Raw genomic sequence first — 144,179 nt, 5'->3', positions numbered from 1 at the left:
CAAGCTACCTCTAATCATCAATAGATTATACATTAACCGTCCATATTTTACTCCCCCATCACATATCACTCAATAGCAAATGCTATTTAAATGTAAATTAACAGTTCTCTAAGGATTTTAAGACTGGAGCTGCCTCCTACTTGTTAAATGTGCAGGTTTAGAGGCAGTGCCATGGGTTCGGTTGCTTTGGCTTGGTGTAGGTAATATAAAGATCCACATAGAATTATATAGTCAAACTATAACTACAGTTAGGGATATGTGTGTGCTCATATGTGTGCATATACATGTAACTTGGAGGGGAAGTTGGGAAGGAATAATCAGTGATGAAGTTAAGAAATTGATCAAAGATCTTATCATGGAGGGTCTGTATTCCATGTTAAATTTTGCCTTCAAGGAATTTAGATTTTGCCTTGAAGATCTGAATGAGCCTCACGATGATTTTAAGCAAGAGAGTAATAGAATTACATTTATATTGTTCATATTACATTTTATGGCTTCACCCTTCTGTGTACCACATATATACTCCCAGCAGACTTAACAGACGTGGACAAAAAGAGGTCAGAGTCCTGTGGAGCTTCTCAAACCATAAGCAAAGCCAAAGGATCATCTTTCATCAAGCAAATTAATTCCAGCATCTATGTTTATATCTTCTTGATAATTTGTAAATTTCATACAAGACAAAGATTAAATTATATGCAGAAAAGATATTTTAAATCAGATATCAGCTCCAGGATTATTGAACCATTTTCCAACTCATTTTAGAATATAATTCAAGAAAACATATTCTGTGTTGTACACCACTTAGTTTCCATTAATAATAGTACCCTTTTGGAGATGTCCTTGGCTGACCTAGTATTGTCTCCCAAAAGCAGAAGATAAATAACAAGTTGATTGTTCATCAGGTGGCATTGCTTTTGTCTAGAAACATATCCCATTGCTGTCAGAGGCTTAAATAAAATTTTTAAAGTCCTGAGTTTCAGTTTTCTCACATGAATATATAATAAATCATCCTCAAAGCCTGACTGTATAAACAAATAATTTCTGTTCTAAAAAGGGCTTGCTCTGAGGCCCAGAGAATCAAAGCAACTTTCAGAGAAAATAAAATAATATTGTCAGCCTTTGTAAATTATCCCTTGGATTGTAATAATAAAATAGCAGTGCTTAGACCCAGATAGTGGCATTCGCTGTGGTCTATACTTCTACCTACAAGTACCAGGGGTGTTCCATAAGGCAAATAATCAGCATCCCAGGCAACCAATCCCTGAGAAGTACAAGATGAGTAATTCCTAGTAGCTATCCAGGCTTACAAACATAGACAATTGGCCCTAGCACAGAGGGGCTGCAAAAGACCTCATTAATAATGAATAAAGCAGGAAGCCGCCGTTGGATACATTTCAAGAGCTGTAACTTCATAAGGAACTTAAAACAGAGTTTGATCATTGTGCTAGAAACTGAACCAAAGATCTAAGTCAGAACAACTAATGCCAGGAGATGGAGGATTTAGAGGACTTAACACTGAAAACACTTGTCTCTCATTTACTGCAGCTCCCATGTAACTGTGCAGTTTGAATAGTATCATGATGAAGATCTGCTCACATCTTGTGCGTGTCCCAGACAAGCTGTTAATGGGGTAACCCTTAAAACTGATATATATTTTTAAAATATCATGGTTCACACAAGATTGTAAAGCAACTATACTCCAATAAAAATTAATTTAAAAAAATCATGGTTCAACATTCATTTGTAGGAATGACTCAGGTGTATAAAGGAAAAGAGGGCTCCATTGGCAGCCCCAATTCCATACTCCACTTGGCAAGACAGAAGGCTAGAATTAACTTGCTTGATCCTCCTTAGAACGCAGTTTAGGTACCATCTGTTGATACCTATCCCTTGAGGGTTTACTCCTTCACCCTAAGTGGCTTATCAACATGTTCATTCCAAACACATACAGATCCGCTCAGCATCTCTTTCCACCCAGTAGTTCTGGTAAATACACTTTTCTCCCTCCTTTTACATTCTATGTAACATTTTAACACTCCAATCAACTGCCTAGTTGACCTGGCTTTGGTCACATTTGGATGCCATCCGTCTGAAGAGTAACCACGCACAGTCAATGCAGTTTATTGCTTTGTAGCATATGTATAAGTCTATCAAGCTTATTCAAATACATTTCTTCATGTACACACCCTTCTGAGCAAAAGAGAGAAAGTAAATGGCACGCCCAAATTCATACAGATCATAAATGGCAGTGCAAGAAACTCAAATTCATGTCCTCTGACTCTAAATTTCATACTCTCTCCATTAAATCATGCTTCTAAATTGGGCCATAGAGCACTTCTCTGTGCCTAGTAGTCATTGCAAAAGAAAAAATATAATAGCCCTTGACTTAGGTAGTTATGGTATAAGTGAAGAAGGACTTACAATCTAGGTCAATATGTATGGCATCTTTGATGATATTACAGAATGTGTATGATGGTATAAAACAGACTTTTTGATATTGTCATCATGTCTCTGAGAAGCAAAGATACTGAGAGATAAAGTAAATAATCCCTGAAGTAAACTGCATAGTTTAGGGTCTCCGTTAACCCCTGTGTGTCTATTGACAATAGTGAAAATTTTATAATTAACTATTTACTGATATGAACAAGCTGAATGTTTTACCATATATGTTGTAAACAATTTGGTAGAATGAACTAAAGGAAACTTTTTTTTTAACACCTTTATTGCAGTACAATTGCTTTACAATGCTGTGTTAGTTTCTGCTTTATAACAAAGTGAATCAGTTATACATATGTTCCCATATCTCTTACCACTTGCATCTCCCTCCCTCCCACCCTCACTATCCCACCCCTCTAGGTAGTCACAAACCACCTAGCTGATCTCCCTGTGCTATGCAGCTGCTTCCCACTAGCTCTCTATTTTACATTTGGTAGTGTATATATGTCCATGCCACTCTCTCATTTTGTCACAGCTTACACTTCCCCTCCCCATATCCTCAAGTCCATTCTCTAGTAGGTCTGTGTCTTTATTCCCGACTTACCCCTAGGTTCTTCATGACCTTATTTTTCCCTTAGATTCCATATGTATGTGTTAGCATACGGTATTTGTTTTTCTCTTTCTGACTTACGTGACTCTGTGTGACAGACTTTAGGTCCATCCACCTCACTACAAATATCTCAATTTCATTTCTTTTTATGGCTGAGTAATATTCCATTGTATATATGTGCCACATCTTTATCCATTCATCCGATGATGGACACTTAGGTTGCTTCCATGTCCTGGCTATTGTAAATAGAGCTGCAATTAATATTTTGGTACATGACTCTTTTTGAATTATGGTTTTCTCAGGGTATATACCCAGTAGTGGGATTGCTAGGTCGTATGGTAGTTCTATTTTTAGTTTTCTAAGGAACCTCCATACTGTTCTCCATAGTGGCTATATCAATTTACATTCCCACCAACAGTGCCAGAGTGTTCCCTTTTCTCCACACCCTCTCCAGCATTTATTGTTTCTAGATTTTTTGGTGATGGCCATTATGACCAGTGTGAGATGATATTTCATTGTAGTTTTGATTTGCATTTCTCTAATGATTAATGATGTTGAGCATTCTTTCATGTGTGTGTTGACAATCTGTATATCTTCCTTGGAGAAATGTCTATTTACATCTTCTGCCCATTTTTGGATTGGGTTGTTTGTTTTTTTGATATTGAGCTACATGAGCTGCTTGTAAATTTTGGAGATTAATCCTTTGTCAGTTGCTTCATTAGCAAATATTTTCTCCCATTCTGAGGGTTGTCTTTTGGTCTTGTTTATGGTTTCCTTTGCTGTGCAAAAGCTTTGAAGTTTCATTAGGTCCCATTTGTTTATTTTTGTTTTTATTTCCATTACTCTAGGAGGTGGGTCAAAAAGGATCTTGCTGTGATTTATGTCATAGAGTGTTCTGCCTATGTTCTCCTCTAAGAGTTTGATAGTGTCTGCCTTACATTTAGGTCTTTAATCCATTTTGAGCTTATTTCTGTGTATGGTGTTAGGGAGTGTTCTAATTTCATACTCTTACATGTAGCTGTACAGTTTTCCCAGCACCACTTATTGAAGAGGCTGTCTTTTCTCCACTGTATATTTTTGCCTCCTTTATCAAAGATAAGGTGACCATATGTCCGTGGGTTTATCTCTGGGCTTTCTATCCTGTTCCATTGATCTATATTTCTGTTTTTGTGCCAGTACCATACTGTCTTGATTACTGTAGCTTTGTACTATAGTCGGAAGTCAGGGAGCCTGGTTCCTCCAGCTCCATTTTTCATTCCCAAGATTGCTTTGGCTATTTGGGGTCTTTTGAGTTTCCATAAAAATTGTGAAATTTTTTGTTCTAATTCTGTGAAAATGCCAGTGGTAGTTTGATAGGGATTGCATTGAATCTGTAGATTGCTTTGAGTAGTAGGGTCATTTTCACAATGTTGATTCTTCCAATCCAAGAACAAGATATGTCTCTCCATCTATTTGTATCATCTTTAATTTCTTTCACCAGTGTCTTATAATTTTCTGCATACAGGTCTTTTGTCTCCTTAGGTAGGTTTATTCCTAGATATTTTATTCTTTTTGTTGCAGTGGTAAATGGGAGTGTTTTCTTAATTTCACTTTCAGATTTTTCATAAGTGTATAGGAATGCCAGAGATTTCTGTGCATTAATTTTGTATCCTGCTACTTTACCAAATTCATTGATTAGCTCTAGTAGTTTTCTGGTAGCATCTTTAGGATTCTCTATGTAGAGCATCATGTCATCTGCACACAGTGACAGCTTTACTTCTTCTTTTCCAATTTGTATTCCTTTTATTTCTTTTTCTTCTCTGATTGCTGTGGCTAAAACTTCCAAAACTATGTTGAAAAATAGTGGTGAGAGTGGGCAACCTTGTCTTATTCCTGATCTTAGTGGAAATGGTTTCAGTTTTTCACCATTAAGGATGATGTTGGCTGTGGATTTGTCATATATGGCCTTTATTATGTTGAGGAAAGCTCCCTCTGCACCTACCTTCTGCAGGGTTTTAATCATAAATGGGTGTTGAATTTTGTCAAAAGTTTTCTCTGCATCTATTGAGATGATCGTATGTTTTTTCTCCTTCAATTTGTTAATATATGGTGTATTATGTTGATTGATTTGCATATATTGAAGAATCCTTGCATCCCTGGAATAAACCCCACTTGATCATGGTGTATGATCCTTTTAATGTGCTGTTGGATTCTGTTTGCTAGTATTTTGTTGAGGATTTTTACATGTATGTTCATCAGTGATATTGGCCTGTAGTTTTCTTTCTTTGTGACATCCTTGTCTGGTTTCGTATCAGGGTGATGGTGGCCTCGTAGAATGAGTTTGGGAGTGTTCCTCCCTCTCCTATATTTTGGAAGAGTTTGAGAAGGATAAGTGTTAGCTCTTCTCTAAATGTTTGATAAAATTCACCTGTGAAGCCGTCTGGTCCTGGGCTTTTGTTTGTTGGAAGATTTTTAATCACAGTTTCAATTTCAGTGCTTGTGATTGGTCTGTTCATATTTTCTATTTCTTCTGATTCAGTCTTGGCAGGTTGTGCATTTCTAAGAATTTGTCCATTTCTTCCAGGTTGTCCATCTTATTGGCATAGAGTTGGTTTTAGTAATCTCTCATGATCCTTTGTATTTCTGCAATGTCAATTGTTACTTCTCCTTTTTCATTTCTAATTCTGTTGATTTGAGTCTTCTCCCTTTTTTTCTTGATGAGTCTGGCTAATGATTTATCAATTTTGTTTATCTTCTCAAAGAACCAGCTTTTAGTTTTATTGATCTTTGCTATCATTTCCTTCATTTCTTTTTCATTTATTTCTGATATGATTTCTTTCCTTCTGCTAACTTTGGGGTTTTTTTGTTCTTCTTTCTCTAATTGCTTTAGGTGCAAGTTTAGGTTGTTTATTTGAGATGTTTCCTGTTTTGCAAGGTAGGATTGTATTGCTATAAACTTCCCTCTTAGAACTGCTTTTGCTGCATCCCATGGGTTTTGGGTCGTCTTGTCTCCATTGTCATTTGTTTCTAGATATTTTTTTGATTTCCTCTTTGATTTCTTCAGTGATCATTTTGTTATTAAGTAGTGTATTGTTTAGCCTCCATGTGTTTGTATTTTTTACAGATCTTTTCCTGTAATTGATATCTAGTCTCATAGCATTGTGGTCGGAAAAGATACTTGATACGATTTCAATTTTCTTAAATTTACCAAGGCTAGATTTGTGACGCAAGATATGATCTATCCTGGAGAATGTTCCATGAGCACTTGAGAAAAATGTGTATTCTGTTGTTTTTGGATGGAATGTCCTATAAATATATATTAAGTCTATCTTGTTTAATGTATCATTTAAAGCCTGTGTTTCCTTATTTATTTTCATTTTGGATGATCTGTCCATTGGTGAAAGTGGGGTGTTAAAGTCCCCTACTATGATTGTGTTACTGTCAGTTTCTCCTTTTATGGCTGTTAGTATTCGCCTTATGTATTGAGGTGCTCCTATGTTGGGTGCATAAATATTTACAATTGTTATATCTTCTTCTTGGATCAGTCCTTTGATCATTATGTAGTGTCTTTCTTTGTCTCTTGTAATAGTCTATATTTTAAAGTCCATTTTGTCTGATATGAGAATTGCTACTCCAGCTTTCTTTTGCTATCCATTTGCATGGAATATCTTTTTGCATCCCCTCACTTTCAGACTGTGTGTGTCTCTAGGTCTGAAGTGGGTCTCTTGTAGACAGCATATATATGGGTCTTGTTTTTGTATCCATTCATCCAGTCTGTATCTTTTGGTGGGAGCATTTAATCCATTTACATTTAAGGTAATTATTGATATGTATGTTCCTATTCCCATTTTGTTAATTTTTTTGGGTTTGTTATTGTAGGTCTTTTCCTTCTCTTGTGTTTCTTGCCTAGAGAAGTTCCTGTAGCATTTGTTGTAAAGCTGGTTTGGTGGTGCTGAACTCTCTCAGCTTTTGCTTGTCTGTAAAAGTTTTAATTTCTCTATCAAATCTGAATGAGATCCATGCTGGGTAGAGTAATCTTGGTTGTAGGTTTTTCTCCTTCATCACTTTAAATATGTCCTGCCACTCCCTTTTGGCTTGCAGAGTTTCTTCTGAAAGTTCAGCTGTTAACCTTATGGGGATTCCCTTGTGTGTTATTTGTTGTTTTTCCCTTGCTGCTTTAATATGTTTTCTTTGTATTTAATTTTTGGTAATTTGATTAATATGTGTCTTGGCGTGTTTCTCCTAGGATTTATCCTGTATGGGACTCTCTGTGCTTCCTGGACTTGATTAAGTATTTCCTTTCCCATATTAGGGAAGTTTTCAACCATAATCTCTTCAAATATTTTCTCAGTCCCTTTCTTTTTCTCTTCTTTTCTGGGACTGCTATAATTCGAATGTTGGTGCGTTTAATGTTGTCCCAGAGGTCTCAGAGACTGTCCTCAGTTCTTTTCATTCTTTTTTATTTATTCTGCTCTGCAGTAGTTATTTCCACTATTTTATCTTCAAGGTCACTTATCCATTCTTCTGCCTCAGTTATTCTGCTATTGATACCTTCTAGAGTATTTTTAGTTTCATTTATTGTGTTTTCATCGTTGCTTGTTTCCTCTTTAGTTCTTGTAGTTCCTTGTTAAATGTTTCTTGCATTTTCTCTATTCTATTTCCAAGATTTTGGATCATCTTTACTATCATTATTCTGAATTCTTTTTCGGGTAGACTGCCTATTTCCTCTTCATTTGTTAGGTCTGGTGGGTTTTTACCTTGCCTCTTCATCTTCTGTGTGTTTTTCGCTCTTCTCATTTTGCTTATGTTACTGTGTTTGGGGTCTCCTTTTTCAGGCTGCAGGTTCGTAGTTCCTGTTGTTTTTGGTGTGTCTCCCCAGTGGCTAAGGTTGGTTCAGTGGGTTTTGTTGGCTTCCTGGTGGAGGGGACTAGTGCCTGTGTTCAAGTGGATGAGGCTGGATCTTGTCTTTCTGGTGGGCAGGTTCACGTCTGGTGGTATGTTTTGGGGTGTCTGTGGCCTTATTATGATTTTAGGCCGCCTCTCTGCTAATGGATGGGGCTGTGTTCCTGTCTTGCTAGTTGTTTGGCATAGCATGTCCAGCACTTTAGCTTGCTGGTCGTTGAGTGAAGCTGGGCCTTGGTGTTGAGATGGAGATCTCTGGGAGATTTTCGCCGTTTGATATTATGTGGAGCTGGGAGGTCTCTTGTGGACCAGTGTCCTGAAGTTGGCTCTCCCAACTCAGAGACACAGCACCGACTCCTGGCTGGAGCACCAAGAGACTTTCATCCACATGGCTCAGAATAAAAGGGAGAAAAAATAGAAAGAAAGGAAAGAAAGAAAGAAAGAAAGAAAGAAAGAAAGAAAGAAAGAAAGAAAGAAAGAAAAGAAAGAAAGGAGGGAAGGAGGGAGGGCGGGAGGGAGGGATGGAGGGAAGGAAGGAAGGAAGGAAGGAAGAAGATAAAATAAAATGAAAGAAAGCAAGATAAAATAAAATATAGTTATTAAAATAAAAAATAGTTATTAAGAAAAAAAAATTTTTTTTAAGTAAAAGACCAAAAATGTATGGACAGGGCTTCCTTGGTGGCGCAGTGGTTGACAGTCCGCCTGCCGATGCAGGGGACACGGGTTCGTGCCCCGGTCCAGGAAGATCCCACATGCCACGGAGCGGCTGGGCTTGTGAGCCATGGCTGCTGAGCCTGCGCGTCCGGATCCTGTGCTCCACAACGGGAGAGGCCACAACAGTGAGAGGCTCACATACAGCAAAAAAAAAAGGACGGACAGAACCCTAGGACAAATGGTGAAAGCAAAGCTATACAGAGAAAATCTGACCCAGAAGCATACACATGCACACTCACAAAAAGAGGAAAAAGGGGAAAAAATAATATATCTTGCTTCCAAAGTCCACCTCCTCAATTTGGGACGATTCGTTGTGTATTCAGGTATTCCACAGATGTAGGGTACATCAAGTTGATTGTGGAGATTTAATCCACTGCTCCTGATGCTGCTGGGAGAAATTTCCCTTTCTCTTCTTTGTTTGCACAGCTCCCGGGTTTCAGCTTTGGATTTGGACCCGCCTCTGCGTGTAGGTCGCCTGAGGGCATCTGTTCTTCGCTCAGACAGGACTGGGTTAAAGGAGCCGCTGATTCGGGGGCTCTGGCTCAGTCATGCCGGGGAGGAGAGAGGGGTGCGGATGCGGGGCGAGCTGTGGCAGCAGAGGCCAGCGTGACGTTGCACCAGACTGAGGCGCGCTGTGCGTTCTCCCGGGGAAGTTGTCCCTGGATCACAGGACCCTGGCAGTGGCAGGTTGCACAGGCTCCCGGGAGGGGAGGTGTGGATAGTGACCTGTGCTTGCACACAGGCTTCTTGGTGGTGGCAGCGGCAGCAGCCTTAGCGTCTCCTGCCCGTCTCTGGGTTCCGCTCTGTTAGCCGCGGCTCACACCCATCTCTGGAGCTCCTTTGAGCAGCGCTCTTAATCCCTTCTCCTCGAGCACCAGGCAACACAGAGGGAAGAAAAAGTCTCTTGCCTCTTCGGCAGGTCTAGACTTTTTCCCGGACTCCCTTCCAACTAGCCGTGGTGCACTAACCCCTTCAGGCTGTGTTAACGCCACCAACCCAGTCCTCTCCCTGCGCTCTGACTGAAGCCCGAGCCCCAGCTCCCAGCCCCCACCCACCCCGGCCGCTGAGCCGACAAGCCTCTCAGACTGGTGAGTGCTGTTCGGCACTGATCCTCTGTGCAGGAATCTCTCTGCTTTGCCCTCTGCACCCCTGTTGCTGTGCTCTCCTCCGCAGCTCCGAAGCTTCCCCCATCTGCCACCCACAGTCTCCGACCACGAAGGGGCTTCCTAGTATGTGGAAACCTTTCCTCCTTCACAGCTCCCTCCCACTGGTGCAGGTCCCGTCCGTCTTCTTTTGTCTCTGTTTTTTCTTTTTCTTTTGCCCTACCCAGGTACGTGGGGAGTTTCTTGCCTTTTGGGAGGTCTGAGGTCTTCTGCCAGCGTTCAGTGGGTGTTCTATAGGAGCAGTTCCACGTGTAGATGTATTTCTGATGTATCTGTGGAAGTCCCATGTATAAGAGTAACAAATTGAATATGGCCAGGAAACTTTATTTGTAGTTAACAAGAGCACAGTTTCCACGTCTTTTAAAATTCCCTTTTATTTACAAGTCACATTTTCAACTAGAGTAAGATTTGTACAAGTTAACAAGAATTTGAAGTATAGATATGTTTTTTACATGTGAGTTTTATCACTTTTATGTAATCATTGTATCCAGAACTAGGATAATGTAAAGTTCATAATTAGCATATTAAAGTAAAAACCAAGGACAGCTTCACTTTGATTTTACTCAGTTGTAAATCAAAACATGTTTATTGGGCACTTATTCAATAAAGAGCCCTGAATATGATATATGAGTCCCTGCTCTCAAGGCACTTAAGGTGTGGCTTCATTGTGCAAATATGGAAGTTGTATATTATAGTAACAGGCTTGAAATGTTTATGACAGCTCTCCCAACTTCTCATTAAAATATCCATGAAAATAGAAAAAAAAGTTTAAAAAAAAGCTGGCAACATCACTGTAAACCTAAGATAAGAGAAGACCATATGCCAAATCCAGGTGGAATTTCAACTAATTGCATCAGCCATGGGGATAAATTCAAGAAGTACATTCTTGAACTGCACAACACATGCTCTAATCTTTGAACCAGAATAGACCAGATGGTTAGTAAGGTTAGAAAAGGCTGATTCACCTTCTCTGTAAGTGCTTCATTCTGAAACAGTGAAGATGAACTGACTAGAAAAATAAGTGGCCATTCTCCAATTCTAGAGAAATTAATTCTGTAGCCAGATAGAGTGAAGGTCCTACCCCCTTCCCATTTATTATTTATTATTTCAAAATGGTAATTCCCAGAACAAAACAGAGAAGAAAATACATAGGGATAAGAGACTTGATAACCATAGGATGTTTTAAACATCTGGAAAGAGAATGTTAGAAGTGCAGGCTGAAGGCTATGGTCTTTTATGGAATTCTACTGTTTGATATTAAAAATTACATTACACCTTCTTGTTTACTGAAAGAATATAACAGAGCAAAAAAAATCCAGAAAACTTGCACTAAGTCCATACTTTCTAAAATGATAAATTGAGTAAGAACAAACCTTGAGATTCGACTTAAGAGAAACAAGTTCCCAGACCTTCAGAAGATGGTGATGGAGTCCTAGAACTTACCACCTATCCTTTCTGATAGCAATCCTAAAACTTAATTTATATATTCCTTGACAGCAAAGCATTAAAAATGACCATCATTAGGTCTGTTAAAATGCAGCAATAAAGGGCATTGTTGCAAAGGTTCACAAGGAAAAAAAATCTTAATATGATTTTCTGCAATACCCTTGTGAAAATTTTAGAAGCCTCTACTTTGAATCCTGAAAATATGGTGAAAGGAGAGTACTTCCAGTTTTCAAACGACAATAAAAGATAGGTTTTTCCTTTCCACCCTTAGATATCACACAAAACTCAAAGAAAATGGGTAACAGAGCACTATCTCCATTATCAACAGCTATAACTTACTAAACAGGAGACTGTTAAAACTTACTAAAATTTCTGAGAAACAATGACTAATTATAGTAAAGGTCTAATGGCTTTATGGAAGGAATCTAGAACATATGCTCATATCTGTAAATGTCCAACAGAGTTTTCAGAGCATAGATCTTCAAAGTAATTGACACCCCTAACCAATGAGCTCTGGTTTGGGATGATGAGAATGGGAATATTGTCTGGTAGCAAACACTTTTCTTGACTTTTTTTGTCACAGTATCTCAAGCAACAAGAAAATCAAGGTTAAGTAAGAAATCACACAGAGAAGCCATATTTGTTGGCAGATATCTGTTGGTAAGGCAGGGGATGAGAGCCTTTGCATATGGTAAGCCATCCTGATAGGTTGATCCCAGTGCGTTCAACCTATCAGGAAAGTAGAGGCAAAAAGAAGCCCCCCCCACCCATGCATGCATGTGTGCACACACACGCACACACTTCTGTGTCATAAGGTGAATTTCTACAAGCTGGAAACATGGTCTTTAAACTATAAGAAGCTTCAAAGTGAGTAGCAGGTCCAGGAATTCCTAATATGAATTACATGAATAGTAGTCAAAAGAACTAACACAGCATCATTATAAAGATATTACAAATAAACAGAGGAAAGGAACACAGAAGAACTTATAGGTAAAATTTACTCATTTTAAAAATTTTTGATGAAGCAAACAACAATTGTGGGCAAATGTACCCCCATAAAATAAAAATTAAAAGTCAGAAACTTCATTGTCTCTTAATTATCTTTAAAGAATTTCTCTAAATTAAGTAGAAAGACGTCACAAGGCAACAGAAGGAGATAAAATTTGAGCTTTCACCAGGCAAAAAGTAAACAGAAAATATTTAAAACCTTAACAGAAGTAAAGGACACATTTGGAGCAGAATATTAGAAATTGCTGAAAACACAGTAAAAGGGGTAAATGATAGGCTTCAGGAAAAGAAACAAAATGAAATAAAAACAAGTAAAATGAAAATTACTAGGTTATCTTTATGGAAAACAGACAAGGGAAATCCAACATAAGTACAATTTGTATCTCCTTCTGTGCCTTATTTCAGAGATCTGAAATAATAAGACAGAAAGTATTTAAAGATATTTAGAATATTGCCCCTTCCAAACCCAACCTTTTATCTATAGACTGTAAGGGCACATCATGCCATGGGAAAAATGTCTACACAACCATCCAAACTAAGAAATATGGGTACAAGTATATGGGAACTCTCCATACCATCATCTCAGTTTTTCTGTAGATCTAAAACTGTTCTAAAAAATGAAGTTCATTAAAAAATTTAAAAGGCAAAAAAAAAAAAAAAAACCTAATATGTTCTGGTAAAATTATCAACTTTAAAGATAAGAAAGTAAGACTTTGACCATTGAAAGCTAGTCATCTGTTATGGGAAAATATGATTTGTTTTAGATGTTTCCACAGCAACTTTAAAATCTAAATGCTATAAAATCCTCAAGGGAAGAAACTGCGATCCAAGGATTTTATACTTAGCTAATTTGTCATTAAGCTGTAAGGGTAACAGACAAATAGTTTTAAACATGCCAAGTTTAAGATCCTTTGAGCCTGTCTTGAAGACACTTGAAGCCACAAGGAAAATTTAAGCCAATCAAGGTATAAATGCATAATCTTACAGAAGAAAATCTACCTGTGAGCATTTGATTCATTTAGCTATAAACCTGAAACTAATGCAAATATGGAGATAATGATTACAGAACAGAATATAGAGCTTTAAGCCCAGACAGTGCAGAAATGAAGAATCTAATCAATAAATTGGAAAAAGAATTGCAGAAAATAATAATAATAACCCTAAGTAAATGAGTAGGAATTAATGTGTTAGAAATCAGTAATTGGCTGAATAAATCTAAGAGCTGATTCTTTGATAATAGTGAAAACAACAATAATAAAGTAGATAAATTGATAGACAGTTTTTTAAATGGAGATAGCACAAATTTACAAAATAATTATAATAACTATAAGGAAGATTTTATCAACTTTAAGGGACTATATTTTAAGACCTGGGTGAAATGGGTAATTTTCTAGGAAATCATAAATACCAACATTGACCTAAAAAAGAAAAAACTTGGACAGATCAATTACCAACAGGAAAACAGAGAAAAATGTCGAAGAGCTAACCTTAAAAAAATGCACCAGTCCCTAGATGGTTTCACAAAGGAGTACTACTAAAGCTCTAAGAAAAGGATAACTTCAATGCTGTTGAATATGTTCACTAAGATAGAATTCTAAGGAAATCTACTAAATTCTTTTTACAAAGTGAGTATGATACTGATACCTAAACCCCAGGCAGCAAAATGAAAACAAAAACGTTATTTACAAAGGAAAAGAACCAGATGAACCTTAAACTGCTTTGACACTGAACACCAGATGACCACAGAACAGTAGAAAACTTGTGACCCAAGAATTTGAGTCAGAAAATGTGGTCATTTAGGTGTGAAGGCAAGAGAAAAACAATCTTTTAGATATGCAGTGGCTCAGAAAATATACTACTTATCTACTGTGCCTGTGAAATCTATTTCAAGATATTTTAACTAACACAGGTAAATGAAATAAAGAATTAAGGAATGGAGGAAATAATGGTATAAGAAGATTATCTTTAACACTGAAACCGGTTATAAGATTTAACTTCTTTATATGAGATATATGTGTTCACTTAAATGTATATCTGTATATGTATATAGATGATAGATGTTGTGTTTAGAAAGTCCGATGCCAAATAGAAGTGTGTGTTTGTATACATAAAGTTTGATGCCAAATGTTCATCTGTGGATCTATTTAATAAGTATGGTAATAAATAAAAATTTAAATAAAGAAATGCTTTCTACCCACTGAAAATGAAAAAAAAAATCTGTAAAACCTCTGGATTGAACTAAACCAAGGATATATTTATAAGCTTTTGGGTTTCTGCAGGTCATTTGCAATTTTCTAATCCAAATCTCTCCACACAATGTCAAAAAAAATACAGATCCACATGGACAGTAAATAAAATCACCCACCACTCATTCTTACAGCAAAACTAGAAGGTAGCGTGTAGTGCATCAAATTACATGTATATATGGGGAGTTAATAACCCCAAATATTCTAAAGCCAGCTCTAGAGTCATGCCATATTAGAGAGGACATAGAAAAACAAAATATAAATGAGAAACCAGCATAGGCAGTACACAAATAAAATCACCCTCATGAAAGAAGTCCGCATCCTGAGTTGTGAAAACAGAACTGTTTCACTGCCATCTAGGTCTAAGGCTAGATGGATCAGAGCATAAGCTACTGGAAGATCAAAAGGAAATGATTTTGGAAGTCTTGCTAAGATACAATTTCTAAGGGAGAGGAAGCAACTCGCAAAGGAGAGGCCTTCGTTGGAGGCTTGGAGATAAATGGAAAGAAGGAAGCTGCAATACAAATTAAGATTAGAAACAAGAGAATCCCCAAATTTTCTAATGTGTTTTCTAACACATCAGCCCATCCTCAAACCCAAAAATGTGCTATTAATTTAAAATATTTTGAATCACTATACCAAAAGAAGAAAGTGCTCTTGAAGCAAGAAACTTAGTAAACACCCCCAACCACTTTACCCCTTCAATTATGACTGATTAGAAAAAATTAGACATTTCAATGAACAAAAATGTCTGGTAGTATCCATACAAAACTGCTACATGGAAAAATAATGAGAAGAAAAACTGATGAAAAATTTACCCAAAGAACTAACTACAAAGTGGAGGAGACTGTGAAACAGTTCCTCACCCTGAATTAAATATCTTTAAGCATTTTACAAACAGGACTTTTTTTTTTCTGCTGCACTGTGCGGCTTGTGGGATCTTAGTTCCCTGACCAGGGATTGAACCCCAGGCCCCAGCAGTGAGAGCATGGAGTCCTAACCACTGGATGGCCAGGGAATTCCTTTTATTTGGTCAGAAAAAAATTTTAATCAGAAAAGCAGAATTAAATGAACAAATGAAGTAAGATATGATGAACAATAAATAAAACCTAAGAGAGAAATTGAAGAAAAAGGCAATATCATCTTATATAGGAAGAATAATTTCATAGTCCTCAATAAAAAAAAAAGGATTTCCCTGAAAACATAAGGAGAATTGAGAAAATAAGTAGAAAATTTGAAGAAAACAAAGAAGATAAAAAATATCATAGAGAAAATAATATAGAAGGTATGTAAGAAGATTAGACATATATACATTCAGATTTCTGAAAAAGAAAAACAGAACAATGGACAACAGAACTAACATTTAAATTATAATCCAAGAAAGTTTTCTATAAATGAAAGGAAATTTGGATCTATGATTAAGAAGGGCCCTTGTGTACAGGGGGAAAATGACCCAGAATGGTCAACTCTAAGGCGTAGTCTTATAAACCTATTAGACATTAAATATATAGAAGCAACCTTCTGAGTATCTATGCAAAAAGGCCAAGTCACTTTTTACAAAGGGAATAATATCATAAAGCAAGAAAACAGTGGAAGAACAATTTTGAGAAACTCCATAAAAAGAAAATGTGAGCCAACGATTCTTATATATAGACAAGCTGTCTTTTATGTATCAATCCTATGGAAAACAGTTTGATATAGACAAAAACTCAGTAAATACTCTATTTATAAACTCTTCCTTAGAAAGTTTTGAGATATAATTAAAGGAGTGATTAGAGGAAGATGCATACCTCTACACACTTGCGATGCTTAGGTAAATAAAAATTAAAAACTGAAAATAAATGAATGAAATCCCCAACTTAGAAAGGCAGGGGGAAAAAAACTGAAGAAAAAGAAAATAAAGATATAGAAGTAGAAATCAATAAAATAGGAAGCTGAAAACTGGTAAAATTAATTAAAAAATCAAAATGCTAGTTCTTCGGGAAAAATTAACAACAACAACAAAAAACATACAAACCAACTAGCTAATCTAACCCAGTAAAAAGAAGAGAAAGCACAGTTACATAAAATAAAAAATGATATGGGGGAAATAAACAGTAAATTTTAAGTCATGACAGACTGTACATCTCTATGCAAACATATTTGAAAAATTAAATGAAATAGCTTCCTACAAAAATACAGTTTGCCAAAACTGACCTCAATAGAGATAAAAGGATTAATAAGATAATTTTTCAACAGCAAAACCAGTGACCTATGAAAAAACTACCCCACAAGAAGCACCAGGTCCACATATTTTCTCAAGGATGTTTTAGCATCCTTGCTCCTGAGCATGGAAAAAATCAAGGAAAATTCCAATTTTCTTAAATGGAGCAAGTATGACATTGATGTCTAAATCACATAAAATATAAAAAGGAAACTTTAAAAACAGTCTCATTTTTTAATATTGATGCCAAAATTCTATGTAAAACATCAGTAAACAGATTCCAATGATATATTAATAAAATATACTATTTTAATAGCCAAAGAGAAATAACAAATGATTATTTCTGTAGACACTAAAAAGGCCTTGACAAAATTCAACCCCCATCCTGATTTTAAAATATACACTCAATAAAAAAAGAATTGATTTTTCTTTAACACTAATATATATAACTCACCTCTAAAGCCATATTTTTACTTAATAGGGAAACTTTAGATGTAGTCCCAATAGGGTCAGGAATAAGCTAAAGATGCCCACTGTCTCTTCCATTGCTTAACAACATACTATATGATTTAGCCAATAAAATTAGGCAAAAGAAAATGACTTAACACATGAAAACTGGAAAAAGAAGTAAAACTATATCTTTCTTGAGAGACTATGATAAAATACTTATAAAACTCAAAGGAATCAATGATAAAACTAACACAAATAATAAGAACATAGGAAGATACAAAATTAATATCTGCAAAATAGTCTTCAGTTGTATAAGTAATAACAAATTAAAAGATATAATCATATAATGCAAGAGAAAACCCATTTTATATTGACAAAAAATAAAATGCTTAAGAATAAGCTTTAAAAGAAGTAAGCATATTGGTTCCAGTCCTGGCATGATAGTGTAAGTCTGTTATGGTCTCCCTTTCTAGCTGATTACAACTGAAAATCCTGGGAAAAAATACAAAAATTAATTACCTATGTCCTCTAAAATTAAACAAAAGCAAGCAGATTGTGGAGGAAAATCAAAACTTAAAGAAGGTACCACACAAGTGAGTTTGCCAACTTGCTTTTTGATGGGCTTTGCACTGAGTACAGAGCCCCCATTCAAAGTGCAAGGTGATAAAGCACTGAAATACCAGTAGTAACCCTATCTTTCTGGCTAAAGGAATCAGGAAAAGGAGATCCAGGGGCAGGAGCACAAGAAGGGAAAAGTCCCATATCAGAAAGGGATCTCTAATTATTCATATAAATCTGCAGACCTTAAGCTCACCCCTGAGTTATGCATGTGTGGGACAGACCCAAAGCAGCATAACAAAGTCTTAGAGAACTCAACTGAGATGTGTGCCACAACCAGGGAAAAGTGATAGTACTTGGGGTCTGAACTTACATGGGTTGCTGCATTCTTAAACAAATAATTAACATTCACCAGAGGATTACAGCAGGTCTCACGGTCCAAACAACATAACATTGCACAATTTACCAAATATAATCAGAAATTGTGCAGAAAATGTGAACAATTCTCAAGAGAAAAGACAATCAACAAATGCCAACCACAAAATAACTTGGAGTTTAAAATATGAGAAAAAGATTTTAAAGCAGCTCTTATAACTGTATTCCATGAAGTAATGGAAAACACACTTGAAAGCATAGAAAGAAGCTCATTGAACCCCAAATGGGGTATAACAACAACAAAAGGAAAATTATCATTCCTAGACATAGCATAATCAAACTGCTGAAAAAAAACAAAGAATATAGACGAAGACATGTAGGAAATTATGAAAGCAGCTACAAAATGATGCATTACATTGACTTTTACTTCTTGCATATGCAAAAATAACTAAAAATGAATTATAGGCCTAAACATTAAAATTATAAAACTTTAAAGAAAACAAAGGAGAAATTCTTTGCAATATTGGTGTAGGAAAGACACTTCTTAAGTAAAACACAAAACCATAAAAAGTAATTTGGAAAAAAATGTCATGAAGAACCTAGGGGTAAAGCAGGAATAAAGACGCAGACCTCTTAGAGAACGGACTTGAGGTTATGGGGAGGGGGAAGGGTGAGCTGTGACAGGGCGAGAGAGAGTCATGGGCATATACACACTAACAAACGCAGTAAGGTAGATAGCTAGTGGGAAGCAGCCGCATGGCACAGGGATATTGGCTCGGTGCTTTGTGACAGCCTGGAGGGGTGGGATGGGGAGGGTGGGAGGGAGGGAGACGCAACAGGGAAGACATATGGGAACATATGTTTATGTATGACTGATTCACTTTGTTATAAAGCAGAAACTAACACACCATTGTAAAGCAATTATACCCCAATAAAGATGTTAAAAAAAAAAAAAAAAAAAAGTAATTTGGGGCTTCCCTGGTGGCACAGTGGTTGAGTCCGCCTGCCGATGCAGGGGACATGGGTTCATGCCCCGGTTCGGGAAGATCCCACATGCCGCGGAGCGGCTGGGCCCATGAGCCATGGCCGCTGAGCCTGTGCATCCGGAGCCTGTGCTCTGCAATGGGAGAGGCCACAACAGTGAGAGGCCCGCGTACCGCCAAAAAAAAAAAAAAAAAAAGTATTTTGGACATCTTCAAAATTAAAATCCTCTGCTCTTTGAAAATCATAATTAAGGGGGAAATAAAGGCAAGCCATAATATGGGAGGATATATTAAGAATTCGTATGTCAGACAAAGGACTTGTATCCAAAATACATAAAAAAAAAAACTTCTTACAACTTAATAACAGAAAGACAAACAACCCCTATCTTCCTAGCTCTCAAAAAAAACTGGGCAAAATATATGAATGAACACCACAAAAGCAGATAAGCACATGAAAAGATAATCACTAGTCATTATGAAAATACAAATTAAAACTACAAGATTTCACCACACATTCATTAGAATGACTAAAATTAACAAAACTAACCACACCAAGAATTGACGAGAATGTGAAAAAAGTAGAACTCTCATACACTGCTGGTGACACTTTAAAACAGTAAAACCACTTTGGGAAACTTTGGCAATTTAGGAAAAAGTTAAATACACACCTACCAAAACACCTAGCCATTCCACTCCTAAGTATTGACTTAAGAAAAAAAAGTGTATTCACACAAAATCTTCTACCCTTATGTTTATAGCAACTTTATTTGTAATAGTCAATAACTGAAAACAAGCCAAATGTTGATCAACAGATGAGTGGATAAACAAATCGTGGTTTATCTAAACAATGGAATGCTACCCAGTAATAAAAATGAACAAACTATAGATACACGCAACATCATGGATGAATATCGAAATTATGTGAAAGAAAGGCAATATTGCTAAAATGTACATACTCCCCAAAGCCACCTATGGATTAATTGCAATCCCTGTGAAAATTCCAATGCCATTTTTACAGAAATAGAAAAAAATCCCAAAATTCATTCAGAACCATGAATAGCCAAATCAGCCTTGAGAAAAAAACAACAAACTTGGAGACATCACACTTCCTGATTTCAAAATATATTTCAAAGCTACAGTAAACAAAACGGTATGGTACTGGCATGAAGATAGATATATAAACCAACAGAATAGAATAGAGAGCCGAGAAATCAACCCACGCATACATGGCAAATTGATCTTCAGCAAGCGTGTCAAAAATACACAATGGGCCTAGATAGCCTCATCCACCAGGGGGCAGAGAGCAGAAGCAAGAAGAACTACAATCCTGCAGCCTGTGGAACAAAAACCACATTCATGAAGAGATAGACAAGATGAAAAGGCAGAGGGGTATGTACCAGATGAAGGAACAAGATAAAACCCCAGAAAAACAACTAAATGAAGTGGACATAGGCAACATTCCAGAAAAAGAATTCAGAATAATCATAGTGAAGATGATCCAGGACCTCGGAAAAAGAATGGAGGCAAATATCGAGAAGATGCAAGAAATGTTTAACAAAGACTTAGAAGAATTAATGAACAAACAGAGATGAACAATACAATAACTAAAATGAAAACTACACTAGAAGGAATCAATAGCAGAATAACTGAGGCAGAAGAATGGATAAGTGACCTGGAAGACAGAATGGTGGAATTCAATGCTGCAGAACAGAATAAAGAAAAAACAATGAAAAGAAATGAAGGCAGCCTAAGAGACCTCTGGGACAACATTAAATGCAACAACATTCGCATTATAGGGGTCCCAGAAGGAGAAGAGAGAGAGAAAGGACCAGAGAAAATATTTGAAGAGATTATAATCGAAAACTTCCCTAACATGGGAAAGAAAATAGCCACCCAAGTCCAGGAAGCGCAGAGAGTCCCATACAGGATAAACACAAGGAGAAACATGCTGAGACACATAGTAATCAAATTGGCAAAAGTTAAAGACAAAGAAAAATTATTGAAAGCAGCAAGGGAAAAACGACAAATAACATACAACGGAACTCCCATAAGGTTAACAGCTGATTTCTCAGCAGAAACACTACAAGCCAGAAGGGAGTGGCATGATATATTTAAAGTGATGAAAGGGAAGAAGCTACAAACAAGATTACTCTACCCAGCAAGGATCTCATTCAGATTTGATGGAGAAATCAAAAGCTTTACAGAAAAGCAAAAGCTGAGGGAATTCAGCATCATAAAACCAGCTCTACAACAAATGCTAAAGGAACTTCTCTGAGTGGGAAACACAAGAGAAGAAAGGGACCTACAAAAATAAACCCAAAATAATTAAGAAAATGGTCATAGGAACATACATATCGATAATTACCTTAAACATGACTGGATTAAATGCTCCAACCAAAAGACACAGGCTCGCTGAATGGACACAAAAACAAGAACCATATATATGCTGTCTACAAGAAACCCACTTCAGACCTAGGGACACATACAGACTGAAAGTGAGGGGATGGAAAAAGATATTCCATGCAAATGGAAAACAAAAGAAAGCTGGAGTAGCAATAATCATATCAGATAAAATAGACTTTAAAATAAAGAATGTTACAAGAGTCAAGGAAGGACACTGCATAATGATCAATGGATCAATCCAAGAAGAAGATATAACAATTATAAATATATATGTACCCAACATAGGAGCACCTCAATACATAAGGCAACTGCTAACAGCTATAAAATAGGAAAACGACAGTAACACAGTAATAGTGGGGGACTTTAACATCTCACTACACCAATGGACAGATCATCCAAAATGAAAATAAATAAGGGAAGAGAAGCTTTAAATGACACAATAGACCAGATAGATTTAATTGATATTTGTAGGACATTCCATCCAAAAACAGCAGATTACACTTTCTTCTCAAGTGCGCATGGAACATTCTCCAGGATAGATCACATCTTGGGTCACAAATCAAGTCTCAATAAATTTAAGAAAATTGAAATCATATCAAGCATCTTTTCTGACCACAATGCTATGAGATTAGAATGAATTACAGGGACAAAAACGTAAAAAACACAAACACATGGAGGCTAAACAATATGTTACTAAATAACCAAGATCACTGAAGAAATCAAAGAGGAAATCAAAAAATACATAGAGGGGCTTCCCTGGTGGCACAGTGGTTGAGAGTCCGCCTGCCGATGCAGGGGACATGCGTTCGTGCCCCGGTCCGGGAGAATCCCACATGCTGTGGAGTGGCTGAGCCCATGAGCCATGGCCACTGAGCCTGTGCATCCTGAGCCTGTGCTCCGCAACGGGAGAGGCCACAACAGTGAGAGGCCCGCATACCGAAAAAAAAAAAATACATAGAGACAAATGGCAATGAAAACACGACGAACCAAAACCTATGCAGCCTGTGCAAAAGCAGTTCTGAGAGAGAAGTTTATAGCTATACAAGCCTACCTCAAGAAACAAGAAAAATCTCAAATAAACAATCTAACCTTACACCTAAAGGAACTAGAGAAAGAAGAACAAACAAAACCCAAAGTTAGCAGAAGGAAAGAAATCATAAAGATCAGAGCAGAAATAAATGAAATAGAAACAAAGAAAACAATAGCAAAGATCAATTAAACTAAACACTGGTTCTTTGAGAAGATAAACAAAATTGATAAACCATTAGCCAGACTCCTCAAGAAAAAGAGGGAGAGGACTCAAATCAATAAAATTAGAAATGAAAAAGGAGAAGTTACAACAGACACCACAGAAATACAAAGCATCCTAAGAGACTACTACAAGCAACTGTATGCCAATAAAATGGACAACCTGGAAGAAATGGACAAATTGTTAGAAAGGTATAACTTTCCAAGACTGAACCAGGAAGAAATAGAAAATATGAACAGACCAATCACAAGTAACGAAATTGAAACTGTGATTAAAAATTTTCCAACAAACAAAAGTCCAGGACCAGATGGCTTCACAGGTGAATTCTATCAAACATTTAGAGAAGAGCTAACACCCATCCTTCTCAAACTCTTCCAAAAAATTGTGGAGGAAGGAACACTCCCAAACTCAATTCTGTGAGGCCACCATCACCCTGATAGCAAAACCAGACAAAGATACTACAAAAAAAGAAAATTACAGACCAATATCACTGATGAATATAGATGCAAAAATCCTCAACAAAATACTAGCAAACAGAATCCAATAACACATTAAAAGGATCATACACCATGATCAAGTGGGATTTATCCCAGGGATGCAAGGATTTTTCATTATATGCAAATCAATCAATGTGATACACCATATTAACAAATTGAAGAATAAAAACCATATGATAATCTCAATAGATGCAGAAAAAGCTTTTGCAAAATTCAACACCAATTTACAATAAAAACTCTCCAGAAAGTGGGCATAGAGGGAACCTACCTCAACAGAATAAAAGCCATATATGACAAGCCGACAGCAAACATCATCTCAATGGTGAAAAACAGAGAGCATTTCCTCTAAGATCAGGAACAAGACAAGGATGTCCACTCTCACCACTGTTATTCAACATAGTTTTGGAAGTCCTAGCCACTGCAATCAGAGAAGAAAAAGAAATAAAGGAATATAAATTAGAAAAGAAGAAGTAAAATTGTCAGTGTTTGCAGATGACATGATACTATACATAGAGAATCCTAAAGATGCCACCAGAAAACTAGTAGAGCTAATCAATGAATTTGGTAAAGTTGCAGGATACAAAATTAATTCACAGAAATCTCTTGCATTCCTATACACTAATGATGAAAAATCTGAAAGACAAGTTAAGGATACACTCCCATTTACCACTGCAACAAAAAGAATAGAATACCTAGGAATAAACCTACCTAGGGAGACAAAAGATCTCTATGCAGAAAACTATAAGTCACTAATGAAAGGAATTAAAGATGATACAAACAGGTGGAGAGATATACCATGTTCTTGGATTGGAAGAATCAATATTGTGAAAATGACTATACTACCAAAGCAATCTACAGATTCAATGCAATCCCTATCAAATTACCAATGACATTTTTTATGGAACTAGAACAAAAAATCTTAAAATTTGTATGGAGACACGAAAGTCCCCGAATAGCCAAAGCAGTCTTGAGGGAAAAAAAAACAGAGCTGGAGGAATCAGACTTCCTGACTTCAGACTGTACTTCAAAGCTACAGTAATCACAACAATATGGTACTGGCACAAAAACAGAAACATAGATCAATGGAACAAGATAGAAAGCACAGAGATAAACCCACACACCTACAGTCAACTAATCTATGACAAAGGAGGCAAGGATATACAATGGAGAAAAGACATTCTCTTCAGTAAGTGTTGCTGGGAAAACTGGACAGCTACATGTAAAAGAATGAAATTACAACAGTCCCTAACACCATACACAAAAATAAACTCAAAATGGATTAAAGACCTAAATGTAAGACCAGACACTATAAAACTCTTAGAGGAAAACATAGGAAGAACACTCTTTGACATAAATCACGGCAAGATCTTTTTTGATCTACCTCCTAGAGTAATGGAAATAAAAACAAACAAATGGGACCTAATGAAACTTCAAAGCTTTTGCACTGCAAAGGAAACCATAAACAAGACAAAAAGACAACCCTCAGAATGGGAGAAAATATTTGCAAATGAATCAACGGGCAAAGGAGTAATCTCCAAAATATATAAATAGCTCATGCAGCTCAATATTAAAGAAACAAACAGCCCAATCCAAAAATGGGCAGAAGACCTAAATTGACATTTCTCCATAGAAGACATACAGATGACCAAGAAGCACATGAAAAGCTGCTCAACATCACTAATTATTAGAGAAATGCAAATCAAAACTACAGTGAGGTATCACCTCACCCCAGTTAGAATGGGCATCATCAGAAAATCTACAAACAACAAATGCTGGAGAGGGTGTGGAGAAAAGGAAACCCTCTTGCACTGTTGGTGGGAATGTAAATTGATACAGCCATTATGGAGAACAGTATGGAGGTTCCTTAAGAAACTAAAAATAGAATTACCATATGATCCAGCAATCCCACTACTGGGCATATACCCAGAGAAAACCATAATTCAAAAAGACACATGCACCCCAATGTTCATTGCAGCACTGTTTACAATAGCCAGGCCATGGAAGCAACCTAAATGCCCATCGACAGCCAAATGGATAAAGAAGATGTGGTACATATATGCAATGGAATATTACTTCACCATAGAAAGGAATGGTATTGGATCATTTGTTGAGACATGGATGGATCTAGACACTGTCATACAGAGTGAAGTAAGTCAGAAAGAGAAAAATATCGTATATTAATGCATATATGTTGAACCTAGAAAAATGGTACAGATGAACCGGTTTGCAGGGCAGAAATTGAGACACAGATGTAGAGAACAAACGTATGGACAGCAAGGGGGGAAAGCGGTGGGGGGTGGGGGTGGTGGTGTGATGAATTGGAAGATTGGGATTGACATGTATACACTGATGTGTATAAAACTGATGACTAATAAGAATCTGCTGTATAAAAAAGAAGAATACACAATGGGGAAAGGATCAGCTCTTCAACAAATGATGGTGGCAAAACTGGATATCCACATGTAAAAGAAAGAAATTGAGCTCTTGTCTTTTATCACACACAAAAATCAACTCAATGTGGATTCAAAACCTAAAGGATAGACCTGAATCTGCAACTAGAAGAAAACATAGGGGAAAATCTTCTTGATGGTGGTCTTGGCAATGATTTCATGGATATGACACCAAAAGCATAGGCAACAAAAGCAAAAAGAAATAAGTGGGAATGCATCAAATTTAAAAACCTTCTGCACAGCCAAAAAAAAACAATCAAGAGAGTGAAAAGGCAATGAACATAATGGGAAAAAATATTTGCAAACCATGTGTAATAAGGAGTTAATCTCCAAAATATATAAGGAACTCCTACGTCTTGAGAGCAAAAAACCTCATAACCTGATTTAAAAATGGGCTAAAGACTTGAATAGACATTTTCCCAAGGAGACATACAAATGGCCAATTGGCATATGAAAAAAAATAAAATTCAGTGTCACTAATCATCAGGAAAATGCAAATCAAAACCAGAATGAGATGTTACCTCATACTTATTAGAATAGCTATCATCAAGAAGACAAGAGGTACTGAGCGTTGTCAAGGATGTGAAGAGAATCCTTGTGCACCATTTGTGGATATATAAAATGGTGCAGCTGTTACGCAAAATAGCATGGAGCGTCCTCAAAAAATTAAAATTAGAAGTAACATATGATCCAGAATCCCACTTTGCATATTTATCCACAAGCATTAAAATCAGGATCTCAAAGAGATATTAGTAGTCCCATGTTCATTGCAGCACTATTCATAATAGCCAGTCTGTGGAAATAACCTAAATGCCCATGGACAGATGAATGGATAAAATGAAGATTTATATATACAATGGTATATTATTCAGCCTTTAAAAAGAAGGAAAATGTGACAACATGCAATAATCTTGAGGACATTATGCTACGTGAAATAAGCCAGTCACAGAAAAGACAACTACTGTGTGTTTCTACTTATTTAAAGTATCTAAAATGGTGAAATTCACAGAATCAAAGAATAGAATAGTAGTTGCCAAGGGCTGGGGGGAGAGGGTAAGAGGGAAGCTACTAATCTACAAGCATAACACTTCAAATAAGCAAGATGAACACGTTCTAGAGATCTGCCATAAATCATTGTACCTATAGTTAACTATCTGTTCAGTTAATAATCTCTTAAGGATGTCCCTGGTGGCACAGTGGTTAAGAATCCACCTGCCAATGCAGGGGACATGGGTTCGATCCCTGGTCTGGGAAGATCCCACATGCCACAGAGCAACTAAGCCCGTGCACCACAACTACTGAGCCTGCACTCTAGAGCCCGCGAGCCACAACTACTGAGCCCACGTGCCACAACTACTGAAGCCCGTGCTCCTAGAGCCCATGCTCCGCAACAAGAGAAGCCACCACAGTAAGCCCACGCACCGCAACGAAGAGTAACCCCTGCTCACTGCAACTAGAGAAAGCCCACACGCAGCAATGAAGATCCAATGCAGCCAAAAATAAAATAAATGCATAAATAAATTTATTTTAAAAAAATCTCTTAAGAGGAAAGATCTCATGTTAAAATTTTCTTTCCAAAATAAAATAAAATAAAGTTCAAAGCACTATTCAATATAAAAAGGAATTTTTTTCCAGGGTTAAAAAATACTTTTAAAAATTACCTAATTGTTTGACTATCAATATTAGTAATGCCCATCTCTCCCAGTGACATTGGCAGAATTAAATTAGATAGATGTAAAAATGATTCCCACTACATCAACTTATGTAAACGTGGGATAGAGAAAAGATTTGCAAGAGACTTCAAAGTATTCTTTGTTTTTCAGAATTTTTTTTTTCCTTTTAGATTCAGATCTTACACATCTTTAGGTTAAAAGAGGAAGGACCAGTGAGCTGCTTCTACTAAAATTGCTGCTCATGTCTGTCATTAGGGTCAGAAAGGAGGCTATGGCCTGGTATGATAGCATAGGACCTCCAACTTAGATCAGAAAGGAGAGAATGAGAGAATATAATGATATGTAACCAAGCTATAATAGAAAACTAAAATTAGCTCATCTTTCTCTCCCTGTGTTCCTACTAGTAGTCTCAGTTTATTTGGGGTTTACTTTGAGCTTCCTGTTAAGGACATTGCATTCTGTTTAGAGACTTCTCTATCTTTACCCAGGCTATGATTTCAATGCAGAAAAATCAAACTTTGAGTTTCTTGAAGGGAATCATGTTTCATTCATTTTTTCTCTCCAGCACTTAAGAGTAATTAGCATATAGGAGACCCCATAAATTCTTAATATTTGGATAAATAAACAAGAAAAAATATTGTGAAAAATTATGCAGAGAAATCTTTGATTTTTATTTTTCACTAAGGAAAAATTTACACCTAAAATCTAAGTCTTTATTTAAACAAACTTGAAGATGAGATGGAATAAATTAAGGATAGATGAGGAATAAAGGATGGTAACTTTCATTTGCAGGAAATGACATCACTCTGGAGAAGTTTTGTTTTTCCTGTTCTTTATTCTTTACTTTCAATGACTGTTTCAACAAGTTATGCTGCAGAGTCCCTGATGATATAGTCAGTTACAGCCGTGAGCTGTGCTAAATAAAGGAACAATTATAAATTTCATAGTGAAGGTCTCTCTGACATACCATTCTTTTTGTGGGGAGATAGATGAGAGAGGAAGGTGGGGGAAATATCATGGTTATTTTTTTCCTCATTGGCTCCTTTTTCCTCTTGCCCAGTGTGTTTTACTACCATCCATCAGAGTTATGTCAACAACAGGCTTTACCTAAAATAGCTGGAAAGTACCATAGTCTATCACTTACCCGCATCAGCAAGTCAATGTGAAACTTACTGTCTTCTACTAGGTCAAAAGGAATTGCTAATATTTTTAGAGAACATGATGGATTACAGTTAGGATTCTTACAAAATACAAAAATAAAATATCAATATTATTTTCATTTCCGAATTCAATGGAAGAAGAAAGGGAAAAGCATAGATGAAATTTCTCTCTCAACCTTATTTGCCATTTATTTTGAAAGGGAGGGAAGAGAGCAATGGGGATAAATTCCAAGCCATCATTTAAAAATGTGGCCACAGGCTCTTGTTATTGATGTGTCATTACATCATGCTACTTGATAAAATTTAAATGCATTTTCCTTTTCCTGCGTCTGATTTAAGGTTGTCTGCCCAAAACTCCTCCAGGGATGCTTTCCTCTTTGTGTCTTCATTTTTCAGGGAGTGTGAAGTTGACACAAAACTCTCATGAAATTTGGCCTTGAAATCATAGAGGAAAGAAAATTAGTGCTTTGTGGACTCAGTGTCCTCTCATAAAGGGCACCACTGTGAAACTGATGTTCTTCCTAGCTGACTCCTTAACTAACCAGAACCACTGGTACCCCAATCTTGTGCTACATTCAAGATTTGGCTTTTAGTTCATCACGTCAAGTGCACCTAGTTAGTTTCTAGGGCTTTAGTGCCCACTTCCCTAGTACAAAAGTTCGTAAATTGGTGTCTATGGAACACTAAAAGGACCAGCAGGAGGACAGAGGAGAGTACCAAGAAATTGTAAAATCTGCCTTCCACCCAAAATTCATCCATAAAACTTCTGCCTTTATTTGTTTTATATGTTAAGATTAATCCATATACTATATGGATTAAGGAAACCACTTGTTTAAAAAGTTGGAAAACCATTGCTCAACCCAATTTAGAATATCAGAAGAAAAGCAGAATCATAGAAATTTAGAGCTAAAAGGGATTTAAGTGACAGTATAATCCAATTCTGTGGTTACATGAATGAGAAAACTAAGTTGGGGAGAAGTGAAGAGACATATCTGAGGGCTGTTATTTGCAGACATAGATCTATTGATTTGTCGTCCAGTATTCTTTTTGTTCTATCATGTCAGTGATACTTGAAGAATGAAAAGTGAGGAAACATCCTTCCAATGGCTAACTAAACTCCATGATGTTGTTAGCTACTTTGAAGATACTATGGAGTATTAAAACTAATTAGTCCCCATTCATTTATCCTTCCATCCTTCCTCCCATCCATCCATCTATTAATCTTTAGCCAAGCAAATGTAGGTTAACGCTAGAAGCCTATTCCTGATTATATTTTAATAGCACAAGTACTATAGTAAATCCATCTAATTCCCAAGCACTCAAAGGCTAAAGACTATAAGCATGTCTTTAAGGATCTCTATGAGGGCATACATTCCACATCCTACATTTAAGAGATCACTGAATCAGGTAATGGACATACATGTACTATGGGGCTTCTGATCACAGATTCCTGGGGACTTCCAAAAATAATTCGTATTAAAAAGAGGAACTTTCTGCCTAGATTTTGCCATGAAAACCTGGATATCAGTATGTCAGGTTGATTTACATACTGATGCCACTTTTTTTTTTTTTTTTTTTTTTTGCGGTACGCGGGCCTCTCACTGCTGTGGCCTCTCCCGTTGCAGAGCACAGGCTCCGGACGCGCAGGCCCAGCGGCCATGGCTCACGGGCCCAGCCGCTCCGCGGCATGTGGGATCTTCCTGGACCAGGGCACGAACCCGTGTCCCCTGCATCGGCAGGCGGACTCTCAACCACTGCGCCACCAGGGAAGCCCTGACGCCACTTTTTGTCATGAGTAATCTGTGTGTCTTCAAGCCACTCGTTCTCTCTCTTGGATGTGTGTTACTGTCTAGAAGACCATAAGACAAGGGAATTACAGTGATGTTAAAAACCTGCTTTTCACTGGCTCTTACCGCTATCTGCTATTGTTGTATCACCAACTCTCACACCAATCCCTCAGCTCTTAAGTGGTATCTCACATGTGCTTCAAATAATTCTTTTAGTGACAAAAAGGCACGTGCCCTTTTCTTGGTCTTCTGTTCCAGACTCATTCAGGGACAAGTGAGTGAGTCTGCCAAGGCATCCAGTGCGTGGGGACCCATGTGAAGGTGCCCTGTATCAGCTGACAGAGCCCACAGTGATTCTCTCTCTCACAGGGCACTCTCTATCATGGGTATTACCATCACCTCCACAGGGCCTGATGCTGCCACTGGGCATGACTTCTGCCTCTCCCAGGTACTGCTTCTTTCAAAGAGTGCTGTCAGCTGCTACTGCCACAATGTGCTACTATCCTCTCAACATACCCCAGCCACTTTGGCTCCCATCAACTGCTATAAATTCTGTCCAAAGTATATGGGGCTCTGTGGAAAACCATAAAGATTTCTTCTTTCCACCTTTTGTTCCTCCTGTTAGTGTGAGATCAAAAAGGGGTTGTTTGGCTTCCAAACTCTATGAGTTTTTCTGAAATGGCTGTGATGAAGTGAAATTAACATATAGACATTCACAGCTTTTTTCCTTCCTTTTTTTCCCCCTACTTAGCTTTTTTGCCTCCCTCCTTTCTGAAGAGGTAAAGGACAAAATCTAAGTGGATTGTTTGAGAAAAGCAAAGAACCACATCCCCAGGTTGAGGAGGGGGAACATATGGTAGAGGGATATGCCATTTCTGATGCATATTAGGATGCTCTGTGCAGAGGAGAGAGGAGGCTGATGGACCAGGATGGACAAGACTATGTGGATGGGAGAATTCTGTTAGGATGCAAGAATGAGAGACTTCCAGGTATCTGAGGATGCTCAAGAATGTGGAAAAGACAGGAGGTTTTCACTAGAATAGCTATGAACTAAGTTTCTTTGTTCACCTAATGCTTGAAAGACAAAGAAGTAAAGCCTTAACTTTCAGCCTAGACTAGGTGCAGTTTTATATACACTGCGTAGTTACACCCGTATTTATATACCGCACACCACTGTATCCCCACTCTATTTGTCTCCCCTCTATAGATTGGGACATGAGTTCATAAGGACTAGGTCAGGAGACAAATGTGAAGGAAAGACACCAAGACGTGTACAGAATTCCGGCTGCCGCTTGAGGTTGAATCTTCACTGCAAAGCCAAGCTTGACTATCTCTCTTTTCCCCTGAGATGAATTCTCACCAAGACTACTCTTAGTCTCATAAACTTCTGGTAGATCCACTGCTGAGTTGGCCAGAGTTGTCGTTCTAGCCTTGCCTGAGCCACAGCCAAAAAGGAATAGAGTTTAGGCTCAGTTGGGACCCCCATTATCCTTATTTTCAGTAAAAAGCAGAATTGGGTCTCGGACCCTGGCAAGTAACTCTTGCTCATGCACTTGAGTTCTTTGGGTGCCAGCGTAAGCTGACACTTTCATTGTTTCCTCATTCCTACATTCCAGTTTTATAAATCCCAAAATTAATTTGGAGCAGCTGAAGACGAATCTGCTTCAGAAGACTACATACTTCCCAAAGTATACCAGTTGATTTAAGGGCTGATTTATTGGAGACTTGTGGGTTCACCAGCTTTTGACTTCATTTTGCTTCCCAGATCAGCATCTGTGTTTGTTTAACAGCCACTGGTTGACTCACTATGAGAATCATGGGTGCCATGTGGAAAGCCCAGGGGCCACATAGCTCATCTCCTGAAGTGACACTGCGGGTGTTTCTGTCACTTGTCAAGTTAGGATTTGTCACGTGGAAATTGTGCTCAAGCATTGAGTCTACGAGTTCTCTGGAAAAATAAATCTCAGAATTCACAATTCCATGAAGTTTTCTCCAAGCATGTCAACATCCTTTTTTCCTAAAGCCAAAGAAGAGGTGATTTCATTTCCTGATAGCAAGGAGGTTATATTTAATTCATGTTCTCACTGCATTCCTATCCTGTACCAGGCCCAGCACTAAGTACAGAGATCATGGAAGGATACACACAGTCTCCGTTCTCAACTCAAGGATGACACTGCCTACTAAGGGAGCAGATGGGTACCCCCCACGGGCAGAGTGTAATGCTAAGTAGAGGTTCACTCAAGGTGAGTGGGCTATTAAGTTTGACTGTGGAGGGAGGAGTAGCTTACGGTAGAGCAGGGCAAGGTGAGGACAGTTAGCTGTCATCTTTCATGTCACCTCATCTGTGCCAGGAGGAGAGGCACTTGGCTTAGAAGCCCTTACACCTGTCCTTTGTGCAATCCCTCCCATCTCCTGCCAATGCCCCTCCCCTGAGTTAGTGTGGTGGTTGCATATCAAAGTATTTGAGACACTTTTGAAAGACAGAGATGCCCAAACCCCACCACAGACTGTCTGAAAGAAGATCTCCAAGGGAGGAGCCTGGGGATCTCTATTTCTTAAAGCTTTCTGTCCAGAGGATTCCCTAGTGGTACAGCCAGCCAACCTGGCACAAGTCTTCAGACTGCTCTCTGAATACCATTGCTCTGAAAGTTTTCTCCAAAATCCCATCAGTGGTGCTGGGTGGGTATTCTCTGAAGTGTATCACATGACAAAATCTGCCTTTAAAGATTTGACTGTGGGCCCAAGTTGAAGATGAGATGCCCAGGGGAAAGAAGGTATATGCTAAACTTGGAAGTCTCCCAAGTCTATTTTGTTCCCATCCATCATGCCTAGACTCTCATATGCTACTGTGGGGTAGAGCTATTTAGGACATAGCTAATCAGACCACTATGGGCCATGGAGATAAGTGTATGAGGCCAGCTCTAGGTTAGCTTCAAGGTTAGCTCTCATCTTTCCATAAATCCCTGAAGTATTTATTTGTTGGCCAGATCAAGTGCTCCTTTTTCTGTTGTGATTTAAGTACATGGCAGGTTAGGCCACTTGCTCAGAACAAAGACTGAAAACTTGCAAGCATCCCTGTACCATCAGGTTCCATGGGCACCCTGACCAAATGCACTTCTTATGTCCATCGGATGCGGTAGTATCAGCATGGTAACAGGGAAGTCTCTGGACTCGGGTCAAAAGACCTGGCTTCAAGTCTCGACTGTGCTACCATGTACCTGTGTGTCTCACTTAACCCTTCTATGTCAATTTCCTTGTCTACAAAATGAGGGAATTGAAGATCATCTCAATAGATGCGGAAAAAGCTTTCAACAAAATTCAACATGCATTTATGATAAAAACCCTCCAGAAAGTAGGCATAGAGGGGACTTACTTCAACATAATAAAGGCCATATATGACAAATCCACAGCCAACGTCATTCTCAATGGTAAAAAACTGAAACCATTTCCACTAAGATCAGGAAAAAGACAAGGTTGTCCACTCTCAACACTATTATTCAACACAGTTTTGGAAGTTTTAGCCACAGCAATCAGAGAAGAAAAAGAAATAAAAGGAATTCAAATCAGAAAAGAAGTAAAGCTGTCACTGTTCACAGATGACATGATACTATATATAGAGAATCCTAAAGATGCTACCAGAAAACTACTAGAGCTAATCAACAAATTTGGTAAAGTAGCAGGATACAAAATTCATGCACAGACATCTCTTGCATTCCTATAGACTAATGATGAAAAATCTGAAAGAGAAATTAAGGGAACACTCCCATTTACCACTGCAACAAAAAGAATAAAATACCTAGGAATAAACCTACCTAAGGAGACAAAAGACCTGTATGTAGAAAACTATAAGACACTGATGAAAGAAATTAAAGATGATACAAAGAGATGGAGAGATATACCATGTTCTTGGATTGGAAGAATCAACATTGTGAAAATGACCATAATACCCAAAGCAAACTACAGATCCAGTGCAAACCCTATCAAACTACCACTGGCATTTTTCACTGAGCTAGAACAAAAGATTTCACAATTTGTGTGGAAACACGAAAGACCCCGAATGGCCAAAGCAACCTTGAGAAAGAAAAACGGAGCTGGGGGAATCAGGCTCCCAGACTTCAGACCATACTACAAAGCTACAGTAATCAAGACAGTATGGTACTGGCACAAAAACAGAAATATAGATTAATGGAATAGGATACAAAGCCCAGAGATAAGCCCACGCACATATGGTCACCTTATCTTTGATAAAGGAAGCAAGAATATACAATGGAGAAAAGACAGCCTCTTCAGTAAGTGGTGCTGGGAAAACTGGACAGCTACATGTAAAAGAATGAAATTAGAACACTCCCTAACACCATACACAAAAATAAACTCAAAATGGATTAAAGACGTAAATGTAAGGCCAGACACCATCAAACTCGTAGAGGAAAATGTAGGAAGAACACTGTATGACATAAATCACAGCAAGATCCTTTTTGACCCACCTCCTAGAGAAATGGAAATAAAAACAAAAATAAACAGATGGGATCTAATGAAACTTCAAAGCTTTTGCACAGCAAAGGAAACCATAAACAAGATGAAAAGACAACCCTCAGAATGGGAGAAAATATTTGCAAATGAAGCAACTGACAAAGGATTAACCTCCAAAATTTACAAGCAGCTCATGCAACTCAGTGTCAAAAACACAAACAATCCAATCCAAAAATAGGCAGAAGACCTAAACAGACATTTCTCCAAAGAAGACATACAGATTGCCAACAAACACATGAAAGAATGCTCAACATCACTAATCATTAGAGAAATGCAAATCAAAACTACAATGAGGTATCACCTCATACCAGTGAGAATGGCCATCATCAAAAAATCTAGAAACAATAAATGCTGGAGAGGGTGTGGAGAAAAGGGAACCCTCTTGCACTGTTGGTGGGAATGTACATTGATACAGCCACTATGGAGAACAGTATGGAGGTTCCTTAAAAAACTAAAAATAGAAGTACCATACGACCCAGCAATCCCTCTACTGGGCATATACCCTGAGCAAACCATAATTCAAAACGAGTCATGTACCACAATGTTCATTGAAGCACTATGCACAATAGCCAGGACATGGAAGCGACCTAAGTGTCCATCAACAGATGAATGGATAAAGAAGATGTGGCACATATATACAATGGAATATTGCTCAGCCATAAAAAGAAACGAAACTGAGTTATATGCTATGAGGTGGATGGACCTAGAGTCTGTCATACAAGCAAGTCGGAAAGAGAAAAACAAATACCGTATGCTAACACATATATATGGAATCTAAAAAAAAAAAATGGTTCTGAAGAACCTAGGGGCAGGACAGGAATAAAGATGCAGATGTAGAGAATGGACTTGAGGACACGGGGAAGGGGAAGGGGAAGCTGGGACAATGTGAGCGAGTGGCATGGACATATATACACTACCAAATGTAAAATAGATAGCTAGTGGGAAGCAGCTGCATAGCACAGGGAGATCAGCTCGGTGCTTTGTAACCACCCAGAGGGGTGGGATAGGGAGGGTGGGAGGGAGACGCAAGAGCGAGGGGATATGGGGATGTATGTATCTGTATAGCTGCTTCACTTTGTTATTAAGCAGAAACTAACACACCATTGTAAAGCAATTATACTCCAATAAAGATGTTAAAATAAAGGAGGGGGGGATTGGATTAGAAAATTGCCAAGATCAGACCCCTTTTCACTGGGATAGTGTATGATTGATAGGGCATTGAAAATTGTTATGAATTAATTTACATAGATTTTTGTCTCTGCCAGTGCTTTTAGTAATTAGAAGTGTGACTTACAGAAACAATTTTTCCAAAGCTATATTTTATTAATTAAAATGGGAAGGAAGAAAATAGCCTAATACTTACTCAAAGTCTGTCATGCATCAAGTATTGTACTCAAAGTCTGTCATGCATCAGGTATTGTCTGGAATGTTTCTTCTTTTGTGATTTCAATCTAATCCCTGTAAAAGCCCAGGAAAATTCGTATTCCAGTCAGAAGACCCTGGAACATTCTCATTCCAGATAAGAAAGCAGACTTAGAGGTGAAATAGCTTGCCTGAGTTTAAAGTGCTAGTAAATGACAGAAGTAGGGTTCAAGTTCAGGTTTTGTGATTCTAAATGCAGTGCTGTTGATAGCTGAAATTCTGTTATAATCCTGCAAATGCAAGAGCCCCTCTCCTGTAAATTAACCGGCCAGTCTACTTTAGTGGACAGTGATTGAGAATAACAGCACGTGTGAGCAGGGCTGCTGTGTGCCCTTCATTTCATCCTTTCCTTCAGGGTCCTCCATAAGGCTTAAGTTAGCCACTCAGTCTGACTGAATTACCAAATGAATGTCTCTCTCCTTTCTGCTCTCAGTAACTCTTTTTTCTTTGAGAGGAAAAATAAAAATAAAGCACAGTTAAGTATTAAAGCAAAATCAATGCTGTGTTTTTAATCAAGTAAATGCCAGCAAAAAATCCCAAGTTTAAAACCCCAAGGCAGGGCTTCCCTGGTGGCGCAGTGGTTGAGAGTCCGCCTGCCGATGCAGGGGACACAGGTTCGTGCCCCGGTCCAGGAAGACCCCACGTGCCGCGGAGCGGCTGGGCCCGTGAGCCATGGCCGCTGAGCCTGCGCGTCCGGAGCCTGTGCTCCGCAACGGGAGAGGCCACAACAGTGAGAAGCCCGCGTAGTGGCAGAGGAAGAAATTAATACTATAAAAGCTAATGAAAATTTTTAAGTATTTGCCAGGACATTGGATTGTAGGAGCACAGCGAGTCACCACTTTACATTTTCTGCCTTTCTTTGTGATTAGTATACCGATTTTGAGGCTGTATGAATTTTAACCACGATTCTCTTCCAGTTTATGAAATGTTCTTTTAAATATTCAACATCATTATAAAGCATCATTATCAATTAACATTCATAAAAGATGAGCAGGCAGCTTGAAATGACTCTGAGGTCACACAGTAGGACCTGTAGGTGGTCAAATCCCCATTCACACTTGGTACCTGGAAAACATTAAACCCTTAAGCAACGAGGCCTGTGAACCACTTGGCCGTTCTTTTGAGTCACAGAAATGCCTCATAGGGAATCTCCTCAGGCAGAGCAGGCAGCTGGGCAGATGTGCCAGATGTGCTATTAGCCGCATCGAGGCCGAGTGTTCTGTGGTGTGGAAGACGCACCAGAAGTGCTTTCCAGGCTTAGCTGTCTCCTTCGCCCCCAACCTTCTGTCCTTTACTTAGTGTTCAATTTCCCCTCATCTCCTACCACTACCACCATCATCACTTCTATTTCTTCTAGCTCAGAAAGGGTTGTTTTAATATTAATATCTAGATTGGTCTATTCCAGAAGCTAATAGTCCTTGCCAATTTTGATCTCAGATAAACATATCTATCTATCCGTCTGTCTGTCTATCCATCCATCTAGATTGTAAGCAGAGTTCTTTCAGTCTGGGGCTGTGAGATTTTCCAGGTATTTTACTTCCTATTTTGTTCTCTAGATTTCTCTGGCTTGGTTTCAACATAGGCTCAGGTATGGCCACTAGATAAAGTAGATACAGTTATCACGGGCTTGTGAGAGTAATTGCTTTAATGAGGGGTCTGATGAGCTTCTGTTGGTCCCCCAGGAAGCATGTCAGAAGGGACTGTGTTTATAATTGACTCTAATCCGCTCTAATCTTCCACCTTAACCTCCCCAAGAATTAAGTGATTGATTTTTGGTCTCTTGAAAAGAAAACAAAGACCTCCTGGGATGAAACTTGGCAGCTGGCCAAAGACAAAGAGACAGTCCAGGGCTGGCACGATTTGTATTTGGATGTGAAGAGCTAACTGGACCCAATCAGGCAGTTTCCTCCCACGTCCCCGTAGAATCCCAGTTTTTGGTTCCTAATTGAGCACTAGCATGATCCTGGGTCAGAGTTTAGACAGAATTTCATAAGCATTTCTTTACCTCAATGCCAGATATCCATAAGGCAAACATGGCAGAAATGGTGTAGGCAAAGGTTATTCTTTAGCACTCTGCTTCCTCTAAGAATCACCCCTCCCTCCCTGGCCCCCAAGTGCAAGGCCTGTGGTTCCCAGATTGCTGCTCTTAGGCTGCAGGCACTACCCTTTTTCTCCTCACCCCCTCAGGAAGGCCACCACATGTGTAGTTTCCCTCTAACAAAGTCCTTTTCCCCATATATACTGGCGTCAGCTGCTACAACAATGAGCTGTTGGGATAAGCAGAAGCTAAATTTTAGATTGGATATTATTTACACAAGTTCTTGTTTTTTAAAAAAAATCTACTAGTGAAAATGGGGCCACAGTTATAAACCAATGTGAGTGGAGAACGATATAGAAGCTTTGAGGGGAAGTGGACCTTCTTCTCTCTTACCTCTCTTCCTCCGTCCAGCCCTTTTCTCCCCACTCTGCAACCACTTTTTGAGTTTCCATTTCTCCCTGTATAGCCCACAGTCTGTCAGAGTCTCCTCCCTTTGTACCTCCACTCTCAACCTCCTGACATCACCACGTTGCTGAACTGCAACTTGCTGTCATGCTGACACCAAGGATTGTTGATTCTAGTCCAAAGTCAACCTGTCATCTTCTGCCGTGTCCTCACGTCTGCTCAGGCATCATTTTCCAAAGGCATTTCTTTGCCTTCCTGTCACCATCCTCCCGGTCCACAGTCCAAAACCCCATGTTCCCCTATCCTCAGGGCCCCTCCATCACTAATTTTCAGCAAATAACGCAACTTCTCTTCTGTTTATATGTAAAATCGAGGGCTCAGATCTGAATTTCTTCAACTTCCTTACTCTCCACATCCCAATTTTACTATAATATTTCTCATCCTCCCTATCAGAGCAGAAGCATTTCCCCCCGCCCCTTTATTCTTTGCTGTCTGATCACTCCATCTGTGCTCTGGATCTCAGCTCTCTTAATCTTCTTCCAGACATTTTCCTGTAAATTTTCTACTCTTTCTTGAATTATTAGTCTCTTCTTCTTCATCTGCTTCCTCTCAGCCTAAAACAAATGCTATATTACCAAAAATCCTGTCGTAAACATACTTAATTGCTTCCCCTCCTGCTACGAAACTTTTTTTTTTTCCCTCAAAAAACTCCTCTATTCAGTCAGCTTCCCAAATTCAAATTTGGCCCTGTGCACACTATTCTTCTGCCACTGCCTATTTGAGCTTTCTAGTGAGAAACAGAGCAGGGAGGAAGGATAGACAGAGAAGGAAAGAAGAAAGAAAACAGAATTTCAGGAAGACTAATATTATGGAGTGGAAGGTTGAGTGGCCTTCAAAGAAGGAGAAAGGCCTGCCACACAAGTGTGTGGGAGCGGGGGATGGGAGCAGAAGAGCACTGCCTTGGACTTGCCCACAGAAGCCAGAACACATTTCACAGGGGCCCCACCCTCTGAGCAAGGGAAGTCAAGAGAGGAGAGAACCAGTGTTCCATTCCAGCCAGGTGAACCCTCAACGCAGTCAGTTCGTGGGTGAGTTGCTGGGACAGAGCAGTGGAGTTCCCCGTGCCGCAGGTCTGGGGCTGACCTTGGCCTCTTGCCGCACACTGCGGAGTGGAGGGGTCAGTCAGCTGCTGATGCTCAGTCCTAGATGGAGCTGCTAGAGGACGAGGGCATCTCCTGCTTAGGTGACCTGGTGCCCCCTCACCTCCCACCCACTAATCCACCCATGCCGCTAGCCCCAGGTACCTCAGTTTAAACAAAGCATTTACTGTTCTCTAGATTGTATTCTGTCTTAAGCGTGTTCACTCTTTTCTCCATGCCTGTGTCAGATGATGTCTTTTTTACTTAAATTAATGAAAAATGTTCTTGGTCTTTAACCTAATCAGCAAACTTCAGGACCTGTCATCAAACTTACATGTACAAGAAGGAAAGCCAGACCAGGGCTTGAGTATAATTCAAAGAGAAGAGAGTGTTTTATTGTTTTGTCCCACTGAGACCTTGAGCCAGACAGATCCAGTTTATGTCAGAAAATATTAAAGGACCAACTCTACAGCATGTGGATTTGGGGGCGTATGCCATATTTGACACGGGAAAGAGAGGAATATCCCATGACTGGGTAGAAGGGAAATGTCAAAGGCAAGTGTACTCAACAGCAACCTAAAAGGAAATGAGAGAGAAAACCAGTGCGGAAAGAACCGTGAGTCTTTCTCAGCCAAAAGAAAAAAAAAAAAAATCTCCTCGCTTAGTTAGGCAATACTGAACCTGAGTAAAAACTTTTGTCTTTGTGTTCCTGCTTTCTTTTATGGTGTCATTATTCTAGGCAAGGATTATTCCTGTCTGGTTTCCACTGAACCCCCAGAGTCACTGACACATAAACACTAACTTGCTTAGGGAACTCCACCGGCAGCAGAGCCCAGGGAAATTGTGTCATCCATTTGAGATGTCTCACATTCCAGACACACTGTTATCCCAGGCCATTGCTGGCTCCCTTGAAAGCAATAAGCAGACAATATAGGAAGCTGTCAGGAAATCCAATATCTAAACCCAATATGAGATTGTGGCCCCAATCTAATAAGAATAGATTCATTTTGCTTTATTCCTGTTTTGTCACCTGCTTTGTGGGGAAAGTGAAACATGATAAATCAGAACATTATGGTCAACTCGGAGTACACATTGACTCATCATTCCCTAAAATGTTATGCCAAACATTTTTTTTTTTTTTTTTGCAGTACGCGGGCCTCTCACTGTTGTGGCCTCTCCCGTTGCGGAGCACAGGCTCCGGATGCGCAGGCTCAGTGGCCATGGCTCACGGGCCCAGCCGCTCCGCGGCATGTGGGATCTTCCTGGACCGGGGCACGAACCCGTGTCCCCTGCATCGGCAGGTGGACTCTCAACCACTGCACCACCAGGGAAGCCCCTGCCAAACATTTTGAACCATGTAAATTCACGGAGACTGAGTTTCTTAGCGATCCCCTCCTTTCTATCACAGTGTTATAACCTTCCTCTGCTAAGGAAGCTAAAAGACTTCCTGACGGTTAGCTTAAAAGACTGGATTGCTGGGTGATCTGGGACTAATTTAAATTCACAGATAAATTTAATAGAAATGTGAACATTCATCTGATATAGACTAAGTTGCCTCTGACCAACGCCACTCCAGAAAGCAGCTGGGGCAGGTGCATTGGCTAACTTGCCTATGATTTCCATGGAATACACAGTTTTATTAAAACTTAAATTTGGTTTGAGAAAAATCACTAAGGAGGCAAAAGGAAAGAGAAACTGAGATCTCAGACTCTTCCAATTTAGTAGTTTATTTTAAAGTAGATTGATTTATTAATTCAATTTTAAGTATCTTTTATAGTGGCTCTATCCCCTAATCAGTACAATCTGTGTATTGGGTGGCTGTTTACTTTGGGCCTTGATGTAAGCCCTAGCAAAATCTTCCCGTTAATCCAATCACTACAGCAGACTATGATTAGTTTACTGTAGCATTGATTTTTAAGGATCACAGAAAAAGCCTCCTTAGTCAGGGCATGGGGTGGGGGAGGGCAGGGGAGGAGTATTAAGGGATTATAGGCTGCATCTGCCAGAACACAGATATTCATCCATATAATTTATTGTAATTATTTGTGATTTACGTGGTCTATCATTTCTGTATATTTCATGAAAATCTTATATTCTATAACTTAATGGCAGGCCATGCAGACTACTGTGTTGGATCTCTAAAAGTCATTTAGTGATGACCATTAAACTTGTCTTGACTCAATAAACTAGAAGGCAGCTTTCATTTTTAGTGGTTTACTAATGAGGAAACGCCAGCCTGGAAAAGTTAAATGACCCGTCTGTCCAACCTCACTGAGTTGGAGAAGACCTATGTCTAGAAACCATCTTCCTTCTCTTGACTCCCCTCCTTTGTGTCTTATTTTTATTAGTATTACCGTGTAGCTACCCTATGGGCCAGGCTCTGTACCAAGTGCTTTCACGTATGCGATCTCACTGAATTCTCACAGCGACCCTGGAGGATGGGTATTGTCATTAGCCTCATTTTATGTATAAGAAACCCAAGGCTCAAAGAACTTAAGTGACTTGACCAAGGGCATTTAACTAATAGCTAGTGAATCCCAGACGTCAAACTAAAGTTTGTTTCAATCCAAACCCTCAGTTCCTAACCATACCCCATACGTAACATTGCTTAGAAGGATGGCATTTCAGGGCTCTCGCATGCTTTTCTCATTTCCCCAAGGTCTGTCTCCTGATTTGCTAAACTGCCCATGCTTGGAGCTCAAACCCTTGTCTGAAAATCATTCCCTTTGACCACCTTTTGCTCCATACATCACTGTCTGTTAGGGATTCAAAACATAGCTGGGAGCTTTAGTTAATGATGGATGACACTAAACTAAGCACCAATCAGTTTTCTCCAGGTCTTTTGAATCTGCAGTTGATACAAGTAGAGAAAAAGAAGTTAAAAATTGTTTTCATCAAGGAAAGAATAAGTGCAAACTAATACTTTGACAAAAGGTTATTGTTATCATTAGAAAAACAAAATTTAAAAAGTACTGTGCATTTTGTGTTAATAATAACTAATTTTGCAGTGGGTTTACTTTGGTGCTAGGCGCTTTACATGTCGTCGCTCTTCACACCCACCCTATTTTACAGACACAGCAGCTCAGAGAGGTTAAACATCTTGTTTAAGGTCACAACTGGGAAATGGCAGAGCCAAGAACTGAAGCAGATCTAACTGTAGAGCCCACATTCTATACTCAATTACTCCAAATTGATAAAGGTATTTCTCCTTATAGCTATATACAGGTTTAGGTGTGATAATCCTTGTGATTAGAAACATGAAGTAAGATGCTGGATACACAAAGATGAAAAGCCTGAAAAAAATTTTTAAAATAGAAGTAATATTTTTCAGAAATCAAACTGAAGGCTAAGTGGATGATTAGCAGTATTGAGTATGTGCAAGAGAAATTATCTTTAAACATTAGAGAATATAGAGAAGATTTTGATTTATGATGTATTTAGTGGTATGAATGATGCCCCCCCAACCCTGAAAAAATATGCAAGTCTTAATCCCCAGTACCTGTAAATGTGACCTAATTTGAAAAAGGGTCTTTGCAGATGTAATTAAGTTAAAGATCTTGAGATGAGATCATCCTGGATTAACAGAGGGGGCCCTAAATTCAATGACTAATGTCCTTATTAGAAACAGACGAGGAGAGGACACGTTGGAGTGACGCTGACAGACCCCAGGAGCTCAGAAGCCAAGGAACAGATTGTTCCCTAGAGCCTTCGGAGGGAGAGAGGCCCTGCTGACACCTTGATTTTGGACTTCTTGTTTCCGGAATTGTTACATTGGGCTGGCCAAAAGGTCCGTTCGGGTCTCTCCGTGAGATGATACAGAAAAACCCAAACATACTTTTTGGCCAACCCAATAGAATGAATTTCTATTATTTTAAGCTACCAGGTTTCTGGTAATTTGTTACAGCAACCCCAGAAAACCAATACAACATGTTATAGCATTTAATCTCTACATAAAAAGCTATATTTTTTAAAACCCATAGTCTCAAGTATCTCTATCCAATGGATTTAGTGCAAACCATGACAACACGTCAGGATCCAGGACTACATGCACACTCACCATTTACCTTCAGATGATGGTATAGAATGTCTCGATAGATATTCATGGAAAAGGAGTCTTAGTTCACAGTTTGTGGCTGGGTCCTGCTACCCACTTTAAAACCAATCAGTTTCTGGTTTGCCTGTTTCTCAGGTATTCATTTCTACTCCTAACGGGTCATGGGAGTATTTTCCTGGCCCCTGAGATTTCATGCCCCATATTATAAAGGTAAAGAATTCGTTGGAAAAATCCAAGGATTTTCCTAAATAAGGGCTTTAGGTTGATGTCTGTGCTCATTCTTAACTTGTCAGGGGAACTTGGTCCTACCTAGAATGTTGAGACCTAATGAAAAAAAGAAGTCTTTTAAATGGTAATACTTGTTCTCCCCAGGGAATGCTCTAGACATACAAGGAGGTGACAGAAATGGTGGAACTGAAGGGTACTGATCCTTCACCAGTCTTTAAAAGCAAGAACTAAATGCTATTCTACCATGGTTAGAGTCTCAAAAGAATGCCTTAGTCACGCTATACACAGAACATAACGACACACTCTCCTGATTTCAACTGTTTTCTTCCATGAAGTCTGGGATCCTCTTGCAGGCATTGCCAACAGGGGGAGCTCCTTCCTATGACAGAACATACCTCATTGCACAAGACTAAAGTAAGTGGCATCTTCTTAAACCCTTCTCAAAGGAGGAAAAGCTCCTCACCTGGCTTTCATCCATCATGCTGCTGAACATTCTCTAACTGGTAGTTTCTGAGGTGCCTCCTCGCCAGTAGGCTGGGCACTCAATAGCAAGTCCTGTCCTGGTCCAGGTGGACCAGCAAAGGAAGCCTGCAGCCTTTCCTGTTACAATAACTGAGGACCATACAGCTGCTGTGCTGGATGTTGTCAGTTTGTCCCTCTGTATCCATCATGTTCATCGTCCTGGCAAGCTAAGCTGTGTGGACGGTATAAATGAGCTCCCTTGACCTCTGGTTCAGCCAATGGGCACACATAAATACCCTGATCTCATGCTCCTTCTCTCTGTTTGACAAAATAAAAATTATATATTTGTCAAAACTATTTGAAAAAATAGAGGGAGGAAAAAAGAGTGACGTCAAGTTATTTCCATCCCCAGGCCCCTACCTGAGGGGTTGCCATGGCTTGGCTGCACTGAAAGACACAATTCGGGTCAGGAGGGCCTCCCCCTACAGCCATTCTCTCTGGTGATCCTGTTCCGTTTCCCCTCAGTCCTAAGAAAGGAAATGGCTTCTTGGTGTTGCCAGTTCTGAGAACTGTGCCATCCCTTGTTGTTTCCCCTATACCCTACCACACCTTTATAAATAAACTGTATATTAAGCTCTACTCAGTTATCACTTTTGAGGGTGCTTTCTGTTTTCTGCTGGGAAAATGTTGGCTAACCAACTCTGGAGTAATTCAGCTCCCAGGGAGCAATTACTTCAGTAAATGCTAAGCCACCAGTGACAGCAAAAGTCACATGGTGGCTTTTCTGATATCTTAAAAATATTATGTGCCTGTATGTAAGAGACCTAGATTTTACCATGTTCATTTCCCCATAGTCACAGCATTATACCACTTAACTCTGACTATCAGAGAAAATCATTTTGTCATTGGTAGATGTAAGTTTCTCGCGCTTATTTCTATCTTAAGTACTGCTATTGAATTCCATGGCTCATGCAACGAGGATTTATGTATTTTCTACAGTTGATTTGAGCATTTGGCAAGTCAGCCATGAAATGTCTTTAAATTTATATTCACTTTGTCAAGGTATATATTGTCTGCTCTTTTACGAACTGCTAATTTCCTTAGTCTAATATACTTCATAGGGGACCTAAAGGTCGTAATTTGTGGTAGATCCAGTGGGGGTCCTTGAACTGCTGATTCTTACAGTGGTCACTCCTCTCCGTGATAATCTGAAAGGGCATCAGGGGAGAGAAAGGGTTCTCTATCTTTGCTCTGTAGATCAACCCTAGTGCCTGACGTAGAGTTAGAGCCCAATATTTGTTGAGAAGCCCATCAGGGTGAAGGATATCTTACTTTTAGGATGACTTGACTAGTTTTTTTCAATTTTGTGTTTCAATGTTGTGAGATGAAGATGGGAAGTGGTATTTCTTAGTCAAGAGAGTTTCACCCAAAAACATTCATATAGTATCCATGGGGGCTGGAGATAGAACAGTGAGTAAGGAGACAGCCTTTGTACGCATTCCTCCAAAAACACAGCTGAGACCAGGGCCTTCTTACAGTTACTTGAGGATATTATCCTCTGGAACAGGAATCGGGGACTGAAAAGAATAAAGTAAAGAAGGAGGGAAGGCCAATCCAAGGGTGCATCGTCAAGCAGCTAACACTGTGGACGAATGTGGCAGGGGCCCTCTGGGTGCCCTCTGAGGAGTTGGGTAGAACACCTGAGAATCAACCACCTGAACGTCAGAAGAAGACGGATTTATGCACCAGCCCCTGCTCCCCGTTGGTCAAGTGTCACCCCGTGGGGCATTAACTCCCTTGTACTTCCAACGTTGTGCATGTGTCAGAGTGGATGACATACTGTGTCCCGGCCCCGGAGATGCCCAACTCAGAAAGTAAGAGGTGTTCAGGGCAGCTGGGGAGAGGTGCCTTCAGGCTGTAGATGTGAGCTGCCGGTTGCCGCCACAGCAGCTGGAGGGCAAAGGCGGATAGAGAGGACGTTTGCACAGGGTACAGAGACCCTGTCCTCACAGAGCTTGCATTCTAACGGAAAGTGACAGTATACCTACGAGAAAATAAGAAACTTAACTTACAGTGATAAGCATGACGAAGGAAATACAGCTATTGATGTGACAGAGACCCATGGTGGGAGGAGGGCACTTGGCGGGGGAAGATTTAGTCACAGGGGTCGGGAAAGGCCTCACAGAGGAAAGGGCATTTGAACAACCCCAGAATGAAAGAATCCAGTCATGTAACAAGTCTGTGGAAGAGCGTTCCAAGCAGAGAAAACGGTAAGTGGAAACAACCTGGAGTTTAATGAACGTGAAGAGCCTGAGAGACAGAAAGGGAAGAGGGGGCAGGACTGTGGTGAGAGATGGAGTGTTGAGCGGGCGGTAGGCGAGCTGCGGTGAGGTGCTGGGTTCCTCTCAAGCATGTGTATGACCTAGACGCATATGAATAAAGGAGCTTGGACATTTACAGAACTGGCATTTGAGGTTTGCACCTCTCACAAGGAACTCTCAGGGGTCTCTGAGCAGTTTTCTGTCATAGAGGCACGTGTCTGAGTTACGTGTGCTGTGAGGTTGGCATGGGTGGGGATGAATTCCTTTGCTGGGGAGTGAATCTGGTTGACAACCCAGCATCCACATTTCAGCCTGGTTTTGTTGTCTTTTACTCATGGCCACGTACATAGCAACATCTGTGATATGATTAATCTTTGTTTCTGTGGGGGAGAAAAGGGTAGCCCAAGGTAAAGCCAAACCCTGGAGTTCAATATTTATGGTATAAATAACTCTGTGACTTCAAGTCCATCATTCCCCTTTCCTGGCCACCAGATTCCTCATACGTAAAATAAGGCGGTTGGTTCTTCTGAGGTTTCTTTGTTCTGTGACTGTGGTTAGACTGTGAAATTGATACAAATACTCCTAATTTCAAGTAGATTCTAACTTTCTCAAAAGCAATGAAGCATGATTCTGTTTTAGGGGAAAGAAAGCTTTTCTAACATTCTCAAAAGTGACAAAACATGATTTTGTTTTAGGGGAAAAAAAGGTTTGAGGATCTTCAGCTTCCTTCAGAGGACTCTCCACACACAGTGTTTTCCACATACATTTGTTTGCATCAGCGTTCTCCTAGAGATATGCCTTCCTAGCCAGGTGCTGGGTCATTAGAGCAGCTCCCCCATTCAGCACTGGTTGAGTGTATTGGGGATAAAGGAGAAACTGAAAAGAGAAAGAGAATTGCTTGGAGATGTAAATAGGAGATCTGTAGTCGTTCCCTGAGCAAAACCAGAGGGGAAAATAAATAATAAATGGCTAAAGAACAGTGAAAATAGGATAAAACTGATGCTGAATTATATAACACCAGAGTGAGGTTAATTCAATAACTTCCATTAAAAAATAGCATGCCTGGTCTCACCCAAAGAAGTAGTCAGAATTCCTCCAGGAAATTAACTTGAAAAGCAAGCAAGCAAACAAATACACAAACAGAAACTTTTAGAACAAATATATATGTATGTGTTTATATATATGTGTGTGACTATATCTATATCTATATATATATATACACACACACACACACACATACATATACAAATATATACATATAAATCACTATTGTTTCCCCTGTGACATACAGGTGCAGGTTAGTAGAGAAAAAGATCATGGGAATTAAAAAAAAAAACCTATGTTTTCTAGATTGTTGCTTCCTTGTCAAGATGTTGAAGTTTAATCATGTTGAAATAAGACTCAGTATAACAAGTAGTACAGGATTCTTTATAACAAAACGTTTGACCTTGGTCAAGGCAATTTTACCTCTCGGGCCTCAGTTTTTTTCATCTGTAAGAGGAAGGGTTCTGTCTATACTAGATGATCCTACAGTTACTTCTAGCTCCAACATTTTATAGATCTTGGCAGAAAATATACAAGCTTCGCGGGCGTTCATGCCTCTGTCTTTGACTCTTCCACAAAAGAGGCAAATCTTTCGAAAGTTATACTTCTTCTCTAGAAGAGGGAGTAGATTTTTATTTACAACTATCCTCTATATTCTTATGTTCCACGCTGGGGTCTGAGGTTCAGAACAATGTCCCTGGTCTCTGTAAGAATGTCAATCACCAAATAAAATGAAATAATGTCCATTACAAAGTTTTTATTAAGCCAGAAATGAGAAGTAATACCTTTGAAAAAAGATGTTCAGGGGCTTCCCTGGTGGCGCAGTGGTTGAGAGTCCGCCTGCCGACGCAGGGGACGCGGGTTCGTGCCCCCGTCCGGGAGGATCCCACATGCCGCGGAGCGGCTGGGCCCGTGAGCCATGGCCGCTGAGCCTGCGCGTCCGGAGCCTGTGCTCCGCAACGAGAGAGGCCACAACAGTGAGAGGCCCGCGTACCGCAAAAAAAAAAAAAAAAAAAGATGTTCAGCAATGAGGACTATCTTTCCATCCCACCATTTCCTCTCCCCATTACAATTGTTCCTCCTCCAAGAAAATAATTTGGTTTAGCTCTCGGTTACCCTGGAAATGCTGTTAATCATAATCTCCTATTTCCCGTTAGCGCTACTTAATTAAGGTTGCATTAAGCAACATCACTACAAGAAAGAGAGAAAGGAAGGGAGGGAAGAAGGGAGGGAAGGAGGGAGGGAGGAAAAACACCAGCATGGTCTCTCTCCCTCTTTCCCTTTCTCACTTACTCTCAAACTTAGAACTCCATTTAAAGACAAATTATTGGGGAAAAGGAAGAGGGGGATTACTGACAAAGGTCAGATCCAGTCCTTGGCTGACTTTCCCTAGCCTATTGTTTTCACCAAGTGTAGCAACACAGTATCTCTACATGAATCGGTAGTTGTAAAAATGTAATGTGGTTAAGAATATGTTTGTAGCAGTCTACAGAAAAACCAGGGTGTGTGATTTTTGCTCCACACTATCTTTTTATTAAGCTCTAAAATCAGTTGAACACTTCTCAGTTTTTCAAGGTGTTTTTTAAATTTCTCCATTGAATGTGAAGACACATTTGAAATAAATTTCATTGCTTTGAAACCAGGTAGAATGTAGAATTTAAAATATTTCTTCTAATGCTCACTATGCTAACTTAACCCTAGAGATGTTAATGGTTTTTCAAGTGTTTTTCTGCAAAAGTCACCATTATTGAGTTATTATTGAGTCATTAGCTTCCCAGAGCTTTGGCAAAATCAGGATTGATCTCTCTTTCTCTCTTTCTCTTTCTCCCTCTCTCTCTCTCCCTCTCCTTATTTCAACTTGCCACTGAAAAGAAAAATTCAAAGATTACTTACTATAATTATTCAATTGAATTTTGTAATTCTATTTCTCAAAGTAAAAAATATTCTAAAATTTCTCTTACTTAAAAAATACTTTTCTGGACATCTGTAGAATAATATATTATGCAACTATTTTAAAGGAAGAAGTTTATCTTTGTTTTATAACATGTATATATGTCTACAATATATTATGAAGTGAAAAAAAGCACAGATTAGAGTACATGCAGTAAAAATAGTAAAAATCCAGTTTCTTCATATAACATATTTATGTAAATGTCTAGAAAGATATAAGACAAAATATAAGTACTTTGGTTGTCTTTGGGTGGTTAGGATTCCAACTGATTTTTATTTTCTTTGTTATCCTTTTAAAGTGTTTTCTTGTAATGAGCAGATATTGATGCTGTCATTACAAAAATGTATTACATTAAAATCAGTCTTTACTGGATGGATTGAGCATGGTGGAAATGATGGTGATAAAACAAATTGCTGTGTGGAAAGTCTCATGAAGTTCTCTCTCTTCCATTAGATGATAATTCTTAAAATTCATAAAATTTGAGTGAAAACCAAAAGGAGGACCTTCATTCTCATGGAGGCAAGGCCTCTACCTGTACCTAATAGGTCATCCCTCACTTCTAGTTCAAAGTCCAGTGATCCCTGACGATTGCTCCTAGGGTAGGGAAGGGAGCAGGAATCCATTCTTCCATCAGGAATCCAGCTCTATGATGGTTTTTCTTTCCTCCTAATTCTGATGTATGAAAATTCAAAGGAGGTTTTGACTCCATGTCCAACTGGACACCAAGGCTTACCTCCGTTCTTTGCAATGTCCATGCCCCTATCATACTTGACAATTGCCAATAGGAAAGCTCTCATCCTCAGGTGCCTAAAGAAATACAGAATTCCTAACAGGTCTCCTGCCTGTTTTTTCCTCCCTTTTATTCAGTCTTCACATGTCCACCTACTAATTCACCTAATTCATCCTACTAAAATGTTACTTTTAAATATATTACTCTTTTGTTGAAAATCCTATAACTCTCTCTGACATGAAGAAAAAAAATCTATAGCCTAGAATTCGAAGCCCTCCAGAATCTAAGCTCATCCCTAGCATGACTTTGCCTCAAGCCCCCCAATAAAGCCTCTGCTTCATGATAACAGCTGACTCACTGAATTGGCCTTGAACTTCAGTACTCCCAAGGGTTGGCTCTGCCTGGAATGACTTACCTCATGGTTTCCACCAGACTCACTTCTACAGTATAAAGCCAAGTTAAGATTCCACGCTTGAGATGTTCCTAGCCCACCTGATCCCTAGGAGATCATCCCCTTTTCTAAAGACCTGTGCTACCTACTCATTTAATTCTGTGCTTTATGTTACCTGACTCTCTGGTGCACATGGATATTTTTTCCCCAGCAAAATGATAAGTGCCTTAAGGGCTTATTTCCTCATTTGTATTTAAAATCACCTAGAACTATGCCTCTTCAGTAATCCCTTAAGAGTTGGCACTAAATACATATTTTTTGATTAACTGAAACATCAAACAGCATGTTTCCTAAACATTTTGGGAAAGAAACATGTACAACAGTATAACACTCCACGTTCTTATTTTTTTATATAAGTAGTTGAAGAATAAAATCCGGGTAAGACAGGAATAAAGACACAGACCTACTGGAGAACGGACTTGAGGATATGGGGAGGGGGAAGGGTAAGCTGTGACAGGGCGAGAGAGAGGCATGGACATATATACACTACCAAACATAGGGTAGATAGCTAGTGGGAAGCAGCCGCATAGCACAGGGAGATCAGCTCGGTGCTTTGTGACCGCCTGGAGGGGTGGGATAGGGAGGGTGGGAGGGAGGGAGACGCAAGAGGGAAGAGATATGGGAACATATGTATATGTATAACTGATTCACTTTGTTATAAAGCAGAAACTAACACACCACTGTAAAGCAATTATACTCCAATAAAGATGTAAAAAAAAAAAGAATAAAATCCAAGACAAATCAATAATATTTGAGTTAACCTCTCTGAAAACCACAAAAAAATAAGATTACCTTTTGCTCAGCTTCCTATTTCTGAAAATGTCCTTAATCTCATTGAGGGTAAGTGTTTAGATGGAGCATTTAAAAAGTTTGTCCAAAACACACAATTGTGTCTTGCCTGTAGCAGAAATAATGTGTGCCCCTGCTTCACTTTGTCAATAATTGAATTTGCTTCTGAAGTTCAAGATTTCTTTTTGTGTGTGAAACTGACTGCTTCTGTTTTCTCTTTATATGCAGTAGACTCTAATCTAAGGCAGAAGAAACACCATGCAGTTGGGATTTAGTGAGCAGGGAGGATAATAGAAGAGATTGACATGACTTCCATAGAAGAGTTATTTTTAAGTATAGAGAATGCCTACTCTCATGCTGAAAGGGCCTTTAGAAAATATTCCCAGGATTGAAAAGCAGTGAGGGCAATTCCCATCACTGGGCTAGCAGTGCTGGTCTGTGGGGTGTTGCTGCCACCTGCTGCATGCAAACAGCCATGGAGGGGCTGGCGCCGGGCTCTTAGCTGCAGGACGCCAGGTGAGCACAATTAATATTCTGTGGGCATGTGAAATTTTTCTTCTATTAGAGCCTGGGTGAATCTCAAAGGAAAATCTGTCCAATCTGATGACTCTAGGCCACGGAAGTATAAAAACCACACCCAGGATGGGCAGATTTGCCCAGTAGCCAGTAAATGGGGCCCTGGGCATCCCAACCCCAGGCATGGATTCCATTAAAAGTTACTCTAGCTCTGGAAAACAAGTGAGGATTTCCCTTTTTCTGAATCTGAGGGATTTATTTGAAGAGTTGCTTCACCTTCAGGCAATAAGAGATAAGAGACCTCTAGATGATTCAAGGGGGAGGATATTTTCTTAGAGAATTCAATAAATTTAGATTCTTATTGGTTTCTACTTAGGTAGATTCCTCTTAATATGACAAGTGGAATAAAGTAACTGAAATCCCTCCCCAGGCTTCTAATGTCTCCCAGTTTAATAGGGACACTAACCAATAGATCAGGGTCTTCTTACTATATCTTCTGGCCTGTTTTTGCCTCTATACTCCATCACCGTGATTTACTAGAATTTCTAGGAGGAAAGGGGCAGATATGAAGGCATCAAGAGCAGTGATGTTTCTTCCTGCCTTTCAGTCAAAGACTTTGAACTCCCCAGCCCTCCCTGAAAATATCCCTGTCAGCCCCAACTGACCCAACACCTCCAGGGACCTGAGACCTACTGGGGAGGTGGTGGTGGGGGATAGGAATAAAAGGTTGGGAGCCCTGAAGTAGGAAATCAGTAACTCCATTTTCTGGCCTCTGCAGGAAACCTCATTAGCTGAGTAGTAATGAGTATGGCAGTTGTCACGGCAAATATTTGTAGGGGTGGTATAGAGGGTAGCCTGGACGTCCAGGAAGACAGTAGCCCTATTTCACCATATGCAAATGTCTTCTCCCAGGTAATTCTAATCTCCTGAATGGCAAGAGTGATGCTTTATATCTTAGCATCATCCGTATCCCCCCCCCCGCAAGTCCTTGCATGGGACAGATCAGTACACCCATGATGTCATGATACATGATGATGACCTGGTCAGAATTATCTCTCCCTGACCTCAAAAGAGTAACCATCTCAGAAATACAACTCAGTCTTCTCATTTGTCTTTAGCCTTGCTGGTAGTAATGAGATTAGGGTCACAGAATATTTCACCAATTGTTCATAAGATGGTACATATTAATTCATTTTTATTCTTTGTTCATTAAACTTATGCTGTAGTTCCAGCCTAATGTTTCTTTTCTTAATGTTGGCAGGTAAAGACGGCCTATTTTCCCCCAAGGTAGAAAACCAATACAGTTGTATCTGACAGGGAACAGTCATCATGTCCTTCTGCGAATAACCAGGGATTTTTACCAAGGAGTCACTTCCCTGAAATCCGGTCCTCGGTAAATGGAAGTAAGTGGGTGGATGTAACAGGGCCTGGTAACCAGCTGAGGTAGGAGATTCTCTCTGCCTTTGGATTCTGATTGTTTCTGTCTTATTCTACATGATCTTTGCTGAGGCAAAGACACGCTTTTCTGTCATCATCAAAACAGACCTCCCGCCAGCAGGGTGGGAGAATTCCCTACTTGACCACCAGCCTATCCCAGACACAGGGTGGAAAAGGAGCCCTCGTCTCCTCACCTCCAGGGAACGTGGGTTTCCCTGAAAGAAGGGAGACGTTAAAATTCCATTTCTTAGCTGGAGCTACCCTGTGTTACTTCTCAGATTTTATTAAAATTAAACCTGTTAATTCTTTGTTCTTTCACCCTGAAGCAATTCTGGAAAGAAAACATATTTTAAAATTGAACAGAAAAACTATTATGAAAGACACTGAGCTCACATTTGTTAAGTGACTTTGTGCTCTTGAAAAGAAATGTATAAAAAGCAGATTATGAACTGCTCTGCGTGATCTCCTTTCTGTGGATTTCAGAAGCAGCTTGACTGACACAGAGATCCTGAAGGAGACAATCTTTGGATACTAAAAATGCTTTTAACGAAGGTGATACACACAATTTCAGAGAACAATTTCAACATTGTTCTGTTGAAGGTTATACTTAGCTCTGAACCACATTACTTTCCTGTCTATGTTTCATTTCCTGGGGTCTTGCCAAGTGATAAACAGACGCAGGCGTTTGGTAGATGTGGCGTTTTTTCAGCACGAACAGGGTGGCTGGAGTTTGCTTAGTTAAAGGCATCTATTGACTTCTGTGATCATTATGGAAATGCTGGTGTGAGGCCTTCAGGAGACTATGGGGGGAAAATGGACATACTGTGCTGTCTATTCCATCATCCAGATACATTTTGTCAGGGGTAAGGCTTCTGGTTGTCCTTTCTTGTCAGATCGGCTGCTTTGAGGGGAATGGGGCCTCTGTTTATTTAAAATGCCTTGTGGCTACTGCCAAAATTGATCACCAAAGGCAGACTGTTACTAAGGTTTTCAGTTATGTATTTAAGTGGCAGCTCTCAGAGAGATGTTAAGAGTCTAGAAAGGATTACAAATGAGTGCTAAAAACAAGAAGGGAATGGGTGGTTTGTGCCACTGCTCTGAGACATTTTCACCCATTTTCTTTCTAGGAGGGTCTCTTGGAGTAACTGGGAAATTGTGCTTCTTGCAAATGAAATGCTGTCCAAGTGATAGTCAGAATAACTCCGGAATACTAGAAAAATCACAAGCCATCGAGACTCAGAGCTCCTGGCTCAACCTTTTCTCTTTCTCAAATACTTTCTCTTTTGGATAGAGCAAGAATTTCTCCTCCAAATACTAAGATCTTTGGGAGCTGAACATATGTTGAATTTTAATGAGGCATGTGTAGGTATGGACCTGGGAGACAAAGTAGGGTCGTTATGACAGCGGGGACCAGTGCCTAAAGGGCCCATTTAAAAACAGCAGGAGGAGAGATTTGTTCTGCATTCCGTAGCACGAGGGTATTAGAGTGAGCCCTAGTGTCTTAAGAATTAGCTCTGCTTTTCAGATATAGTTATGAAGATTTTAAAGGAGAATTTCTAAATCAAAGGAGACTTCGGAATATAATGCTGTAGATAGGATCAGAGATGTATTACCAGGCAAAGGTGAGCTCACAGGGAGCACATTGAGCTGCACTAACCTCTGCCTACCCAAACTTTTGCATTCATAAAAGTGTAGTAACTCCCATTTGTCCAGCACCTTTGGAGCCTGTTTTTTTCTCAGTTGCTTGTCATCTTTTTATCTTTTTCCTTTGTGAGCTTCAGTGGTACTTGTCACAATAATATATCATTCCTGTAACAGTATTCCATGTTAATTCTAAAACTGAGACCTACGCTATTGAAGGCATGTCAAAGGCTCAGTGCTTAACATATTGTAAGTGTCCTGTACCATTTGGTCAGAGAGCTGATGGGAGGGAATCTTCTTTCATGTCTAGTGTTTCAGTGTTGATTATAGATGATGCTGACCAGCGGGTTATCTTTAGTGGAAACCTCTACTGCTGTTTTTTCCCCATCCTTTCCTCAGGCACCCTAACTACATGGAAATGATGGCCCTTTTGATCCTCTGATACTGAATGTCAAATTTCTTACTCTTCTCAACCAATTTGGAAGGCAGTTTGGAGGTCATGAAGGTTACAGAAGGAGCATAGACTCTAGACAACCAAATTAATGTTCTTTTACTGAGGTGTGACTTTAAGCAAATCACTTAATCTCTCTGTGCCTCAGTTTCCTCTTTGATAAACAGTGTTAACAAACATCACCCTTTGGACTTCCCTGGTGGCACAGTGGTTAAGAATCCGCCTGCCAATGCAGGGGACACGGGTTCGATCACTCTTCTGGGAAGATCCCACATATTGCAGAGCAGCTAAGCCATGCGTCACAACTACTGAACCTGCACTCTAGAGCCCGTGAGCCACAACTACTGAGCCCGTGTGCCACAACTACTGAGCCCGTGTGCCACAACTACTGAAGCCCATGCACCTATAGAGCCCATACTCCACAACAAGAGAAGCCACCACAATGAGAAGCCGCGCACTTCAACGAAGAGTAGCCCATGCTCACTGCAACTAGAGAAAGCCCTCACGCAGCAACAAAGACCCAACACAGCCAAAAATAAATAAAAAAATAAAATTTAAAAACAAACAGAAAAATCACCCTTTGGTGTGTGCAGAGGATTAAACAAAATAACCTATGTAAAATCCTCTTGTAAACATATGTTTTTAAAAACATACGCATATTAGTTATTTTTCAGTTTCAGAAAATAATATTTGTGTGTTATTATATGTTATGTGCTTTTGATTCATAAACAAAAAAAGCCAATTATATTCATTGTAAGAGTAGTTGTCATAATAAACTTGCTAGTGGGCTCCAATCTTTAAATAGGCTTAATTTTTTTCACAGGTAGTCAGAGAACTTACATTATTTTTTGGACAGACCAATAGACAAAGTGATAGACATTCAAAAGTCAATAATTTCCTCTAGTGTCTTTAAGCAAATGCCTCCTCATTTGTGTTGAGTCTTATGCTTCTCTGTCTAGATCAGGAACAAGCTCTCTCTAGCCCCTAAGTCAGCCAGGGAGGAAAGTTCCAGCTGCTCCCTCACTTCACCAAAGTAACCAAGGTTTCTCATTGAGTCACTCAAACTGATGGCTCACGTCCTTCCTTTTCAGGAGTATTGGAAGAAACGTTCAATGCAGAACAAGACATTTATGCATTACCTGGTTCTGATGTCAACCTGACCTGCCAAACACAGAAGAAAGGCTTCTTGGTGCAGATGCAGTGGTCCAAGGTCACTGATAAGTTGGACCTGATTGCCCTTTATCATCCCCAACATGGCTTTTACTGTGCCAGTGGGAGCCCCTGTGAGTCGCTGGTGGCTTTCAGAGAAGCTCCCAGGAATGTGTCAAAGTGGACTCTGCACTTAAGGAACATGTCCTCCTTGCTCACTGGGAAGTATGAGTGTAGTTTCACTCTGTACCCAGAGGGCATTCAGACGAAAATCTACAACCTACAGATTCAGACAAATGGTAAGCATGTCTGGGAGGGGGAAGGAAGCACATGCATTCATTCACCTCTCATTTGTTCAACAAGTATGTGTTCTGAGCCAGCCATGTGCCAGAATACATGTAAAATTGCACCAGTGATAAGTGGTAAAGACTACAGCGGTTTTGTGAGAGAATATAATAGAAGTCAGGAAAATTGACTCTGAGAAAGCAACACCTGAGCTGAGGTCTGAAGATTAGTAGATATTAACACCATTTGGGAGGTGGAAGGTTTGTGAGTGATCCAGAGACAAGGAACAGCTGATATGAAGGGCTGTGTAGTGTTTGAGGACATAGGAAGATGCCAGTGGGACTTCGGTACAGAATTAAGGGATGAGCTGGGAGATACGGTAAGGACCAGATCATGCTGAACTTTGTCAGCCATGTTTGAGGTTTGGATTTTTATCTAAGTGCCTTGGGAAGACATCAAAGTATTTTCAACCAAAGGATGGCATGACATTTATAGCCTGATTGAATTTGTGTTATAAAAAGCTGGTGCTGGCTTCAGTATGAGAATGAAGTGAAGGGGCATGAGGAGAAGGTGGAGACAAGTTAGGAGACCAGTAGCCCAGAGGAGACAGAGTGATAGTTTGGGTAGATGTAGAAAGAAGATGACGAATTTGAGCTTTGAGCGTTAAACAGGTAGGACTTGGTAATAGAGTGGATCTAGAGCAATGGCAGTATGAGTGAGGGAGAGAAAAATCATGCATGTGTCTGGCAAGCACACCTGAATGGTGGTGCCATTCACTGAGATGGGAGGCAAAGGAATCAGAGCAGTTTGGGGGGGGACTTATCAAAGTGGCTTTGGATATATTTAGTATAAGGCAAGGTTTTGCGGGGGGGGGCTTATTAAAGTGGCTTTGGATATATTTAGTATAAGGCAAGGTTTTGCCGGGGGGGGGGCTTATCAAAGTGGCTTTGGATATATTTAGTATAAGGCAAGGAAAGGTACCAAGGAGGCTGCTGAATGTGTAGCATTCACTCATTCTTGCTTTAGAAGGCTGCCTTTGGAGGCAGGAATCCAAGGTTAAAGTTCTAGTACCTTTCTGGCTAGAAAAGAATTTCACCTGGGGCCTGGCATGTACATTCTCTGAGCCCATCTGGAAAATGATGACAGTAATGCCTACCCTAAATTAGTTGGTCCTAAAATAAATGATCTCCGTTTATACTAACGGAAAAGATGAAAACGAAAGCCAGATGGAAAATGCACTGGAAATGGAATGATTTTAACTCAGGGGCACAGTGACCTGGTGTTATATGAAAAAAGGACAGCAAAAACTAACTCATGAACGCTATGCTAAAGAAGGCATGGGGCTGCCCAGGACAAACAACAGGTATGGATTTATTACTTCCTCTCCACTTCTCAAGAGATAAGACCATGCATGGTGTTGGTCAGTCCAGCTATAGAGCAGGATCTCTTCTACCTCTACCTTAACAATGCCCCATTCCCATTGCTGTTTTCCAGGAAAAAATACTTCATTTGGGGATAGGTTGGGATGGTGGGGGTTGAGTGAAGAGAAATGAAAAGACCTGTATAGAACAGTGTTTACCTACATATATTTTGGCATCAGGTGGCCTGGATTTGAATGTTGGCTCTGTCATTCACTATATATTTCATCTTCGCCGGGTTCTTCTAAGTCCCTAAGTTTTTGTTTCCTGATATAACAAATACGGATAATTATAGGAACTCCTTCACAGGTACCATTATTTTGACGATTAGATGAGATAATCTGTGTAAAGCACTTAGCATAGTTCCAGCCCAAGAGTAAGAGTTTGGAAAATGGTACTTTTCATTATGAATAGTAGAAATAATAATGAGTGAAATCTATATCTCAGGTCTCATTAAAAATGAGTCTTCCACCCTCTCTTTTTGTGTCTGCCTGATATGGGGCCCAGCAAAACATGTGCCACACATAAGCACAAGTACACACTGACCTTGGCTTTAGACAAAGATTTTGGGTCTTCTTCCTAAAACTGTAAACTATGCTACTGCATATGTGAGGACCTAGTGTTTATTCCATGGAGAATTGACAACATGGATTAATGTGCCATATAGGAAATAGGCGGGAATGGCTCAACATAAAGACAGCAGTGGAGAAGAGGTACAGTGTCATTCAGAAAGGAGAGTGGTGTTGCCTTTGAGGGAAAGTGTATTTCTTAAAATAAAGGGCCAAGCTTGTAACTACTAAAAACTGCAAATCACTGGGGAGGCAGAAGCCAAGTATACATGCTTTGTGGTTGTCAATTTCCCAGTCTTCTGACTGTAACTTTGCTCTTGATCTGCCGGACCAGACGGAAAAAACAATGGCCTCGATGTTAGAGAAATGGTTCTGGTATTGTGTATTTGGGTACAAAGGGAGCAAAATAGAAAAGAGAAAAACAGAAAAGGAAAGAACTCTTTCACCGCAGAGTGATCAAAAATGTAAGCCTGGTGTAAAGCTAAGGGGCAGATACTTAGACGGGCAGTTGTCACTCAAAAGCCCTGTCAAATCCCCCCTCATGACATCTTTTTCCCCTTTATTCTTTTGATCTTCACTCCTTCTCCTCTCTCTCTTGCCATTTCCCTCTCACAACCCTGGGAGATCTTCAGGTTTACAGGCTGGTTGGGTAAGCAAAGCACACACGAGTGCAAGTATGTGCAATACACGAACAAATGCAAATTGAAGTGGTGTATGAGAATCTAAATACGAAAATGCTGAGGGACCAGAGGTGGTTGGGACCTCTTTCTTTTTCCTTTCTGTTGTCTGCAGAGTCACTCTCCTCCCTGCCTGCTCACAAAACAGTGTGTCTAAATCCTGTCCCCATGTTCCTGGAGTGCCTAGCCGAGAAGGGACTCTTCTCTTCACTATACCTTGTTCCTTTGTGTGAGCTAGTGCTCTGAGGCTGTGGATGAGGGTAGAAATGTAACACACTGTTCGGCATTTGCTTCTTTTTTCATTTTCACTTGACAGGGTTTCCTTTTAGGTTAGTTTTAGGGTTATTCCAAGAAACGCAGTTCTCTGAGTCAAGCCTTGGGTTATTGTCATCCAGGTTTCCATCATTTGATGCTACTGGATCCCACAGTGCTTCAGACTGTGAGACTTTAATGTGTCTGAAATGTGTAGTTGTTAGGATGAGTTCTAAAAAGTACAATATGGCTTTAATTTCCCAGATTACAACAAAAGCCTTGGGGGCGGTTAATGTTGTTGTTAGAAGCAGTAGGAGGAGAAGAAGGAGGAAAGGTAGTAGAAGGAGGAGGAGGTGTGGTAATAGAAGTAGTATAGACTATAATAACAGAGTAATAGTACCGGTAATAGAATGGAATAATCTGGATAATATAATCTTGATAATCTCAGTCTAACTACATGCTACTACCCTGTCTAAAGGCATAGTGTGTTCTTTGACCTTTTTTTCCCAGTTTTATTGAGATATAATTGACATATTGTATTCATTTTAGGTATACAACATGATGATTTGATATATGTATATATTGTAAAATGATCACCACAGTAAGTTGCGTTAACATCCATCACTTCACACAGTTAAAATTTTTTTCTTATGATGAGAACCCTTAAGATGTGCTCTTTTAGCAACTTTTAAACACTTTTATTTTTTTTTTTGCGGTACGCGGGCCTCTCACTGTTGTGGCCTCTCCCGTTGCGGAGCACAGGGAGACGCGCAGGCTCAGCAGCCATGGCTCACGGGCCCAGCCGCTCCGCAGCACGTGGGATCTTCCCGGACCCGGGCACGAACCCGTATCCCCTGCATCGGCTGGCGGACTCTCAACCACTGTGCCACCAGGGAAGCCCTTTTAAACACATTTTTAACTTTAGTTACCATGCTGTACATTACATCCCCAGAATTTATTTATTTTATAACTGGAAGCTTGTACCTTTTGGCCACTTTCACTCATTTTGCCTACTCCCCACCACCTGCCTCTGACCAGTCTGTTCCCTTTTAATCTGAAGGCTGTCTTACATTTCTTATTTTTCTTTTCCAATGCATTTGTTGAGCAAATTTGATTATTTGTCCTGTAGAATTACCCACAGCCTGGGTTTTTCTTTTCACATCTCATGGTATCTCCATGTTCCTCTTTCACCTTTTAGTTAGGTATACAGATTTGATCACATTTATTTTTATTTTCTGGCAAGAGTATTTCATAGATGATGTTGTGTAGTTACATCAGAGCTACATAAGGTCTGATTGTGTGATGTTAACAGCCACTGATGGGTATTGCCTAGATCCATTCGTTCATTATGGGCTGCCAAAGAGTGATGTTCTAATTCTATCATTCCTTCATTGATCAGCTGAAGTATTCTTATAAAGAGAAATTCCTCCCATGAACCAATTATTTACTACATGTACAATTTGTATAAGAAAAGCAGAATAGACACTTGGTTCTTCCCTTTATTTACCAGATTTAAAAATGAGTTGGTTCACTAGCATTCTTAGGTCACAAATAAGTATTTGTGTTAAGTATCAAGAATTTATATGAATTTAAACATACTAATGAGTTTTAATTCATTATAATTATTATCCTTATTAGGCTGAAAATGTCCCACATATAAAATCTATTAACCATTTATAATATAAATTGCAAATATTTTCTCAGTTTGTCCTCTGTCCATACTTTCTTATCCTACTGTTTCCAATGCAGCCTAATTCTTTATGACATTTATGACATAAAATATATCACTTTTTTTTCCTTATTGGTTCTAATTTTGAGTCATAGTTAAGAAAAGTTTTCCCCATTCCCAGATTATACAGAAATTCACTCATGTTATTTCTCACACTTGCATGTTTTTTTAAATTAGCATTTAAATTTGTGATGTTAGGTTTCTAGTGTTAAAAATTGTAACTAAATATATTTTTTGATGATTTCTAATACTTTTCTTTCTGTATTTCCTACTTTTTTTCCTTCCTGTGGTTCAGTTTAGAAATTTTCTATTGACCTATTTTCCAATTCACGAATCTTATTTTTCTTGGTATCCAGTAAGTTTTCAATCTCATCAAATTCATTCTTAATTTCTGATGTTATATTTTTAAGTTATTCGTTTTTTTAGATTTTTAATTCTTTGATGAAATTGTTCATCTTTTCATGTAGTTCCTTCATCTTTTTCTCTATTCTTGAATATGTTAAAAAGAGTTAATGTCCTTGTTGGCTAACTCCAATGTTTCTATTTTTTCTATATATGCAGTTTATTATATGTATTACATATATAAAGAATATGTATTGTGTTATTATTGACAGTAATAGCAAAAGGAAAGGATGTGCTGGAGTAAGTTGTGAAAAAGAAAAAGTAGACAAAAAACAGACACATGAATGATCTCCTATAACATACCCAACAGAACAGTGCCGCAATTAATGGTTTAAAGAATTTCATGTTCTTAAAGAAATTGAGAAGAAAAAAAAAATGTATATATTTTATATTGACCCATATATTTACCATTTCCTATGCTCTTCTTTCCATCCCATGGAGTGAAGTTACTATTTGGTGTCATTTTCTTTCAGCCTGAAGGACTTACTTTAGAATTTCATATAAAGCGAATCTACTTGCCATGAATTCTGGTTTTTCTTTTTTTCATTTTTATTTTTGAATGATACTTTCAATGACTGTAGAATTCTTAGTGGACTGTTTTTTCTTTCAGTATTTTGAATATGTCTTCTGATCTCCATTTTTTCTAGTGAGACGAGAGCCATTAATTCTGTTATTGGTCCCTGCATGTGATAAGTTTGGGGCTTTTTCCTTACTGATTTCAATCACTGCTTTCCTACTTTTCTCTTTGTTTTGGCTTTCAGCAGTTTGATTATGACATGCCTAGTTGGGTGTTTCTTTGTATTTATCGTATTAAGGTTTTAAAGTTCTTGAATGTGTAGATTAATTTGGGGAAATTTTTTAAAAATCAAATATGAAGTTTTTGGTCTTTGTTTCTTCAAATATTTGTTCTGTCCCCCTCTGTTTCATCTCTCCTTCTACGACTCTAATTACATATATGTTAGGACACTTGATATTGTCCTATATGGCTCTGAAACTCTTTGTTTTCCTTCAATCCTCTTTCTCTCTGCTATTCAGATTAGATAATTTATATTAATCATTATTCAGACATAGTGATTTTTTTCTTCTGCCATCTCAAATTGGCTGTTGAGAATTCCCAGTGAATTTTTTATTTTTATTATTGACTTTTCAACTCTAGAATAACCATCTGGTTCATTTTATCCTCACTAAAATTCCCTGTGTATTGAGTCATTGCCATCATATTTTGCTTAATCCTTTGAACATACTTTTAATAGCTGCTTTGAAGTCTGTTAAATCCAGTGTAGGATCTGCTCAGAGTCAGTTTCAATGAACTGCTTTTTTCTTGAGTATGGATCACACTTTCCTGTTTCCTTCATATGTCCTCATTTTTTGTTGAAAGCTAAACGTAAGAACAAAAACAAAAAACCCATAATGCGACAACTCTAGATTCTGTGGGTTTTTCAAAATTTTAGTAACTTACCCATATTTAAATTGCAAAATCTGTCTCCTTTGCAGTGTGTGGCCATTGAAATCTCTGCTTAGCTTTTTACTATAATTCTTATGTCTTTAGTTTGGCTTCCAAGGAGTTGCCCCTACATTGGCAAAGCCCCTTTGTTGGTCCACAAATGAATTTGGCAAAAATTGTGCTCAAATACCTCAAGCCCAATAGGCTTCCACCCTCTACACATAGATGTCTGTGGAGGTGGGGTTAGGGAGTGCCTTCAAAATTGCGACAGTAGTCCCTCCCTTGGCTTTCACTTTTCACTGGGCTCTCTCAGGTCCCCCCGACTCATGTGTATATTTTCCCAGTCAGCCTGAGATATGTAGAGAATTTATGTCAGCTATTATATGACTCTCTGATTTCTGGAATCTCCATGTTAACTGTCTATCTGGTCTGCCCCTCATCCCAAATGAGACTGCAAACCCAGGCTAACCAAGCGTCAGTTTTTCTCTGTTTCCTACCAAGTTTGTCCCTGTTAGCTGACAAAGTGAAGGATTTTCATGCTTAGACCTAATTTAAGTCTTCCCCTTTTGGAAGAAAAGCTGCTGGGTTTTGTAGCCAGCTCTAAGACGGTGAAACTACCTTTCTCACCGACCTAGTCAGGAAAGGGGATAGAAGGATCCCTAAGCAAGAAGGCTAAAGACTCCTACTGTTCTTATTGAAACTCTAGTGGTTTTTCAGGAGGAAATGCTTCCCAATTAAATGTTTGTCTTTGGTCAGTTTCCAGGGCCCTGAAAATTGTGATTTTTTTTTAACACATTTGCTCAGTTTTATACATATCTTTTTTTCACTGACATCTTCATGCCCGCAAAACCAGGAGTCAGCCCCTCAATCCCCGCCTCATCTGCGTTTTTGATACTTATATTGTATCTTTATTTAAAAATACATATTCATTACTACTCTCATAACAATTATTTATTCTTAGTGCTAAAGGTAAATATATATTCAACACTTACCCCTAGCCTTTATGTGAATGTCTCTTCAGTTTGAAGTATATTCTATTGGAGAATCCTCAGGAAATGTTCATGGGGCAATATTCCCTGAGTTCTTGCATGACTCTAACATGATTTTTATAGTCTTCATATTAAAGACTAAATGTAATATCCTTAACTCATATTTTCTTTCCTTGAGTATATTCGATATGTTACTATATTATTTTCTGACATAAAGATTTGCTGTCCAAAAGTTAATAACAATTTGATTTTCTTTCCCCAGAACTGACTTTGTTTAATACTTTATAAGAAAATGCTTAATGTCTATTCTGAGACTATTTTCCTACTTTTGCAGTATAATCTTTTAATATGTATTTTCTAGTCATTTTATTTTAAGAAATTGTACTTGAGTTATAATTTTCAGTCTTTTTTCTGTCTATTGTTTATTTCCTTGAGTATCTTCTATTAAACATACTTTTTATCTTCTTTGCCTGTCTCTTTCTTTGAATCCCTTTTACCTCTTTTTTCTTTTAAAATTCATTATTTATTAACTCATTTCATTTAAAAATTTCCCTCATTCTATTTTTTAAATTTCTTTTAATGCATTAGCTTTTGTGTTAATATATTCTTGGTTTTGTTCTATTTGCTCTTAATTTCTGAAATGATTTTCAAAACTTATTATTTCCAACACTTTCCTGAATTCTCTCACTTATCTTTTATAAACTTTCTTCTCTCCAATTGACTCATTTACTAGTCTTTCTAAATTTTTTCATAGCTTATATCATTTTCTTTATTTCTTTTAGCTTATTTTGAATAAGTAGGCTATAGTTTTTATTTATTTTGAAGTCATGTCTTTCTAATATGCTGTTATTGTTGTTGGAATGTTACTTTGTTCTCTCTTTTTTTTTCTTATGGTATCTTTACCTGTGATTCTACCCCATTTCTTTTCTATTGCTCGATCTAAGTATGTTTAAGTTAAATGGATTTTGATTTTTATCATGGAAGAGTGGGCCAGGCTATCTTTTCTAGAGTCTTCAGTTTCTCTAGCGCCCTCTCTTCTGTTATGTTCAAAGTAAATTATATGCCACTGTACTTTGTGAGATGTACTTCCTTTCCTCCTATCCCTCACTTTTATCTAAATTGCCTCTTTGCTTTCTCCTGTTGGGCCTGTCCTGTTTAATTTGGATTCTACTCCCAAGGGTTTCTTCTCAGTATGGGATACGTCTGAAGAGTCCCCTCTGCTCTAGCACTGACAAGCCTTTTCTTCTTTCCCTAGAAGGCTCTGGTAATTTGGTGCCTACATACTTCTTTCTGCATTTCTGCTGCTATTCTCAGATTAGTCTGCCTTTTCTCCCGGTGATTGCCTGTTGGTTTTTTCTGGGGCAGGGGGAGAGTTCTCTAGTTCGAAGGGCCATCAGGAGCCCAGCTGATTTTCCTGTTTCTCTTTGCACAGTTGCTGATATCACAGTGGTCTAGTGGTTTGTCTCCACATATTAATGGTGATATACTGTTATTTAGTGTTCCTGTAGATATTGCTGTAGATATTGTGTTTAGTTTTGCTACTCTAGTTAGTCTGTTTTTATTAGGACTTTCAGGAATATTCGAAAAGTTATGCCACTTGTATTTCCAACTTCCCAGAATCTGGACAAACTTTACAAAAAATGTAATACTTATATATTTGGGTAATGCACATTAAGATAGAGTTAATGTACCAAGTGGATTTCATAAACTACACAAATGTGTGCCTAGGTCAGTCTCTGTTTAAAATAAACTGATAGGTTCTTCCCTGGTGGTGCGGTGGTTAAGGATCCGCCTGCCAATGGAGGGGACACGGGTTCGAGCCCTGGTCCAGGAAGATCCCACATGCCGCGGAGCAGCTAAGCCTGTGCACCACAACTACTGAGCTTGCGCTCTAGAGCCCGTGAGCCACAACTACTAAGCCCACGTGCCACAGCTGTGCACCTCAACGAAGGGTAGCCCCCTCTTGCCGCAACTAGAGAAAAGCCCGCGTGCAGCAATGAAGACCCTACGCAGCCAAAAAAATAAATAAAATAAAATAATAAAACAAAATTTCTCTCATTAAAAAATTTTTTTAAAATAAAATAAACTGATATAAGTCAAAAAATTACAATAATCTCAAAAATAAAATCAATAATATTAATGGTGGTATGCAAACATGGCAAAAAAAGTTTCGTAGTGATATACAAGTAACTCCATTTGGAAGTACTGTTAAATGCCTTTAACCATAAAAGACAAGGGTTTTATTGTTTTGTTTTGTTTTTTAAATTACGGGGTTGGAGTAATATTTTGAAGCAGCAGTAGAAAGCAAAGAAGGCACTGATCCCATCTCCTGATCTTGAGGAAATAAGGGTATAAGAAAACAAACAACCACTGTCTGAGAATGATGCGGGGAAGATGGGCCCCAATGGGAAGGCCTGGCTTCAATTAAGGAAGGTGGGGAGGAGAGAGTTATCTGTGAAGAGGACAGCTGATACTGATGAGAGCTTGAAACACAATGAAGTTCTAAAGACTAGGTGTAACTTTCAAAATATCCAATTTTTTTTAAAAAAATGTGCTGTTGATAATAATGAGGATGTTCATACCCCATGATCCATTCGTTATACTTCAGGGAATTTATCTTAAGTAGCTGAATGGTCAGAAGAAAGCTGTTAGTTTAAGGACGATCCTTGCTATAAAGATTGTAATAGTTTAAATAAGGTAAAAACCCAAACTGAAAAAGCATATGCTTCAATAATTGAAAATTACTAAACAAATGATGATGTGTACATATGACATAAAGCATCTAAGAATTTCAACCACAAGTAGCTTAAGAATCATGCAAAACATTTTAAGTAAAAATATAGGTAACACTTTTTGGTTAATAAAATTGCAAAGTATGAAAAAAAAATACATGCATACAAATAAGATTTGTATAGATATAGAAAAAAAGAAATAAGATTTTCAGGATATTAGGATGATAGAATTGTTTTCATTTATAAATTTTTTTAATTTATTTTTTAAAATTTATTTTTGGCTGCATTGGGTCTTTTGGTACGCGGGCCTCTCACTGTTGTGGCCTCTCCTGTTGCAGAGCACAGGCTCCGGACGCGCAGGCTCAGCGGCCATGGCTCACGGGCCCAGCCGCTCCGCGGCATGCGGGATCTTCCCGGACCAGGGCACGAACCCGTGTCCCCTGCATCGGCAGGTGGACTCTCAACCACTGCGCCACCAGGGAAGCCCTGCGTTGGGTCTTTATTGCAGCGTGTGGGCTTTCTCTAGTTGGGGCGAGCGGGGGCTAGTCTTCGCTGTGGTGCACAGGCTTCTCATTGCGGTGGCTTCCCTTGTTCCTGAGCATGGGCTCTAGAGCACAGGCTCAGTAGTTGTGGCTCACAGGCTCTAGAGCTCAGGCTGAGTAGTTGTGGTGCACGGGCTTAGTTGCTCCGCAGCATGTGGGATCTTCCCGGCTCAGGGCTGGAACCCGTGTTCCCTGCATTGGCAGGCGGATTCTTAACCACTGCACCACGAGGGAAGTCCTATAAGTTATTTTTGACATTATTATAGTTTGCTTACATATGTATATATGTGTGTGTGTGTGTGTGTGTATATATATATATATATATATATATATATATATATATATCACCGTCCTGAAAAGAGAGACTACAAAACTTCATCTAATATCACTTTTAAAATGAAAATAATTTATTAATGGTGCTTCCTTGGAGTTCCTTATGTGTTTTTCTGTGTCATTTCTTCTTTGGAGAAATATTTATAAGCTCTAAAATGACAATTAGGTATGAAAACAGTAAAAAGATCAGCATATGTCAGGAGTTTGGTAGGAGGAAGGTATGAATAGGCAGAGCACAGAGGATTTTTAGGTCAGTGAAACTATTCTATATGATACTACAATAGTGGATACATGTCAGACATTTGTCAAAATTCATGGAATGTACAACACCAAGAATGAACCCTAACGTAAATAAACTATGGCCTTTGGGTGATGATGTGTTTGATGTCGGTTCATTGATTGTAACGAAGGCAACACTGTGGTTAGGAGTGTTAGTAATGGGGGAGGCTGTGCATGGGTGGGGCAGGGGATATATGGAAACTCTGTACTTTCCACTCAATTTTGCTATGAACTTAAAAGTTCTCTAAAAGTAACTGTCTATTAAAATTTTTAAAAAGACAGTTAGAGGCTACGTTATAACGTTTTATGCTCTACCTGATCCAGGAAATGTGATCTGAAGACTAAAGCACCAATTTGGGGTTAAAGCAGAGGAACATAACAAGCTGTGAGCTGGATTCTGTTAGGGTAGTTTCCCTATAGTTTTTCAGTGAGAAACAACTCTGTGCTTCTCAGTGACTCTTTTGCCATTTATACAAGGACTGTGGGTGGGGTCCCCTTCATAGGTGTACCCTGAGGATAGATGAATCTCTATACTAAAACTGTTCTCATTTCTTGGATTAAAAGCACTTTACAAACCAATCACAGATCCATGTCTTTTCTACCTTACGTTTTGTTACAGTTACACAGGATGAATGGAGAAGCAACCATACAATAGAAATAGAGATAAATCAGACTCTGGAAATACCGTGCTTTCAAAATGTCTCCTTAGAAATTTCATCTGAGCTCACCTTCGCATGGTTGGTGGTTAGTGTTGCCCTTTTCAGTGAATAACTGCAATGATCTTTAAATATTAATGAAGTAAAAATGAATAACAAGTAATAATAAGGAAGGAAACATGCTGGATGAGAGGCAGGCATTATGTGGAAGCTTGGGGAGTAGCCAGGGGAGGGAAGGAAGGACGCTAGGATTCCTTGCAACTCAGCAAGCCTCTGGGTCTGTGAATGCAGGAGCTTAGAAATTAGTTCCTCAAGGTTAGTTTATATTTCAAGCTATATACTAAACTGTGATTACAGAGAGAAAAAAGTGGGATGGTGCCCCCGAGAGGAGCCACATCCCGCAGAAGCTCCTACTCACACACACTTGTTTACACACATGTGCAGAGGTGTAGACTACCTTTTCCCAGAACCCTTACTACTCCATTCTGGAAAATATAACATTGCTTAGATTGGGAAGCACAAACTCTAATGCTTATCAAATATAGGGAGGAAATGTGCATGAGAGAAGCAGGAGCTGAATAAGAAACAGTCACTGACCAGCTCTATTATTGCCACAGGCCCCGTAGTTGCCATATTTTCTGACTTAAAAGAATAAAACAAAACAAAACAGAAATCTGGATTTTTATGAGAAATTTTCCAAGGCAAGCCAGCCAAATGACAGCCAGCTATTAACCAGTATATACAGTAGACCTCTAGTACTACTGTTAGATCAGTTGATAACGCAAGTCTTACACAATTATAAAGATAACCATAAACACACTTTCGAGAATCATGTAATAGGGTGTTTATTTAGGTGATCCAGAATATGACTATATTAATTTTTCATATCGTCATGCAAATGAAAACACAAGAGTTAAAAATTCTTACAGAACTAATAGTTGTCCGTGAACATAGCCGCCGATACCACCTGCGAAATACTGTACTCGCATGGTTGATCATTCATGTTACAAGTGAATAGGTTTTTGTGGGCTGTCTTGGAAACTAGAACCTTCATATAAAAAGATTTCTCTGAGGATGTGCCAAATCCAAAATAATTGACTTGCAAGTAGGCCTTAAAATACAACCTACTGATAATTTTTTACTGTCTAGATATTTTTGGATAGTCAGTAGGATCAAAAGATATTGTAAAAGAACTTTCTCAAATTGTCCTAAAATCTACAATGTCTCCTTGTCATCTGTCAAAAACCACATTTTTTCCCCCTTTTAGGGTTTGGTTTCCAAAATGTAAGACTTCCTGCCTGACATTATACCCATCATTAGTATAAGTCAATTGTTCTTAACAAATGTGATACAGTGTGGTTCTTAGAAAAAGAATTTAAAAGTGGAGATTATGTCAGGAAGTCAGAAACCTGCTGCACTAAGCATTACTGTAATGAAAATGCAGTATCTATACCTTGTTTACATTATTAATATATACCACCAACGGGCGAAACGTTTCTACCCTAATTATCACAAATTCACTATCAATGGGAATAGTAAAGTCTAATAGTAATAAATAAGACTAAAGTTTACAGAATATTGAGCAGAGTTCCCTGTGCTCAATATTCTGTAATAACCTAAGTGGGAAAAGAATTTGAAAAAGAACAGATACATGTATATATATATAATTGAATCACTTTGCTGTACACCTGAAACCAACAAAACATTGCTAATCAACAATACTCCAACATAAAATAAAAATTTTAAAAAGAATAATAATAAAAATAGACAAAAAAAGTTTAAAAAGACTAAAGTTTAATAAGCTTTACTGTACAGATTTTTGCTGGCTAGTCAGTTGATCTGTAGTGAACTTATCTTATCTGAAGGGTGTCTAATCTGTTTTTCCAAGCAAATGTTAAAGCTTTCAGTCAGCTTATGTCTTTTCTGTGACACTGAGCTTCTCCAGGGCAAAAAGCTGCATCACTCATTTCAAAAATCCCTAGCATCTAGTATAGTGCCTAGAACGTAGGCACTCAGTAAATATCTAATACATAATTGAATGGTTTCATTTCTCTTTGTCCCCTTCCCTCACAGTCCTATTCGTTGGCCTCATATTAAATGGATGATCACTAAACCTCATGCTGTCTGATTGGTTAATGAGCAGCTCATTAAGTATCAATGACTAGATAACTGATAAGACATGCTCTATGTAACAGTTTTCTTCAAAGAAACTAACATTATCTGTGAATCCTGCCAACATATTTAGGATAAATAAGGGATGGAGAGATTGCACCTAAGGTCACACAGTGAGAGAGTGAGTCCTTAACTTCTACCGGAACTTCAAGCCATGCTCTCAGTTTAAAGAATGCATCATAATTGAGACAACTTGAGGAACTTTTTGAAAGAAACTCCTTTTTACAGGGAACATTGTATTGGCAAATGTGCTGATCAAATTCCAACTGTGCATTCCCTTTTAAAATGTCAAAATCTATTTACTCCTCTAATTTACATCCATACTCCATACTGCTGGCACTGTGGGATTCAGCAAGCCTGAGATGAAATCATCTAATCTCCCATTATTAAGGAATAAACTACAGTTCTTTATGTCATGACTGTTGTAGGTCAGAAGAGAACATAAATATCCCCTCAATCCATTTTTTAGTGCTTTAGTTTCTTGTTAAACTGGCAGCAGTAATCATAATGATAACCAGTTGTTCTTAACAGACATGATATAATGTGGCTTTTAGAAAAAAGTTAAAAAAGTAGAGATGGTGAAGATGAGCCCAGGAGGGTAGAAACCTGCTTTATTGAACTCAGTAACTCTGGGGAGCTGCAAAGTGCTTCCACTTCAAGTCCTGCATTAAACCCTGGAAACAATTTGACAAACTAAAATTAGTTTAATCTAAGTCACTGGAAAGCAAAAGCCATGTCTTGTATGTGGAATTTTATAAAATCTAATTAATTCAGTTATGACCCTCATGAGAAAGGTGATTATTGGGATTCTCAGTTATCATAAAAATATTATTTGCTGGGTGTCTCTGATCCCATGCTAACGCTGCGTTAAATGTGTTCATGGAGCAGATCCTTTGCATTTTGGAATGTTACATTCCAGGATCATGACTACACTGAAGTACAAAGGCATCTGGTGCAAATTGTATATCCAACATTTATCTAGAAAGAGAGATAACTAAGTAAACGCAAAGGGCTAACCCTCGGTGTCAGCTGAGGCTCCATGTGCATGGTTGGATGATGTAGAAAAAGTCATAGAATGTGTGTATTTAGATGGAGTGCAGTTGGTAGAGAAAGGACAAATGCTATTTTTCCTAGTTTATGTCCTGGGGCACAAGCATGCAGTCAACAGGGAAATTCTGCGGGCTTACTCTGGGAGCTTCTAAATACAGTCTAATATTCTGCGTTCATTCCAAACGATCATCCTGATTTCCCACAGTATAAATTTCAGTTCAATCTAACAAGCATATGTGAATCTGTTTTAAGTGCGAGGTCCTGCAGGGATACAAAACTATATTGAACATGTTTCCCGCCATGAAATACAACTTTAATAAAAATGTAAAAACTAGCAACATAGAGGGAAAATAATTTGATTCTGACTAAATGTACCTGGAAAAGCCTCTTAGGTTATGTCTGAGCTGGATAATTAAAGCCAGCAAACAACAGACATGTACTACACCAAGACCCTGGGACCTGTGAGCACATAGTGGGAGTGGGAGTCGGGGAGGTGATGAGGGAATGTTTGTTCCCAAACTTGGTGGATAAAGAGAAATCCATGACTTTTCTCTTTAAAATCACGAAAAGAAAATGAGAAGCATACCAGATTCACACAGTTCAATGTTAGTGATAAAGGTGTATAACTAAAACCTAGATGCTTATGCATCTGTACATTTTTATCTATAAATGTCTCTTTTAATTCTCTTCTTTATTATTTGTAATGTTCTATATGTAAACAAAAATTGAAATGGTACCATCAACAATATTGGTTTTCCATGCCAATGGGAAGCCTAGCTATTCAGAAAAGAAAGCTGTCACCTTCTACCTGATGGCAACTGACCCTAACTGTCTTCACCATAATCAAAAATGATGTGTTAACAAATACCGTATGCTAACACATATATATAGAATCTAAAAAAAAAAATGGTTATGAAGAACCTAGGGGCAGGATGGGAATAAAGATGCAGACCTACTAGAGAATGGACTTGAGGACATGGGGAGGGGGAAGGGTAAGCTGGGACAAAGTGAGAGAGTGGCATGGACATACATACACTACCAGATGTAAAATAGATAGCTAGTGGGAAGCAGCCGCATAGCACAGGGAGATCAGCTTGGTGCTTTGTGACCACCTAGAGGGGTGGGATAGGGAGGGTGGGAGGGAGATGCAAGAGGGAGGGGATATGGGGATATATGTATATGTATAGCTGATTCACTTTGTTATACAGCAGAAACTAGCACACCATTGTAAAGCAATTATACTCCAATAAAGAGGTTAAAAAAAAAATGAAGTGTTAGCCAACCTACAAAGTGTTGACAACCAATTGTGATGATTGGAAAAATATTGTTGTGGACTTCTATAAAATGGACATGGGGAGCTTTGCAAGGACCCTACTTGGATGGAGAATAAATGGAGCAAAGTGAAGATAGGAAGCAGTTAGGAGATAAAGAAGTAACAATCAATGCAGTTAACAGAGTTTATTGAATGGGCTCTATACACTCAGCACCTACTTGTCCTGTGGCCACCACTGCCAGCCCTGACATGGAGATGAGGTCACCTCACTAAATCAAATAGTTCCATGGTCTCTTTTCTACATTGAAAATTCTGATTCTAGTACTAAAATAGGAACCCCTCTGCAAATTATTTTAGGGTTTGTGAGGTCATTAAGAGACATTCAGGAGGAGTTTTCCGTGATTCAGTATGAACCCTCCCAGCCCTCATCATGCTAATTATTTTGTCCAACTCCTGTATGTTATTATGCATTTATTTTTCTTCTATGGGTCCTGATTTTCTATTTGTTTTTCTTGTGAATTTTTCCTCTCCTCAAACAGACTCTCAGCAGAAAAGTCAAGGACTGTCCATTCTACTACTTTTGTGAAGCAGTATGTAGCAAAGGCATTAATAGCATGGCTTTTCAAGGGAAATTGTTGTTTTCAAATCCTGGCTCTACATTTAATAGCTGTGTGACCTAGGAGCTAGGATTAGGGTGAAGTGAGTAGGGTCCTCACCTTGGGTGCAAAATTTAAGGAAGTGCCCCAAGAAATCAGTAATCAAGATATATATCTTAATAAAATATTTTTAAAAATCAAAATTTAGGGAAAATCCATGATGAACAAAATGTCGAATTTTAAAATAAAGGCACAATGTTTTTTGTTTGTTTTGAGATCCTGCCGTGCTGTTCAAAGAATAGGATTTTCCAATCAGCCTGTGGTTCCTTGGTCTTCATGGCATCATGCCCCCCACGGGTGCGGGTTTGAAGGTTGACAAGGGCAGGAGAAAAGATTGAGCAATGCATGGCTTCATGTAGTCATTTTTCAAAATGTTAAGTTGTAGAGAGTTTATTAATTTTTTCCACTGAGGTAAAATATGGGAGAATATTTTGATAAGTGCATATAGGGATACATATTTTTCCTTTTGTCTCAGAATTCTATACAGCCTTGGATACGTTGCCCAGCCTGAGTTTTAGTTCTATCATCCACGAAAGGGGATAATTGTAGTTATATAATATAATTATATTATAATTATATAATTATAGTTTTATAATTATATTATAATTATAGCTTTATAATTATATTATAATTATATTGTTACAGTACCGGCTCCATGGTGTTATTGTGAGGTGCTAAATAACTTAGCACAGTACCTAGGCTCAATACATATTAAAAACTAATCTTCAAAGAGTTCGTTTTAGGACTCTCCATAATTCTTCAGTTTAGTTGAGCAGAGAGTAAATACTCATGAATTCACAGCAAGCTGACTCAGTTGAGGCTGGAAGACAGTGATTTAGTATTAATTGAACATCTATTGAGTGTTAGGACTCGTGTAGGTGTATCAGATACATTAGCTAGTTCAGTCTACATTCCTCATTCAGTTTTGTAAGGGTCTACCAAGTTGGAAATCCCATGAAGTTTTAGAAATATTTATTAATATTTTTAAAATTATCAAAAGAAGAAAAGAAAAGAAAAACAGGCAAGAATAAAGGTTCTGTGGAAGATCCCCTACCAGACTGTTTCCGGAAGAACAGGTGCCCTAAGATCATTCTTAACAGGTAGGAGTTGAGGTGTATTCTCTGACCCCTATCACCAAAGGTAGATCAATATATCATAAAACGCTCCTTTCAATCAGCAAATTGTCCACATCTCTAAAATCTCCAATTTATACAAAGACCTCTGGCTTCCTGGACTTTCTTATACATTTTTCATTCGAGAGAGTCCACAAAAAAAATTTGTTTTGTGATGGCTTGGTTTTATTAAGATGTGCTGTCTCAGAGGCTTCTTTGTCCCTTTTTCGGTGCTGTGACTTAAGTACCTTCTTTGTGTGACCTGTGAGCAAGTTAGCTAACCTTGGTTTATTCCAGATCGTTGTAAGGAGTAAATAAGGTAAGACTTGAAAGAACTTGGCAGAGTGCCTCAAACACAGTAGGTGCTAAATAAATTTAAGCTATGACTAATAAGAATATAAAAATGTAGTAGTGGTCATCGTATAATGTTAGTATTGTCTCTCCCTCTCCCAGCCCTAGACATTTCATCGTTCCCCTGCATTTTGTCACCTCTCTTCCCATTTGCTCCACGAAGGCAGGTGCTCACATGCAGATTCTTGCCTCGCCCCTTTATATCTGGAGACTCTGGAATCTCTCAGGCTGTCCTGATGTTGTAGATTACAGGGCACACTTTGCAACCGAATCCGTCTTTCCCAACGAAGGAACAAATCCCTCCTCTACAACAGTCAAGCACCCAGAAAATAAACAAACAAAAAACACTCTGCATAATTTTTTAAATATCTTTTCTCCATCAGTTAAACTACCCTGGCCAGTCACCCCCAGCTATGCAGTAAAGGAAAAAGCAGTTCTCTCACCAATCTCCACCTTCAGCCTCTGACTGCCCTTCTTCCACGACAGAGTGACAGATGGAAGTGTTCCAAATGGTGAGTCATTTACTAAAAGATCAAGCACTCTGAACCCCTAGATTCTCACAAAAGCAGCCCCTGTGCGTAAAACAATAGCTGTAAAGCGTAGCTTATGCTGAAGAACCTGCAGGGGGAGCCAGCCTCCTTAATTACTGGCCTCCAGATCAGCAGTCGCTGAGTGAAATGCCTTCCTCTCTCTTCTGCCGTCAGGGCTCCTTTTGGGGCCCCTGTCTCCAGAACATAAGTTCTCTCCCTTTAATTTTCTGTATCCTTCCTCGTTAGGAAGGCAGTGGCACAGACTCTTAAGTCCTACTTTATGTGGGTATAAAGTTACATTCTTTGCTTCAGGAGTAAGTCTGTGATTCTCTGCAGGCATTACTACCTGTATATCTGTAGGTAAAGCTGATACCAATCCTCACCATGTTCACCTAAAAAATTGTCTTGCGTAAGAGTTTCTACTAAGTATATTCTGGAAATACCTATCTAAACTATCTAAGTAGTCTGCCTTCCTGTTTTCCACTTCTTGCTCTGCTCCCAGCTCATACTTGAATTTTCTCCCTCACCTGGCTTCCCTTTCTTCTACCCTGAACTGTCTCAATTTTTAAACCAGAGAGTCCAAGTCACAGACCTTTGTTTTCATTATTTCATGGCTTCTTCCCCATCCGATGCATTCCTGTTCACCCTTCTTCTTTTCAGTTCCTTCCGTTTCCCCGACGCCTACTCATAATGATTCATCTGTTGTTTGGAGTTAGACCAGTGGTTTTCAGCCCCCGGTCCTCTGAGGACCTTTTAAAAAATGTGCCCTGGGATGAGACTGATCCCAGAACAACTCCAGTAGAACCTCCAGAGAAGAAGCTTGTGCATCAGAATGTGTTCAAAGCAACTCAGTTGAAAATATAGAGCTATACTGAAGGAGGATAAGGACATAGCCTTTCCTCTCTGCTTATGCCCCTGAAGAGTCCCCTTCTTACTAGGCCCTTAGTCAGCACATTTACTGACCCTGCCCAACACTGTGACATCTCCGGGACCTGGTCCATGAGATTCAGGCTAAGGCAAGAATAATGAAGGCTTTTTTTCATAGACCCACAAAAAGGTAATAGACTAGAGGAATCAAGTATTCCAGTTAAATTCTGATCTCCAAATTCAGATTAACATTTACAGCCTATTCCTTATGTGTCCTTTTTTGTGTGTGTGTGGTACGCGGGCCTCTCACTGGTGTGGCCTCTCCCGCTGCAGAGCACGGGCTCCTGACGCGCAGGTCCAGCGGCCACGGCCCACAGGCCCAGCCGCTCCACGGCACGTGGGATCCTCCCGGACTGGGGCACGAACCCACGTCCCCTGCATCGGCAGGCGGACCCCCAACCACTGCACCACCAGGGAAGCCCCTTATGTGTCCTTTTTGAAGGTCACAATCACAGAAATAAGAGCAGAAGGACAGCAACTAGGCTGAGGTAAGGAGGTAAGGAGATACCAAAGACACAAAATTTAAGGAGGCACTCACTCTCAGGTGCCCACCCTGCACTTACAAGATCCTGGGAGTGACTGCTTCCTTAAATTTTGCATCCTAGGAGACTCTCTTTCCCTCATTCTAGTCCTAGCTCCAAAGGGAGCTAAAATGAGACCTTTTCTAAAGGAATGCTGGAATGCTGGGAAGCGAGGATGACTGTGATCACCCGGTTTAGTGAAGATTTAATGAGTAAAACTGATACAGCCTCCTGAGCACATCTTAGCAGTAAGATTTCAGAACTTGAAATGAGAATTATGATCTGACATTAGCTCCCAGGGCCGTACCCCACCCCCCAAATCCCACCCCCAATATGCAACTTATGGAAGGTTATGAAAGGCAAGTTTTAGTCAGAAGAGCAGCAAGTTTCTATTCGTGTTAAGAGAGAGTGACACAAATTTATAACTGAAAGTCAAGTGTCACGATACTTTCTCTAGTAACATACTCAGTATCTCTTAATTTCAATCCTTCATTCATGATCTCTATTGTTACTAGATACAAATGAATTACTGCGTGTGGGGCACCTAGTCCAGAGCTGGCACAACTGAGTGCTCAAAGCTGGTAACCATTTTGTCTCATCAGGAGGATAATGGAACTCAGGAAACACTTCTCACCCAATATCACCCCATCAGCAATTCCACATTATCTAAAGACAGAGTCAAGCCAGGTACAGACTACAGCCTCTACCTCTCTCCAGTCCAAATCCAGGGTGATGGCCGGAAGTTCCCTCGCTAGGCTGTAGTCAGGTCTGGCAAAATCTTCAGGCGCTCCACCACGGTCAGGGTTTTTGCTAAGAGTTTCTGTTCTCTGGACTCCCTGCCATCCTCCTGTCACTGTCTCCTGCTTTCTCGCCACTAAAGAGGAAGCACCCTGTTAGCGGGAGAGCAGCCACACAAGGGTCACTATTCTGGAGTTCTGTTTGCCTTGATAGTTGTCATTCGTGTTACAGCTGGGGACGAGGGTAGGAAGCTAAAGAATGATGGTTCAGTTGCCAAAGATCGGTCAGTTTCCTGGTGACCACTACCTTATGTGCAATTTTAATGTTTCCTGAGAATACTGGAAGTCTCTTTAATTATAACTAGGTCTAATTGCTTAGTTGTCTAATTGCCTTGGTTGCTTTCTGGTGCAGAGAGGAATAAGGCCAGTGTGAGAAAAGGAAAATGATAAACACAGCTCCAAAGAAACTCTGCAGGAGTCCTCTCACCCCTACCAAGGCCAGCTGGGGTGAGAGACTGTCCAGCTTCTCCAGCCAAAGAACCTGCTGGGATGGCCCTCTGACCCTGCAATCACAGGAGAGTGGAGCTTAGGTGAAATATCCACTGTGGCCTCAAACAAATTGCAGAGACTCTGCAGGGTGTGAATTTAAGGGAAATGTGAAAATTCTATTTTGCTCAGTGATGCAAGGAAACATCAATAAACAGAAACCCTTGGCTTTGGATATTTTTCATTTTTGTGACTAAGAGCTGTGTTTTTTAAAACATCATTTTTAAATGAAGGCAAAGAGAAAAACAGTGATGTGGATGAGCAATTAATTGTTTTTGAAAATGAGGTAAACAAAGAGAAAATAATTCACACCACCTAAGAGCATGGGCTGGTAGATTTTTTCTCAGTTGTCTGAATGATAGGACAAGTGAAAAATCTTTGTTTTTACTTAGAATCTTATTGATTATTATTAGAGGTCACACAATTCAGTATTTTGAAGGAAATGCAAACCCTTTAGTTCATAAAGGTGGGAGGAGCTACAGCCAAAATGTATTTAGTTTGAAGTCGCTTGCTTATAGCTTCTCCTGTATCTCTTTCTCCAGCTCTCACTCTCTTCCTCCTGCCCTGCCTCCCTTTCTCCTTCCTTCCCTCCCTCTTTTTCCATCTCTCCTCAGGGATGGGCTAGGAAATAATCAGTTGCCCTTGATGGTCAGGTTCCTTATGGAGCCTAGACAATGCCCTGTGATGAGTTGGAAAGGCTGTTCATCTCTTTTATTGACATCACCATTCACTCACTTATGGGGTATGACTGTCTTAGCACAAACATGAAGCTGACTCATCTGGCCTGACTATTGGCAAATCGATGGAGGCAGCCATCCGGGGTGTGAAAAAAAATAATTCTGTGTTAGGCAAACTGTGTCCCATTTGGCCAAGAGTTTTTGTACCATAACTCCATCTAATTGCCTTGCCAACATTTAAACCATGTCCTGTATCTCTTTGCTGCATTAAAATACCTTCATCTTGGTCTGGAATGCTTTTTACTCTCTTACGTCTCATCTTTATCACCCTGTCTCTACATCTCTCTGTCTCTATATTTCTGTTTTCTTCTTCTTTGAACTCCTTTCAGTGGATGCTCAAAAATATGAAACTCTGCCTGTTTGTTCATAGAATTAGATTTCTCCTGCTTCTTGGTCTTCTCCTTTAGCACATGGGCCAGCTGTGTTGTGTTTGGACAGTCTTTAAGCTATTTGGGGGTGTCACCTGAGTGTATATCATAGTGATCCTGGCAGAGGTATACACATACCGTATTCAGGACCCACTCTGCGTGCCTGGGTGATTCCCCGAATAGAATAAACCAAAAACAAAAACATGAAAACCTTGAAATAAATATTCAAATGTATCACTGAGCCATTCTATAAGCCCTAAGTCCAGTTTATTTCTTCTTCCAGAACACCTTCATTCTCTGGCAGACCAGGGATTAGAAGCTTCCCCTCTGCTACTTCCTGCATCCCTCTCACTAGCCTCCTTTGACTTTCCTTTCTTTAGTGGGGAGTCACCTGCCATCACAAGTTTGCTCTCCTGCACTCCTAAGCTCTAAACGTGATTGTCCTGAGCCCCCCAAAGAATCTGTCTCGCTCAATCACCTCTGCAACTTTTAGTAATTATTCTTGCTTTCAGGTCCTTCACTCTACTGGCATTTGTTGCTAATAGGAAATCAGAAATAGGCCTCCTCCTATAACCATTTTAGGTTGTATCTTGGTTTGGGTTCCCCTGAAAGAAAACTTTGAGACAAGGATTTGAATTAAATTAATTTATTTGAGAGGTAGTCCTAGGAAACATAGGAGTGGGAAAATATGTCAAGGAAGGGAAGGAAGATAATAAAATGTACGTGATCAAGCCAGTTAGCACTATGGGTTTAGAGCTCATTCCCACTGGGAAACCCTGGGAGAATGCCCATCAGAGTTATACCAAACAAAGATGAGGAAGCTGGGGTGTTATCCACCAACTCCCCACCTGTTGTCACCATTAACCCTCTGGGACTTCCAGTCTGCTCTACTTGTGGACTGAGTGTGTTTCCATAACCTCAGTAAATCTTCAGGAGAGGATCATATATATGGATCATATATATGCCCAGCAAGAGGCCTTCAGTAAGCATGAGTGCATGTAGCAGACACTGATGGCATCTGTGACAAGGGTCTTAATATTTTTTCCACTGGTTCATAGAGGGCATTGTCTGCTATACTCAAGAACTTACTTGAGGGATTTCCCTGATGGCTCAGTGTTTAAGAATCTGCCTGCCAGTGCAGGGGACATGGGTTCGATCCCTGGTCTGGGAAGATCCCACATGCCGCGAAACAACTAAGCCCATGTGCCACAACTACTGAGCCTGTGCCCTAGAGCCCGCGAGCCACAGCTACTGAGCCCATGTGCCACAACTACTGAGCCCACTTGCCACAACCACTGAAGCCCACATGCCACAACTACTGAAGCCCGTGTGCCTAGAGCCTGTGCTCCGCAACAAGAGAAGCCACTGCAATGAGAAGCCCGTGCACTGCAACGAAGAGTAGCTCCCTCTCGCGGCAACTGGAGAAAGCCAGCACGCAGCAATGAAGACCCAACGCAACCAAAAAAATAAATAAATAAAATAAATAAAAATTTTTTTAAAAAAAGAACTTACTTGAAGTCACTTCAGTTCAACATGATGTCCTCAATGTCTGTTTTATGCTGGGCACTTGAGTGCTAGAGATGGAGAGGTGAATAAAGCATTCTGGCTCCAAGGCACTTACAACTTAGCGGGACAACAAAATCGCTGAAATAGCCCCTGATCTTTTCCAGTACCAAACAACTAAATAAGAACCAGGTGTTCTTCCTGCCCCTTCAGGGACCTCTAACTTGTGCTTTATTTCTAGGCCTTTGCACACATAGAACATTCCTCTCTTCCGTCTGCCCACTGCCTGTCCCTCCTCTCCCCCACATTCCTCCTTTCACCTGACTCACCCAGAAGCATCTTTCAGATATCAGATGTGGCCTCTTCCAAAAGCCTCTTCTTATTCCCTAAGGTTGAGTTAGAAGCTTTTCTCAAAAGCTTTCTTCAAATCCCACATGTCCTTAATAGCAATACTTATATCAGTTCTATCAATTCTAATTTCTAGTTTATGTATCTGTATTTTCCATGAAAATGTAAATTTCTTGAAGATGATGAATATGATTTCTTCACCTTTGTTTCCTAGGCATCTAGTATACTGCTGGCACACAGTGGGAGTTTAATAATTATCTGATGAGTTATGAATTTTTTACACACACACACACACACACACACACACACACACTAGTGACCAGGTAGGGTATCATTCAGGGCCACTAACTAACTGTGTTTTATTTGCCTTTAAGCTAAGCCAGAAATCTCCACGACTGTGGAAAATAATTCCATGGGTGTCTTTGGAGAGGTGAGTCACGTTAAAGTTTTTGAAAATCTACAGCATAATTATGCCAGTGTGTGTCAGTTTGCATCATTGCTCAGAATGTTTCTCAGAGGACCTTATTCCAATTAATTTCTGGTGGGAATGAAGGAAAGCTGAGTTGACTCTAGAACCCAAATGGGAATCCTTATTTTCTGACTTAGGGCTCTCAGAACATGTTATTTTGTGATCCTTAGTCCTTAAGTTTCCTGAAAAAATTGTCTCAATTGTTTAAATTTCTGTTTAATAAATGTTGAAGTAGATAGTGAAGGAAAAGTAGGGCAGAAAGCAGTGTGAATCCTGTTGTAAGAATGAGGTTTTTGCTCATCCTTTGACATTTAATTTGTTCTAATTCATTTCTTATACCAGCTTTCCTAGTGTTTTATTTTTAAGTGACAAGAGGAAATGTACCCTTCTGAACTCATTCAGAGCCCTGGCTATTTCTTGGGCAGGAGAAAAAGGAAATTAGAATAGGCCCCTCTGACTTCAAATTCTTGTAGGTAGTTCCCAGCCTCTAGTCTCTGGGATCTGGGCTTATTTCCCAGCTCTTCCTCTTGCTGGCTGTGACCTTGAACTAATTACTTCACACCTTTGTGTAGTCAGTTTTCCCATCTATATGAAGGGGGTAAGGAGAGTATCAGCACGTTGTTGTTGTTTTTAGGAATTAAATGAAATAATCCATGAAAAATTCTTGGTATATTGTTTGGTATATATTAAGTGCTCAGTAAGCATTTTGTTGTTATTACTACTAATGTGTGTTGATCAGCTGTCTTATGGCATTATGGCTTCATTGAAACTTTTCAAAATCCCAAGTAAAATAAATATTCTTCTTAATTCTCAAACATTTCCTGTTACATGGGATGAGAGAAAATTATATTCCAGTTTCTTCTAGCCCCAAGAACATTAAATAACTTATGATTTCTTGTCATGTTTTCACTGAATATCAGTCATGTAATTTGACAGCTGCATACAAATCATAGCTCAGGCTCTGTGGTGTGGTTTTAGATGAGTATATTATCCAAGTCTTTTGATTTTATGAATTAGTCTCTTAGATTAATTGTTATTATAGTCCCAAGTACATAGGAAAGGTTTCCATTTTTTTGTTCTGCCACAATTAATTTTCAAGTTTATTAGTGGACTGCATTTCAATAGTTTAAGTAAAATAAATAATCTAATGATATAATGTTTGGTAGGTGTTTTGTTTCTTATCAGGATTTTTTTGTAGGTTCTTGGGCTAATGTTTATAGGTAACAAGGACTCAATCCAGATATAGAACCACAAGGTTGGATCCAAGAATTCCAGTTTAAAAAGAAAAGGACTTTGTCTTATGTGTCATCAGATTTTCTCTTCTGTACCCATGCTTCCCTGGGCACTGACTAGAAAAACCAGAGAACTTTCCTTCCTGGGGAATTAGTGGGAATTAGTTGGTGTGGAATCACCAACTCCACATAACCAGCTACAGGACACAGCTCGTCTGTGGATCCTTTAAGACCTTGACAAACGTTGGTAATTCCTCACTCTGACATTCTTATAATCCCAATTATATTTTTAATAACTTATTAACTCTTCAAAGCCCTTTCACATGCTTTTATCACGTGATGCTCCCAATAAGCCTCTGAAATAGGTAGAACATCTTGTTATTTCACAGATGAGAAATCGGGGCCTGGAGAGTCTAAGCCACTGGCTGAGCCACTAATGAAGGGCAGAGGTGGGATGAGAATTTAGCATGCCTGTACCCAGGCAGGATGGCCTAACGGAAGGAGATCATGCTCTAGGGGCAGATAGAACTAAGGTCAAATCCTAATTCAACCGCCTACTAGCAACATAGCCTCATCTAGTAGTTAAGCTCTATGAGTCCCAACTAACTCATCTCCAAAGCTGGGATCATAATCAGTATTACACAGGGTTCTTAGGTGCCTTGGATTTATGTGCAGTAATGGAGTACGCAGCACGGAGTGGATGTCTCAGAAATGTTTCTTCCCTTCCCACTACTTATCACTCACTCTCTTTCACTTATTCCTTCCTCTGCATGAATATTCATAAATCTGCTATGTGATTGATTCTCAGAGACAGTGGGAGGTAATGAAAAAACACAACAAGATAGGTTGTGGAATCTGATGAACCTGGGTCTGAATTCTCCTCCTTCACTATTAACTCTGGGCCTTGGACCAGATTAGATTAGATTAGATTAGATTCCTCATCAATGAACAGGGACAATGATACCAACCTCACAATGGTGACATAAGGACCAAATGAGAGACCTGGATGCAAACTATCTACTATCTGGCAACCATTAGTGCTCAGTAATGGTAATTTCCTACCCTCTTCCCTTCATCTCTTAAAAATTAACCAAGTCAACATGCATGTATTGATGCTTACTAGGCGCTACATGTTCACTGCACCAGCAGCCCTAAGTGTTAGAACAATAGGGGTTTGGTCAGCTGTGAACTGTGTCTTCCAGTGTTACTAGTTAAAATTACAAAGCTTATGGTTAATTTACCTTTCCTGTAGAATAGAAGAGCCCCCAGATTATTCTATCAATGATGTCTTTCAGGCTTAGACATGCAAGGGATGTCCATGGAGAGTGTTACCCCTATGGATGTCGTGTTCTTGTGTGTTTCCAAGGGCTCGGCTTTGCCAGGGCTCCAGCATGGCACACAGCCTCACCTCCACAGCTCCATGGAAAGAAAGAGTCTTTAACGTAAACTTCAGGGCCCCCCATGTAGCAGCTTTTTGCTCTAGAGCAAGAGATGCTGGGCCGAAGAGTCCCTCGGCCACAGCCCCTGGCCCTCTATACCCCTTACTCTGATGATGCAGCAAAAGAAAGCACAGGAGAGATACACGAAAACTCTAGTTTACTCAACAGGGCGGTCTTTCCACGAGCCACATGTGTGTCTTTTTCCTGCCTGTGCTTTTACTAGATCATCTCCGTGGGTCCTGTCCTTGTCACTCTCTATTATGTTTTACAAAATTTAGGAAAAAAACTAAAAAAACAAAACAAACAAACAAAAAACAAAACTACCTCACGTGTGAAACGTAGGAAACAAAAGCAGGTGGGATTGAAATGCCTAAAAAGGAAGAGAGGTTAAAATAATAAGACCCATGGAAAAAAGTCACTGTAATCTAAAAGCAAAACATCAGAGTTTAGCAGGACATCTCCAGTAGCTATTTACAGAATTTAATTGTTTCTGTTTATTTAATTTTGGTTTTGCAAAGCCTGAGTTTTGTGCATTCCTTGACCTTCTTAAGCTCCATTTCCTGTGTGTGTGTGCATGTGTGTGTGTGCGCGTGTGTGTGTGTGTGTGTTTAAGATTAGATATTGCAACCTTTTTTTCCCCTCATAGCATCTTTTGTAGCACATTGAGATTCTGGGTCCAAATCTCCAGCAGTGTGACTCCCAGCCGCCATCATCATTTGCAGCAGTGAGCCCCTGAGCCCCTGAGCTTTCACCACAGATGGAAAGGGTCCTAAAAGGGGCATCACACCCCCGGGGGGAAACCATAAGGAAAGTGAAAGCTTTAATATCAGGCAGGTTTCTAGAAAAAAGGGGATTACAGGACTGCAATGCAGCCTGGGTTTTTCACAAGCCTGGTGTTTGGACTTGTGTCTTTTCACAAACAGCTCACAGGGAAGACAGATCTGACTGTTAGAGCTGCTGACATGTCTAAGAACAGCAGTAAAAAGGAGCCACATAGGTGGGGACCGAATAAGGCAAGACACCATTATTATACCAGGATCTTGTCTGCTTTAGGGACATGGCTGTCTACGAGATGACATGCTGGCTTTGTCTCCTCTTGTCTTCCCCTGCTCTCACCATGCCCTCTTCCCCACTCCCAATGCAGATTTTGTTTGTTTGTTTGTTTTTGGTTTTGCGGTACGCGGGCCACTCACTGTTGTGGCCTCTCCCGTTGCGGAGCACAGGCTCCGGACGCGCAGGCTCAGCGGCCATGGCTCACGGTCCTAGCCACTCCGTGGCATGTGGGATCTTTCCGGACCGGGGCACGAACCCGTGTCCCCTGCATCGGCAGGCAGACTCTCAACCACTGCGCCAACAGGGAAGCCCCCAATGCAGCTTTAAAAATAAATAAATGATAGGTTCTACAGGAATCATCCGAAACAAGTCAGCTCCAGCACAAAGGCCAGAGTAGTTTCTAGTTTGATTTTATTCTACTCCTGAGTTAATAGTTTAAGCATATCCTCAGCAGCCCAGGGCATTTTCCTCTCCATATGGACTGCTGGATCCCTTTTCTCAAAGCATCTCTAAATATTTAAAGATGAATCAGCTCTTAAAAAAGCGGAGAACAAGGCATTGGCATGCAGTTAGTATCTTAAAGAGGAATATAATCTGAAACCTACTGCTCAAATGAATGAGTGGTCTGTGTGGTATGCGGGGACAAAACAAAAGCTACTTAACTCATTAAAATTGACCTCAGAAGCTAAGAACATGTTCTCTGTCCTTCACTCTCTCAGACAGTCAAGGTCTCCTACCTTTCCATGGTGAATTTTCTCTAGGGAACTGTCTCTCTTATTTTCACATTTCTTCTCTATCCCTGTTTCTTTTTTGGTTTTCTGCCTCTGTTCTTTATTTCTCCTAATATATCCCAATCTCTCCTCCTTTTTCTTTTTCTTTTTCTTTCTGAGGTTCTTTCGTCTCTTCCTTACATACTCCTCCTTTAACAGAGCTTAAAATGAAATCAAATTATGCTTTAATATATATCCTCTATTCTTAATGTTTAATTCAAGTGAGTTGAAAAGTCTTTACTTTTCTCTGTGCTAATTATGCATTAATTACTTATGTGTTGGATTGTGAGAGAGACTTACAGGATTCAGACAGGCTATATTGATGAAGCAGCTTTAATATAAGCACGGCAATAATGGGAGAGAGATATGCATCAAAAGGGTCTGGAGATCTCAGGCTCAGGTTTCTTTGTCCTTCCACTGCTGGGTCCCACAGAACAAGCTTTGTATCCAGTTCTCAAATCAACACCAGCATGTGTGCAAACACCTCTCTCCCAGGAAGCCTAATCTGTGTTCATGGTGGGCTCTCAAGAGTGAGCTGGTCGCATAGGCATATTCCAGCCACCCAACCAGCCTCAACCATCAAAACCTTCAATTCCACCAAAACCAAGTGCTAGGCATAAATTCCATTATTTTCACTCATCAGTGCTGACAGCCTGGTACATTCTGCCCCCAAATAACCCACAGATCCATGGTGGCGAACCGACATTTCTCTTTAGTTAGTATGTTTTAAAGTTTTGGTGAATACAGCTCTAAGGAACTTTATAGACAAGCATTTGGCCAGTTCAGACCTGCTGAGATTAACCACACTATGCTCTCTTTCTCTTAAAAACAAAATCCCACTAAGCCACTTTGCTATATACTAGAGCTGGAACTAAAATGGCCTTCTTTGCTACGGGTCTAAAGTCAGTGTTTTCAGAATAGAATCCCCCAAGCCCTGTTTAAACAAAATGGAAGGGATGAGCTGCTGCGGGCTGGTCTTTGTCCCTCTGGCAGGCCTTCTTCTCAGCCCTCACCATCCGCCTCATCTCCAGGATGGCCCTTTCCACCTTGTCCAGGGCTCGCTCTCTCCTTTCCACTGCCCTCTCCCTCCTAAGTACTTCCTTTTCTCTTTGGCTGGCCTGCTCCAGATCCTGGCCCAGTCGCCCTCAATGCCTGTGGGGAGCTGCGGCCCTTGAAGCCTGGTGTCCTGGCGCTGCCCAGCCTGACCATGGCCACCCTTCTCCAGCTCCTCTTTGTGCATGCTTTTCAGATGCTTCCACAGGGCTGTGGTGCCCACGTTAACCCCAGGGCCACGGCCCACCTGCCAGCCACACAGGCGGCAGGTGGTGTATGGGTTGGGGTGGTGTCCAGCACAGGCAGGGGCCAGGGGGAAATACTCCCAGGCCTCGGAAAACCAAGTCCCCTTGTTGTGGGGCATCAGGGTGGGCGTGGTACCCGCAAAAGGGCCGACCGGTTCTCCCGTCTCACTGATCTCCTCCCCCTTCACTTCTAAGTCCCCTTTTGCCTTTATCCTGGTTCCCTCTCCTTCCTCCTCTTCCCGCCTCATCCTGTCTCTTCTTTACAGCTTTCCTTTCCAAAAGTCTCTAAGGCTAAAAGTGTACTTGGCAAGGGACTGTGGTGACTCTTGGGGATTTGCAATAATGGTCAAAGGCCGGCCACACGTGGGTGGTGTGATGTTTCCTTTCTGCTTCACTGGAGAGTAAGGGTGCATCAGAGCCAAGCAAAATGGCCCGGAGGCCCTCCTGTACATTCCCTCCATGACCTGGATACATACTGATCCCTCCTTGGCTGGCCCAGAAGACAAAACAAATTAGTGCAACAAATACAAAGCCCTTGAGTGAGCTCAGTGTTCTCTACATCAACCAGCAACACGGGTGTTTTCGAATATTGAACATTTTAGGTTTTTCTCTTGATTCTCCTCCTGGCTGCTTCCGCTGTTTCTGTGCTCCTGGCGATCGATCCAATGCGTTCTGGAAGCAGGAGGAGAAGCCTCAGGGTTCAGGCTGTTCAGGAGCCCCAGGGCTGGGGCCTCACTGGGTCTCCATCAGCGTGGGTAGAAGCGAAGCATAGACAGATGCTGATGTTGGAGACTCGCGTTTCCTCAGAACAGAGGCTGTTCTGGAGGCTACAAAGTCTGCCAGGGTCTGGGAAATAAAGTTCTCAATGTGAGGTTAGCTTGTCCCTAGGGAGGTCCCTTTGGGGCTGGGATTCTAGGAAGCCCACACAGCAGGCTTAGCTGTTTTCAGCGGGAGGAGCTGGCACGCCCGAAGGAGAGAGAGGTGGAGCGAATCTCCACAGACCTGGTTGTGCCTGGGTGTCCTCGGCAAGCAGCTCACCATCCTCCACCTTCCCAGGCACCATCGCCTGCAAAGCCAACAGCTGATGAGAACTTCCTGACAGCAACTTAGTCCAGATGTTTGGCTTATTTTAAGAGGTACCTCATTTTAACAATAAACAAACAAAGGGAAAATTATAGTACATGTTAAAAACAGCCTGACTTCTCTCTCCTTTCTTGGGTCATTTCTTAAGTGATTGAGAGCTTATTCGTTAAGCTTTGCAACCTTGAACAGTTAGGAAGCACCTCCCAGCCACAAGTGGGTACTTAACAGGCAAGCAAGGCTCTGGACTGGTCTCTGATGGCTCCGGTGCAGGGTGAGCACTCCTGCTGCCTTAGAAGGCTGTTAGCTGACTCCTATCCCTGGGAGGAGGGCACCTCCAGTTCCTGTTCCCTCCCACTTCCAGGGAAGCCTGGTTTCCAAGTGGGTGTGTCCGTGCCTGTAGGGTTTTTCTGCAACAAATGCAAAACTTTTCTCCGCCCCCCTCCACCACTGAAGAAAGTTGTCCCTGGCAAATATCATGTAGTAAAACAGTAAGTCGAGCACCTACAAGTCTTAGTTCTGTTTCCAGAAGACTAGATCACCTGTCAAGCAAAGAAGGAGATTTAAGAGGGGAATGGGTGACACACGGGCAGAGAAACCACATGCCTCAAGAATATCTGTGGTTTCAAATATTTTGTCCAATTGTCAGACCATGAGTCTCCATTTTTGGTTGGAAACTATTGATGTTGTAAATACAGTCAGTAGAAAAGCCAGAGAACTTGCAGAAAGGGGAAGATTAAGTGAAAGGACTTCCCCCCCCCAATTTAGAGAAATATAGCAAATTTGGGGTTGCTTTTTATTATATTATGTAACTAGAATAAATTTGGGGTTGCTTTTTATTATATTATGTAACTAGAATTGGAAAAGCTGAAATATGTTGGCTTCTACTCTCAATTGGAATGAAATAAAGGTATAATCAACTTAAGCAAAAAATATGTATTTCAGATAGGTAGATAGATAGATAGATTTAGGAAGGAAGACCTACCAAGAGGAGACAGGCACATTTTAAAGAAGGTGTCCATGGGAGAAAAAACTTTTGAGTTATAGAAGAAAATATAGAAATGGTAGAGTAGAAAACATGTAGAGACTGAAAGTCAAATTTCAAGTGAAAAGCAAATGTGTGGGGCATGGAGAGACCCCAAATAGAAATGAAGAGCTGGTAAACAAATAGGGAAACTCTTTTCTTTTTTTTCTTTTTTTAGGTTTTCTCTTTCTAGACTAAACAGCTATTTTCAAACTGATTCTGTGAAAAGTCCTTTGGAAAAGGTTCTGCCCAAACTTAAGCAAACTGAATATGGGATAATTTACAAATGGTCACCATTTCAGTATTTCATCTGTGGAAATAAGGGAATGATCAGTCTTACAGCCAGATTTGGATTCATTTTTCCTGACTCATCAGTTTTATCCTGCTCCAACCTCTCCTTCCAGGACAACATCCCCACCTCACTCCCAAGCCCATGAACCGTTCCATCTGCCCATCTTTGTGAATCCCCCACTACTTTTCACCTGTAGGATCCAGGCCCAACTCTTGCCTGTCCACAAAATATAACTGTGCCCTCTAAGTTATTTCCAGATTTCATCCTTCTCTGTACTCCCACAGAACTCTCCAAATACTTTTTGACACTTACTGCAGAATTCTTTGTGCTACTGCTTACTTATTCCATATGTACTTAGAATAATGTGCTGGAGAAACCAATAATTTACTTGTTTCATGAATGCAACAGACACACTGAGTGAGTGAATGATTTTGACTTCTCAGCAGAGTAAGGTGTGTGTGTGTGTGTGTGTGTGTGCTTATATGTATGTGTACGTAAACTCTTGTTCATATTTACTTCATTTTTTTTCCAAATTTAGCATGTTTTTCTTCTTAATTGTTTGGAAATACAGCTCTGCTTTCTCAGCAAAACCATATGTGCTTGACATTTCATAATATGTTTGACTTCAATTTGAACTAGTTTAGTCTGAAGCTTTTCAATTTTGGAGACTAAAGGAGTTTTGGGACAAGAACCATATCCCTAAACAAAATCTTGGAACACTGTCTGGGGCTCGTATAGAATATATGAAATCTGAATCAGTCCATGAAATCTGAATTCAGAGAATCTACAAGAGTTAAATCTTTTTGATATTTTTATTAAATTGACAAGAAATTTCTTCAGTGAGCCAGTTGCCTTTATGAAATAATGGAACCCCTACTTGTTCCTGATATGACCATATCCTCATGTTTTGGTGGGTTGAATGAGCATGGAGAAAATGAATCATGAGAGGAGTTAAAGGTATGGGCATTAATGCAAACTTTTACAACTTTTAAAAGACATTTTTTTCCTATAACTCTTACATGGACGACCTGGAGATAAATATCAATCTTTGGCACTTTATTGGATTAAATAAACTGAATTCTCTTTACTTATTAAGAATACAATTCAGGGGACCTGGTTTTACTTTTAGGACAGAAAGAGACATAATTTCATGGAGCTGCATGCCCGTCATGTGCCTGCATCCCATTGGCAAGTGCTGAATGGGTAGGAAAGCTGGGGCTGCAGTGTTTGCTACTACCATTTTGGATACAACAGATGACCTCCTCTGAAAGTCTCATGATTTCCTTAGGGTTTTTGCCATGATGTGATGTTCTGGGGGATGTTCAACTGCTCCTCAGTGGGATCTCACCAGAAAGATGGGATTTAGTATCCTTAGGTTTGGTTTCTCAGTTCTGCTCAAGACCAGACTCTTTGGGCATCACTATCCTGTGGGGAAATTGGCACACCAAGCATTAAATATAGTTAATTGTTCTTTACTAGTTAACTAGCATATTCATCAATATTCATGTTCATCAATGAAAAATATTTGAGAACTAAGAACTAGGGCTGGTCATATGTAAAACACACATATCTCTGGATGAGAAAACAAGTAGCTAAAAGTGGGATTATAATTTTGCAGCGTCTCAGATAAAATAATGAAGATCTAATAAGTCTTATCGGATATGTTCACCAGGCTCTTGAAAAAACCACCATCTTACAAAGAACAAACAGTGTTGAAAATAAAACATAACGAACACTCCTCTAAGCTCCCGGGTTTTGTAACATAAGCTACCTCTTCTTCTACTTCTTTCTTATTTCAATACAACGTGTTTTACCAGGAAATGTCTTGGACTGGGATTAAGGTAACTCTTCCAATTGTGCCATCAACTACATTCTTCTCCTTTTAACCATTCTGTGATTCTGTGCCTTGATTTCCCCATCTGTCAAATGGCAATAATAGGGTGGGTCCTATCTAGCCCATAGGATTGTTTAGATGATAAAATAAAAAATTAATTAGGAAAACTCTTTACAAGTTAAAAGTGAGATGTTTATATTAAATGGTTCCTGTAATTGTTGCTACAAATAGTACTTTACATTATTTGGGGAATGAAAGCAACAAAAGTCTGGCTCTCTTTTAGCTTTCAGTCTAACAGAATATTCTTCTCTGGCCGCTGCCTGTTATAGCTTCTTCTTTCTATTCTTTGGTTTCCATTTATACAGTTTTGTTCTGCCTATGTAGGGATGTAATTTTCCTTTTCAGAACCCAGAATCCAGACTTGCAACATTAGTATAGTCCTAGATTCTTCTTAAATTGACCTTAAATTCTAACCATTAATTTATAACATCTGTATAGGAGATTGCCTGTTTATAGTTCACTCTTTAAACCTCTTACAGGTAAACACTGCCTTGTTAAAAGTGGAGAAAATAATTTTGTGCCAATTTGCCTTGTTTGAGGCTTGGTGGAGATATAAGGGGTATCAATTCAGTTTCTTCTGAATTGGCAAGTAATTCTTTCTGTATTCTGCCTTTCACCACCTCCAGAGAATATTTACCTGCTCACTGAGGAATGTATTTCCCACAGCAAATCTTACATGGTTTATAGAGAAAAGCTTCCCTCAAGGTGAAAGAGAAGGTAAGGAAATCAGTCAATGGAAGTGGGTTTGGCAAAGAAAGAAAACAAAGCACAATAGAAGTTGCCACTGCCCAAGTTGATCTTGGCATTTAAGAGCAATTCTCATTCCAAGAAAAACATCATCTTGCCTACCAAATGCCATTTTCTGATACCTCATCTAGCTCCTCCAAGGGGTTGGGAGGTAACATTTCCCAGAGTATAAGAAATATATTTGACTTGGTCAATTCGTATATAAACACTAACGTTGTATTTAACTGTCAGTAAATGCAAATCTTTTATATGAGTGCCAACAAGTTTAATTCAACCTACATGAATTAATCATTTCAGTTAGTTCAGTGAACTTAGCATCACTGCTTTAAACCAATAAACAAATAGTTTCTACTTTTTCTTGCAAGGATCTGGGTGGGTTGGGGGTGAGGAGGTTTGGAGGAAGTGTACATAAAGGACTTGGCTCCATGGCAAGGAACATGTTTACCAAGAGGATTAGAAGTTCCTGGAGCAGGACACACGTCAAGACAAGCTCAGGTGAGAACATACAAAGCGATACTCTCATAGGTGGCAAACATGGCAGCCTCTGCCAGAACAATCCCAGCTGTCTCCTGCCTGGGATAGCAGCCCTTCTCCTTTCTCCTGAGTCATTTTGCCTCAGAGCTCAGTATATTTTCAACAGTCACTGAGTCATGTAGCTCTTGCTGCACTGTGATCTTTAATTGATAAAATTTTAAGTTTACGTTGATGAATGATTGTATTGATCCACTTGATTCATTTTGAGACTATTACTGGTTTTGTTATTAGATCACTTTAAAAACAATTCACCCACGATAATGACAGGATGCAATCCTGCAAATATCTTATAAGGGTCATTATAGATATGTTCTGTCAAATAAGCTGTGATTTGATGTGCCCATTACCCTTCCAACCTTGAGGCCAGGAGGTATGGCCAGAATTTTACCAGCACACAACTGCATTTAGTTATTATTTTGGCAAGTGATAACTTCAGAACTGGCATTTAGAACCCTCAGTGTCAAGAAGCTGTGAGACAAAGTTCTGGCCTACAGGGATGGAGAGTTTTACATTCATTTTCTGCTACCATGTATGCTATTTGGAGGTGGTACTAACAGTGGCAGTTAATATTTCTAAAGAAGACTTGCAGGACCCAGAGTGACAGTGTTATAAGTCTACAGCTTAATTCAGGAAAAGGATATAATCTAGCAACAATATTCTTAAAGTAAGGATATGCTTCCCATGTACACATTTACAGCACTCAAAGTGGGGAGCCCAAAATGGAGTCTCAGCTGAGGTTGTTTTATATTTTCCTGGTCACTCAGGCATATTCCTGCTACTACTCACACTCGACAGGAGAGTCCTCCCAGGTTCTCGCCTAGGCCAGGGGCGAATCATCAATCTCACTGTTATCAATAAGCAATGCTGATGAGCTGGGAAAACTTGTCCCTAGACCCACTAGACCCATGGTTACAAATAAAGCAGCACTTTTAATCAATGTATTTCATACCTTGACCATGGATTGATGCCATGCAGGAGCTTGAACAAAAGAGTTCAGGTTAATTCCAGGCCTTCCGCACAAACGCTCGCTGCAAAGAAGCTGTGGTTTGACCACTTTAGATTCTATATCACCATAAACCACACTGCCTCTAGCCATACCTCGGCATCATTGTATGGCTCATATGGAAAACGTTGGGGACTAACCTTATGCTTATCTGCCTTGTAAAAATACACATACTAATGAAAAGAGAAAAGACAAAGGAGGATTTGGGGAACTGAAGTCTGTTTTGACAAGTGTGTATGATAATAAACCAGCCCAATCAAACAACCTGACCATCTGGTGTATGGCTGTGTCTCCAGTCCCTGGAAACAAAGTGTGGGATAGCTCATCCGAAAAGATCACGTTTTCCTTGGGTGAGTTGTCTATTTAATGAGATCAACAAGGGGTGGCCAAGACTGCCATAAGTTCAGAACATTTCTAACTGAGAGGAATAGAATACTGATTATTTCCATGATATTTTAATCTCTGAAAACTCTCTCTACACAACTCAAAATTATTAGATTTCAAAGTAATGGACATTTTTTTGACTAAAGGAACTCTACTGAAAAGAATTTCTTCAAATAAAAAATAGTTGATTCCTGTTTCTAAGAATTTCTGGTGAATACAGCAATTTTTTAATTCAAATTCCATTAATAATAACTCTAAACTAGCATTTTTGTTAATCTACAATATAATGAAAATTAACACTAACATACTGATGATCAAGAGAGTTTTTAAAACCCTAAAATTACTTCAGAGTCTATAAAGACATTCATTTATGTATAGGATATATAATTCTAATACTTAGGAATGGATAAACCAGGTATGAGATATAATGATTTTATTTTCTTTTTATTGAAGTATAGTTGATTTACAGTGTTATGCCAACCTCTGCTGTTATAACAATTTTAGTATCCCTAGACTTGAAGCACAAAATCTGACACGGAGGATTTTTATGGCTTGAAAATTTATATGTGGGATCATTCTACTATTACAACATTAGATTAACCAGAATATTCATTACTCTGAACCAGATCAAACAATAAAGATTTACTACATAAAAGATGTGAACAAATATCTCAACAAATACAGTGACGACAGATTGTCTATAGAAAATAGAAGTGCATAATGACAACTGTCAAATATGCCTATGTAACAGTAAAGTAATACCTATAAAACTTGAACAGATTTGCAAGTCATTATTATGACTCTGCAGAACCATTAACATCTTTTACCACCTTCCTACTTTCAGAGATATTGTAGTCTATAACATACTTATAAAAACCAGAATAATTTATGAGGGAAAGAGTTTCCCTTTGTTTCAAGGCTACAGTCTGCATATTGGGTCCTTCCCAGCCCTGTTACCAATGCTGTTAGTTGGTTCCTGTGAGCTTTGGATGGGGTATGTTGCTGTGTAAACCCATCCCTGTTATGCAGAAACAGGTGCCATTCAAACATGAGGACACTAGCATGATCCCTGCAAGCCTGCAACCACGCCCGTTCACATCATTCTGTGAATTTTGAGTTCATCATTCAGAAATGGTCATGAATATCCATACTCAACTTAGCCTAATTCCCTCAGAAATAAGTGCACCTCCTTTCCAGAAGACTGTACAAGGTTAGGGCTGCAGTCTTGGAACAGTGTAAAGGTAACTGGTTCTCACATAGATTTACCAGTAGCTTTGGCCGAATCTAAGGACATGAGCTAAAAAACAGTTAACCTCAAATTCCTAAGGAGAATCCTATTCCCATCATAGACAGAGCCACGTTTGAAAAAACAATATTTTATGATATTAAGACTGGTTCTTGTTTTTTTTGTTATTGTTTAAAGACTTTATTTTTTAGAGCAGTTTTAGATTCACAGCAAAATTAAGAGGAAGGTACAGAGATTTCTCATATACCCTCTCCCCACACATGCATCCTCTCCCTCATTATCAACATCACTCACCAGAATGGTGCATTTGTCACCACTGATGAAGCTACACTGACACATAGCAATCACCCAAAGTCCTTAGTTTACTTTAGGGTTTCCTCTTGGTGTTGTACATCCTACAGATTTAGGCAAACGATGTACTCATCATTATGGTTAGGTTAGGTCCTACAGCCCTAAAATTTCACTGTCCTAAAATTGACTTCTTTCACTTAGTAATATGCATTTAAGGTTCCTCCATGTCTTTTCATGGCTTGATAGATTTATTTTTCAGCACTGAATAATATTCCACTGGATGCGTATACCACAGTTTATGTATCCATTCATCTACAGAAGGACATCTTGTTTGCTTCCAAGTTTTGACAATTAAAAATAAAGCTTCTATAAACATTCATATGCAGGTTTTTGTGGGGCATGCATTTTCAACTCCTTTGAGTAAATACGAAGGAGCACAATTGCTAGATTGTATGGTAAGAGTATGTTTAGATTTATAAGAAACCAAGAAACTGTCTTCCAAAGTGGCTGTACCATTTTGAATTCCCACCAGCAATGAATGAAAGTTCCTATTCCTCCACATCCTTGCCAGCATTTTGTACTGTCAATATTCTGGATTTCAGCCATTCTAATAGGTGTAGCAGTATTTCATTTTTGTTTCAATTTGTGTTCTCTGATGACATATGATGTGGAGCATGTTTTTATATGCTTATTTGCCAACTGTATACTTTCTTTGGTGAGATATCTATCTCTGGCCCATTTTTATTTTTTTTTAACTTTTTAAAAAATTTATTTATTTTTGGCTGTGTTGGATCTTCGTTGCTGTGTGTAGGCTTTCTCTAAGTTGCGGCGTGCGGGGGCTACTCTTCGTTGCGGCGTGTGGGGGCTACTCTTTATTGCAGCATGCGGGCTTCTCATTGTGGTGGCATCTCTCGTTGCGGAACACAGTCTCTAGGCGTGCGGGCTTCAGTAATTGTGGTACACAGGCTCAGTAACTGTGGCTCCTGGGGGCTCTAGAGCGCAGGCTCAGTAGTTGTGGTGCACGGGCTTAGTTGCTCTGCGGCGTGTGGGATCTTCCCGGACCAGGGCTCAAACCCGTGTCCCCTGCATTGGCAGGTGGATTCTTAACCACTACGCCATGAGGGAAGTCCATCTGGCCCATTTTTAAATCAGGTTGTTTGTTTCCTTATTGTTAAGTTTTAAGAATTCTGTGTATATTTTGGTAACAGTTCTTTATCAGATATATCTTTTGCAAACATTTTCTTCCAGGCTTTCCTTCTCATTCTCTTGAACTGTATTTTGTCTTAAGATCAGAAAGTAGTGAATATTTTTTAAGGTAAGAAGGAAGAGCACTGATTCTGATACTCAAAGCACACCATAATTTCAATTTTACAGGACAGCCCTGATCTAGTATAATTTTAGGCAATTTAAAATTGTCAAATGAGTCTTTATCCTTTACGATCAAATATTAAAGACAGTAAATCTTAAACAGTTCAGTTTCCCAAAATTATAGCTTATATTCTGCTCATATTCTGACATTTATCTTTTGAATGATTTAGAAGATATAGTTGAGGCTCTGCAAAGCAATATCACTGCCATGTCCTATTTTCCTATTTGTTGTAAGTTCTTAAACATTTACTTCCTAACATGCTTTCTGCCTGCAGTAGTACTGCTGGATGCTTTATAAACTCTGGAGTAAAGTTTTGATGCCTTGTGCAAGAGTCATTGCCTTGTGGGACAGATATTGACATGAAAATGCAGGAGAAAAATCTGTCTCTTAGTGCTAAAGTAGAGAAATTCTAAGACTATTACAGAACAAAAAGGAGATTTAGGGAGAGAAGGGGAGAACGTTTTGCTCTCTTTTGTTCCCAGAAAAGAGTAACAATGTTGGAAGGCTGCAAGGTAACAGCCCTCTGAGGTGCTTCTTTCCCTACCTACCCACCTGTCTCTCGGGACATTCAAGTGCTCAGTGATTCTTATTCTAGAAAACTCAGAAAGGGGAAGGGGTCAAGGTGAAGGTGGCTCGTCAGGCAGCTATTCGAGTACCAGGGCCTGAAGAATTGTCATGATTCAACAGTAACTTTAAAATAAGCTCTTTCTAAAAATATCCTATCATGCCAACCAAGTCTGTCAGAATGTCTAATATTGTAGCGTGGAGGGGTCAATGTTTTGGCATATACAAAGAGTTGTTTTGTTTTTTGGGGGGTAGAGGGAATAGTTTGTTTCTTTCAGTTCAAGAGTTGAGTGCAGGGGCTTCCTAGTGGCGCAGTGGTTAAGAATCCACCTGCCAATGCAGGAGACATGGGTTCGAGCCCTGGTCCGGGAAGATCCCACATGCTGCGGAGCAACTAAGCCCATGCGCCACAACTACTGAGCCTGCGCTCTGGACCCCATGCACCTAGAGCCCGTGCTCCACAACAAGAGAAGCCATCTCAATGAGAAGCCTACACACCACAAAGAAGAGTAGCCCGTGCTCGCCGCAACTAGAGAAAGCCCGTGTGCAGCAACGAAGACCCAACGCAGCCAAAAATAAAATAAATAAAATAAATTTATAAAAAGAAAAAAAGAGTTGAGTGCAGATACCTCCTGAGGTGGGTAATATTCTGCCTGTCTTGTTGATTAAATAGATTTCTAACTGTAACTGTCGAGATCAAGACCTTTGGGATACAAAGAGAGCTAAGGGTTGATGAGTGGTTCAGTGTGTGTGTGAGAGTGTGTATGTGTGTTTTGGGATGTGGAGAGAGGATTAAAAATGGATGGTTTGATAGTGGGATGAGAGGACCACTGAATATTAAGGTAACGTATGCCAGAAAAATACTTCTGGTTTTATGATTTCCCTCATACCCATGACTGATCCCGGGAATACTGAGAGTATCAATAAAGGACTTTACTATACATACAGATCACCTATGGTTCTTGTTAAAAAGCAGATTTTGATTCAGTAAGTTGAGGGGTTGGGAGGGGCAGGGCCTGAGATCCTGCATTTCTAACAAGATCCTAAGAGATGCTATGGGCCACATTTTGACAAGCAAGGACCTAGCAAACCACGGGGTTCAGTTCATTTCTGGGTGGACCAGCTAATGGCTGATTCAAGCTCTGAAGAAGCTCTAGAATTGACCCAGCTGCCTGTGGGACAAACACATGGCCACTGCTGCCCATGAAGGTGGTCCTGAGAGCCCTGCCAGTCCTGTGCAGAACAGACACACTTGTGAGCGGATGGAGTACTATACCTTCTTAGTTTTGTTTTGACCAAGACAGAGTTTCTCCTTTATAGGCCAGTCTGAAACTAAAAGGGCTCTTTATGGCCTCAGTGAAGCTGTGCCTCACTTTTGTCACAGAGCAAAGGATTCATCTCAAAATGCAAATCTTGCAATAACGTCCTAATGCACTCTGAGGTTGTATGTACCAAGAAGCCCTCAGTTTACAAAGACATTTGGTGACGAAACATGGCAAAATAATATCTTAAAGTAGAAATATTCAACAAATGAAAACTAAATGCTTCTTTCCCATTTTGGAAATCTAGGATTGAGCATAACCTATCAACAACGTCTGTTCTAGGAGTTGGCAAACATTTTCTGATTTTAATCTGCCAGATAGTGAGTATTTTATGCTTTGTGGACCATATGGTCTCTACCACAATTATTCAGCTCTGCCGTTGTAGTACAAAAGCAGCCGTAGACAGTACATAAACAAATGGGCATGGCTGTGTTTCAATAAACTTTACTTACAAACATAGGCAGTGAGTGGGATTTCACCTAGCCGTAGTCTGCCAACCTCTATTCTAATCAATCTGCAGAGAAAAACACCTAGGCATTATTTTTCCAGGCCTGTTCCATCTCATTAAGGTTACTACTTTGGAAGATGATGCACCAGCAGTCACGTATGTACTTAAAGCTGATCTTTGTTCTTTGCATGTTAAGAAGAAATCTGTATACATTCAATTCATCCACTTGCATTTGCCAGGAACTGGAAATACAGTGAGAAACAAAACAATTACTTCTCTTGAGAGGTGTAGTGATGAAGTAATGAGGCCTTTGCTAGGGCAAACATTAAGAGCTATGAGTGCATCACAGAGATCCCTAGGATTCTTCAAGTCTGAGAGGTACATAGTAGGAAGTTTGGGATGGGAAAGTATTAGGAAACAGTAAGCACAAACATCAAGAAGTCATGGAGAACATTGTGTTTGGTAAATTGGATTGAAATATTACCTGTTGGATTGAGGGTGTATTATTTTTTAAATGTATTTATTTATTTTTGGCTGAGTTGGGTCTTTGTTGCTGTGTGTGGGCTTTCTCTAGTTGCACTGAGCAGGGGGGCTGCTCTTCGTTGTGGTGCACAGGCTTCTCATTGCAGTGGCTTCTCTTGTTGCACAGCACGGGCTCTAGGTGCACGGGCTTCAGTAGTTGTGGCGTGTAGGCTCAGTAGTTGTGGCTCACGGGCTCAGTAGTTGTGGCTCGTGGGCTCTAGAGTGCAGGCTCAGTAGTTGTGGCGCATGGGCTTAGCTGCTCCATGACATGTGGGATCTTCCCGGCCCAGGGCTTGAACCCATGTCCCCTGCATTGGCAGGCGGATTCATAACCACCGCGCCACCAGGGAAGTCCTGAGGGTGTGATTTTAAAGAGATGTAAAAGATAATAGTCAGCATCAGGAAATGAAGATAGGAGTGTAATGCGGGATTAAATCATGATCAGATTTGTGTGTCATGCTGAAGAGTTCAAACTTGTCCCAGATGGCATAAGGGGAAGAGAATAGTCATTCTGCTGACCTATTCACATACTCTCCATATAACTACCCCCCAACCTCCTCAGAGATTAATAGCAAGGGATCATTTATGATAGCAAGTCACAGCCAGCTGTGAGTACTACTTATATCCAATAGCAATAACAAACTACCAATGAGAATAAAACATAGATGCATTTAGATCACAAAAACAAATTCCTTCCAATGCGCTATGTGCTATCAAGTGACATAGCTTAAATTGTATATACTTATTCCTTAAAGTAAATTAAAGAATAGGAACAATAGTATAATTTCTAATTAAATGTCCAAATAATTGATACAGCTCATCAGATGTGTTATACTGTACCCAATGCCATGGTATCTAGAAAAATCACAAAATCCCCTAGCCTGGAAATCATTTAATTATATTTAATCCACATATTCCTAAAGTCAATAGGTCCTTCTTACATTTTTAAATTGTTTTAAAATGCTAATAGGATTATTTTACAGTACAATAATGGAGACTTATTAAGGAAATGACGTGAATGTATAATGTGATAAGTAAAACAACGTATTCCAGCCTCTCTTTCGTCCCAGACACCCCACGCACACAGAGAGAGAAAAGCTATAGCCAAATAAAAGTTTTATGAAAAAAATAGAAATTTTAGAAAGAGCACAATAATACCATCAGTCTTAGGTTTATTGATGTTGTGTCCCATTGGAGAGCTGTATCATTGTTTCTACTCTTAGTAATAAAAAAATTTGTGGGTTTATGGATATGTAAACTGTATGGTTACTTTTCAAATACCTCAAAGCATTAGCTGCAGTAATTGTTTTACCAGGTTTTGGTTAAATGTCTCTTTCTCCAGGAAGCTTTCCCTGACCTCTCAGTGCTGGTTGGTGCCCCTCCTTTGCATTCTCGTGGCACCCTGCACTTCTGCTGTCACAGCACTAAACACAGTGCCTGGCTACCTATCTATTTTCTAGGCTGTATGCTCTTTAAAGAAAGCTCCATGTCTTTGTCATCCACCATTAAATTCCACTGCCTTGCCCATAGCAGGGCAGTAATGATGGTTTTTAATCAATAATAATTTGTTAGATGAATAAGTAAAGGTTTGGGGGGGACTAAGTTACTACTTTATCTTCCTATCACAATATTTTGTTCATTACCCATGTCTATTTAATCCCTCCAGGCTCAGTGAACCCTCCAACAGATTCTCTGCTTGATGCTACAGAATCTACCCGTGGCATCCAGCCTTCTCCAGCCAACAGCATATCTCCTACAGGTAAGGATGTTTTCATACTGTTTTACTTCCCATGAGCTATTAATCCTTTAACTAAGTAGGTTGATAAAGGAAAAATTTTCAGAAAATTTGTATGATTCATGCCCTGTTCTTGCCTATGGCATTTCAGGTAAATATGTTAAGTACTATTCTCATGGATTAAATGAATTAGCACAGTTTCCAAAGTCCTTCACTTGAAGACCTGGCAAAATCAGGGTCAATAAATCTTCAATGAGAAATTTAAGTTCTGTATTTATTATTAAATAAGTTAATAAATTGACAGTCCTCCTCCACAACTATGTTCTCAGTAGGGTGTTTAAGAAATTGGTTGTAAATGGGGATCCTGTGGGCCAGAGGTGGGTAGATAGTTTTAAATTTAAATTTGTTCTGGTTCATATTAATTTTGACAAAGTTGACTGGTGTGGACTTGAATTCAGCCTCCTAGTGGCATTATTAATAATGGAGTTCAGGCTGGGTCAGTGTTACTGTGGCAAAGGGATAGCAGTGACTTTCAGAAGTTGGCATTGATGCAAACAAATCATAAATTTCCATATCTATGGCCTTTTTGCTTAACAAAGAGCCAAGGTGACTTTCTCTAACACAGAAAAGGATGTTCTACATAGAGTAGAAGTATGCTTTTTATTTCTTATTTAATTAAACTATCAATTTTAGCTCAAAATGAGAACTGAAAATGGAATAAGACAAAGCAGTCAGTAGGAATGAACAATATAGCCTGTAGCCTTTAGCATATAGCCTGAAGTCACTGTCACAGGTTGATATTTCTCAGAAAATGAAGCATGTGGCAGGATGAGAAATGCCTGCAAATCACCCAACAGAAGTTTTACATCCATCTGATTGTTTCCTAGTTCTTAAGGCTTTGTAATTTTCTTTTTTTATGCTTCTTTTTCTTCCACTTTTAACTCATCGTTTAGCAATAAACCATAGTAAATTATGATATTCTTCATTCAACAAATATTAGCATATTCAACATTAATACCTTAAGTCTCTTTAGTACTGTACTGTACGTATTAGCTATCCACTGCTGTATAACAAATTACCCAAACAAAAGTTAACTACTTATAACACATATATTGTCTCACGTGGTTTCACATGAGACAGGAGCAGCTTAGCTGAGTGGCTGGCTCAGGTTCCTCCATGAGGTTGTAGTCAAGCTGTTGGTTGGAGCTCCTGTCATCTGAAGGCTTGACTGGAGCTGAGTGAGGGCTCTGCTTCCAAGCTTGAACACGTTGGCAGGAAGTCTCAGCCTCACAATATGGCAGCTGTCTTCCCCCAGACCAAGTAATTCAAAGAATAGAGTCACCAAGACAAAACCACCCTCCCTTTTTATGACCCAGTCTGCAAAATTGCACACCATTACTTTTGCTATATTCTATCTGTTAAAAGCAAGTCACTAAGTCCAGCTTACACCCAAGAGGCAGAGAATTGGGCTCCACTTCTTGAAGGAAAAAGTGTCAAAGAATTTGTGGACAAATTAAAACAACCACATCCTATCACTTAGAAGACATTTGCACCTAAAATTCAATGTGGTTTGATATTCTCTATTAAGAGAGATAGACAGAGTAAGCATTACCATTTCCATTTTCCAGATGGGGACACTGAGATGCTGAGAGCTTAAATGACCACATGACTAATAAGTGGCAAAATAGTATTCACACCAAAGTCTTCTGACTATAAATCTAGTTCTCAAAACATTAGATGCCATGTTTTCTCCAAATGGTCTAAACACTTCATGAGGACAGGGACCATATTTATGTCGCTTCCTCACGCGTGCTTAGCACAGAGTAGGCATGCAAAAATATTAGTTGAATAAATGAATGAAAAGAATAAATGAGAATAATGTTCCTTCACTATGTAGATATCATTTAATAGACTGCATGGTGTCAAAAAAAGATGATAATTTGTTTCTGCCTTCTAAAAGGTTGCCTTGTACTTGGAGAGAGATGACATGCACATATGAAAATAAGTCCGAATAGTAAGGTGAAAGGTGCAGTGTTTTATAGAATTAAAATGCTCAGGGAGAGATACGGACCAAGAAGTCTTAAGTTTTGAGTATGGAAAGGTGCCTATGAGTTCGTGGAATCAGGAAGCGTTACAGAGAGAGATGAAATAAGCTGACCCTTGAAGTATGTAGTGTATGTATTTGACTATTAAGAGCTTGAAAAAACATTTTAAACAAAGAGAACAAAATGACCTGTTGTGCATTGGTGAAGATATTCATGGGGATTTGAGAAAATTTTAGTAAGTAAATTTGGGTCAGAGGAGTGGGATTGTGTAGCAGAGAAGCAGGGGTGAAGATTGGAAACTGCAGAATAAAGAGAGCCTTCAGACCCAGTCTAAGGATTCTAAATGTTATACCTTAAGAGATGGGAGGGACCTCATTAAACATTTTTTTAGAAGGGAAGTGACATAATTCATTCACCAAATGTTTATTGAGCACTTCCTATGTACCAGGTGCTCTTCTAGGTGCTAGAAATACAACAGTGAACCAAACAGAAAAAAGAATCATGCTGTCATGGCGTATCCATTCTGCTAATTGAAAGCACAAATGAATTTCTTCTAGCTCAGTTTTCTGTGGGGTTAGTTGACATATACTAAATTGTTCCATCATTTCAAACACCATTTTTATTTCTGTGAAGAAATTCAAGAAAAAGGAAAGGACATTTGTTATCTTCAAAGAGTCTACAATCTAATATAGCACTAGTATTAGAGAGGTTGAAAGAGCACAGTCAAATAAATATATTTGTTTAAAAGCAGAAAAACTGCTACCTGATCTGCTATGATACTAAGGTGATACAGTTTGGAAATTTCTGGAGAATCAAAAGACCTCCTTAAAAATAAGGCCCCATTACACTGGACCTCAGGACTGTTTTAGATCAATGGTTCTCACCAGGGTGATTTTGCCTCCGCCCCCCTCCCAGGGACATGTGCAGTGTCTGGGGACATTTTTGGTTGCCAAAATGGGGGAAGGGGCGGTGCTCCTAGCATCTGTTACATGGAGGCTGAGGATGCTACAACATACGACAGGACGAAGAATTATCAGGTCCAAAATGTCAATAGTGCTGAGGTTGAGAAACCCTGTTTTAGTTCCAGGCTCAGGTATAATAAGACTAGCTATTTCTCACTTTACAAAATCTGGACCTCTGTCAAGATAGTAACAAGATAATGTTTGGGATAATTTTCAGTCTGATTTTTATATGTCAAAAAAAGATGTTAAATCAATGGCTGCTTATATCTAAGTGAAACTTATTTACTTAGAATAACACTGAATTACAACTGAAAAATCTAAATCTCATCCTGGCAATCTGGAGGGTAATTGTGAAATCACATGATGACTGGCTGCCTCAAAAGCCGGTAGGATTCACCCTTGTGTTCTTTTAAGAAAGGAAATGAGGTGGAACATGTCATGGAAACCAACTTCAAAAGGCTATGGTTTTGTTCTAAATTCTAAGATGTAGTGAGCTATATAATTCAGTCATAATTATTAAGCTACAGATCTTGCTGCAAACATCCAATTCATATTCTTTTTCTTCCTCAATGAAAGGATATTCTTGAAACAAATGTAGAAAGTAATGGAAACAATGGAACCTTATAACTCACAGCCAACTTCAAGAGTTACACAGGGAAGCCCAGCTCAATTCAACCTGAGCTAACTGGTGTTTTCTGAGTGCCAGCTGCATTCGCAGCACTGTCCTAGAAAAAGACAGGAGGCTGACAAGCTAAGTGGTGAGATGAGACAAGCCTGCATGGAGCCATAGAGACCCCAGACAAATCTAGGATGAGACGGTACTGGCGTAACTCCAACCTTCCATTGCCCTGAGCAGAGCCCTGTGCCTTCTAACGCACTGGCCATGAATTGCCTCTAGACTACGTAGCCTCAGAGAGCAGAACCTCAGAAACCTCAGAGAGCATAGCCTCAGAAACACCAGCCCAGACTGTAGCAGTCATCCAAGACCTTCTTTCATTCAACAAACACCAAGTGCTGACAACGAGCGAGGAATTTTTGAGGCGCTGGGATACAGTAATGAATGAGACAGGCAGGCCCCCTGCTGCACAGAGTTTACGATCTAGCCAGACCCGCTTGCCTAGCCTCCCATTTCACTGGCTACCATGCCACAGACCTTTTGGCTTTGCCTCCTATTTTTGTGTACAACTCTTGGACCTGATGGCATTTACTTTTGATATTAAGCCCTCTCTAAAAACTTAGATAATCCTTACAGTCTGGATCTTTCTACTCCTGGAAGCTTTGAGTGAAATACCATATCCAGTCTGATTCTAACCATTGGCCAGCTCTCCAGGTGAGCACACCTGATCCTTGGCGAGTGGGGGGAATCAGAGAGGAAGGGTACAGACTGAAGGAAGTAGTTCCACAGGGGATGCGATGAAACTACTAATTTATGAGAAAGCCTGTCAGAAATGGGTGGGAGATCAACCTGGAATTAGATGAGATTAGTCCAACACAAATACAGGGGAAGCAGATTAGATCATTTGTAGATCTGGATATTCTAAAGTGAAGAGGGGGGTCCCAGAGAGACTCTGCAAGGCAATGAGAAGCCTATGTGATTTGTTTGTGATAGCAACTTCTGACACCTTCTCTGGTCATGCCGTACCTGTCTTCAAGGGTCAGGACACCTCTGTTGCTGTCTGATCATTTCTGCCTTTATCATATGTATCCAAGCACCGAAAATTAAGAAAAGTAAATGAGTTCTGGGATCATGGAGAGTAGAATCAGGAAAGTTGCACAGGGGGTCTGGAAAGAAATATAGACTCAAATAGAAGAAAGGTGAGAGACAGATCTTCACATAATGGTCTTGAGCAAAGACATAAAATAAAATGCATGCAGGACCTAGGAAGATAAGCAGGATGAGTGCTGGCAGTGCTTGTTGGGAAGGGGGCTGCAAGTTGCTTAGGTGAGGTGGAACCAGGTGGAGGTGAGCTTAGGTTAATAGGCTATGGATTCGATCTGCAATCTGAACATCAACAAACATCCACTATGGCTTTTTGAGTATATAAAAAATGTAAGTAAAACAGAAGACCAAATGATGATGACCAGATGATATAGATTTAAAGTGATAATGGTCTGAACTAGAATGGGCATATGTAGAAATTGAGAGTTCTGTGTGTGACAGAAGCCTCAGCAGGGTTGTCTGCCTAAATGTGGGGGAATAAATAAAATATTTTTATAAAACTATCACACAAGGGCTTTCCAGGTTTTCTTTTTCTAGTTATTACCTAAAAATTTTTACCAACTGCCATGATTGTATTATAGTACTGAGCAATAATGTTAACAATGTTTGTTAATATTTGAGTGCCTCTGATGTGCCTGGCACTATTCTAAACTAGTAAATGTATTATCTCATTTAACCCTCCCCAAAACACAATGGTATAAGTACTGTCATTATCCCCATTTTACAGATGAAGATACTGAAGCACAAAGAGGTTAATTAACTTGCCCAAAGTCGTGCAGAAAGTGAAACAACCTAAACAGTCAGCTGCAAAGCCCAAGTCTTACTGCCTCTGAGAGTACATGACGGGTGCTCAATAAATGTCGTTAGACATTGAATAAATCCCTTCTAGTGTGAAGCTGGTATTGCTGCTATGAAAAGGTCAATATGACAGCTATGCCTATATTAATCTTTCCTTCTCTGGACCAGTGCTTTCTGAGAAATGCTGCCTCCAGAAGTGGGGCTGACATTTCCTCAGTTGGAAATAAATTGGAGAAAAAGACCCTCCTCCATTCGTTACTCCTTTTCCTCTCAACATCATTATACTATAATTCTTATTGCCCAGAGATATGTACAGAATCCATACAAAACTCCAGTGCTCTCCCTTGAATCCTAGGAAATTCTGGACATTACATCTTTCTCACCACCATTCACCTGGGACGGACTTTACAGGTTGTTAAAGAATTTCTCAATTTTTTTCCACTCCTGTCACCCACAGGTCAAGGGTAGCCTCCTTGATGACTGACTTACCTTGGTATGTGTTTATTCAGTTTTCCCCCTTTTGGGTGAGGTACGTCTGGGGAAAAGCTATTGGACGTCCTATTCAGTTCATTTCCTAATTATTGAGTGTCTGTGAACACACCACATGATGTGTGATGAGCTCTGTCCTGCCTACTGTCATCTTCCCCCAAAGGAGTCTTGCAGATCCTTTCTGGACTAGTAATCCAGCAATACACATTACCTTTAGTCCTTCAGTGAGCACATGTTCCCCAAACTATCTGCCTTCCATGGGAAAACAGTTGTATGTAGAAATTAAGGTTTCACACCACACATCTCCTTTACGTTGACCTGAGGATCAATACCCACCTTATCCTGACATTGGGGGTTGATGAGGCTGACTTGGGTGTGTTTAGATGTATTTGCTGACCTGTATTCTTTTAAGTGCAATTTTCCAGTCAGTGCCATTGTGGGTTTAAAGGCTCTTTGTGCTGCAGGTGAATGGATGGAGTACAATTACACATCTGTCAAGGAGACTGGGTACTTATGTCGATAAATGCTATGTCAATAGAATGGAAGGCCAAGTGAAAATATTACTATTTGAGAAAATAAGTTAAATTTTCAAGTTTAATTTTACATAAGAATAGGCAAAGTCTTAGACAATTGAGCTTGATGAACTCGATCACTATGACAGCAGCAGCCTGAACTTACAAATAAATTTTACCTCTGTTTTCAGTTGAATAAATAAACTGAACTGGGTAGATTAGAAAAAATAATTTTCTTTTGCCCCATCATTCCCTGTCCAAATGAGCTCTGTTGAATTTCTGCCTAGCCTCTGAAAGAAATTTTAGGTAATTTTTTTCCTTGGCTTTTTTGGTGATTTTCATATAATAAATATTATCTGGTCCCTTTCAGCCACAAGAACAGATTTGTGTCAATAATTTTAAAAGCTTGTCAATGTAATGTCAAAATTGCAAAAGTTAATTCAGTTCAGAACTCCTCTCCCTCCTTCCCACCAACTGTGGGTCTACCTCAGCTGTGGAAGCCTGGGATGTGAGGTTGTGTCTTTTATGTCTCGGGGTGGGGGTGGGGGGGTGGGTAAGGGACAGACATGGGAGATGTCTTTGAGATTTCCTGGCTCCATCCTGTTCTCCAGTCCTAGTTGTTGGCTTGACTGTCTCTTTGGAGATCATGAAATGGGGAAAAGAGAGGAGGGGTAGGTAAGGAAAGTCCTTCCTTGTCAGGCTGACTGTAATCTGACTTAGGTGCCCTAAGGCTGGGGAAAATAAAAATTGCCATCTTGACCTCATGGGGCACTTTGGCAGATTTCAGAAATCTGTGACTGACCTGTCCCCTTGATGGGCCATGCTTCTCTTTCGGTCTCCTGCGTTCCTCCCCTCCCTGCCTGTTAGCTTCTGGGGGTTGTCAGCTTGGGAGCTTTTTTGTTCCTCTTAGTATTTTTTCCTGGGTGAGATTTCTTTTTGTGGCATTCTGTTTTGTCTGGGAAAACATGTACCTTGGCCTCCTGTTTGGGGAAGTGCTCTTTTTCCCCAGAAAAGAGCCATATCTCTCTTCTCTATGCACATTTAGCACTACTACTTAAGCATAGGCTCCCAATGTAGCCTCTTTAGCCTGAGTAGGGCACTAATCCCCTTTGTCCCAAACTCCAGTACACACAGTACACACAGGTCAAGAGATCTGAGTGATGTCTGGAACCCACACTTCATTTGGACTAAGGTAAGGGAGCATATTCTTCTTTCCCTCGTCCATGAAAAGGGACTTGACTCACAGCACCCTAACTCTCTCCAAAGAAATCCTCACCAGGGCTGCTTTCATGTGGATGATGGACCAGAACTGATGAACCCATTCTCCTCTATCTTCACATGTCCTTCATAGGTGGTCTAAAATTCTACTTTAGAAGTGAGGATGACTTGCCCTGTAATATCATTCTTTAGCCTTTGGGACCTCACCTAAAATGGAGGTACAAAGAGTCCCATTTGAAAATTCTGCTCTGCATTATCCGTTAAAATTAAAAGAAATTCAGTGACACCAGCAACAACAAAAAAGAAATTAAGAAAACAACCTCATTCACAATAGCATCAAAAAAGAGTAAAATACTGAGGGATAAATCTGAGCAAGAAAGTGAAATATCTGTACACTGAAAAATATAAAACATTGATGAAAGAAATTGTAAGACATGCAAACATGTGAAAAGACATCCGATGTTCATGGATTGGAATAATTAATATTGTTAAATTGTCCACACTACTTAAAGCAATATACACATTCAATTCAGTCAGTCCCTATCAAAATTCCAATGGCATTTTTCACAGAAATAGAAAAAACAACCCTAAAATTCATATTCACAAAGGACACCAAATAGCCAAAGCAATGTTGAGAAAGAAGAACAGAGTTGGAGGTACCACACTTCCTGATTTCTCACTATACTACAAAGATGTAGTAATCAAAATAGTATGGTGCATGCATAAACAGACATGTAGGCCAACGGAACAGAATAGAGAACCCAGAAGTAAACCCAAGCAAATATGGTCAACTAATTTTCAACAAAGGCACCAAGAATGCACACTGAGAAAGGATAGTCTCTTCAATAAATGGTGCTTAGGAAACTGGATATCCACATGCAAAAGAACGAAATTGAACCCTTTTCTTATACCATACACAAAAATCACCTCAAAATAGATTAAAATTTTAAATATAAGACCCGAAACTGTAAAACTCCTAGAAGAAAACATAGGGAGAAAGCTCCTTGACATCAGTTGGCCTCAGCAATGACTTTTTTGATATGACACCAAAAGTTCAGGCAACAACAGCAAAAATAAACAAGTGTACTACATCAAACTAAAAAAAAATTTCTGCATAGCAAAGGAAACAATCAACAAAATACAAAACGATCTATGGATTGGGAGAAAATATTTGCAAATCATATATCTGATAAGGGGTTAATATCCAAAATATATAAGGAATTTATTCAATTCAATAGCAAAAAACAAGAAACCACCTGCTAAAAAATGGACAAAAGACCTGAACAGACATTTTTCCAAAGAAGACATACAAATGGCCAAAAGGTATACGTAAAGGTGCTCAACATCAGTAATCATTAGGGAAATGCAAATCAAAACCACAGTGAAATATCACCTCACACCTGTTAGAATGGCTATCACCCAAAAAATTAAAGATAAGTGTTGGCAAGGATATGGAGAAAAGAGAACCCTTGTACACTGTTGATGGGAGTGTAAATTGATGTAGCCTTTAATAGAAAACAGTATGAAAAACATGGAAAATGGTTTTCGAAGTTCCTCAAAAATTTAAATGTAGAACTATGATTTGATCCAGCAACCTCACTTTTTGGTATATACAGAAATGAAATGAAAGCCACCTCTAAGGGATATCTGTGCTCCCATATTCACTGTACTATTCACAGTAGCCAAGATATGGAAACAGCCTAAGTTCCCATTGATAAAAAATATATGTTTATGTATGTGTGTGTGTATATATATATATGTATGTGTATATATATATATATACACATATATATATACATATATGTTATTCGACCTTAAAAAAGGAGATCCTACGATATGCAACAACATGGATGAACGTTGCGGACATTATGCTAAGTGAAATAAGGTAGACACAGAAAAGGACCTACATGATCTCACTTCTATGTGAAATCTAAAAAGAGTCAAATACATGGAAGCAAAGAGTAGAATGGTAGTTACCAGGGCTGGGGAGGTAGAGGAAATATTGGTCAAAGTGTACAAAGTTGGAGTTAAGTAGGATTAGTAAGTCTAGAGATCAAATGTATAGCATGACGACTATAGTTAATAATACTGTATTGAATATTGGAAATTTGCTAAGAGTAGATTTCACATGCTCTCATCACACACACACACAAAAGTAACCATGTGAAAAGAGACAACATGTTAACAGGCTGAGTATAGTAATCACTTCACTATGTATATGTCTATCAAATCATCATGTGTACACATATACAATTTTATTTTAAAAATTTGTAAGTAAAATAAAGTCATTGAAAATGAAGCAAACATGATGAGGTGATGGTTTACCCACTGAGATGGTCCACAGAAAGCTGCAGTTCTTGGCAATGGTGTGATGGATTGACAGGTAATAAACAGAGTTCTAAAAACATGGCCAAGGTGAGGATGCTTGAAGAAAATGCAGAGAGACAAGAGAAAGAAGAAAAGGAAGGGTGTTAGCATGGGTACTGCCTTCCTTAATGGGTTATTAAAAGCAACAGAGGACACTCGGCGTGTAAAACACCAGGTAGTATAGTACCCGGTTCATAGTGTCAAAATGTTACGTTTTATTATTAGTTCCATTAAATCCCTTTGGGAACATGGTAGGAACCCAAGGTAGGAAATAAAGTGGTTGAGAAATTAACCAGTCTGTCTTTGTTTAAATTGTTTGGTGTGTGTGTGTTTGGTGTGTGTGTGTGTGTGTGTTTTAATAAAAAAAAAAACTAGAATTATGTATCTACTTCTACTTGAGATGGATTCGGATGTAAATGAAACTCCCATGATCTTATGAGTGGAGGAGGAAAGTGGGCAGTGAGAAAAAGCAGATATATATAAAGTTGGCCTGAAAGGTCACATGTTATATCCAATTTATTATATTCCCACTACTCTACTCTCCCCCTTGCTCACTGGGCTTCACCCAAATCGGCCTCTTTGCTGTTCCTCTAACATGACCCGGGTGCTCCCACCCCAGGGCCTTTTCACTCATTCCCTCTGCCTGGAAATTCTTCCCCCCAAAATCCACATGGCTCACACCTCATCTTCTCCCAGTCTTTGTTCAAATGTCACCTTCTCAATGTGGGGCTTTCCATGACCAACTCATTTTAAACTGTAACACCCTCTATCTCACTTCCTGTCCTCTTTCCCTGTTTTATTCTTCTCCTTAGTGTCTTTTAACATCTTGTATAATTGACTTGTCTGGCTTTTCCCCACAAGAAAGTAAATCCCATGAGGGCAGGACTTTTTGGTCTGATTTGTCTACTGATGTCTCTCCATTGCCTAGAACAGTGATAACACATGGTTCTCAATAAGTATTGATAACTCCATAAACCTTTGGGGGTGGGGTAAGGATATTTTCTAAAGTACAAAGAAGAAAGTGATTAACAAGGGAAGGGTTTTAGAAAGAGCAGAAGAAGGCTCCCTGAAGAAAAAGGCACCTGGTCACAGCCCAAAGACTGGCTAGTCTCATGACAGGAAACTAAAAGGTGATGATGGGAGAGAGGAGAGAGGAGAAAAGCAGAGGATATAAAGGCCTTCTGTTTTGAGTGGTTGTGTGTTAGGGACCATGACTGAGCTCTTCCACGGCTAAACCTTGGTTCTCAAAGATTTCCCCCCAATTAATCTGCCTTGGGCTCTCTAGCGTTTCCTTCCATGCTGTTAACAAGGCTAACTATACTTTTTTTTTTTTTTTTCGGTACGCGGGCCTCTCACTGCTGCGGCCTCTCCCGTTGCGGAGCGCAGGCTCCGGACGCGCAGGCTCAGCGGCCATGGCTCACGGGCCCAGCCGCTCCGCGGCATGTGGGATCTTCCCGGACCGGGGTACAAACCCACGTCCCCTGCATCGGCAGGCGGACTCTCAACCACTGTGCCACCAGGGAAACCCCCTTTTTTTTTAATTTAAAAAAATTTTTATTTTACTGAAGTATAGTTGTTTTACAGTGTTGTGTTAATTTCTACTATACAGCAAAGTGATTCAGTTATACGTAAATATACATTATTTTTCGTATTCTTTTTCCATTATGGTGTATCACAGGATATTGAATGCAAATGAACTTATCTACAAAACAGAAACAGACTCACAGGCATAGAGAATAGACTTGTGGGTGCCAATGGGGAGGGGCAGTGGGGAAGGGGTGGATTGGGAGTTTGAGACTAGCAGATGCAAACTATTATGTATAATGGATAGACAACAAGGTCCTACTATACAGCACAATGAACTATATTCAATAGCCTGTGATAAACCATAAAGCCTAGCTACACTTTAAGGCTACCAGAGTGGATTGAATATAATCTTTGGTGTCAGACAGGCTTGGGTTCAGTTCTTATCTCTGCCACCTACTAGCTCTGTTACCCAGGGCAAGTTATTTCACTTCTCTAATACTGTTTTCTTATATTAAAAGAAAACAGAAGTAATATTTTCTAGTTCACATGGTTATTAAGAGTATGAAATGTAAAAATGCATAAAGAGCAACTCTAAAGCTAAGGTTCGCACAGTCCAGTCCAAGAAGTAGGCCGGGATCAAAAGAAGAGTCCAGTGAGCAAAATTAATCTTGAAATAAATCAGTACTTTTACTTGTATTTTTTAATTCCTTGAAGGAGGAAGCAATGACCAAATCAATATTTCTTTTTTGTTGTTGTCATTATCATTTTATCCTTTATTCTCCACTTACATCACAACTGCTCACCTGTCTTCTTTATTTAGCACATAGTAGTCGATGTTAAATAATTAAATTGTTTGGAAAATATTTCAGTATTTCCCCCAAATTAATCCACATGGGGCCTCTAGCATTTCCCTGCCTTTCCCTCTCCGGCAGTGAGAGGGATGGTCACTGGGAAGATGACAGAGTCCAGGTTAAGAGATTGGGTTTTGCTTCCTAATGTCCCAAGGAGCCAACCAGAATCAGCTCTTATAGAACATATCTCTGTTTCCCCCATCCGACTCAGAACTGTCTTCTGAGTTGATTGGAGCTGTCTTCTGACTTCATTAAATTTCTGGTGATAACATAAAGGGGTAATTTTTAACATTAGTGAAAAAGCATTTTAAGTTTTAATAGAAATGGGCTTCAAAAGGTTTCAAATCTCATCTAACCTCATGGCAGTTTATGAATTAATATAGCAAGCCATTTTGTACTAAGCAGTGTTTTCCTCTAAACCCCCTCTTCTTTCCTGGAAACCAAGGATCATTATTTTGTAACTCTGAACATGTACAAGGTTAAATAACAATAAACATTCAAACTGAAGAAGAAATAAACAACCAGCAAACAAAGCAAACAACTGTCTATCACTGGGTTTGGCATATTACTTGCCTACATAGTATTTCATAATATAAAACCAACTACTGAATGCTGAAGAGGTTTTGCCATATTGTGAGTGTAAACATAACCTTAAAACAGAAAAGACAAAAAGCAAGTATGGCTTATTCGCATGCTGAAATATGTAATACAAATCTTTTAAAGACTTGACTGAAAAGAATATGAAGGCAAGTCTTATAAAATGCTGTACTTGATGTCAAGAGATTGGCAGGTACATATATCCTCTTATAGTTACAGAATCTCTAGGTCAGGCTCTAGGAAGGGACTGCTTTCAGAAACAGAAATAAAACAAAAGAAAACAGCTCAGAGAAACAAGCAGCGTTGACTGCCACCAGCGTGCCACAGTTTGATCACTGTTCTGCTGCTGCTGAGGCCATGGACGTGCACTGTGACAACACTCAGTTCAGTTCAACACACAGAACAAACACTTCTGAGGGCTTGTAAAGGCCCAGCCCTGGAATAGGCAATTACCACACATTACTAATACTAAACCACAGTGTGTAGACCACCCCAGGGCCTTTGCACTTGCTGTGTCCTCTACCCTAAAGCTCCCACAGCCCCTCCCCTGCCTCCATTCTCCCTCTACATTCCTCAGGGCAGCCTTCCTGGGACTCTGACTAGGCCTTCTCTCCTTCGAATGTTCTCATGTTTGGATTGGTTTATGTGATTCTCTGGTTAATGTCCATATCCTCCATGAACTTAAACTCCAGGGAAGCTAATCATTGTATCCCCAGTGCCAAGAACAAGGCCTGGAAGATAGAGGCTCCCAAATGCTTGGTGAATAAGTGAAAGAATGTAGGCCGGGAGTAGCAAGAGATAACAATGTTGAGATTGTTAGAGGTTGTGTCATGTAATGCCAAGAGGCCTTAACCTTGAACCATCGTGTAAAGCTATCTCTGGCTGGCTTCAGCTCTGACTTCTGCATGATGGACAAAATCCCAGATTAAAGGGATCATTCTTTCAATAACCTATGCAACTTGGCACAGACCCTTCGGCCAAGACCAAAACAAAATTCAGCTGGAGACGAATAAGACTGAAATGACCTTGGACTCCCTCAAGATAGTGATAGCTGTCATTGATCCCTTTGTTCCCAGAAGCTATGGCACTGATTCAGCCCTCAACAAACTCCACAGGCCTGCCTGTGAGAGGAAGTGCAGAGCTGTTATCTAAACCAGGCAAGAGACACAGTGAGGCAAAGATCAAGGCAGCATTCATGCCCGAGGCAGTGTTCCTCTTCCCATGGTCCAGGAACAACACTCGCTAGATGGAAGCAAACAAATGAATTCTTCCCCTGCAGTAAATCTGCAGTAAGTAAGGATTTATGTCACATTATTTTCTGACCTCTAGAAGAGAACATTTAAACAGTCCTTTTAATACAAATGAAATTCCCAGTTATCATACTTCATCAGGATTCCAGTGAATCCTGCCAGGATTAAATCGTATGTTACTAATCAGTGCTAGCACCCAGTGTGGGCAATTGGAAAATGTCTGTTCCTTCTAAGTAAAAAGTATTTTCAAAGGTGGCTGGCAGTTGCATATTAGACTGAGATTTCTAGGTGATGGTGGTAGCTCACAAATAAATACAAAGTTCTCTGATTTTTGCTTCCTCGTTCTTTTTCTTCATCATCATCGTCACCATTGTTATGATGTATCACCACTGTAAAACCATTCCTTTCTGCTTTCACTTACTAAGTCACTTGGTGAACACTGTGAAGGTCAGTTCTCCCAGTGAGAGGAAGAGAGTGGGGGAGGGAGGAAGAATGAATGATGCTTGCCCATGGGAAGGGAGATAAGAGATGAGACTATGACTGATGAGACTATGACTGAAAATGAAAGCCACACTTTCTCCTATACAAGGATCAGAGTTCCAGAGTAAAGGGATAATTCTTTCTTTTATCCTTCTGAGAATTGTTTAAAACGTGGATAGTCTTTGTTCTTTTTCCCTTCCCCTCCTCACTTCCTCTTTCACCTTTTCTTCCTATATTAATTAGGAGGAGCACATCATATCTCTCAGTATCCCACGGTATCCAATGATTACTTATGGCTAGTTTTCTTCTACGCATTTTTTACTTTGTCTTGTACGGTTACGAGGTAAACTTACAAATTTTAAAAAATAGATAACTGAAGAAATTATTGCAAAGAGGGACAAAGATAAAGCCATCTCGATGAGAGAAAGAAATTCAGATTCACTCTGTGATCCATAGGTTCTTAAAATCGTAATGAGCCAGTTGCAGAGGAGAAGCACAGCTGCTCTTGATGCAGAGACTTCCTGGGCCTTCCTCTAGAGGGCGTGGTGGAGCACAGCTAGCCAAATGCTCACACGGAGTGAACAGCGGCTGACCTCCTTGCTATTCGACTGCCGGCCAGGGTGGGCCAGTGGGAGAACGCCAGGGCTCAATTCCCTAAGAGCAGTTCTGGGGTGTCCAGGAATGTTATCCCAATACTCAGTTTGAGACAATCTGAGCTTGCCCTACAGCTACTTCGTGTATCCTGCCGCCAGTCTTTCGGTGCATTTTTTTCCTGCCATTTGTCTTGATGAGCAGTAGGAGGCAGTGAGCTGGAAGTTACAGTGACTGCACGAGAATCTGAGCCACAGGGGCTCAGTGAGGTGGAAGAGGAGAGCTGCAGGTGACTCTGCCAGTAGGCATCAGTATGCCATCAGAGAGCTAATGCCCAGCACGCTGCCGTTCTCCTCACCCCAGACAGCCCTTTTCCGGTGCAGCCTTTTGGAATGTAGTTCTTGACTTGGGCCAGCCTGCGGAGGGAGGGATTGGTTACCTGGAATCAGAGTCCTTCTAGAAAGACCAAGGAAAGTGGGTCAATGGTAGAACTCATCAGGAGATTCGTCTATTGCTACGATATGCTTGTGTTTTCAGCACCTGAACTAAACTGCAGATGACCTGTTATATAACTTCTAAGATTACTTTTTAGTGCTTACCTCATGCCAGGCATTCTTCCATGAGAATTCATACAAGTGATGATTTCTCAATCATCACAGTCACCCTATAGAAAAGTACTGTTATTTTAGACGCGAGGAATACAAGAAAGAGAGACAGGTCCATAGACTTTACCAAGATCATACATTTAACTTAGAACTAAGCGAGGCTTCAGCTCACAGTATCTGGCTCTGGAATTCATGCTTTTAATAGCTAATAAGCTACACTGCTTTTGCCCATCTCCAAGTGGTTTGCAAATCTGTCTCTTAGGCTTTGTATGCAAGTCTAATGCAATGGCTTCCTAGCAGTTAAGAGCTAGAAGGGAATCTGTCTTCTTGGTAGCATTTGACTGCACTGACCCAGTGTTTGGCACATAGCGCTCACTCACAAATATTTGCTGAATTGGACTGACTGGCCCTGCGTCTGGAAACCCTCTGTCACCTTGGCTTCTCTAAGCCATAGCCCCTGGCTTTCTTCCTGCCTCCCTGGGGTCCTCCTTTTCAATCTCCTTTTCTCCTGCCAGTACCTTACATGGAAGTGGTCCTCATTGTTCCATGCTAGGCCCTCTTCTCTTCTGCCAGGACCCATCTTCTTTGGCGCTCTCAGTTACTCCAATTACCGTCTACATGCTGATGTCTCACAAATACTCATTTGCAGCCTAATTTTACTCCTAAGATTCAGACTCACATGCTCAACCCTGTGGAATTGAATGTCTCATATGCACTCAGAATCAATCTGTCCAAAGTTTATTTCATCTTCGTGCCTCTTGCCCTTCCAAAGCTATTTTTTTCTGTTCATTTTCTCAGATAATGATGCCTTGATCCAAAAATCTGCCCAAGCTGGAAAACTGGAAGTTATTTTGACTTCTCTCTCTTCCTAATTTCCTACATTCAGCCATTTACCAAGCCTGTAGAGCCCACACTTGAAACCTGTCCACTTCTCTTCTTCCCCACAGCCTTCACGCTATAGTCCAGGCCACCCTTCACTTACCCTGGGGTCAGAGCATCTGTTAAGGACTAGTTGGATATTATTCCTCCGTGGAATCTTAAGGATGTAGCTTCTTCTTACTTCTCTATCCTCATCCCTGTTCTTCTCACAGAGTGCCTTCAACATTCTGATCGGGCTTCAGTTCTCTCCCACCTTTTCTGTCCACACTGCTTGGAATATTCTGCTCCTTGCTTGCCCCCTTTCTCCAACTTGTCTGGCTAATTCTTGTCACCCTTCAAGCCTAGTTGATACGTCACTTCCTCCAGAAAGCGCTGAGCTCACATGTCTTCGTTGTTTATGTGTTCCTCCTCTGGAATCCCACAGCACAGTGCATTTTCTCTACCATAGTACTTATCTTCTACTGCAATTCTCTTTATACTATTTGTGAGGGAAAGAAAAACTACAGTAACAACAAATTCCAACATTTCATTTTGTTTGTTTATACTTGATATAATACAAATTTATTTATCCTAACAGAAAGAACCAATAAAAGGACAAGCAAGTAGCTGAGTGCTCTGTTATGTAACCCATGCTGTGGCAGCCCTATCACATTTAAGTTGTGATTTGCAAGTCACTCTATGTCATAATACCTGGATAGTACATGAGGGAAGATCATGGAGGATCATATGTGGGATATTTTATAGGACAAGCCTTGAAGTGACAACCATCACTCCCACTCACAGTCCATTGCCTGAGACTTGGTACATGGCCACCACACCTAACTGGATAGGAGGCTAGGAAGTGTAGTTTCTCTGTACCAGAAAGAAGAGGACTGGGTTTGGTGGCCAACCAGTAATCTGCCATATTGACCTTTATTCTCACTAAATTGTATACTCCATAAGGGCAGGGGCAAAAACTCTCATTCTCTGCACTTTGTCTCCAATACTAGTACATAGTGGGAACTCGATAAGTATTTGTTGGATAAATGAAGCTGTGCATATCCTGTCTTTAAAACACTTTTTTCTGCCTATCCTGCTGCTGGCTGCCCATTTTCATTCCTCATACAGCATCACGTGAGACAGCCTATAACACATCTCCCCGTATCTAACTGTGTTCATGGAGCTGGTGTGTGGTATGTCTTTGGTGTTCATTGGTAGGCTACATTGTAAAACGATTGTTGTTGGTCATCTCTTATGTGAGCTTCTTATGAACCACAATGCCATTTATTTATTTATCTTATATATACTTCTTTCAGAGATTTAATTACCCGTGTTTTCTATTTAAGGCATGCCCTTTCCCAGAATTGAGGTACCTGGGAAGTTGCCAGGCTATTCACTACTAACTAAAGCTTGAGGGTGAATGAGCATATTGGCTGCCATACTGTAAGGATATTGTTGAGAATATTGTACACATTTTACAGTATCTTTTTTATAAAGACTGGGGAGAAAATTTTTTTAATCATAATAAAAAGAATAGCTGTGTTTCTCTTAAAATTGACTGTATTTATCTTATAATGTTCATCAAATTGACTGTATTTATCTTATAGTGTTCATCAATGGCATAACATACACTTATATATATATATTTATTTATAGATATTTGATTTTTTTTTAATTTTATTTATTTTTGGCTGCGTTGGGTCTTTGTTGCTGTGTGCAGGTTTTTTCTAGTTGTGGCGAGCAAGGGCTACTCTTCGTTGCGGTGCATGGGCTTCTCATTGCGGAGGCTTCTCTTTGCAGAGCACGGGCTCTAGGCATGCAGGCTTCAGTAGTTGCAGCACGTGGGCTCAGTAGTTGTGGCTCATGGGCTCTAGAGCACAGGCTCAGTAGTTGTGACGCATGGGCTTAGTTGCTCCGCGGCATGTGGGATCTTCCCAAACCAGGGATCGAACCCGTGTCCCCTGCATTGGCAGGCAGATTCTAAACCACTGCGTCACCAGGGAAGTCCAATGGCATAACATATACTTTTTATTTCTTAGCATTGTTACTAGAAAGTTCTGACCAAATGTGCAGTCCATATCTACTAAGAGAACACTACATCCAGAAATGCATTTTATGTAATATCCCCAGTCAGGTTTCAACAAAACTCAACATTCTTTTTCTAACTTCATTTTTCCTTGCCCTTGTTTTCTCTTTCTATCCACTTCTTTTATCTTCTTGCACTTGTATTTATTTATTTATGTAAGCCACCATGAACATGTTTTGGAACAAAGAAGAAATACATATAAATAAAAAATCTATTAAAGATTTGTCTTCCCTAGAGACATATAAACATGTTTCAGTGTCCTGTGGTAGGGTATTTTTCTTCTTCAATCTACCTTGCTTTATATCCAGAGATATTTTCAAATGAATATGAATTAGTCTTTCATTTTGGGGGGAAGGGAGGGAGGAGAATGGGAATTATGATGGCTTATAAAGATGGAGATGATTTTGAAAGCTAAGAATTGACGTAAATATGAAACCATATTTAGTATGTGAAACTATTATATACAATTGTGAAGATTCACTACAAGATAAGTTCCATGAGGGTGAGGACCTTGTCTTCATTGTTCATTGCATGTCGAATAGTCTTGCACACAGTAGACGCTAAAACAACATATTTTGAAAGTGTGAATATTGGGTGTATAACCACAAGCATAGAACTTTTGAACTCAGTTTCATAATTTATAAAATGAAGCCATTAGAGTATGTATTCACTAAGATTCTTTCCAACTCTTAACACTCCATGCTCTACGTGCCACCCTTGTTAAGCATAGTGGCATATTTAAACATGTGAAAGTAAATACCTATGACAATTTGGGAATATTTTTTCAAAGTAGGTTATCCAGCTCCATCTTCAACAGCCCTTGTAGATGTGACTACGTCGACTCCAAATGTCACCCCTCCAAGTGCTCAAAGTGAGTATAGCAAGGCTTTCCTCATGTGACTTAAAAGAGACAACACAACACTACAGCTATGATAATATTGAGGTTTGGGCAAAATGCTATCTTTTTTTCATTTGATGTTGATATTTTTGTTTTGAGTTACTCTGTGGCGAGTTATAATCTGGTGACTCTATATTGATATGCCAATCACTGTAATCTTAAAAATATGGGTTGGTGATTTGTTATTATATTGTATTTTTCATTTGTCATGGGATTTTTAAGGTAATGTTAATCTTGACAATACTCCCAGTGATCTGAGTTGGTGACAAGAACAGAAAAAGAAAGAAAATCAGTGACAAGTTGGCATTAAACATAAACTACAGACTTTTGCTTATTATGCCAGCCAGTGTTCCTGTGTAGCAAAGCATATTTTCAATTTCAGATTTCCCCAAAGTCATATAGTTTAAAAATTCAGCACATCAAAATAAAATTAAATTACAGCCTTACAAGAAAGTGGAATTCTGAAAATTTTGTCTTTCAACCAGCAATTACGACCTGACTACCTGAGGCTTCAACTACTCCTGGACCTCCAGTGGGAAAGACACCAAATACTGTAAGTGTAACTGTGAGTCCCTTGGAGTACTCTGGGCCTCATTCATTTACCCAACACATATATTGAACAGCTACTGTGTGCTTTGTTTATAATCATATTAACAAATATTTACAAGGCATTGACAATTTTTAAAGCGTTGTAGTTGCTAGGGATATATCTGTAAACAAAACAGACCTAAGTTCCAAAATCTGGTGGAAGAGAGACAGACAAATAGTGATAAGTGATACAGAAAAAATAAAGCAGAGAAGGGAGACAGTGAGAATCAAGGGTGAGGGGGCACTGCCCTTCTAAACAGAGTGGTCTTGAAAGGCCTTACTGAGGAAGGCAACATCTGAGTAAAGTAGAGATAAAAAAGCAAACTATTAGTAGATCTGGGGAAAGAGGGAACTAGCTAGAATATGCATATCACTAAAAAAAAACGAAAAGAGAGAGCCCAGTGTGAGGCACAGAAATGGTTTGTTACTTGTCATCTGACCAAGTAGCAGCAGGGTCTGCTGATGCTGCTTTAGCAGGTACTGACAGGATTTGAAAAGGAAATATACTGCCTCTTAGTGGTACAAGACAAAGATCAGCATGGTGGGAAGCAGCAAAGGATGTGGCTAAAGCGAAGAGAAACCTGGATGCCACAGGTGCAGGACTTCTGAATTTAACTCCCGGGCCCTTTGCCACAGAGTAAATGTGTATGTCTCTTTTAAAAAGCATTTAAGTTGTACATTGAAAACCTCTAAAAGTCTTTTATACCCACTGGCTCAGTCAGTCATCTCACTGTTCCTAAGGAACTTGTCCTTAGGAAGTAAATCAAAGAGAGAAAAGGAACCTGTGTAATATCACTCTTTGAGCATAATTTATTTATTTAATCTCTTTTATGGATGTCAGGTTCACAGATTTCGATTAATCACAATCTTTAATTCATGACACGGTTTCATTCTTAGTCTGGGCATGACGCTCTATAATTTAATGTAACACAATTCTCTCAGCAAATACGTTGATAATATAATAGACACCCATGAACTCAGTACCCAAATACAGGAATGAAAAGGCAGTATCAGAAGAGAGAGAACACAAAGAGATCCATAAGGCAGTGTAACCTAGATGTATGTCAAAGGTGGCATGCAGAGTACCGTAAAAGGAAGAGACTGTTCAGCAAGTGGACCCAGGAACGTTGATTTTTTTATAAGAAAAGCATGTTAAAATGCACTCCCACCATGCACAGTACACAAAAATAAACTCCATGTAGTTTAAGATATTTGTGTCAAAAAGCTAAATATTAAAACATGTAATAAAATTAGGGTGAACTTCTTCCTGGCTTTGGGGTAAGAAAGGGCTAAAAAAGAGACACAAGGCCATAAAAACAATTGAAAAATTAGAATACAATAATATTAAGAACATTTTTTTCATCAAAAGACTCCTTAAAGACAGTTTAAAACAAGGCAAACTATAATCTGGGAGAAGATATTTGCCACACATACTTGAAAAAGGATCAAGAATATATAGTTAGCAAAGGTTCAAAACTTTATATCAAGAATATATAAAGAATGCCTACCAACCAAGTTTTAAAAAGACAAAAAGCAGTAGGAAATGAACAAATAGGCACATCACAAAAGATGAAACACAAGTAGCTAGAAAACATGTAGAGATTCTCAGCCTCTCTAACAATCAGGACATGCCAGTGAAGACTAAGCTCAGGAAGTCATTTTACACATAATCAACTTGCAAAAATTAAGTCTGGAATTGCCAAGTGTTATATAGGATTTAGATTAATACAATTTGTTATATGTTGCTGGTGAGGGTAATAATTGGTACCATCTCTTTCCACCACTTAAGCATTATGCTTTATAGCTGAAGAGTTTCATAGCAGACAATTCAACACTTCTACTCCAAGATAAATACCCCCCAGAAAACAAGTTATTACATGTGTCCAGGAGATATGTACACAAACGTTGGGGGGAAAACACTACTCATAATAACAAAAAAACTGTAACTTATCTAAATGGTCATAGTTAGGAGGGTGGATAAATAAACTGTTATATAGTCATATCATAAAATACTATGGAGCAATGAAAAATGAGTGAATGGCAGCCACGTATGACAGCATGAATGAATCTTAATAACACTGTATTGAGTCAAAAAAGTAAACGCCAAGTGACAATATATGGAATGATATTTTAAAGTAAATTTTATTTTTTAAAATTTTAAAAATTTTAAAAATTTTTATTGAAATAAAGTTGATTTATAATGTTGTGTTAGCTTCAGGTATACAGCAAAGTGATTCAGATATATATAAATATATATTCTTTTTTCACATTCATATTTTTTATGAGATATTGAGTATAGTTCCCTGTGCTATTCAGTAGGTTCTTGTTGATTATCTATTTTATATATAGTAGTGTGTATCTGTTAATCCCTAACACTTAATTTATCCCTCCCCTCTTGTCCCCTTTGGTAACCATGTTTGTTTTCTACATCTATAAGTCTATTTCTGTTTTGTAAATAAGTTCACTAGTATCATTGTTTTAGATTCCACATATAAGCTATATCATATGATGTTTGTCTTTCTCTGATGTTTGGCCGGCTTACTTCACTTACTATGATAATCTCTAGGATTAAAAGCAAGTACAGCCAAACACTATATGGCTTAGACATAATAAGTGATAAAAATTTAAAATATATATAAGTAAGTGAATAATAGACAACATTCAGAACAGCATTTGCTTTTGAATGGGCATACAAGGGATGGGACAGGGAGTAAATATTTACAGTGTCATTTTTAATAATTCCAAAATCTGTGTGTATGAGTTGGGGGTAGGATGAGATAATAACTCAATGGATATTATGAAGCCAAACAAAACAATAGCCAAAATGTACTAAGCTACATAGAAAAGGGTAGAAGCTGGGAATTTTTTACCAATCAGATATTAATTGATAATAAAAAGCATTAGACTGGGGATGAAAGTTCATACTTAATAGATTAACATTTATCCTATGTTAAACATAAAATTGATGTTAACATAAAATTGAGTTGTTTATAATAAACTATGCTGAAACTCTACCTACACTAGTTGTCACCCTTTATTCTTGATACTATAATACAAGAAAATTCCATGAGAGTGTTTTTTTGTTTGTTTACCTGTATCCACAGTGCCTGAGATAGTGCATGGTATTGAGTTGGTTCTCAACAAATATTGTTGAATCAATAAATGAATTAATACTTCTTGGTTACAGGGAAGGTAGATCATGTGACAATGGGGATAAAAATTTATTGGACAATGTTATAGGAAAGAGCTGAACTCCAACTTAAATTTATGCTATGATTGCACATAAATTATCCCATATTTTAATTAGCATCTGATGTTTTCCTTTGTTTATTTGAATTATTTGATTGTCTATTGAAATTATGCTAGAATGTAAGATACACAAGAACAGGGACCTAAACCTTTTTCTGTTGTTCACTGTAGTATTCTAACATCTGTAATAGTGGCAGGCAACAGTAGGTGCTCAGCACATATTTGTTGAATGATTGAAAAGGTATGTGTACATTTGGGCAAGGAAGAAAACACACACACACACAGTGAAAAGAAATGATCTGTTTAATTGAAAGTTTTGAGCTTTTTATTTATTTGTTTTATTTAAATTGTTATTACAATAGCATGTGTGCCCAGAATAAAATCCTTTTTACCCCGTGCATCCCATCAATATGAAGCATAGAGGCCACCCAAGGTACTTTTTGCCCCTGAAACTAGAAAATTGAAAGGGTCTTGCTTGAAAGTGCTTCCTAATTTACACAAGTATATTCTTAGTCTTTTCAATAGATTTCATAGTGAAATGAACTATTGTAATCCTTCACATTTTCTGTCCTTCCCCACTTGAAAACTTCATCTATCCTCAGACATCTCTTTATCATTCTTACCATAAAAATAGCCTTAGAAATTGTGAAATCTAGGAAGGGACGCTAAAACCCAACAAACAATTTTTTTTCCTGGCAGTGAAAACCCACTTTTTTATTTATGCAAGAAGATCTTGTTAACCATTTGCCATTTTTCATCCATAAGCTTAGAGAAAAAATTCCCCACAGTGAGTTGCTCTATTTATAATCATTCACAAAAACACATTAGGATTCAACAAGTTAATATTGATTGCTCAGTCCCATACTGTTTTTGAAACATGTTTCTACTCATTGGATTGGACTGCAGTGTGACATCCAATATTAGATGATGCATTTGGCAAGATTCGTGTCAGGCATTGGTAATGGGATTTTTTTCTTCCAATATGTTTATTTCAATAGATTTATGAAATGTTCAGAGGGGAAAAAAGAATGATAATGGATGGATTTCTAGTGAAACAAACCCACTAGCAGTGTTTCTAGGGCCCTTGCTATTTATGAACACATTCTATGGGATATTTGCTTATACATGCATTTTGTATAGCTCATATATATTTGGATGTCACAAGGAAGTTCTGAGTACATTGCATTTACAATAAATTTATTAGTGTATGTTTTAATATATTCTTTTGTTGTTATTTTGTTATTTATTAACTTGAAGAGGTCTTGGCTGCAATTCAAGAGTGTTGGAATCTAATCCTAGTTCAGCTTCCATATTTCCTACAGTCTAGAACAGTAATGCGTATTTTACTGTAACCATCTATGAAATGAGGATACCAAATCTGAACTTCTAAATACCCAAAATGTATGAGCTTAATAACAACCTGGGACACATTTTCATCCTGACACAGGTGATCAGGCCATGGAGGAGAAAACTGAAGCTTAATTACTTTTTTCTTTCTGGTTTTTCCTGCCATCCATCTGACCCAGTGGAGCCTAAAGCCACATTGAAATCAGCTTGTCTGTCTAAGTTAGGCAAGCAGAAAAATGATACGAGTCTCCATGAGTCCCTAAGCCTCCAATTTATCCCATTACCAAAATCATCAAGTTCACTGTCACCACATGTACGCGCGCGCACACACACACACACACACACACACACACACACACACAGGCCTCAGAGTACCTCTTGTCGATCTCACATGAGGTCTTTATTTTGTTCTTTGACCTTGCATCCCATATTCTTCAAAATTTATGTATTCTTCTTAAATCTTACAAGTGCATTTCTTATCCTGTCCCTGGTCCTGGCTGTTTCTCCTCAAGTTCCTGGTAGTTGTGCCTAATAATTTCATAACAACCCTTTTTACTTTCCATAGGCAGAGGGTGATGGAGAAGCTAGAGTTGAGGAGTTGAGGGTCAATGGCAGGGACACAGCAATGCCAGGACCTACAACGATGCTGGGCCCTGTGTCCGGCTGCACCATAATCTCTTCAGTCCCTCCGTTCCCTGTTGGTCAGGATGCTGATTCTCTAAACTCACCATTCTTATCTTCAAATTCTAAAATCTTACATGTCTCAGATCACATCTCTTTCCATTTTCCTTTTATCTAAAACACTGTTCTGCTCCCATTCTGTCACCTAATTCCTCATTAGGTCAGCCTCAAATTAAAGATTTAGTCCTCTGATTTAAAATTCGATCCTCTGTTAAAATACCAATTTCTGGGGGCTCCATGTTCTTCACAGTTAGTACACAAGCCCCACACTTCCAAAGCTCATAAATGTCATCTTTGTTAGGAAGAGCATAAGGGGGTCCCATTTAGGGACTAAGTGATCATGGCAAGAATGGACACAGTAGCTGGTGCCAGTATTTGCATCCTGATGGAAGAGATGATGCTGACCCAGTATATATTCCCCTTGAAGGAAAAGTTGGGGCAGAAGACCAAGATCAGTGACATCTCTGTGTCCAAGCCCTGCATCTGTGATTATTGCTTGCCACCCTATGCCTTTGTTCTAGGACAAAATTAAGGGCAGAACTCAGAGTGTCTTAAGGAAGATTGTTTACTCAATATAAAGTCTGTACCTGTAAAAATCATGCCAGAATTTTAGAAAAGTTCAGTTTGCCTCAAGAACCCTATAAGAGTACCAGAAATTACCTGTGATATTGTCAAAAGAGGAGCTGCCAAACCAGATAATTATGGACTTTTATATGACAGTAAGGATTTTCCTACAAAGGGAAAGATGCCTAACATGTCATAATATTATTGAGAACTGTAAGCTGGTTGCAAATGAATGTCAAAAAATGTTATTGCAACTCTGGGCTTCCCTGGTGGCGCAGTAGTTGAGAGTCCGCCTGCCGATGCAGGGGATGTGGGTTCGTGCCCCGGTCCGGGAGGATCCCACATGCTGCGGAGCGGCTGGGCCCCTGAGCCACCACGGCCGCTGGGCCTGCGCGTCCGGAGCCTGTGCTCCGCAACGGGAGAGGCCACAACAGTGAGAGGCCCGCGTACCGCAAAAAAAAAAAAAAAAAGTTATTGCAACTCAAGGAAAAAGACAATGCTATCAAAGTGATCTTGTTTTTACCATAAAAGTACCCTTTTATGGTAGAATGGTATGCTAAGTTCACAGAGTCTCCTTGTCAAATAACCTTTATCAAAAGCTAAATTTAAAGGAATTGTGGAGGAAACTGATGTTATGCTAAAGGAGGGATATAAGAATATATTTGAGAAACTCTAACTACACCATATCCCTATGTTCATATTTTCGACCAATAATGGTGACGTACTTAAGGATGTTATCCATCAAGCTGGTGTTTGCCATCCAAATGGCAAAGTAGTGTTCACTCATGGATTTTGATGAAAATGTGTTCTCAAAGAATTTAAAGGAGAATTAACCTATATATTTAACAAACATGATGATACCTTGAAGAACACAGAATATTTCAATCAATTAAAGGACAATAATAATTTAACTCTGCTGAGAGACTCCCAAGGAGACTTAAGAATGGCAGATGGAGTAGCCGGTGTTTAACACATCCTAAAAACTGGATATCTAAATGATGGAGTGGGTGAGCTTTTAGAAAAAGTATTGTTTTAGTGAAAGATAAATCACTGGAGATAGCCAGCTCTATCTTACTGAGGATTCTATAAGCTGGTATTCTTCAGGAAGACCTCTCTCCTATGGGAGCAGTTAATACAAGAACTGCCCATCTCTTAATCTTGCTGAAACGCTCTTAATTGTAATATATTCTTGCTCTTGAAGTTTTTCCTTTACATTACTGAAATATTTTCAGACATGTTAAGTCTATCAGCTGGAAGCTTCTTTTTCTTCGCCTCTCTCAACACACTTTCCTCTTTATTTCTTTTTAACAGATTTTGAAAAATCTTAAAGCCAAAATCAGAAAAATAACTCCCTAGTTTTCCAAAGTGGATTTTGTAATTCAATTTTATCACACATATTTTGAGATCTTTTTATACTTGAAAAGTTTTCAGAAGGCCAACAAGAAATTTTATGAAATGGTCAAATAATTTACATGATTTTAAGTTAAGTATTGCCAGTTTTGCAATTTGGATGGATCATGCTGATGGTATTACCATCTCCTGAAATTGTATTATGTTTGGTTTTCTTATTTGGAGAAAATAAAAATTGGCCAGAAAAGACTGGCGCTCTGTATTTAATGAAAAAACAGTTGGTATCCACATGTAGCTGATCATTACAGGTGTTCTATATTGACTCGCTGATAATAAACGTAAAATAGAAAATCTATTTTTAAATATCCATTTGTCTCAAGGTGATAGCACTTGTTAAACCATTCATATCTTAGCATAAATTAATTTATCATATCCTTTCTTGCAAACAGACTTTGAAGACATAAGAAATAAAGGCATCAGGCCCTAAAAGTAGGAAGTAAAGGAGACACCATATTGGGCAAAAAATCCGTAAGGTTATCCAGAAGAAACTTCCTTCTTCATAATTTTACCTAAATCCAGGCCTGGCTCCAATTTCTTTTTAGTTGGTTTTGCTCTGTGTCAATCAAACTCCTGGCTTAATGGCTTAAACATTAAAAATTGGCATTAAAAAAGTACCCAGTCCATTGTCATCTATAGACCTTGGCATTCTGTCTACAACAAAAAGGATCAAGATCACATGTACAGGGTCATAGAACTATATTGAAGATATAGTCATAGAACTATATTGAACAATATAGTCATAGAACTATATTGAACATCTCCCAGACCTAGACAAACTCAAAATAGCTATATACAAAATCACCCTAACCTGGGGGGTGACCCCAAGTGGAGCAGCTGTCACAGACTGTCCTGTGAGCAATCCCCAGAAAGCAGTGACTTTCAGCTCTTCCAAAGGGCCTGGTAACATACCTTTGTCGGCAGCTGTAACTGCTATTGGCATCTAGAGAGAAACCAAGAAAGGGTCAGGCTAAGGGGGGTTTTAATGTTTGTTTTATTTTATTTTGGTTTTGCTTATTGTTTTGGTCTTGACACAAAAGAAAGCATTCAGCTTGGAAAATCATGTATACTAATGTTTTAAATAAATGAGCATAATGTTTTTCTACCGACTATAACCATATACTACTGCAGATATTTTACTTTACATTACATTATAGGCATGTTATCAGGTACAGATATGTGGAGTCTGCCAAGAAGTGGAACTTTCTTGCCGGAGCTGGAGAGCTAAACAAAATGAGTTGATATATCTATTTCAAAGGCCATATGTGCTGCTGGAATTTGCTGCCATCCACTCAAGGGGAAGGTTTGCCTCTGAATGTATCAAAAGGACTCACCCAGCAGCTAACAAGTCCTGTAACCACAGGGGTCTGATTATTTGCTGTTGACACTTCAGTTTTCATGGTCAAACAATAATGTCAGCTTACCCTTCAGACTATACTACAAAGCTACAGTAATCAAGAGAGTATGGTACTGGCAAAAAAAAGAAATATAGATCAATGGAACAGGATAGAAAGCCCAGAGATAAACCCACGCACATATGGTCACCTATCTTTGATAAAGGAGGCAAGAATATACAGTGGAGAAAAGACAGCCTCTTCAACAAGTGGTGCTGGGAAAACTGGACAGCTACATATAAAAGAATGAAATTAGAACACTCCCTAATACCATACACAAAAATAAACTCAAAATAGATTAAAGACCTAAATGTAAGGCCAGACACTATTAAACTCTTAGAGGAAAACATAGGCAGAACACTCTATGACATAAATCACAGCAAGATACTTTTTGACCCACCTACTAGAGAAATGGAAATAAAAACAAAAATAAACAAATGGGAGCTGATGAAGCTTAAAAGCTTTTACACAGCAAAGGAAACCATAAACAAGATGAGAAGACAACCCTCAGAATGGGAGAAAATATTTGCAAATGAAGCAACTGACAAAGGATTAATCTCCAAAATTTACAAGCAGCTCATGCAGCGCAATATCAAAAAAACAAACAAACCAATCCAAAAATGGGCAGAAGACCTAAATAGACATTTCTCTAAAGAAGATATACAGATTGCCAACAAACACATGAAAGAATGCTCAACATCATTAATCATTAGAGAAATGCAAATCAAGACTACAATGAGATATCATCTCACACTGGTCAGAATGGCCATCATCAAAAAATCTACAAACAATAAATGCTGGAGAGGGTATGAACCCTCATGCACTGTTGGTGGGAATGTAAATTGATACAGCTACTATGGAGAACAGTATGGAGGTTCCTTAAAAAACTACAAAAAGAACTACCATATGACCCAGCAATCCCACTACTGGGCATATACCCTGAGAAAACCATAATTCAAAAAGAGTCATGTACCAAAATGTTCATTGCAGCTCTATTTACGATAGCCAGGACATGGAAGCAACCTAAGGGTCCATCAACAGATGAATGGATAAAGAAGATGTGGCACATATATACAATGGAATATTACTCAGCCATAAAAAGAAACAAAATTGAGCTATTTGTCGTGAGGTGGATGGACCCAGAGCCTGTCATACAGAGTGAAGTAAGTCAGAAAGAGAAAAACAAATACCGTATGCTAACACATATATATGGAATCTAAAAAAAAAGTGGTCTGAAGAACCTAGGGGCAGGATAGGAATAAAGATGCAGCTGTAGAGAATGGACCTGAGGACATGAGGAGGGGGAAGGGTAAGCTGGGATGAAGTGAGAGAGTGGCGTGGACATATATACACTGCCAAATGTAAAATAGATAGCTAGTGGGAAGCAGCCGCATAGCACAGGGAGATCAGCTTGGTGCCTTGTGACCACCTAGAGGGGTGGGATAGGGAGGGTGGGAGGGAGGGAGATGCAAGAGGGAAGAGATATGGGGATATATATATATGTATAACTGATTCACTTTGTTATAAAGCAGAAACTAACACACCATTGTAAAGCAATTATACTCCAATAAAGATGTTAAAAAAAAAAAAGTCCTATTGGTATCTTTTCTTTACTGAAGGCCACTGTAACACACCTGGGCTTTCATTCTTTTAGCTCCTCTGTGGGATAGACATGAGAACAGTCACAACACACTCTCTGGGGCTGGAAAAACCTCTCCTAGTGTTTTCTTCCATTTCTTCTTCCTGCTTTAAATGGCTGTGATCAAAACCTTCCCTATTAGAAACATCTGGACCACAAGCATTCCCTCAACTCCCACTTTATTTTGGGACATTCTAATGTGTGCTGAATTTTTAGGTTCAATTAAAGGTCAAGAAGAGACAATAAAATAATTAGTCTTATACAGATTAACTTTTCCATTATCTTCTTCCTTTAGCAGCTTCATGGATGCCCAGTGAGACGTACAGTTCATCCCCCTCAAGGGCAGGTTCGACACTTCATGGTGAGCACTTAGGGAAAATTTAGTGTCAGGGAAGGCTGTGGTCTGCTTTATTTGATCAGAGGTGGAAAAATGAGAACGAAGCCAATCTCAGGTATTTAAAAGTGCATCTTGATGAAAACGACAGTGATGATAAAAATGACAATGGATGGAACCAAAATTCTTCCCAGTCACTCAAAAAAGGTAGTCAGAGAACAAGTCTTAGATTTGTCTCTATTTTATTTCAAAATGAAATCTACATAATAGCATTTGGGGGCCAAATCCATTAAAGTGCATTTTAAGTTTTAATTTTCCACTGGAAAATGGAATGATTTGTTGACATGGATTTGTCTACTCAGATGTTGCAGAGGAATTTTTATTGATCTTATCAAACATATTAGAGTGGGAAGAATCAGTATTTTGACCCATTGGACCTCTGATAACCTGGGCTACCATGGATAAGCCTCATCTTCCCATGACACCAACTTCAGACATTTGCCCATAACCACGTCTCATGGAGATTCTTTAGCAGATCTTATTTCGTTTTATGTGCTGTATTGTTTCTCTTGTTTTTCTTTAAACCAATAGGAAGTTTCACTCTGTGGTAACTGTTAGATCCTAGGATACCAGTCCTGCATAAATTGGTCCTTAGTAAATTTTACAGGTAATATTTTAGGAGCATTTAGGCCATTCAAATTGAGCCCTTGCGAATAGCAAGTGAAGTCCAATCACAATTTTACACTTCTTGACCAGGTGGAGATGGTCACTAGGATCAGATCAGATATCCTCTTTATATCCCTAGGTGACACCTTCACCAGCACAGCCAGAGCATTTTCAGAAGTTCCCACAACTGCCAATGGATCTACTAAAAATAATCATATCCATATCACTGGTGAGCCATTTACCATTTTTTAAACGTTTATGTTTTATTCACTCAACAAGTATTTACTGAGTACCTGCCATTTGTCAGGTACTGTGCCAGTTGTTGGGTATTCGTTGAAAACACTTGCCTCCTGAAGATTATAATCTATTATAGAGGATATTTAGTAAATAAATAATCGTGCAATTCAATTTATTTGTGACACATCTTATGGTATAGTACAAGGTGTGGCCAGCGTCTAACAGAAAGCTCTGATTTTAATTGGGGAACAAGAAAGGATTCTCCGAGGATATATTTAAAATTAAAATCTGAAAAATGAATGAGAATGAGCCAGGTAAAAAGTAGTGAGAAACATTTCGGTTCTGTGAAAGTATAGTCTGATTTTTGGAACAAAGAGTATTCCTGTAGGGCTTCCCGGTGGCGCAGTGGTTGGGGGTCCGCCTGCCGATGCAGGGGACATGGGTTCGTGCCCTGGTCCGGGAGGATCCTGCATGCCGCGGAGTGGCTGGGCCCGTGCACCACGGCGGCTGGGCCTGCGCCTCCGGAGCCTGTGCTCCGCAACGGGAGAGGCCACAACGGTGAGAGGCCCACATACCGCAAAAAAAAAAAAAAAAAAAAAAGAGTATTCCTATAATTCAACTAATAAAATTTTGTCAATGTTAAATGTAATCCCTTGTTTTATATCATAAGAGGTCATGGTATTCAATAAAGTTAGGACCCTCCCAACACAGATCTTGATTGTAAATTCAGAGCCATAATCAACTCTTTCCCTTCAGAAGGTATTCACTTAAATGATGAACGTTCCACCAGGGGACTCGGTTTATTTCATATTGAGGGTCATACAGTCCTCAGTTACTGGAGCATCATCCAACCTGCACACCACATAGCAGCAGAGCTGCAAACTGACATCCTACTAACATCTTTCACTATTGGTGCCTTAAAGAACTGCCTAATTGAGAGACAGGGCAAGATTGGAGCTCGGCTTCTCCACCAAGACATTCCTGAAGTCAGTGGTCTCATTTTCTATATTTGGTTGGGAGAAAATCAGTAAGCATTGATGGAAGACCTATTAGAAGACCTATTTAAAACCTTTTGTTCTTTCATTTCTCTAAAACTTTGGAGGTAAAATGTTATATTCCACCATATTACCAGTGTAGAGCTTAGTAAGTCTTGACTTTACTAAAACAGAACTTTGTGTAGTCCTAAATTGACCTCTTGTGAGATTATTTCTTTTGTGATCATGATATTCCAGTGGTTTGAACTACTGTGGACTCTCTAGCCACCTGTGCATACAATGAGCCACACGGTTACGTATTTTAGGACTGTGTGAGCTTCCAGGGTACCCTCAGTGTCTGCTTTGACAGGGCTAGAGTAGCGTGAGCATCAGGAAGACCTTGAATCCCTGGATACGTGTTGTAAGAGGAAAAATCTTCAGCACTGATACCCAGTGTTAACATGACATCATGTGGCTGCCATCCAAACTATGTAAAACATAGAAGAGATTTGGTAACTAATATTTGAAATCCAGTTTTTTGGCCTGTAGTTTTTGAAACTTTGCTCTATGAAAAGCAGTGTAATAAATCTGAGGCAATCAAAACAATTAAAAAACTAGTCTCCACCTACAATCAGTTTATAATCTAGTGAAAATGATGAAAAAAACAAAAACAATCCAGATAATTCTGATACAAAAATGCACTTTTTGCCCGAAGAATTTATGTAATCTGAAGAGCTAATGATCTACCTATAATGTATTAGGAATTTCACTGGAGTGTTGTTAGAAATAAGAAAAGCCTGGAAACAAGTTAACCATCTAACATTAAGAGGCCAATTAAATAAACTATGGTAGATCCATACGTTGGGGAACTAGCCAGTAATTTACTATTGTAGCATGAGGAAAACCTCTATGCACTTCCGTGAAAAGTATCCCAAGAATATTTTTTAAGAGAAAGAAACCAGGAACAGAACAGTATGTACAGTATGCCCCCATTTGTAATAAGAAGGGATATATATTCATGGTACGTATATTTGCTTATATATGAGTAAAAAATTTCTGATAGGATACATAATTAACTATTAAAAGTTATTGCCTCTAGTGTGGGTAGCTGGCATCTGAAGAAGTAAGGATACTTCCTTTTCATTGTAGTTTCGTATTTTTGTACTATTTGAATTTTTAACGTGATCATAAAACACTTTTTAAAAAGGAAAAAATTAAGCAACTATATAATTATAAACATTCCCTTTTATTCTCTGCCAGGCAGAACCAGACAGTCTTATTTCCTAAGAGAGTTTGTTTTCTTAATTTTTCCTTCATGTTAGAGAAAAAGTACAGCAGTCCTGAATATTATATTTATATTGCCTCTGGCCTTTTTGGCTTTGGACTTTCAGGCCTTTGAATTGTTATAATGCTTTTTATTCTTTCCTCCTCCTCCTAACACACGAATATTCCATAAAGCATTTAATGACTCCTTAAAGAATAAGAAAATCCAAAGCTAGATCAATATTTCTACATATAAAGTTTTCTTTACTGAAGTGAATTTGGAAAACAAATTTACAGATGATCAGTTTTATTTAGTCATTCTTACAAATACCATTTCACTGGGCACCATGTGCCAGGAATTGTCCAGGGTCTTGGGGAAATGAAAAAAAAAGAAAAGATCAGTTCTGGAACATTCTAACAAGAAAGACATTCATGTGAAAAAAGCAATTGCATAAATGCAAGAACAGATATGAGAACAAGGCATAGATATGGCCCCAGAGCACGACTGTGATCAATGAACACCCCATGGCCTTTGGAGAAAACGTGTTTCAGGTAAGCAAACTAATTCAATTCATCCTGCCTTCCAGTTGCCAAACTTTGGCATTAAAGTTCGTCTCTCTTTATGCCCTTTTCAGGTATTGTGGTTAATCAGCCCAAAGATGGAATGTCCTGGCCAGTGACTGTGGCAGCTTTGCTCTTTTCCTGCCTTGTACTCTTTGGTCTTGGAGTGAGAAAATTGTGTCAATACCAAAAAGAAATGTGAGTCCAATACTAAGATACGCAGAAACAGATACTTTTTTCAGTACAAAATATTCACTCAGCACTTTAAATGTCATTCCTAGCATTTGTCTCATATTTAACTGAGGAAATAAGGCTCAGAGAAGCCCAGAGAGGCTACCTAGCTTCCCCGGCACCACACAGTGGGGATTAGATGCACAACTTCTGACTTCGTCCCACCTCTCCCTGTTCAGGCTCGAGCACTCACTGGATGGAACAAGTCAGTGGGCATGAAATGAGAACTGAAACTGATTTTTCTCTTAATCTTCATTAGTTTTTTCATTTTCATGCATCTCTGAATTGCCTGGGCCCCGCTGGGCCTAGATGCTCAAGTGTGAAATTGAGTGAGAAAGGTAATTTTAAGAAATTTCCACCTGCTTTTCAGCAGAATGGGCTTTTACTGCCCTTTTCCTTTTTCCCCACGGGGAAAAGCAAGCAAGCAAGCAATGAGTTACCCCTTTTCTGTCTTATTGAGATATTTTCCAAAACTCTCCTCCCTCCACTCATCTTTCTGAAATGACATGAAGGTTAAGCCTCACTTTTCTGACTCGGCTGCTTTGGATCGATCAGTCTGGATTAGGCCATGCCTAGAGGAGACCCTCAGAATACACAGAGCTGATCTTCCACGTATCTTACTACTACTGTCTCAGATAACATTGACCATGTACTCTACCTTCTACTTAGAGTACCCTCGAAGACTCTATAGCCATGTGCAAGGAGTGTTTTGTGGTGAATAAAACACCAAACAGAGTCAGAAATTCTGGATTCTTGTCCAAATACTACACTTTGGCCACCACGTGACCTTGAGAAATTCTTAATTTCCCATAAAAGATAGAAGTGCAAATTTCTTAGAATTTTGTCCACCTTTTTATATATATATTGTCTCCATTAAAGCATCAGAGAACCAGGTAATAGGTGTTGGGATTTTTATATTAAAATGAGAAAACGGGAATCTGAAAATATGAATTGATTTTTTTATTGTTCTGCATTCAAATGTCTGTGTTATATAGAGATGAAAAACAATCTCTCCCTCTCTCTGGAGAAATTAAGGTACTATGGATTGATAGACAAAGACTGGAAGTATTTGAGTCATGGACATAAATCTGCTCACAGATATACCTCTATTTCCTGATATCAAGAGAGCTGGAGCATTTGTACAGCTGAATGCCACACTCACCTTTGTGCTTGAGGCGCTTCAGAGAGAGAGATGAATTGTGCTAACATAGAACAGTACTTTATACAAAGACAACTTTAAGAATATTCACTAAAACAAACAGAAGGGATGTGGGCATCATCCATCCAGTACCAATCCACTCAGAGACTCAGGAGAGTTTACTTCCCGCTTCCATCCTTCCCCACAGTATACACACAGTGAGTGAGTGGGTGAAGGTTGGGGGTAAGGTTGGCAAAGGGACTATTAGAAAAGCTGCCATCTTTGGTCCCAGAATTTTAAAATTTTGTCCCTGAAGGAATGTTTTAACCCACATAAGAGAAACACTTCTTCTATTAGGAGGCAGTTGCCATGGAGAGTGTAGGTTCTGGTTAAAAGGCTTGAATTGCTGGTCTGGTTCCTTTGAACAAGTTGCTTAAAACCTCTGAGCCTCAGTTTTATCTATGGAATGGTGACAATAATATTCAATTCCTAAATACAAATTATATAATGCTGTGATTAAAATGATTTACAAATTATAAAGTATCACATAAATATTAATTAATGCTACTATCATAACAGGACTAAAAAGCAGGTTACGCCAGGAAAAAAATCTGAGAGAACCAGAGAAGCATGTCTCTTTCACTTTCTCTGTTTTCTACTTTAAAAAATATATTATACATACATACATCACCCCCTGACATTCTCAGCGTTGAAGGAGCCATGTTTTGTTCCTAGCATGGAAAGACCTCCGCCTTTCAAGCCGCCTCACCTCCCATCAAGTACACCTACATTCAAGAGTCCATTGGAGTTGATCTGCCTTGTCATGAGCTGGAGACACTCTAGTCCTCTGAGACTTTGCCACACAAGCAAAACTCTGCTAGAATCCTATCGAAAAGATAGATATCGTGCTTTATTAATATAATCACCCTCTAGCCAAGTCTCTACTGCAGTTGAAATGGATGTCAGAATTGAATGACCTGTTTTCCCAGCAACTCACCCTCTTTCATCTGCACATGCTGGAAATTTAAACAAGAGTGAGAGGCTATGTGAAGCTCACACCTAATGCTATCTGCAGGGATTTTCTTGCTTATGTAAGAAGTGCAAATTAGGCTGCTGTCATTAAAAAATACTTGCAGTGTTTTTATGTTTCACTTTAATTCTTTGAGGGGATGACAAGGGTTTCAAGCTTATGTCCATACATGATCCTCTTCTCTTTGGGGCATCTGCTAACATTCTAAGCTATTTGCCAAAATTATGATAATCTCTGAGGTTTGTTGCATTCCCTAGGAAAATTACAAGAAGAAGAAAATGTGAAAGTTCTAGCGAGAGTCCCAAATAATGGGAAAGTGCAATTAGTCTTTGTACTGAAATTCAGTTGTTTACTTTCACTGGAGGAAAACAGAATACCTTGCATAAGAACCCCAGTTCCAGTCTTTCTTCACTCTTCCTCCCGTCATGCTCAGCCCGGGCTCCTGCACATGGGATGAACAAAAGGATAACCATTTGGTTTTGTTTTACTGTCTCATTAGAAGACATAAATATGTGTAGAAGTATTGGGTAAAAAGTGGCCGAGTTGGAGGATGTCTAGATTGTTCTGGTAAAGGGATAGACAGTTGTACAGTACAACGTACGTCATGTAATTGTTTAATCTATCATATGGCAAGTGTCTCATGATGTTTTAGTCTTAGCCATCTCTTTGAAGTGCGCTGTTCTGGTTTTATAAGTAAGTTCTGGTCAACATTTGCAAATTCATTTCCAACTTGAATAGAGTGAACAGTTGCTCATTCATGGATGGATACTCATTCCATGATTCAGAGGAATTTTCTGCAAAATAGAAGGACTCTAGATGATTTTCAGGCAGTGTTATGATCTTAACCTCTCTCATTTGACTAAAATGACACTTTTACCTGCACCTTAAAATTGTGTGCAAGTAAGTTCATAGAGCCTGTCTCAAACCAGCAACTCTGGACTCTAATCCCTAAGGTTTCTGCATGTCTTCATCATAGGCTTCATTTTCACTGAGAAGAAGCCATATATAAGCATTTTCATCACTCATTTCCAAAGCACAGTGTGTTATATAACATTGTTGTTCAGAAATATTCACTTCTTTGCCCACCTGCATCATGAGCACCCCTTGACTTTGGGCTTGGCCATATGATTTGCTTTGGACAATGAAATACCATGGACCTGACTAATCCAAGACTTGAAAGTCTTTGTGTGGTTGGACTCACTCTCTTGTTCTCTGCCATTACCATAAGAAGAACATTTTAGGCTAGACTGCTGGCTCCAAGAAGAGGATGAGAGACTCATGGATTAGAGCAGAACCACCCAAGCCAGGCCCAATTTAGACCAACCAACCTCCAGCCTAACCAAATGTGCATTATTAAATGGTGTGACAGTTACACAGCATTGTTGTAGCAAAAGTTAACCTATATGCATAAGTCTAGAGGTAGGCATATTTAGGTCTTATGCAAGTGCCTAGGGTGAGAGAGAAAATCAAACTTAATTCAATCAAAATAGTCTTTCCCTTGATTAAGCTTAAGTTTTGTTTTAACTGATGAACATACGGTCAGCTTGACCAAATTAACCTTGCAGTGTAAGTCTTTAAAATCATAAAATATTTGATTACAATGGACATTAGAGGTCATATTACAAATAAAGAGCTAGAGACTCTGTGAGATTGACTTTCCAAAGTTACATAATTAGAAGTGATAGGGTCAAAATGATGACCCAGCTCTCTGATTTCCAGTCCAGAGTGTGATCAGTCTCCACTATATCATGATATTTAACTGCTTTGGTATCTCCTTTTACTATATACAAGAGCTGTTTTGTGTGCACTTAAGTAAATATTGATTTTTTTAAATGCCCAGGTAACATATTCCAAAAATTGTGGACAGAAAACAAAGAAAAGCAGAAATAATTGGCCCCTGGGGTGGGAGGGCCAGGAAAGTATGCAAAAAAAAAAAAAAAAAAAAAAAACAAAGACTAAGAAATGAAAAGAGAAAAGAAACTAATCAAGATTAAAAGCTGGAAAGAAAGTGTAAAGAAACTAACCAAGGCCAGAGATAGTGGAAACAACATTGTCTCAGAGGCTCTGAGGAAGGGGAGAGGTTTTCGAAGGCAGCCCCCTTGGCACCCTGATTTAGGAGAATGGCTTTGACTTGAACTTGAATCTGCAGAAACACAGAAACTTTGTTCTTTGAGGGATGACGGACATAGCCTGAGTTTTTGACAACAGCAGTCATGGCTATGTCAACCAGCTGAAGCTTGAGTGTCCAGCAGAGACAGCTGAAATGGTGAGTGAAAGTTACCCTCTTGAGAGAAAAAGACATTAACTGGCAGAAATGAGCTGAAGTTCCAGCCAGAAACACATGGTGAAGTGGTGGGAACAGAACATTTTATTTCTCAGCTCTGGCAAAGCTGTTTTTTTTCCTGGATTCTGTGACTACTAGCAAGGCTGCAGGCTCCTGCCAGGAAGATGTAACCAGAGAGCAAGCAAATATGAACTTAGGCAAGGTCGGGACCAAGGAACACTTTTCAAATTACTCTTAAACCCTGTCTAGTGCTTCTGTGATGGGTCTAGACATTAGCTGGGTGCAGATTAACAAAGGAATGAGAACAATAGAATCTAAATTTTTCTCCCCAGCCGACATCTTTGTACCCTCCTAACCTCGGTTACATTCTTTATCTGGTTTGCTCACTCAGATCCCTCATGTTAGCTCAAAGGCTCTGTGAGATTGTGATTATAAGGGAGGATACTGAGGAAAATAAGGGGGAAGAGTAACAAACCCAAGATCACAACATAAAGAAGAGAACATGGAGGGGGCCGCATCCAGCTACCCTTGGTAAATGGCAGGAATGTGCCTGCATTTGCCCTGAGTTCTGTCAGATGACTCCCCATTTACCGTCCAAAAAAGTCATACCACCAAACTAAACTGATCACAGTGTTAAAGCCATTCAGCTATTGCTAGAAGATACTCAGAGGTGCTGGGAAGGCAGGGTGGAGTGGACGGAAAAACAGTCACATGAATTGTGAAGAGAAATTTGATGGTGGACCTGAGAACCACGTAGAGAGTTAACATTTCTTAGACATGTGAAACTGTACTGATTATACCATAATGGCAGATTCGTGCCATTATACATTTGTCAAAACCCATGAAAGGTACATCAAGGGTGAAACTTAATGTAAAGTTTGGACTTTGGGTAATAATAATATGTCTGTGTAGGTTCCTTGATTGTAACAAACATACTGCTCTGGCACAGGATGTTGATAGTGAGGGAGACTGTGGGGTGGGGCAGGGGGAATATGGGAATTCTGTATTTTCCACTCAATTTTGCTGTGAACCTAAAAGTTATCTTAAAAAATAAAATCTATTTTAAAAAAATGTTAACCTCTCTATTCTGCACTTTCTCTTGTGAAGACATAAACACACGATAATGCTGAATGGGAAGAGAAGTGGGGATTTGAGAATTTTATCTGTGGTAGAACCATTTTTGTACCACTGGTTTGGGATCAGCATAATTCCACTCTCATAAGTAATTGGGTTGCATTGGATTTTTCTTGTACATAAAGCCATTGCCCTGATTCAAATGGACATGCTTTAATGCCTAATAGATCTGAACCTGACATAATTATAAATAGGAATTTATTTTAATTTCTGCTGCTAGTTAATGGAAAAGTGTGGCAAACACTGCTCCTGAGTACCTCTTTTTTTGGGGGGGGGCTGCATTTGGTCTTCGTTGCGGCGCGTGGGCTTTCTCCAGTTGTGGCGAGCAGGGGCTACTCTTCGTTGCTGTGCGTGGGCTTCTGATTGCCGTGGCTTCTCTTGTTGCGGAGCACCGGCTCTAGGCGCGCGGGCTTCAGTAGTTGTGGTGCATGGGCTTAGTTGCTCTGCGGCATGTGGGATCTTCCCAGAACAGGGATTGAACCCGTGTCTCCTGTACTGGCAGGCAGATTCTTAACCACTGCACCACCAGGGAAGTCCCCTGAGTACCTCTTTTGAATGGCCAGTTTAGGGTCTGTAGAGTTCACACTCAAGAAACTGATATAAAAAAGTTCTTAGAATTACTCCATGCCTTCAGTGAGTATAGAGTTTAATGGGAGAAACAGATTCTAAACAAATAAATACAGTACAGAGTGATACGTCT

At 39.4% G+C, this 144,179-nt stretch overlaps 2 protein-coding genes and 1 pseudogene across 2 annotated transcripts; 2 read left to right on the top strand and 1 right to left on the bottom strand.

Moving 5' to 3' along the window:
* Window positions 1-54,611: 54,611 nt before the first annotated feature.
* On the top strand, window positions 54,612-139,874 carry CD96 (CD96 molecule). The gene is given in 15 exon segments (XM_033432239.2): window positions 54,612-54,672; window positions 56,993-57,349; window positions 69,321-69,445; window positions 78,552-78,765; window positions 82,563-82,618; window positions 93,366-93,466; window positions 95,195-95,373; window positions 102,836-102,928; window positions 122,651-122,756; window positions 123,244-123,311; window positions 133,926-133,988; window positions 134,767-134,856; window positions 137,737-137,860; window positions 139,767-139,795; window positions 139,798-139,874. Coding segments are annotated over 15 exon segments (1,743 nt in total).
* Window positions 87,519-89,742, bottom strand: ZBED2 (zinc finger BED-type containing 2). The gene is given in 3 exon segments (XM_049710330.1): window positions 87,519-88,280; window positions 88,283-89,295; window positions 89,452-89,742. Coding segments are annotated over 2 exon segments (606 nt in total). The 5' UTR covers window positions 88,698-89,295; window positions 89,452-89,742; the 3' UTR covers window positions 87,519-88,089.
* On the top strand, window positions 128,964-130,276 carry LOC101276436 (cytosolic 5'-nucleotidase 3A-like; annotated as a pseudogene).
* Window positions 139,875-144,179: the final 4,305 nt, after the last annotated feature.

The sequence above is a fragment of the Orcinus orca genome, chromosome 5 (assembly GCF_937001465.1).
Source record: "Orcinus orca chromosome 5, mOrcOrc1.1, whole genome shotgun sequence".
NCBI lineage: Eukaryota > Metazoa > Chordata > Mammalia > Artiodactyla > Delphinidae > Orcinus > Orcinus orca.
The sequence above is the reverse complement of the archived record's forward strand: the minus strand, read 5'-3'. Positions and strand labels throughout refer to the sequence as shown.